The sequence below is a fragment of the Ambystoma mexicanum genome, chromosome 5p (genome assembly GCF_040938575.1).
Source record: "Ambystoma mexicanum isolate Mex_15411 chromosome 5p, UKY_AmexF1_1, whole genome shotgun sequence".
NCBI lineage: Eukaryota > Metazoa > Chordata > Amphibia > Caudata > Ambystomatidae > Ambystoma > Ambystoma mexicanum.
The window spans coordinates 869,034,000-869,178,178 of NC_090930.1; positions in this window are offsets into that span (position 1 = coordinate 869,034,000).

The following is a 144,179-nucleotide window of genomic DNA, read 5'->3' on the forward strand; positions in this document are numbered from 1 at the left end:
GGTTCCCAGACTTCAAATCATATCACTCAGCATTCCTTCTTAAATAATCCCGCTGTTGGTTCGCTTCCCCTGATACCTCAGACATTTCTTCCTGGTGTTGTTAGAAAAGCACGTGGCTCACCCATATGACACTGCTAACCTCATTTACGTATCTAACTACTCCTCCATGACCATATCAGATCCCATTAAGGCCTCTATTTCCACTCTTAAAACATTTATTTTCCCTCACACAAAAACTCCTTCCAAGAGCCTTTCCCAGCTTCTTGGGCACAATAAAACCATCAGTATTAATAATGGGACTTTATTTGGCAAATCCTGGTTAAAAAAAGGCATCAGATTTAGTCAACAAATTGTCAATGTCCCCTCCATTCTCTCATTTCAACAATTTAGACACCAGTTCTCAATTCCTATGTCAGACTATAACTTTTATAATAATCTGGTTAAGTCTTGCCTCTAGACTATTACAATTGACCATGGGGTCTGATACTAAGGTCGCAAAATTTTATAATGCATTGAACTCTGAGACTCACGAATGGCCTGCACGTTTGCTCTGGGAAAACAACTTTGACTATGCCATTGATGACTAAGGTTTCTAAATTTCATAATGCATTGAACTCTGAGACTCACGAATGGCCTGCACGTTTGCTCTGGGAAAACGACTTTGGCTATGCCCTGGATGACTAAGGTCTCTAAATTTCATAATGCATTGAACTCTGAGACTCACGTATGGCTTGCACGTTTGCTCTGGGAAAACGACTTTGGCTGTGCCCTGGATGACAAAATATGGTCTGTATTATACTCAAGGATCAGGGACATTTTTTCACATCTGCAGTCACAACACAGCATCTGCTTTTCTTTACCCATAGAGTTTTTATTACCGCTTTGAAATTATCAAAATTCAAGAGAGATGTTGATGGGTAGTGTTGGTCATGCGGTGGTGCCCCAGCCTCCTATGAAAATATGTTTTTTAACTGTCCTTCTGTATATAAATTCTGGCAAGATGTTTGGAAGTATCTCAAAATCATATTTACAGTAAATGTCCTAATGTCTTTCTTGAATATGTTTTGGGTAGCTTGGCGGTTAGGAACATGGATGTGCATTCCTCTGCTAAATTATATGGTTTCTTTATTGCACTTGCTCTGAAGCTCATCACCGCCAAATGGAGGACTCGCGCAACATTTCCATCAGGAGTTGGTGGAACAACATTTGTCACGTACAAAGATTGGAACTATGTATGGCTACCTGTCATATGGCTATGACTGTTTTAATGTAATTTCACATGGCACTTGAACTATTATTTTGGTATTTGATTCCTGCTCCCCTTGAGTAATACCTGATTTTGTTTTTCTGTGTATCTGATGTACAAGTTCCTATATATCATAAATATCAATATCATAATATTTTATGTAGTCTCTCTCCTCTTCCCTCCTCCCTCTATTCTCGTGTCTGTACTTTGTCTGTCCCCTCATTTGTCCCCCCTGTATGTCTCGGCAAATGAACCCTGTCCCATTTGCAGATTTTGCAGTTGTTGATTCATCCTGATTAATTTTTATTATGTCAATATCCATATCTCTATTAATTCACTGGTTATAGATCTAATTTATCTTGGATTATTTTTTGATCATTATTTTTCCTCATGGTCTTCTGCATTGTTACTTAATTTTAATGTTCTTTCTTCTAATAATTTCAAAGAATTATCGAAACAAAAAAAAAGAGCTGAAAAGAATTGAACCTAACCAAGCTGGGGGCATTTTCTAAACCCTGCCAGGATGGAAATTTTGTGGTGGCGGTAGGGCAGAAGGAAGTGCTGCCAATATTAGCTCTAATGATCTCAATCTTTTTTATAAAGTGATCAGCAAGATTATTACAAAGTAATTGAGTAGTAGAGGAAGCTAGAACCACTTTAGGAATCAGGTCCTTCACCGTCTGTAATATTTGTATAAAGTGTTAAAAACAAACTCAATGGTTTCCCCCCAAAAAAGATAGTTGAGCAGTTTTATATCTAAATGATAGGTGCCTAGTTTCAGTTTATAGGTGGATTTAACTTCTGAAACCGATTTTGAATTCCATTTGCGTTCCGCTTTCCAAACATTAGTCTGAAGTGTATGTAATTCAGGGGTAAACCAGGAAGTAGAGGGACGACCAGTTTTCTTTACAAGTTTCAACGGTGCAAGAAGGTCTGCAGGCGTGGAGCAGGCTATATACAGCTGTGACAACAATAATTGCGAAGATGACAAGTCCTTTTGTAGAGTTCAATAATTTGAGGTGACCTGTTGCAAAAGTTTCAAGCGTTTACCTGATGCAAGATATTCTGTAGTTGTTTTGACTGTGTGACTTATTTGATGCCAGAAATAGGAGACTAAAAGGATCCAAAAAAGTGGTCCATCCACGGTAGGCTCCGACACATACCAAGATACAGTTATTCAGGTAGCGCAAAAATTAGGTATGACCCTCCACATGAGTTGGTTTTCTAAGCAAATGAGGTAATGGCAAACCTGAAGGATAGAATAGAAATTGAAGTCTTGCAATCCATAGATTCTACCCAGAAGTAAAAATCCCGTAGAATGTAGGAATTATTGTGTGCTAGAGATAATGCTGATATTGCTGAAAAGAAAGCCTTTTCAAACTATATCAGACTAGATGACGGAGGCCGACACCATGTGAGAAGATGTAAAGTTAAATACAGCGTAACTGAATGAATCCATACATGGTATGTCATCATGACATTTTTTCGTGTTGGGACCAACAGCATTGCTGATTGTTCATCAGAAACAGGTGCATGCATGTGTTGCATGGTTTCATGTTGGACTGTCAGGGGTGCATTTTGCAAAATGTGGTTGGATGGAGATGTGACTATTGTGCTATGGACACATGGCCAGGTACTCATTCCATGGCCCTGTCTGCAGGATACACTTGGGGAACTACTTAATTGCTATTGTTATGTGAAATGAGTTGTCATGTGTATGTGGCCACACACCAAGTGCTCTGTTCACATGTGCATGTCTCATCATTGTGACTTGTCATTTTACTTTCACTTGTGAGACTGGATTAATTCAGATTTCCAAGCATGGGCCTGTGTGGGTGAGGCAGTTGCATGTTGACTAATGATGACTGCATGCTACCTATACAATCGAGTAGAGTATGCATGCATTGGCACTTATGATTGATGTTACATCTTCCCTTTTCCACAGTTGCAGTTTCTTAAGAAGAGGGTTCAACCTGTGCCGTGGAGCTTCATCCCCGGGCCAAGGCCTCCAGATGCAGGCCCTGACACCAGGCACACCCAGTTACATCCTCCTCCTCTGAGGGTGATGTGCCTGGGGGAGCTTTGCATTCTGATGGCACCGCTGCTGAAGAGGAGTCCCAGGATCCCATGACAGGGTGGTGGTGACATTACCATACGGGGCCCCAAGGCACGGAGGAGGAGAAGGAGATTTAGGCCATTGCAGGCCTGCCAACTGTGTCAGCTGGGTTTCAAAGGGGGATGTGCAGGCTGAATATCGGGCCCTTAGGAGGTTGAGCAGTCCACCATGGAGGGGGTCAGCACATTCTCCTGTCCCAGGGCCATCTGCTGTAGCACTACCCACCTTCATCGATGCCTCCACCCAGACAGAGCCTGTACTTATGGCCAATGGGGCCATCCGTGATTCAGTGATGCCACTGCTTGTGGGTGGCTCATGAGCTGCTTGTATAGCATCATGGTCAGATGGGCCTCCTCTTGTCCCATCTGGCAACAGCACTGCTTGCAAATCGTCTCTCTGGACAGTCCGCAGCTGGGGCCTCCATGTCAGCTGCTACCTTGGCCTCCTGTGTCCCTGTCCCACCATTGAAGACTATGCATGTGCCTGTGTCCCTGGTGGAGATGGAAGTCAGTACCATGGCATAGGAGGTGTTTACAGAGCCTGCCCAGGAAACTACAGGGGAACAGGCTGTGGGGGAATTCCAGTGAATTTATGGCTGTACAGGTGCTGTACTCCCCCGACTGTGATCCAGTCAGAGGGAGTACCTGTGCCAGAGAGATACCATGCAAGGCAGCAGGAGATTCTGTAGGGGAATAGGAAAATCCTTGATGGAAAAGCCAGCAGGAGAAGACAAAAAGGTGCACCCATGTTGCAAATGAGGCAGGAGGCACAACAGCACCTGCAGGCCCTGGTGTCTTCACAGGTGGCATTTGTGAGGCAGCAGGCACATGAGGCGGCAATTGCCAGGGCCAAGACTGCAGAGAGGTTGGGGCGGCGTAGACTGCCATCGTGGAGGAATCTTGCAGGGCAGTGGAGGAGATTGAGTCAAGGATGATGGAGGCCCTGCAAGCCCCCAGCAAACAACAGAGGCATGCCTGTAAGAGATAAATATATAAGGGGAATCAGCCTGTTGACTCTTGCACATAGTTCTGTAGTTGTAGTTTGCCTTTTGTTTATTAAAGTTTTTCCATGAGAATTAGTTTTTTTTTTCCATTTTTGCACATAGCTTTTCATTAATACATAGATAGTTTAATATTCAACACCACAGTTTGCTGTCTCTTTGCACTATGTGCAGCATGTCTTGGCTTGCTGGTGTGTGTGTTATTGTGTGCTTCTTTGTCCATGTGTACCTTTTGTTTGAACATGATCTCCAACTGAGTATGTCCTTTTGCTGTCACGTGGGTTTAGGGCACATTTTGTGGCTCATAGTGGTACTGGCCTGTTTGCTGGGAGACATGTGTGCATACTTCAGGTGTTAGGTTTACTATAATGCCTTCATGGCCAATGTACATATGTGGTCTATGGTAGAAGTAGAGCAATGCCATGTTTCACTTGGTCATCGTACAAATCAGTTTCTTGGCTACTTCCGGGCTTTGTAGTACTGGCATGATGGTCATTGATGTACATGGTGTGCGTGGTTGTGTCAGCCATGTATGCTGTGGTTGGCATGGCACTTCATTTGCAAATGTATTCATGGGTGTTGAGTCATGTTGGGGGTTGTTTGAGGTAGGCATGGTGGCATTACTTTCATTAACTTGTCTATATGACCATGTGGAAATGTTTTTCACAAGTAGCAAAGGGACCATCACAAGGGCGGGTGTAGCAAGGTAAGGTTGCCTCATGCCATTTATGGTGCAAGGGCATTGCGTGTTTGCTTTCCGTGTATCAATTTTGGATTGTGTGGCTACTGGTGGCGATGTGGGGAGACATTTGGAGATAAGAGATATTTTAATAATGATGTTTTGGGTCTCTTATTGAGGATGGGTATTCATTTGTTTAATTGTCTAGCCCAATGTTTTCCATGAAGGGATATCTGAGGTATCTAGAGACAGCTCATTAACCTCTGCTCATTCACTTCTCCAGATTTTGCATTCTTGTACTGTGTTCCTTTCTGCTGCCACAGCTAGCAGTTTTGATTCCCTGAGCTACCCACCTCACATGAGGTCTATGTCACGCAATTGTCAGGGGACTTAAGTGTAGCTGCACAAACAATACGGTTGGTTGTTGTTGTGCAGCTAAGTGCGATTAAAGGGGAAGCCAAGGAAGAGGTGACACAGGACAGAGGAGTTGAGGAATGTAAGTGCTCCACAGTAAACTGCGCCATGAGTGTTCAAGATGGATAGCTGGATAGTGTTTTTGAAGTTACGCTTGTAAGGATAACACCACCATCGTACTGAATAAAGCCTACAAGCTTGTTCATCAGCTTGTAATGACAGTGAATGGATTTGTGTATCTATTACTGCTGGGTATGTCAATGCACTCGTTTCACAACAGGTCTTGAGTATGTGCCAGCATACAGTTTTGTCTGTTCATCAGCCAACAAGATTGGCACATCTGTGGGAGTCTGATTTTTGGGTTCCTAAGTACAAGGGGCATGGAGGGGACATCCAATGAGCTACTGTTGAGCAATTGTTGCTGGAAAATTACACGGGAGTCAATTTGGTCGACTAAGGTGGAATGGGGGTTCATCATGAGCTTCTGGAAGCAGGCTGATTCCAGTGGTATTCACTCAGACATTTCAAGTGGTGAAAGCAATTGTGATGTTGTTAAGTGGTGGCATTACAAGTATGTTCTTCAGATGCAACAAACAACAATTGCAATTAGAATGCTATACGATATAAACGTTATTTTTGTATGCATTTAATATACATTTTGAACAGTTATTGGCTTGATTGGCATTGTCTAAGAAGATTATATTTTTCTACAGGGTGAACACATTGAATGTCGCTTCTTCCTAATAGAAGTGCCACTAATAGGACCACTGTTTTCTTATTTTGCTGAGTTACGGCTGAGCTTAGATCACTGCGTCCTCCTCTCTGGCGGCCTACATTCATTAGGCTGCATAGTTTGCAACTTATTTCTTATTGGAAGTGGCACTTAGATCTGAGTTAGAGTGCTATCATATTGATGCCATCTTGAGCTGATGAGTTTAGCACTGACACATATAAAATGGAGGAAGTCCAGGGTGTGAGAGCGATGCACACCATGCCCCCTCAGGTCTACCCTCACACAGGGTATCTGTGAATGAGCTGCGCATGGTCACTGGATGATGTTTAGAGGGGCATTGGTCAGTATTGAATTCTGGGAGGTATCCTTGTTTTGTTTCTTGAAGATTACATGATTTGTAAAGGAAAACCTTAAATCGTTTTTGTATGTTTTAATTATATTGATAATGCAATACAAAATAATGTTAAGTGCTCCTGTACAGCATACCACTGCCATTTTTTTGGCTGACTAATTGGCTACTGCTGTGAAGGTGCACATGGATGAGAAGTGAATAACACTCCTACCCAGCCCCTCACTACTACTAACACAGCTGTGATATCAGTTATAAAGGTGAAACAGGCACAGCCCCACGGGTACATGTCCTTTGCCTTTTAGGGTAGCACAGGCAGAGGGCAGGTTATATGCTTCGGAGGGGGTTGTGCTGGTACAGAAGCAGCACTAAAAATGATTGTACTGTAGTACCAAAACAATAGAATGGCCAGGAAAGGGTCTATACAATAGGGTACTTTAATTAAACTACAAAATACAAACAAACTTCACAAAAGCAAGGCTCAGTCCTCTTTGCAATCCTTTTTACTCTCTACACCTCCTTCTTAGGCAAACTTGCCTCATCCCTTGGCTTTGACTACTACCTCTTCACTGATGATATCCAAAAGTTCTTATTTCCTGCCTTTAGCCCTGCTATCACTGGACCCATTACCAACTGCCTCGGAACAATTCTTTGCTAGATGGCCTCCCACTACCTAATGCTTCATTCTCCTAAAATGGAATTCATCATGTTCTGTGCCTCCAAAGCTAACCACATTCTCCCTTTTCCCATCCTGTTCACTGCTAATGCCATTCCATCACCTACGACCTTCAACCTTAGGGGTTGCCTTTGGCAGCAGCCTTAGACTTCAGTAATTCCTTATGGCTACTGCCACTGAAGCCATGATTAGCCCACTTAAAATGTAAAAAATCCACCAACATCTTACCTAACACTTGGCAAAACCATAATCTCCACCCCAGAGCACAGCAAACTGGACTACTGTTTGAGCGCACTCTCTGCCCTCACTTCTACTGATGCTCCAGTCTAAAAAAAGGTCCTAACTTTGCTATCATTACACTTTACAATCAATTAAAATCCTCCCCCACTTCTGCACACCAACACCATGTTTGATTGGATAGATCTCTGTGCAAATTGTTTCTCTATTCAAGTTCCTATTCTTTGTTTTACAAAACATTCTATGCTCTTGCTAATATTTGCCTTGCTAACTGCATCACTCTCTTTACTCTCAGTCTTGAACTCTGTGCTCCTCACCCCTTCATACTCTTACAGTTCCCCTCACTCTCCTTCTCTACTTCCCCTCTCTACTGAATGTCCTTCACCAACATTAAAACTTGTCCATTGGTTGAATCATTCAAAATCTGACAGAAGACTTACCAGCTGGGCACTGAATGAGTACCTCCTACCCCATACCACCACCAACCAGCTAAACACTGCCCACCCCTCGAGGTAATGGCACATCTATTTGGAAATCACTTTGTATAAACATATCACGTGCTTGCTCAGACTCTAAGCCCTAAATATAAATATAAATTTAATGTATTTCTCAACCCTGTTCTCTGTCTCTGGCACATGCCTCTCTATACCACCCCTTCATCACTTGGCGCTGTGCTCATTCAGACATCGGCTTCCTTTTTGTAAAGGTATCCTACCCAGGGACCGGTTCTGTGAACTTTATTGCTTTTGATGTATATCATTTCTGTGAGTTGTGAAATCTAAAATGTTCAATACATATAAACAATATATCAGTTCCTTCCGACACCCTTAGACCGCCCATATATTCAATGAGTAAATGCCAAATCTAAAAACTGCAAACAGCAATAGAAATAATTGCATACTCACCCCCACCATCACAGACATATTAGCGCCCTTCATAGGAAAAACGAAAGCCAAACTTCAGAAGGCAGGCAAAGGATCTGATTACTAGGAGTCGAACTAAAGCAGAATCACTGCAAATATCTGCCACCTCAGATCCCCTTCTTGGACAAAGAAGTGACATTCACTGTGTACATCCTGCAAATGGCAGGCACGGAACCTGATCACTGTGAGCTTAGTCCAGGCATACTCACAGCAAATAAGCCAAACATGATCACATGCATGCATACTTCCCAACACATTTCAACACTAAGATATAGCCATAGTAAGAAGCGTACAATGAAGACATTCACTGCGATCAAATAAAGAAGGACCCTTCTTCCAACTCTACGCAATCATGCCATATGTGACCTTCCCACAGAACATCATGACAATCATCTCCATAGCACACTTCAGGCTCAATGTTGCCAACAGTGTCTACATAGGTCTTCCAGAGTTTTTTTTAAAACCACCCAAATTACCAAACCACTGCAGCTAGACTCCTGCTAAGACTGCTAAAACGAGAACATGCTATCCTTGGATGATACCAAACACTCCACTGACCCCTGGTAAAACACAGGATAAAAATCAAAACACCCTGCATCAACAACTACCTACCATAGACCTGAATACTACAACCACTGGAATCACTCACACAACCCAGCTCAGATATGCAGATTCCAAAGGCTGGACCACTCAGACATTAACATGAATGGCGATGCCTGGCCAGAGCATCACACTTGAACACCAGCATACATGGAGATGATCTCAGTGACACATGCAGCATGCCTAGGCACAGCGCTTAGCAAGGGACACTTTGAGATCGTTCTTCACTCAGTCTCCCCAATTTTCTTTCCACACCAGACGAAAACACTGCAACCACACTACACTAATCATATAATGGAAAACGAAATAGTGGGAGTATTTCATCTCAGAGGATAGAAACACAATGGGCCCTCTGATTTCAGACCAATTTCAGACCAATTGCAGGCTGGAATTTTACTGATTAAGCAAAGCCTAAACCATGATGACAGGGATGCTCAACTGTACCCAACTACTCTCCCTGCCCAACCAATCCATTTTCCCTTATCCAACCAGCATCCTAATACTGTACACATGAGTGTCCAGATACAGTTGCTTTATGCTTGATAGCACCCCCCACATTAACTCTCTCCAATTCCGATCAGTGGCTCTGTCAGTGTGCCAGTGCTCTGCTCCAAAATATCTTGGGCTTTCCCCTCTGAATAAGACCAATTGCCGCTAACCACATTTTGGAGAAGTACACACCACAAGCGTGAAGCAAGCCTTCTGCAAAGGGGAAGACGTCTGAATGTTTTATATTTTTAATAAGCACCATGCAGCGGGGCGCCTGCCAATAAGGAGGCTCAGAATGTGAGCTGTACTGTATGGTACAAACCCACGTCCCGAGATGCCTGAGCAGCCAGCAACTCTTTCCCTTCCCCGCTCCCCCTTCCCACTTACCTTAGTACCAGTGTAGGTCCTTACATGGGTGATAATGGTGAATTGGTTTCAACCCCCCCCCCCCTGGAAAAAGTAACATAGCTTTCCTGCGCGGCACAGACCGCAGAGTGTTGCTGTCCATCAGTCCGATTTCATGTTGATGAGGTTACAGTCATCAACATTGAGAATGGACTGTGGCTTTCAGTAGAACTGAATGGAGTGGTCGGGCCACACAGGAAAGGTATGTTTAAAAAATATTCGTTTTTAAGAAAAAACATTAGCACCCGTGTAGGAAATTACATGGTTGCTAATGGCGATATACCCTTCGGCAGCAGGCCAACCCATTCAGTAACGGCACCGCTGCCCTTGTTAAGGGACCCTTGCTTCGCTCAGGCATTTAACCTGGGTGGCGGACCATTACCTACAGTGTCGGCCCGCTGCTTCGGCATATTGATCCATTATAAAATGTTATAGGTAATTCTGTTTTGGAAAGTGGGCTCTGCCATTCAGACGCCAATGGTGTTGACGAAGAGGTGTTGACTTCCAGGAGATAGAGAAAGGGCAGTCACAGAGAAAAGAGGGGATCCAGTTGAGCATGGTGTCCTGGAAGCAAAAGGAGGAGAGTGCTTGAATGTGGAAGGGATGTTCAATTGTAGCAGGCTGCAGATAGGTCAGGTAGTGTAAGTATGGAGGAAGGAGAGGTGGTCAGAAGTGGTTAGAGAGTTGGCTACTTGGGTGAGAGCAGTTTCAGTGTAGGATTTGCTCCAGAAGCCTGAATGCAAGGGATCACATAGTGAGTGAACTTCGAGCTAGTTATTAATATAGTTCAAGGCAACACTCTTAAGGATTTTGGAGTAGTACAGGAGAAGAGTAAAACTGGTCTGTAGAAGGAGCGATTGTTAGGGTCGGTCATATTACATGTTTTAATTATGAGGATTTCAGTAGCTATTTTGTAATAGGCAGGGAAGAAGCCATTGGAGAGGAAGAGGATAAATGGGAAGGAGAGGTAAAAGGGGATAGAAGCAAGATCTGTGATCATACTTTGTGATGCAGAAGGGGTGAAAGGAATCACATGGTTATCATAATGGAAGATAGTTAAGGGATTGTTGGGACAGGAGTGAGAGATGAGACGGTAGATAGATTGTCGGGCATTTCTAGTATTCCCAGAGGAAAGGTAGAAGGCACATTCAGCAGTGAAAGAGGAGGATGGGGTGATAGTTTTGTTTGGGGCAAAATAGTCTGAATAGTCAGTGAAAGTTTGCAGTGGTAAGAGAAATGATAGTATATGAGGTCAGTGTGGTAATTGGATTCAGCCCAGCCCAGTCAAGAGCACTAGTGACCGCAAAGAGAGAGTCTTTAGAAGCATTGAGAAGAGTGGTAGAGTGATGTTTACACACGTGACGTATGTGGAGACACAAGGTTGAAAGAAGGCCAGGCAGGGTAATGGGGTAAGCATGATAGTTTCAGTCAGAGAGTTTGCAAGTGTGTTATTAAACTCTTTGAAGAAAAGTTCAATTGTTTGGGTGTGTGGTAGGAGTGAGCTAGAAGTGAAGACCAATTTGCTCCAAGTATGGGACCATGGAGTCATGCTTGAGCTTCCTTTTGATGGATGAATTAAGTGAGGACATAGCATGGGGGAGGCGGAGGCTCTTTTAGAGATGGAGAGAGCATAAAGGGAAACTTGCTGGTGAACTAATATGTGGATGGTCAGATAAAGAGGGTTTACTAGAGAGAGCAGAGGAGGTAGGAAAGGAAGCCAGAATGATTATATGAAAGGAATTTCCATGGATGTGTGTAGGAAGGTGTGCAGGATGACCAGAGAGTGTACAGATAGAGTGAAGTCAGTCTGTAGCTGGCTAGCCTTAGCAAAGATTGAGAGGTTGCATTTACCCATGATGGCCATGGGGATGCCCAGTGGGAGAGATCTGAGTAGCAGGTGGAGTACAGAGAACATAACCTTGATGGCTCCAAGTGGGTGGTATTCGAAGACAATGATATGTGGAATGGGAGCCGGAAGTTGGATTATCATGATTGGAGGCATTGCACAAGACGCTTCAGCGCCCTAGCTGAAGACGAGAGCACAACATAAACGCGAATCATCGGTGGAACAAATGGAGGTAATGCCACATCGATCACAAGTAAGTCGATATATATCATGCTTTAGTGATCCATGTGCTAATGATGAAACAAGATTTCATGAAACATGATTGGAGGCATTGCACAAGACGCTTCAGCGCCCTAGCTGAAGACGAGAGCATTCAAAGGAAGCGAGAGTGGAGCCCAATGGCGTAGAGATGATGGTGTGCCCTTGTTTACCATAAGGCCGTTACCATCAACTTTTGTCGTATGTTGAGAGGAATGGGGATAAAATGGCAAAGAGCATGTGGGGGGCAGCCTTTTCATGGTGTGTGGCCCAGGTTTCAGTGAAGGCAATCACAAAGAAATTTTGATGAGAGGAGTTAAAGGGCTCCGTAATGAATGCAGTTTTATTGCATGGATTGGGAGTTCCGGAGTCTGATGTTAAGGACATCAAGGTGGACATAGGGAGAGTGGTTAAATGGAAGCGTGGTAGAGTAGAGGAGGATAGGTACATGAGGTTACAGTGTGCAATGTGCAGGGGAAAGTAGTGGCCAGGGTGCCATCTGGAAGGAGAATTGTTGCTGGGAATGGAGAGTGAGCGTGAGTCCAGAGCATGGGGGTAGGCAGATGCTCTTTCAGATGGGAAGATAAAGTTAAGGCAAGTGGTAGGCTAGGCGCTAGAATGGTGATGTGGAGAGTTGGAATATATGGGGAGGTGATATGTAACAATGGGATCAAACACTGGGTTGTGACAGCCACAAATGTACAATTTATGTGCAATAGGCTGGCAGCAATCAAAAGTCCCAGCTTAGGTGCAGTGGTCTGGAATCAACAAAAATGAACAAACACACATTACAATGTATGTGCAGAAGTGTGTTGGCAACCAGAAATGTTTAATGTAGGCTGGTAGCGACCCAAACCTTGCAATGTTAGTACAATAGGACCCATTAACAATACAATTACATTTTAGGCTGACAGAGATAGAACGAAGATAGAACGAAGAACGTCAGGTTAGGTAAATTAAGCTGGAATCAACAATCTTATGTACAATAGGCCGGCATAGACCAAACAATGCACTTGACAGCTTAGTTACAATAGGCCAGCAGCTACCAAAACATTAAAGTCTGGTCACAGTAGGATTGTAGTGACCAGTCTTACTCAGGATATGTCAAAAGGCAATGTGCAACGATGGTCAGGGACATTAGAGGTGGTGGGAGCAGGGGAGGGCCCCAGCAGCATTCAGGCATGAACAGGACCAACTAGAATTCACCCTTGATGTTACCACCCTTTACCACAGACAGCATGCACTTTGATGCATGTTCATCTCTGACATAGGGCTGTGAATGGCGAGGGTCACAAGTGCGCTTGGACAAATCAGGGGGTGCCAGGCTTTGTTGTTGAATGGCTTTTGGCTCACCTGAGGTCCTTTTGGTGTGAGTAATATGGGGGTTTCCAATTGGTGGAATTTGACACCAAAAATATATAATTACCAGAGAATATATGCCAAACAAACGTAAATAGTATCTTATAAATCCTATTTATGCAATAAATCGTAGGCAAGAATTATCTTAATGAACACTTTTATTAGAGGAGATAAAGTGATAATAATTATATGAACTTTTTGCAAAACAAAACTGATGCTCCATAATGTTCTCACATTATGTATTTCACATTTGTTTTTAAATTTCTGTTTCTATAGATAGACAATGTTGCAAGTAATTGATTAAACTCTCCCGGAAGAAGCTGCAATAAGCGGAAATAACACAAATTGTGATACATACATTACAAGAAATGTGTTTTATTGATTACATTTGAATAAAGAAATGATGAAAACACAACATAATCTAATCTATTCATTTACTTTGGGAACAGTGCGTGTACAATCATGTTCTCAAAACCTGATTGTTTGGTCCAGATACTGCCATCACATGTATGTCTTGCTTGTAAAACAGGATGCACATTCCTGGATCTTTCGCTCATGCTTAACAATAACTAATCCCAGATAAGAAACACGCATTCCATGCTAACACAGCCATACCCCCTAACCATCACTTCATGTATTTTACCCCAACCAAACTGTCTACCGGCTAATGCCATGCTCCTATTGATATATGTCTACAACTGCACTGAGTCATGTGTTACGTCAACCAAGATGAGGAATCTGTAGGGTGTGAAAGAAAACCATACTGTGCCATGTCACTGGACACAAAGGCCCTGATTTACAGAACATTTTCCTATGGGAGTGTGCCATTATAAAACACTTCCATGAATGAGGCCCATAATGTCATTGATTGAGGTAAAGGCAGTATAACAAGCCTAGTATCCCAAACTAGGCTACATGGAATAAAACACATCTCACTTTTTGGCATTGTACAGAGGAATGTGGCATTTGTTACACGTGCTACTACTTTGAATATCTCAGATAAAGCATACCCCAATTTACTAGTTTAAATTGTGAAAAAATGCCCTCTGAAGGTTGTTTTTGATGAAACAGAACATCACATATGCGACATTGGGTGTATTTCGGTTGATGGTCTTTTTATATGAGACACACACAGTGAAACCTCTACACCTATTGGAAATACCACTTTTCAGGCAACACCTGAAATTAAAAAATGCTATGCAAGCTTCCATTTTGAATTAAGTGAAAATAGACACGAAGTTAGCCAAAGGAAATGGAACGTTATATCAGCCCACTTGTCTTGTTCGGAGTAAAATGCCGTGGCCTGTTCCCAAATTGTGTATTACTAGAAGAGCAGATTCAATAATTGCCAGAGGAGCAGGGCAGGGTATTGGCTGTTTGGATGATTTTATATGGAAAACATTTGTAGCCAATGATCTGTGTTAGGATCTGAAGCGGGAGCCTCGGTTAAGCTGTTTCCTCACTGGGGATCTTTTTTGGGACCACCCTGAAGGACAAAAGGGGTTGGGAATAATTGGAGAGGAACATTTCACTTATGGGAATATTTTTGAAGTGCTTTTAAATGCTAGCACCATGTCCAGGAAAACCATGTGTATATTATGCAGATTTTGTTTAATATGCAGGTATGCTCCTTCCAAATGGAGTGGCCAAGATCATCAGCAAGTCATTTGCATACAAAACTGAATTTACCCTAAGTCATTTGGGCTAAACCCCTTTCGTGAAGCTGCCAGAATGCCATATATAAGACTGTTATGAAACTGGGTCAAACCCTGCATTCCATGGACATGTGGGGTCTTTTGTGCTGCTTGCAATGACATTGAATGAAACATGGTTGGTTCCACAAATATGTGCATAATGAATATTGTACACATTCAAGCATGTGAATTTTGGGAACAGGTATGGATTTGCCCACAGACAGGACATCATCTAGGTGCTTGGGTAAACCCAATAGTTCTCCTCTTCTGCATCCCATCCTTCTCATTTTCCCCAATTTCTGAGATAAATATTGTTATGGTTATTTCACACTATCATCCTACTGCTCCCCCCTTGTACTCTCACACTGCTTCTATTAATAAATCAATGTTTTCCTCATTCATGTGTCTCTCTCCTCCAGCTTCTATCTGTCTAGCTTTAAATCTGCCACTAAAATCCTTATCTTTCTCCTAGTGATCCTGCTTTTTTCTGCCCTATTTCTGTCTTGCCCTATCTTTTGAAAATGCTTGAGCATCTTGTCTATCTACAATTTAGCTCTTATCTCACTGCTCATATCCAAACCCCCCTCAATATTGATTCCACCCTGGTTTTTCCTCAGAGACTGTGCTTCTTTCCATATCCATGCTTGTCATCTTAAGCACTCGTCTATTCTTGTTCTTTTTGATTTAAGTGTTGCCTTTGACACTGTGGATCACCCTATTTCTTAGTTATTTGGACACTAATTTAGTGTCCCTTGGGAGGGTTAGTTCTCTCAGTCATTTCTGCTTTCTTGTTTCGCCCAGGGTTCTGTTCTGGATCCTTTCTTCTCTGCTTATATGTCTCACCACTTGTGTCACTGATCCTTGATTGTGGTTTCCAAGTCCATTAATATGGCAATGACGGGCAGATCTTCCTTTCTTTTCCTACTTTCACTGTTGACATTCACTCTCGGCTGTCTTCTTGTCTTTGTGCTGTGCAAATTGGGATGTCTTCTAGGTTTCTGTGCCTTAATCCAAAAAGGATCACAATCTTATATTTTAGAGCCACCCCTTCTATTCCTTCTCCTCTGTCTATCTTCTTTGCTTTTCTTCTGTTTACGGTCACTCCCGAGGCTCGCAACCTCAGTGTTATTTTGTATTCTTCTTTTTGTTTTCAACAACAAATTGCTTCTGTTGCTTAGTCATGCCACTTCTATTTGTATACTATTAGGAAAATTAGGCCTCTCTTAACTTTCTCTTCCAATAAAACCCTACTTCAATCTCGTGTGTTGTTCCGTTTTAACTATTGATGTCCCTCGATGTTGGTCTGCCTAATTTCACACTTTTTCCATTGCGTTCTATTCTTCACTCCTCAGCACAGATTGTATTTTCTTTACATTTATCTGCCAGCATCCCTGCCCCTATCTGGCATGGCTACATTGGCACCCAATTAATCAATGTCTCGCGTTTCACTTTCTGTGTTTAGTTTAGCCCCCCCCCCTTATCTATGTTCTTTGGTGTCTTTATACCATCCCTCTAGAGATTTACGTTCTGCTCTCAGTTTTATCTCCTTGTCATTTGTACCCCCTGCACATCATCTTGGTTCTTTTCAACTGCTTTCTCTTGCTCTCTGAAGTTCTATTCTACTTTCAATTTGCTCATCCTCTAATCCATCTCAATTTAAACTACGCCTCAAACTCCATCTTCTTCAATCTATTTCTTAATGGCTGATGTTACGTTGTTGTATTGGTTCGTGATCATGCACTCATCATTTGCCTTTGTGAAGTAGCACCTGAAGCATTCCAAGAGCAGAATGGGATCCCCAAATAAATGATCCCGGGCCCAAATAACTGGACAGACTCAAAGAATATGGCAGAATACTACTTTATTACCAGTTCAATAAAGTAGGTGAGCCTGACAAACAAACAAATTATAACTCACACACTCTTAGCTCATTTCCATTACACAAAGAGCATTATACCTCAATGTACTTCAGTTATGATGTCAGCCTACATGACAAACAGGGTGGAGGGATTGGTAACTATATAACTATAGATCATATGTGGGTTAGTATCGTTTTTGGATGCCCCTTATCTGGAAGATACGCCTTAAACAACCATTAATTACGTAAAATAGAGATACTAGCATAATACCAGCAGTGGATAGGCTTCTTCAACAATCTGTAGTCCATCATCACATACACCCTCATGATTGGTTGGCACTCTCGTCCAACTGTGGGCATTCGGCGCATTAGCAGAGCATACGCAACAAAACACAGGTGCAAGGGAACGTCAGTCAACTGCCTTTCATAGCTAATTAGCCTTACATCTCTCATGAGTTAGACCCTAAGCCAAGGCATCTTCTTTGTAGTTGACCTTTCTGGACGTTCTCTTCCTCTGAACTTTAAAGGGAGTCAAGGTGCCTTGCTATCTTTCTCTGTAGCTTTAAGAATAGGCCTTGTCTTCTGATCCTACACCACATGTGAAGAGATCATGATTTTGTCCATTCTGCCCCTTTATTTGATGCTATTTGATTGAATGATATTGGGTGTTATTACTCCTCTAGGACTTTGGAGACTTGGCTGCTCTGTCCTGCATGTGCTTTCTGCATCTTTGATTGTTCCATAATTGGCACTCATAATTATTCACTCTTTACTTAATCTGAGAGAAATATGTCTTACGTATATGGCTTATCTTCTTCCACTCCTTTTGGGCCTTTCAGTTGCTTGTTGATGTGGCATCCTTGATCCTAAGCCAAGCAAATACCCTTTGTTCTTGCACAAAGTATTCCAGCGCCTGTCAGCTCTGCAGCCTCAGTCTTTCCCCTCAAGATTTCTTGCTTACTATTATACAATGCCGATGTCCATTTTCTCAACATGGCTGAATTACTCGCCTTATATTTCCTACTTTAGCAAGCTTCTAGTTGTCTTATCTACCTTGAATTTCTGCATTTATACATCTACTACATCTCTTGTCACTTATCTCATAAGTGTATATGGATTTCTTCATATTGGCATATATATTTACTTTGTTGCTTCAGTTACATCTTCACTCTTCAGACATTCATACATCAGGTTTAGTGCGTCCACGTGTCTTCTATCTTTTGTGGCATCATTTCCCTTCTGTCAGACTTTACTTATAGCTCTTCCATGTCACGTGGTGTCTGCAGACTCATGTCTACCACCTCAGTTTGAGTATACATTCGGTGCGGTTGTCTGAGTGCATACTGTCTCTCATGCATTCAAAGTGTTATTGGGATGATGCCAGGTGTCATGCACAGTGCTTTCTAGCTGTTCTTCCAATTTGACAGAGGTGAGGGTGTGGGCTTTATAGATGACGTGTGCATCTGCCTCTATACATCTTATTTGTACCGTCATGTTTTCTAAATGTTCTGTTGTGTAAAATAACAAATAAATAAATAGTTGGAGAATGTTCCTGGGTTCTCAGAAGCAGTGCCAAATTAACGGTACAGCCACTTTTCAAATAGGTAGTCCCATGTATGCATTATCACTAGCCACTTGCTTTGGATTATGGGCTATAAGCTGATCAACAGTTTCAATGTATTTTGTGTAGAGATTATGGCTAACAATTTAGATTCAGCAACTCATACATTGTATATACACTGCTCACCTATGTTTGTGGAGAGAAACAAAAGCAAGTTTCGAATATAATACATCAAACTGCACCATATCATTTGGTAAAACCCAGGCTTCAGGTAATGAGGTAATTTACCCAAGCTACCTGGGAACATTCTACAGAGATAGTGGAGTCATCATTGGATATGGAATTCAAAATGGCTATAGATTAAATAAAGTCAGTCAGATTTGCTGAACCCATGAGTGCCTCAACACAACACCTCTGATGGGATATTCCTATGGGATTGTTACCTTTGATAAAGCCATGAATATTATACATATTGCTTTAGTTATTCATGTGCTTGGTTAGATATTAGAACATGTTTCTAGACCTGTATAATGTGGCCACATGCCTACTTATACACACACACTTCTTCATCAAAGGGTATACTGTAACTAGTATTAGTTGCACTGTTCATGCAAGGGTTTAATTATTTAGCAACTGATCTTCTTCCTCACATGTGATCATCAAAATTGTCTATAGGACCTGACAGTCCAGTACATTTAGAGTTAATGAGTGGTGAATGTCTGTGTGCTCTCAGCTCTGTGAAAGGCAGACTTCCTTGTTGTGTACGCTCCCCATGAGAAGATGAGAATGGTTGTTCGTTCAGTTGTTTTGTCTTCTTGACCCAGTTTGCTAAGGGGAAGACTGATAACACTTTGAGAACAACTACAATGTATCAATACTGGATTTTTCCAGCACTAGACTTGCGTGTGTACCTTCTATGGAATAGACAGCAGGCTAAGTATTTTGACCTTTTACATACTGTCATATGAAGCATTTGATGTGTATAAAACTTGAAACATCCAAGAACGAACTTCTAAACTGGAGTAGTTCTTGTTCTACACAGATGCTTGTAGGCCAGCATCTGTGTTTGCCTAACATGCATGTTATTGGTGAGTATTCTCTCCAAGAACATAAAGAACACATAAGCTTAGTTTCCTTATAATTTCGCAATTCTTCGTCCTAATACACAAATAGTGCGACCTTCAGTGTGTGTGGGTATTAGTTCATAGAATATTCACATAATATTTATCAAATGAAAAAAAAAAACCTTTTCTGACAATTAATCAAGGAGGGAGAAAAGATTCTTTCTCTTGTTACGGCATGTGCAGAAGCACTATGGTGCACATCATACATAATCATCACTGCTATCATTATTTCTGTGGCAAGCCTGAAAGGTATAAGGAAATGGTAAATGCCCAGGCTCACTGCTGGGACCCGTGTATGTCAAAGTAGCACAATCTTGTTCTACCAATTCACTGATAGAAGTAACAACTAATCAAGCGTGGAGGAAGCCAATATTTTGGTCTTTTAAATCAGCATTGTATATTCAAGTAGATAGGCACAATGCCATCATATGAGCCAGTGGTCACACCATTTGAGCAGTAATAGCATCCAATAACCACGGAGTAGAATTACCTGCAAGGAATTGCCATGATATGCTCAAGACTCACAGGGCCTCATCACGAGTTGGGCGGTAACCACCGGCGGTATTAGCCCTACCGCCAAACCCACCGGTGCTATTAGCGCCGGATCACGGGTTTGGCGGTAATGGAATTCCCCATTCCCCACTGAGCCCATTCGGGAATGCCCCATTCACCATTGGGCTCAATGGGGAATTTTCACGCTCTTACCGCCGGCGGATTTCCAGCCTGCGGTAATAGCGGGAATTTTCAGCGGATTTCCCCCCCAGCTCAGAGCTGGGGAGAAATCCGCTGCAGCCCTGATTTGGCAGACCCTTAAATCCGGCGGTAATAGTGCGACCGCCGGATTTAAGGGTTACCGTCAAAATCGTGATGAGGCCCACAGCATAGGGAATTCATTGATATTATAGTCCAGGAATTTGCTATGCTTGGTCCAGGTGGTGTCATGAAAGGCTGCAAAGATGTGATGCTGCGTTAGTCTAGTTTTACAATCACACAAGATGCAGGTTTTGTTATTCGGCTAACTGAAACACAAACTATGCAATGATAGAAGCAAAGCATTCACTTTCAAAGTCCCACAGACTTCTTCATCAGATGTTGAAGAGTGAAATGACTAGTAACAGTGAAAATCATTCGTAAAACCAAGAAAATAAAGGATTATTTTAAATGTCATTGGCAGAAGGAGGAAGAGCATGCCTCGAATGAGGGACTGGAATTTCTGTCTTTTATGAAAGACCATGAAAACCTATTAACCTGATAACTATCTGGAAACAGTACCTATCCGGAGAGTTGCATTTAACAGAAAAGAGAAAAAACGAATCATGTTCACATGTAACAGTTCAGTTTGGTCAAGGAGGTCATGATGAAGTGGGAGGGAGGGGCACAGGTTTTCTAAAATGAATGATGTTATTTTGAAAGGCAAATTGCAATGTGGGGTTTGAAAACACATGAACAGGAAATAGGGCATGTACTGCATTTTCTACTTGTAGAGTCTAATAATGTGTTTTGTGGAGTACCAGGACATTGTAGGTTTCCTGACAGTATATGTTCTCAAGTGCCGTCTCAAATGTTACCTCACTATGCGTCAAGCCTCACAATGGTTTTCTTTGAATGGTGGTGTGTCTGCTGTTAGCTCAGCGTGTCTCATGCTCACTAATGGGTGCCACCCATTTGAGCTTAGACATCCAAGATTTTGGTTGTTGGTGTCCTGTGCCACTGACACATAATGGGTACTGAACAATGGTGTCTCACGGCTGATGGTGAGAAATGCTACTAGAGGGTGTGCCCTGACTTTGTTGATTTGATTGCATTGCTGAGCCCGCATCAAAGTAGGCCATAATGTGTCATAAAACCAATATCTATGTTCAGACCACTGTGTCTTAGGTTAAGCATCATCAGGTACCTGAGCTCTCACATCCTCCTGTATGTGGTATTTGAGAGCCTACCCGCATAATTCCATTGTATGAACTTTTTGCAATAGTTGAAGCATATAACATTGGATGGCCTGCAGTTTTATGGCCCTTGTATTTGTATTGTTCGCTTCTGTGGGGCTGTTGTGGCAGATCCAGTGCAGATGTGTTCACATGTTTGCATCTCCTGATGTTGCACATGTAAATTCCACGTCTTCTTTGCTCTTGATCTAGTGGAAATGTACACCTGGTCAGCGACTGTGCTAGGTTTTTTGATTCCTTCATCAGACATGCTAAACATTGGTTGTAGGTCATTAACAATCCTATTCATATTGTGTTAATACTGGATGGTATGTGCAACCAAAGGTATTTGTTCTGTCTCTCTTCTGTGTCTGTATTAGAGCAGGTTGTCTCTGTGTATTTTCAATTCACAATCAAATTCTACTTCAATTTGTCTAGGTCATTGACCTTTTTGTAGGAAGTAAGTGCAAAGTGCAGCAAATTGGTTGTACCTTGTCTTCATCTTGGAGCATATGCGTTGGTATCAAATGTCTTACCTGTAAATAACAGACAGTTTTGCATGGCATGCATGGAGACTTGCCCTGTGCACATGTTTTTTTTAATTATTATTTTATTGGTTTGTTCATAAACCTTTAAAATAAAGAAACAAAAGGAACAGTTCCACACTCCTCACAAAGTCCCAATATGAACAAGGAAGCCTTTGTTAATTTGGCATCACGTCTCATCATAACTGGTTTCCTCCAATAACTTTTGCATGTCGTTCAGAAAGTGGGTCAAGGCAAAAGTCAATTTTGTGTCAGCGTCATCGAACATTTTCAACCCCTATTCTTTTGCACACAAAGACGACTGTCTCGAGATTAGAGGTCCTAAATGCCTAGTTCCTGGGGCCCTTAATATGTGGCAAAACAAGGTGAGATGTTCAGTGTCTCATCTTCTTTGGCGCGGAACCTGCAGAGTGGATTCAGGTTCAAATGTTTGGTCCACACTCAAAGTCGCTCTTTTGTTGAAAAGCGTTAGGATGAAAACGCATATACAAACCTTTGGAAGTTTGGTCTGGAAAGAGCTCTACATAGTGTTGTAGTTTGTTGAGACCATTTACCCGCCAAGAACATCTTTCATGAGTCTGCCGCTCCTTCTCTGCTCACCAGTTCGGCTCCAGTCAGTTTGCCAGATCTTCTTTTTTGCCAAATTGGGATTTCCAAGCAACATGTCCTTATCGATGTTGTAATCTTTGAGCATTTCGTCACAACACTTGTTCCAAGTTGATAGAAAATAATTTTTGGTATCGGTTGTAACTCGTGCAGTATTTCGATTTGTGGAATTTTCTCTTCGACTTTCATCTTTCGAAAAAAGTGACAATAGATTCCAGCTTATCCTTGCATGAATGGAAATCAAAGCTGGTTCGTATCGAATGCAGGCTGTTGATGTCCCTTTTGGCAATTGAAGCACTTTGACCCAGAATATATTTTCGAGCGTTGCCCACAGCTCATAAGAACATCCAAAAGCATTTTCCGCACCATATATAAGCGCCGGTACTACTTTCTGTTGGTAAAAGTTAATTACCGACCTAAGGGAAAACTTTCTGTACTTTCTGTTCAGAGCAACCGCTTGACTAGCAAGTTGTTTGCACTTGCTTTTGGCCATTACTGCCCAAGGTTCGTCATTGATGCTCGCACTTATCTGCATCCCAAGATATCTGGAGCTAAAGACTGTTTTCAGATGTTCCTGGCCCAAGAACCAAGCAAACTTCTTGCCACTAGTTTTGTTCGCCATTTTCAGGTTACGGAATACTAAGTACTCACATTTTATTGTGTTTATTTGGAGGCCGTTGTTTTCTATGTACCGTTCTACGGTATCTAATTTTCTTTGCAGGCCAAATGGCGTGATGTCCAGCAAGATTAAGTCATCAGCATACAATAACCAACTGAGATGAGTTCTATTAATTCTCGGTGGAAAGGAGTGGACACCATCTATGGCCTCACCAATGTCAGAAATGAAGAGGCTAAATATTGCAGATGCCAATGGGCAACATTGCTTCACACCCCGGAAGTTGTTAATGTGTGACGAGAGCCTTCCTTTTTGATCTTAATGAATCCTGATGTTAGTATTTGTATGTAGTTCTCGAATCGCAGCTAACAAACTTGGGGGGAAACATGGGATCTTCAATTTATCCCAAGTTTGTCTCAGTCAATACTGTCAAATGCATATGAAAAGTCAATAAGCGCAAGGTACACCTTTGTTTTGGTTCTCAAAGCCTCCATTTTAAGCAGATTTAAGATTAGGAGGTTTAAGGGGCACCCTACATTCTTTATAAAGCCAGCTTGTCTCATATCAACATGGTTGGATTTTGTCGCCCAGTCGACCAGCTTTTGTTGCAGCAGTGTTGCATAGACTTTTCCTAATACGTCTAATAGAGCTATTGGTCAATAGTCTTTTGGGTTAGCTCTATTGCTCTTTTGAAAGATTGGTACGATTACGTGCTTTTCCAGGACTGAGGCGTGCAATGTTGACAGTTAATCCTTTCAAATAAGATATGACAGATTTCAGTCCATACTTCAGGATGTTGCTTAATTGTGTAGTTTGTCAGACCATCTGGACCAGGAGCTCTCGAAGCACTTGCTTTTTTAATCACACTCAGAATATCATCCTTTAAAAAGGTAAGATCCCAACGCGGAAGTGCAGTTATAGGTGCGGTATGCTGTTTTACACTCCTACTGTAGAGATCAGTGTAGTGCAATACCCAGTTAGCCTCTGATACCATGTTACCTTGTACTGCAGACTGTGATGCCTGCGTATGATTGATCAGTTGCCAAAACTCAGCTGGGTTTCTGTTTTTCAGCTTGCCAAGCATTAATTCTGCATCGTTTTGCATCATCAGATGGTTATGAGCTTTCAACCAGTTTTTGTATTTTTGCTTGGCAGCTTTTTTTAAAGTACAAATACTTGTATGTCCGTGCGAGGAGCGTTTCGAATTTCACAACGCATCCCCCTTTTTCTCTTTAGAATTTCAAGGTCAAAGTTATGCTTTGGTGCAAATTTGCAGTGTCTTGATCCAAGTGGCTTTTCTACAAACTGAGATAATAGATGTTGATATTCCAGCATCTCTCCCTCCATACAGTATTGAAGGGAGATTTGCAATGCTGCTTGTTTATTCAGCTTTAATCTGACTATGTTGGACTCAACTACAACTTTGTGATTCTATACAGAGGAACTTGTTCCACAGTGTCTGGTTATCTCTAATTGCAGCATGTCATGGTCACTGTGAGCCATAGGTACCACCTTCACACTTTTGACTCGAGTGGGGATGCCTTCTGACACATAGTCAATCGGAGTTTTTATTTAATCTTCTCCACATTGGGGCAGCAAGTATGTCACCTGGTGTGTTTCCATTCAGCATAAATAACTTTCTTTGATCCATCTCTTCATACCAATCTTTTATTAATTGGATCTCTGCCCCTGTTGTATTATTGAATCAGTCAATGTTTACATCACCACACACTATTACGTTTGTGTGGATTGTCTATTCGTCTAATGTGGCTGTTACTTGGTCTATAAAGGCTCTTTTGCCAGCTCATATATGATTCCAATATAGGTTGAGGATCTTCAAGGATTCATGGATATTGCCACTCGCACTCAGTTTCCCCAGAGGTGTAACTTGAATGAAAGGAGTCACATTTTTTGTTTCAATGATCCAGAGGCCTGTTTCTATTTTGATTAATGTTGCTAGCCTGGCCATGGGGCAGCCTTTCTCTTTTTTATGGCCGGATTAAATGAAACTCGACTATCGGACATTCACATAACCAAGTCTCCTGTAGGCATGCTATCCCCAGGCCTTTCAAACAATTTGTATGGAACAAATGGAAAAAAAACCTTGTGTTCCATGATCCAACGAGGAGTTCATGCTCAGTCTCTAGGGTCTGGCATTATGTTCGGGGTTTTGTGATTAGGGACTCAGCTAGCCACTGCCACTCATTTTGGGTGACTGGCTCTTTCGATTTGCGGACACCAGCACTGTCCTGTTGTTCCTTGGTTTTGGCTCCTTCTATGGTTATTTTAATTTGGTCTCTAGGACCAGCCATAGTTTTTGAGTCTTCGCTACTGATCTTTACTTGTCTGTTTCGATACTTCTTTGTTAAAATTTCCATCTGTTGATAATTTTGCTGTTCGGTCATAACGTGTGTTAGCTTTTGGCCCGTCAGCTTTAAGATCCTTTTGTCAGTGTTGTTGCCGCACTGCTCCGACATCTTTGTTTGTGGCACTGTTGTGTGCACCTCGGGCGCATTACTCTCTTCCTTCGTTAAATATGGAGTTGTTTCTTTTGCTTTGTAGATCTCAAATCAAAGAGACAATAATACTGAGTTGCTTCCATAATAGTGTCCGCAATGATTTTTGAATGAATATGTAACACCACCTTGTCGTTTCTATCTTCTTCAATGAACTCAATGACCTTCAGGTAGTCAGACACAATTGATCTCAAGCTTGGGACGTAATAGAGTAGTTTCATTACGTTATTACGGTTCAGGATGAGATTGTCACTATCCACACGTTCTAAAATTATCTTGTGGAGCATAGAGTATTTATTTTTGCATTTTGTTCCTCGTTCTCGGTTGCTGGTGTTATACAGTCTTTTTCTGTTATTCATCACCATTTTTGGAGAAGGTACTTGATGCCGGTGTTCTGTCATGCCTGATCACTTTTCTTTATGGACACCATATCTTACATCTTTCGTGGTGAAGTTAAGTACAGTGAGTCTTGGATTTTTATCGCAATCACTTGTATTCTGTGCCTGTGCTCCGTGGGCTAATATCTCCCATTTTTCGTTCAGGGTGATGAACGCAGGACTTGCAGGTCCTTCTATGACTGGTGCAGAGTCAAAAACAGGCAGTACAATGGCACACCGTCTTGCTTGTGTGATCACGGGTGAGGCGGTCTTGGTCCGTGCTGGACTACTTGGCACTGGTCCAAGCAACTTGCTGAAGGGTGGCTTTCTTCCAGCGTTAACCCGACCTCCGACTCATCCTCATATGTCGACATATTTAATAGCTCCTCTGAAATCTCATCAATGCAGACAATTTCACTGCAATCAGCTCCTTCATGATCCAGTACTATTTTGTGCTTTTTCTTTGCTTTACTTTGTGCTGTTTGAGCACTATCAGTTTTATTGCATACAGTCACAGATATTATATTCTGCAGGAATTTCTTTGCTCCATTGCCCCGTCGTGCCTTCTTTACAGTTTGGTTTTTGAATTTCTTTACAAGAGTTTGAGTCAATGGTTATACATTTGATTTGTTTGCGATCACAGGATCATTTCCTTTGAATATTGGAAATACTCTGGGTTCATTTCTCAGAGATCCATCTGTATCATTAACTGTCACCAATTCACCAGTGATCCTGTTTTTAGAAACTCCCGAGGTCATCGGAGATTTAAGATTTGACAGGGCCAGGTTATCTTTACTCCCAATATGCTTTAGAGCAGTGTTGAATGAGATTACATCTGCATCTCCCAGTGGTCGATTGACCTTTTGTCCTCCGTCGATTTGTCCAATGGAGGTGCATCTCTTGTTACCTTTTTAACCTTAATTTAAATTTTTGATATTTGCTACAATGTTACTTTGTAGATGCTCTATTATTTAGAATTTTCCAAAGTATCAATTTTGTGCCTCTCTTCGTGCATGTCTTTAGAAGGCTTTGATGGACTTCCCTTCATTTTGGGACAATTGTTCCCGGCACCCGTTTCCATCAGACTTAAACCTTCTTGTCTGTCAGCCATATGTCGGAGCAGAGGAGGGTTGGAGTCTTCTGAAGTTGCAATTACTTGGAAGATTTCACTACAAGACAAGGTGACTCCTTTATTTCTAATGCATGGGCTCAGGGTAGTTACGAGGCTATGCCCCACTCCTGACTCTGTTTTGCTGTTTTTGAAGAGCGCCAAGGCCTCTTTGGTTACTTCGGCAAACAATTTCTTCTCTAAAGTGTCATTTCTTTTTTGCTCAGTCAGTGTTTTTAAAGATATGTCAAACTTCTTATTAAGGTCAGTTTGCACTCCTTTGCTCAGGTTATGACAATCCTCAAGTTTTAGGAGCTTAGAGTTCATTAGGGCTACCAATGTGGTTAGGTCCTTGGTGTTATCATTAATAGTTTCATACAGTTTGATGAATGGTGCCAAGGAAATGGACACCAATGAAATTATTAATGTTTGCAGGTCGCTTGAAGTTAAATATCCACCAGGTTCCACCCTTATTTTTTCACGTTTTGCGTGTGATTTCATTGATATTTGGGCCTTTGCTCCCCTCATTTTTGGAAAAGGGCATTCCAGAGAGAGGTGTCCGAAGATATACTTTCAGAGGGTTCTGACCCCTCACTGTCCGAGAATTCGGTTTGGTTCTTTTTTGTTCGGGCTTCGAGGCCCATCTCTGGCACACTGGCACATGGTCCTTTATGAGTCTTGTGTTGCGAGCAGTTGATTTTTGGTGACGTACTGCCCTCTATTCTTCTCCATTTGGATTTTCCACTCGTTCAATGGCCTTTGATAGATTTTTTTATTGACTTTCAATCACCTTTGTATTGATTATGTCGCACATGCCTGTTTCAACAGGCATATTGGCTTTTATCCTTGGGTGGCATGTTTTGTTCAGTTGTGTGAGGTCATGCAATAGTTTGTTGACTACCTCCAAAGAATTGCGTCTGTTTACCATTTGTAATTGGGCCATGGGAATTGAATAGTTAAGCAAAGAATTGCCAGTTTGCATGCAACTGACACCTGTGTAATTCTCAGGCACGCAGAATACTTTGTCATTGCCCCCAGGGGTAGGCTTAATCAGCTCATTCTTAGAGGAGTTCTGCACATTGAAGTCATATTCAAGCTCATGGGAGCTTCCCTGGCATGTTGTCGTAGTATTCAGCTTGGACAACACATTGCTTGGTGTAAGCGTGCTGGAGGGGCATGGTTGCTCTACAGGTGTTGTATCGCACCGACTCTCAATGTTGCACTGTATCTCTTCGTTTTGTGTTTCATGGTTAGTGTCAGCTATGTCTCCATTGTGAGGTTCATTAAGTGCACGCCAATGCAGGGGTTGAGTTCCTGGCCGTGCTGTCGGTGGCTGGACTTAAGTTTGTTACATTTGATACATTTCCAGCTTCGGGCTTTCGCCTTCACAACACTCAGATCGCGCCTTGTTATTGCTACTGTGGCCATTGTGCAGCAGTTCCCCCAGGTCTCCACATTTAGGCCACATGCTGATTGTGCTGTTTACAGGTGCAAGTAGAGGAGACCACAGCAAATGCTGACGGTATGCATCTACAGTCTCCACTTCCACTTCCACTCTCTTTTGTGTCACAATTATGTGCTCGCTTTGAGCACTTTGTTCATTTAGGGCAGTTTGGGTGTTGCCTCGTGCTTTAGTTAGAGGCTTGTTTGTTTCATCATTAGCCCATGGATCACTAAAGCATGATATATATCGACTTACTTGTGATCGATGTGGCATTACCTCCATTTGTTCCACCGATGATTCGCGTTTATGTTGTGCTCTTGTCTTCAGCTAGGGCGCTGAAGCGTCTTGTGCAATGCCTCCAATCATGATAATGATGAGTGCGGACCCAGGGGCAAGAGGGAAGGAGGAGGACAAGATATCCAAGTCCACACCTCCACTGCTCCATGGACTCAACATACTCTGCTAGACTCCGCGACTGCTCTGCGGTGCTAGTCAGTTTTTGCAGAGTCTTCCCCCAGCAAACCAATGGAAAGGGAAAAAAAATCCTTCAGTATCCTTCACAACGAACTCCACTCCTGCTGCACTCTCAACAGACTCTGGACATATGTCTTCCTGTTGGTAGGTTTCTTGTATACAGCTGTTTCTAGATAGCTGTTCCTACTTACTCAGATAGTTGTATAAAAGAAATGTATGCTTTTCCTGGAGAATTCCATGGTTAACTTGATGCATTGGTGCAAGCCATTTAGTGCTTCAGAAGCCATTTAGTGATTCATGGAATTCCCCTTGTGTCCAAATCAAGAAGATACTGCTGCTAACTAGAGCTATGAAGGCCTCTTTTTAGGGGCTGTGTGGGTGAAGACAAATATATGCAAAAAACACAAAATCCCACAGACCAGCTTCCTTCCTTTTTGATATTGGTGAGTTTTCAAATGCCTGTTGAGATAGTCATTTCACACCCTTTCATCATAAATGAGGGCAAGTAACCATGGATTATCACAAAATATAATCATATTTTAATATCTATCAAAATTGCACAGAACAACAATAAATCTATTTAAAAAGACAATAACATACAAATAATTCAATTTTACATGAACAAACACATTTATACATATAACACATGTGTAACTCATATGGCAAAAAAACCCTCTAAATTAGCTTTTTTTGTGTCTTCACTGTGAGCTACTTAATGTCTCTACTGGGATCCTACCTAAGGAAACCCCCTAGAAATGAGACGGCAAAAACAATGTGCCTACAATTTAAACAATGTGTTTCTAGAACCAATATTAGTTTTTGAAAAATGCACACTAATTAATTCAGATTGCATTCCTTATTGGTGCTGTCCTCAGGGCACTTAATCTGATTTTCATGGGTTCACATTCATCGCATTCACATTCAACTCTTTGGGCATCTTTCACGTCTTTACCTTTGAATAATTGTAAACAGACGGAATCATTTCATTTTACAATTATTCAAAGGTGAAGATGTGAAAGATGCCCAAAGAGTTTTCTTGTGACATGTTAAAAATCATAGCAACCATGGTATTAAGATTTGTTTTATGTTTGTTTTTGTAGAAATGTTGGAAAGATGACAAAACCTTGCGATGAATGTGAACCCATGAAAATCAGAATAAGTGCCCCGAGGACAGCACCAATAAGGAATGCAATCTGAATTAATTAGTGTACAAAACACAAGGGTGATGCTGCTGGATACTAGGAAGGTTTTATGAACCCATTTGCTAGGAATTTGTCCAGGTAATGACAGGTAATGTCAAAAGTGTCATAGTTTGGGATCAGTTAACACCAAACCCCGGCTGCAGGGTAATTGGGCTGTGGATACCAGGTTGATTTGACAATTATTGGGTATATGAACTGGTAGGGTATTGGTTGTTTCATTTCCAGACACATCCTGAAATTCCTGATATTCTCTAGGAATGCCCTCTAATGCTCGTAGGCCTGGCTGATGTGTGAAATCTGACTGTGCCACCAGGCATTGCTTTGCAGATTCCCTTCAACAAAGCAGCATTGCATAGAGCCAGGGGAAGATAATTGAAAATTCCTTTCTATCAATGCAATTTGGTGGTCATGCTCTGCCAGCAAGGGAATGTCTAGAATTTCAACCAGTGCAGTACTACCGGATTTGCTCAGTCTTATACATGACTGGATATGAGATTAAACTAAATCCATCCACAGTGCAGACATCCTCCAGTCTCTCCTTAGGAACTAGAGTGAACCCCAAGGTTCTGGCATAATTTCTGTCTATATCATTTCCTCTGGCACCACAATCAAGAAACACCACTGCTGACTGAGTTTGATGTAGAAAGAACCACCTGTAATATTACATGGGAATAGTTATTGATCACGGATGCCACGGAATTACCTGTAAAGGCCTTTTCAACCACGGGGCACATTCATTTTTCACCTTTTCATGGGTTCTGCGGCTCCCTCCGAGGGACGGGGTGTCGCTGGAAATATTTTATTGTTGTCCTCTTTCCTCTCGTTCAGTTGGTGGTCTAGTTGCATAACTAGATCAACATATTTGACACAATCACGTGGGGGGTTGACCACCTGAGCCAACACATCCTTTAACTCTGTTTGCAACCTTTTGTAAAAGAGCAAAGTTCTCTTGTTGTCAGGCCAGTTGATTTCCACTAGGTGCCAGTTAAATGTGTTTATATAGTTGAGGAGGTCCTGGTTAACCTGCCTTAACCCCAGTAGTTTGTTATCTAAAGTTTGAACATGTGTTTCCTGGCAAATAACTTCCCAATGTTTTCCTTGAATCCTCAAATTTGTCTTGAAGGATTGCCTCTTGTTGCTTGATTAGGGGAAAGGACCTGTTGGCTGCATTTCCCTCCAAATACAAAAAAAGAATGCCACTTTGATGGAGTTGTTTGGAAAGGCTTAGGGAATGACACATTAAGTTTCACTCATACTGGATTTAGAATTGTGCATACTTCTCAGGGTGCCCAGAAACCCATTTGGGAAGGGACAGAGATACTGACATTGGAGTAATGACTTGTATTGGTATGGACTGGCACCCCCCACTGCTCCGTCACTGGGACTGCGAGCAACCCACAGAACTGGTGCCTGTAATGGATCCATTAAAGCCTGTAAGGCAGTAACTCTAGAGGCCACCTCATTGGTCTCATCTCTCTTAGTGACTATCTCTTAGCATGGGTCATTGGTCTCCTTTCTGGTAGCACTAAGCTCAGCACAAAACTCTTGCAACCATGTTGTGATGTCCTCCATGTCCATGTCCGTGACAGGCAGGGAAGTCTAATTTTGTGAACTAATTCTGTAATGTCCTACCTGCACTTCCAGCTCTCGGGAGCATGGTGGACATGGACTAGCTTGTGACTGATAGTGGAGTGTGCCAGTCTTCTTCCCTGATGAATTCCCCACTAGCTGAGAATGAAACAGCATAGTGAGAACACAAATGAGGTTGATGGCTCCTGTTTCTAGTAATGCATGGATTTCCCCCTCTTGGATGCATTGTCTGGTGCCTGTGGTGTTTGGTCACTCGTGTGGACAGAGATACGTATTAGGTCATGGTTCCTTTAGGTCCCTCCCACTGTGTAACTGCCTCTGCCTATCCCCATTGTCAACCTTGTATGTTTCTGTAATGGTGTAGGGGTGAGGTGAAGTACAAATCACAAACGCCTTGTCCAGCACTGACATATGCAAGTTCACCAGGGGTGACCGGACCAGTTGTCTTCACAGCTTCAATCTTTCCATGAAAGTAACACGTTGGTGGTTGAGAGGCGCCCTGATGTCTAAGGATATAATTTGGGTCTGCTCTGCCGGTTGTTTTTTGTCCTTTCCTGTTTGCTTGTGTGCAGTAATACGCAATAGTTTCCGCATTGTGTTTTAGCTTTCTCTTGTTTTCATTGTCTCTATGCTCAGACAGGGGGTTGCGGAGGAACCTGAGGTGCATCTAGGGTGGTGCAGAATGAGCAGTAGATCCCGAGAGTGCATGTGGCATTCTGGAGGAGCCAGGTCACATCATTTAATTGAGTAATACAGTGCAGCATAGAAAGAAAAACAGGTGCCCGCAATGAGGCTAGCCCTATTCTTGTCTTTTTGTTTTTAAGTCTGTGGTCCAGTTCCATGGAGTCTCGCTGAGCAAAGGAGTACCAAGACAAGGTGGGACCGAGGCCAAGCCCAATGGGCAACAACTACAGCATCAGGAATCTCAAGGAAAGTTCTTGCTTCTGGTATGCCTCTTAGAATAACTTGCACCACATGACTATGGACTGGGCCTTAAGTAGGCTCTCATATGTCCTGAGCTCTGCTTCCTAGTGTATCTGACCTGGCTGCTCTGCTCTGCAAGGGGTGTCTGCTGCTCTGCTCCTTAACCAGGAGTATTCCTTGTCCATTGTGTGTGTCTTCCCTGCTGGCCTAATTTCAGTGAGAGCTGTTCTCTGCCTTGTGGAGTAGTCATGACATGGTCTCCCAACAAAGGGGAGGCTGACACACAACTGCAGAGGTCCTTTAGCATGGCACATTTCTGGGTACCATTGAGCTGGCTGAGTGGAAGGTTTCACTCCAGCAGAAGCCACCCCCAATTTTCACTGGAGATGGTTAGGGAGCAAAGCTGACCTCTACCTCGGATTCTCAGTCTTCAGTTTACAACAGATGTTCAATGGTGTCTTTCTTATGTGTTTGTCCAAAAGTGAATCTAGAAGGAGTGGGATACCTTTTCTTTTAAATATAGAATTCTACAGGTGATTGGTCAAATGCATGCCTGCTTTAAGGGTCTAATCTCCGTCCTTGGAGCAAGTGGACTTTGCTTTCTGACATCATACCCAAAGTGCTTTGTGCTATAGGAAATGGAGCCGAAAAGATGGAAAGAAAGATGCACATAGAAACAATATGGTGAAACCTTCCTCCAGCTGTAAAGAGCTCCCTCTGTCTACAATAAGTAGCTCCCCCCTTACCTTCTCAATCCTATCAAAGGCCCTTTTGGTATGCAGCACCCTGGTGTGAGGCTACAACATTTGTGAATAGGTCTGCCCTTTGAATCCTGTCCCCAGGACAGCGAGGAACAAAGATGCAACCCACAAGGCTACATTCTTGAGAGCAGTAGCAAGGGCAGCCTGGCTGGGGACAATACACACAATCCTTTCACAGTTGAGCTGGGCTCACAGGATTGACACGTGTGATATCACATTGCTGTGGCTTGGATGAGAGATAGCCATCATACCTCAAACTCAGGTATGACATATTGAAATTTAAACTCGCCACAATGATATAATTTTCATAGTTATATAATTTTTGGAACAGGGATGCATATCTAATATGCACCCCCTGTGCTGCAGAGACATGGCTATCATGGAAGCTGTCAGAGTCACTGGAGAGCAGGACTGCATGCCAGGCTACTGATTAGAAGATTCAACTTTCAGAGATGAAATTACCCACATCAGTGTACTAATTAATTAGAAAGCCAGGGCTTCTACGCCCTTGCCAGATAGCAATTCATCACACTCTTCTTCAGAGTATACTTGTTGGTTGAATGGATATGTGCAGGAGGCACCTTGCATGCAGCTTGGATAAGCTAAAGTCTTTCTGTTGGTTCACTGCACTTACCATTAAAAAGATTTGAAAGGTAAATCTGGAGACTGTCCTGGAACGATTGGTTGACCTACACCCAGAGCTTCCTGTTTAGAGTCAACTTGATTGTTTTCTGTTTTTCAGGGCTATCTTTTTTAGCAAAAATAATTGGCATTTTGATGTTACTGTGACCTATGTTTTCCTATAATTCAGATACAATAGTTGGTGTTACATCGTATTTGTATGTATAGTACTTCAATCCTATTCCTGACTCGTCCTGCTTTTAAGGGCTGCAAAAACAGGTGTTATTGCTAGGAAATGCAATAGTAATTAATGTATCAACCTCAGAAGGATGAAGGGCTGATACCACCACTGGGCGTGCCCCTGTGTCCAGCTCTGTATTCCAGGTAAACAGATACCTAAAAATAAAGGTAAAAACGATGTAGACCAGTTTGGCTAGGACTGGATCAAGTGGAACCAAACACCCGTGTGAGCATTGGTAAGTACAGATAACAGTGAGCACCATAAGGAAAATGGAAGTAATCCTCATGGTGAAGGCATGCCCCCGGTTGAAGCACCATATGCGACTCTGGACATACGCATGTGTAGTCACACACTGTGCTTACTCCTGCCTTCACAACAGGGTAAGTAATATGTGGACGCCATTTTCGAGCTCTCTTAACACTTCCTATGGAGGAGGTTTTTTTAAACAACACTGAGTTGGTGCCCTCTTCCCCAAATTTGATACACATTTGTATCTTTCTTGTTTTGCCTCCCTCTCCAACAGAGCCAGCAGCTCGTCCCTTTCGCCCTGAGGAAGGCTACATATAGATGCCGTCAATTATTGGCATAGCCGACACGTGTTTTCCAGTGCCTTACAATCTTACGGGGGAATATATCTTCCAAATATCATTCATAGAAGCACTGGACACTCTTTGTTAAAAGATTTGGTATCTTTACACGCTGGCATTCAACAAAATTGAAGACTTGTTCAAACATTAAGCAGGTCTAAAAATCCTGTAAACGACTACAGTCCCGTATGATTCATATTTAACAAATACCCTGACTTCTTTTTGCCTAGCAGGATTTGTTCAATGTACTTTCTAATATAAGCTAATTACTGTTTAAATGACTGTAATGATTACTCTAGTTTGATGATTTTCTTTTACCTGTGAGTTGTTTGGTTCAAGATTTTAGTTATATAAATATGTACCTTTGTTTGTATATACCTCTAACTAAAAACTTAATGTATGATTTTGAATTTATGTCATATATCTCTGTTTATTGTGTTGATGTTTTCATTTAAATACACTAAAACTGCAAATTTACCAGAGTACACCTTCACTTTTGTTGTTTTCTGCAGTGAGCCTTCGGGCACTGATCTAAATCCTTCCCCATAAATTAATTACTTTATTTGTAAATCAATGACGATGAAATGAGTATTGGTCTATATGTGGACTTCTCTTTTTGATTGTAAAATAGTATTCTTTACCCCCTTATCCACATTAGCACTAGGGGTACCCCTATTTTTGTATATCATAGTGTAAAACAAGGGACACTTTAAGTGTGACTTCTGTTATTCAACTTCAGACATGCCGGTATAAACATCATATCAACGTGTTTCTTTGCTTCCTTGAGGTATGAGCGAATGTTATTTTATAATGGCATTTCTGAAGCTGAATACATGACTGCATTGAAACAGAAATCTTATTTGTATAGTGCAAACGTGTTAACGTTAGCAGCAACATTAAGTGCCCACCCCCTGCTCCCCTCCGAATATAACTCCTGGAAAACGTACTGTCCACTTCTGCCCACATCCATCTGGTTCCCATGAACCTGATGAGAAATATCTATAAAATACCTCCTCTGGGAATGTGTCCTCATGAACCCTTCTTAAGGCTGTTAGGGTGGGAGAAGGGTGGTCACAGACAGGAACAAGTCCAGAGATCATGCAGGAAGAATGATGTCCAGGGCGTTCAATCAAGCTGCAGAATGTCTAGGCGGCAGGGAGGAGATCTCTGTGCGCTCAGTCGAGAAAGGATCACAATAGAGCACAATGGGAGCTGCAGTCACACTCCTTTTATGGTGGTCAAATAACTGTAACAGGGTTTAGCTGCTTACTAGGTGCGTTATTGTCCTCTAGTGTATGTTGCGGCATGCTGCGTGACTGGAGTGATGAGGTTATACCCTTAACCTCATATGTGGTGCTAGTAAATGTTAATGATAATGATGTGTTATTTATATAGCACCTTAATCCAAAACACTCATAAGTGAAAAAGTGAAAATACACTTTTCACTTGCACATACCTTAAACAAACATGTTTTAACATGTTAGCAGAAATCATTGCGAAAAAATATGTCCAAGAAATGTATTAAGATGCAGGATTGGTTGTCCTTTATAACCAGCCTACACGTGTTTTGACAAAGAGTCTTTATCAAGGCTGTTGTAAAGGGGTATTCCAAACAGGAGTTATAGAATTGAAAATCGTAACAATGTAAGTCATAGTGGTAACAATACCCAAATTGGAGGAGAAATTATACATACTCTTATCATGGTTTGGTGCAGGGATAACAGAATAAATGGAGAAGAAAGGGAATCGTACCATCACTGCGCCTCTAAAATACGGACTGCCCTTTTACTGCACTGTCACCATTTTAGAGAATGCTGACTCCCATTACTGCACCCAAGCGGAGAGGAGGTTGTGGGGGACTGTAAAAAGAACAAAAGAAATTTAAAATAAGCACCCAGCGGCATCCACACCACCCCACCTAAGTGGGAGGAACTGATGCTGCAGCGGTACAAGGGATTAGGCGGTGCACACGGAAGTGTTCCTCAGCAAAGGTAAGTGGGCTAGGGCATGGGGGTTGAAGTATTGCAGGAAAAGTGATATATCTGAACACTGCAGCGTGCCATAATTGGCATCAATATTTTGTCGGGGCAGTTACGGACGGTGCAGTGATGACATAGATTACAAGAAAGAACAGTTTCAAACCAAAAATGCAAGGTAAGCTTAAGTACACGATACTGTGGTTCAATTTAGTTGAACAGATCTAGCTGGTTGGAGCAAAGTCTGAATAAATCGCACTTTCACTGTGTTAAGATTCGTCTAGCTATTGGATGAGGAGGTGCACATTCGCACCCATGAGGCGCACATTCAAATGCCCTTTGTGCAGAGGACACATCTATTGTGTGGTACAGGTGATAAGATGGAGATGAGCAAATACATCTAAACAATTGCACCCAAAATATTTTGAGATTCTGGCCAGTTAGGTTTATGATTATTGTTGTTTCTCCTTAGCCTCTTCTAAAGGCAGATTATAATAGTCCAAACCATTCACACAATAGGGCTCATTATAAGTTCCCTGGTTCAGAAATAATTCTGGGAAAAATTGCAGTTATTCAAGCACCTGCTTTTTTTCCAGATCAGGGAAACACAAGTTTCCTGGTGGGGGCTGTGATCTACCGGCAGGCCTGACCTGCGGAGAGTTCAGGCCTCTACCGGCAAATAACTGCCAGAATCACCAGCACCGGTACTTCTGTTGCTGGGTAATTCCAGCAATCCCATCCTCCATGGAATGGGAATTTACCAGTGTCTCTGCCACCCGTAATATCCTGTTAATACCAGGATATCAGGCAGCAGAAACACTAAGACAGTTTTCGCGGCATCCCACCAGATTTAATGGCGGGATACCGACAAACTGTAACGAGGGCCAATGACTATCAGGTTGGAATTAGTCTTCAGGAAACTGAATATTGTGCCTTAATATTTTGGAACTGTGGAAGGGATCTCTATTACGTACAGAGGTAAATTTAAGAAAACACAATGTCAGCAATAAATACACGTGTATGGTACATCATCATTATTAATATTATTATTATGTGTACTACTACTAATACTTCTACTGCTAGTAATAATAATAATTATAATAATAATAATAATTACGGCAATACTAATAACAATAACACAGATTTGGTGATTTATAAAGCAGTTTACATCAGATTCTTACAGTTTCAAGTGCTTCAATAATCAGTATCACCAATATTGCCCAGTAGGCTTTGAAACTAATGTATCATGTATCTTTCTAGACAACAGCGATAGTCCTTATTCCATCATTTATATGATTTGCCATACAGACTACATTTGTGGCAGGTTGATCACTTTATTGTGATGGCCTATCCCCATATCACAAGAGATATGCCCGCCATATCCAAATTCAGTGAAGATATTTGACTTGCTTTCGTAGACATGCTGATACTGTTTAAAGACTTATCCAAGACATCGTGGGCCTGATTTATAAGCGTTTTGCAATAGGATTTTCCCATTGACAAACGCTTTTGTAAATCGGACCCCTTGTCTATTTTTTCTTCTTATCATATTGGTTCCTGTTTGCCTCTGATCGCATTGATTGCATTGTTTGCATTGTTACAGAGTAGAATGTTGGTTCCTGCATGTATCCGACCGCATTGTAGTTTACAATGTAACAGAGATTTTCCACCTAAATTGGGGAAGAAGCAAATAATGAAATCGACAAACACAATTGATTCCCTCCTGAACAGCCAGACCAAGGAGTCCACGGTGGGGAGAAGAGACAGAAAGTGTCATGCTCTTCAATTAGCTCACCACAGTATTTACTGCCCACTCACTCCTCCATCCCGGCAAAGGTCTCCTGCCATCAGATTGGGGCATTCTGTTTCTTACCCGAACCTTTGAGCCTGTAACTAGGCCGTTTCTGTATCAATGTAACATTCACCTGTTGGCATTAGGTTCAACGTAACCTAGAACCACAGACAGCCGCTCATGTCTATTTTCCTTGTACCTAAGTAAGCACCGCTGTAACAGCTCTACGATGCCCCAGGGCTGCTTTGCATGCTTTATAAATGTAAAAAATAAAATTGAAATAAATAGCTAAGCTTTCCTTTCGTGGTTGTTCGATTGCCTCCATGGGCCGCCTGTCCCTTCAACGTGCTACGCATGCTTTCCCACAGTTTTAATCCATCAAGCATTTTGAACTTACGACACCGGCAAGACTGCACATTATTGTTTTCATGAACAACCTGCCATTGAGCAATGGCGGAGATTGTTGACAGATCTACGTGGTCGCCAATACCATGCCATTGAACTGTGTCCTAAAATGGTGAGAAAGTTCTTGAACTTCCCTTTTTTTTCAAGCCCGAATTGGAAAGTCGCTTAGTTTTGGATGCATTGGTTTAGTTAGCTGCCAGGAAATAGCTATAACCATTTGAGAACGAGTTGCTGACAGGCCGCTCACAATAAAATGTATTTCGCCCCAAAGGCCCCTGCTTCATTTATTTTGAATTTTCGAGGGCTTAGCTAATGTTTTTATAGTAGTAGCATGGTACTGATTATGGAATCAATACTCATAACATAAATGCATGAGAATACTCTGTTTTCACGTTTTAAATATTGCGTTGCATTGCGTTCCTTCCTCAAATGTTGCAATATTAGCAGGGTTACAGATTTCTCAATTGTAGCTGGTCATGTTTACCGGAGATTGATGGTGACAGCCATGTGGTCGTTGCATCATACAACCGTCAACGGTGCCCACATTACCATGGAGAATTTAGGGTGCACATTAATTCTGAATGGTTTCTTTCATTGTGGCTAACCTTTCCAGCTAATAAGAACATTTATTCCAGTATTCTGCATGCACATATTTAGATACAATTATAAACAGGTGAGCAACATACACACACATACACTGCAAGAATTGCACTATTTTAATGAAACAATCCAGAATATAAAATTAAGTAGTTAAAAATGATCCAAGACTAATGGCAATACACACTATTAAAAGTAGCACCATCGTATGCATGTACGTGTGTTAAAATGTGATAACAGTACAATGATGGATTCATGCTTAATCGCTCCAATAATCCTTCACGAATCACAATCCCTAGGTGACCGAAGAGTCACTTTGCACTTGCGATTCTTCACCACACACCACTGTGTTCAACAAACAGGAAACGTAAGGAGATATCATGATGTTATTTATTGAGCGCAGACCTAGATTTGAGAAGCCACAGGGCACTTTACAGAGATAGATAACAGAACAGATCTACTACAAGGGGTAAAACACAGAGGGGCACAGAGGTGAGGTACAGCTGTGCAGGGTAGTGGGGAGGAGAGGGGTTGACGCCATCTAGCAATAGCTAACATGCATATAGAGATACATGCTAGATATGCAGCATTGCCTAAAGCTTAGCAGGTAGAGGCGGCAAACCATGCAATTTGCTCCAAAAGAATGGTAGTCAGACATGGTCCCAGAACAATGATCGCTCTACCCTGCCACCTATATAAGTCCTAGGTACAAGGGTACTAAACCAACTCTGGGGTATATATACACTTTCCTGGCCCAGGGGGGCTACTAATCAGGTAAGTACTGCCCCAGGAAATACTTTCCAAACTTCCCTCAGGAGAGCAGTATCACTCCCCCTCACGATCTGAACTGTTTCCCCAGGTATCTCCCAAACCATAACTTTCAAAACCATCTTAATCTCTCTCCCCAGTTACAGGGCAATAGATCCCTGAACCAAATACCTGAGCTACTCTGGGAGAAGGAACAGTTACCCTTTGTGGGAGCTGCAGAGGTATGACTTGAGAACTCCCTACCATCCAGATAAGGTCTTGCAACTGGAGCGACAGGTCCACCAACTGAACGATGATCTGTGGTGCATGCTGAGGGCTCAACCCAACTCTCAATCTAACCCTGCTTCCCAGAATTCCCCAACACCAATGTCTGATACCCCGGGGGGAAATGACAGGAGGAACCCTTCAACAAACCACAGGTTTCTGAGGAGGGAGACTGGGTGAAAGGGAGGTGCCAAGCCCTAAAGGAAGCTTACTTTCTCACCCAAATAGAACCTCAAATAACCTGTCAGCCCGAAAGAGTCTCTTCTACCCCCAAAATGTTAGAACCCAAAGAGCAAAGGGTAAGTAGGAGAGGGAAAAGAAGAACCCACTTTTTGGAACTCTGGATTATTCCCTTTGAATGAGTAGAATCCCTGGAGGATTCAGGTAAGCAGACCTTCAAAACAGGGGGATCCCTTCCAAAGAAATATGGGTCCAAAAGGACCCACAGTCGGAAAGGGTACATATGGAGACCGACTCAGAAACAGACACTATTCAACCACAAACATGTGAGCCAGGCAGATTTGATATGGAGGGGTGTCCTTTTTAGAAACAGGTTCTGAAAATTGTTGCCAGATAACAGTGGGCAGCCAAGGAATCAGGGAAAAAGAGGATTCCCCAAAACTCCCATTGCGAGTTTCAAAGTTTTTTTACAGATTCCCCAACTCTGACACAGAAAATTGGCCAAGATCACAGTGTGCCGGAGTTCAATATTAAAAATTATGACCACCAGTCTGTCCAATAACTCACACTTTCTTTGCACATTGGAGGAGAAAGAAGGCTAATTTTATGCACTGATCAAGGTGCACGGTCAGTGTGAATTATCAGCTCTGGTGGATACTAAATCCCAAGCCACCCTCCTGTCCAAAAAGGCCTTTGGCCACCAGATTTTCATCACATCACTTCTGGCACAGCTACAAAATTTAAATGGGAATGATATTCCTGTTGAAGGGACTGCAGATCTGGCCATAAAAATTGGACAGCATCGGCTGAAACACCTGGTGATAGTTGTAACTCCAGAGAGCACACCTTATTTACTGGGGAACAATCTACTGAGAAGGTTATTACCTCTGATCGACTGTGTAAACAAGGTCCTCTGGATTCAGACCAACTGCCCTAAAAAGGAGTACCAATTATGAAAGCCTGAATGGTACCTGTCACGTTATTGAGCAAAACTGTGAGAATGCAAAGTTTCATTTCAAGAATAACCAAGTCCCACACATCACTGACATCTCTGTGGGAGAACAAACTGGTGATGGAAACCAATCTACAGTCTTGAAAATCAACTTTCCTCCCAGTTTTAAGTGGAAATCCACAGTGGAAGGGAACACCCTAAAATTGTACACCAGTCCAAAATTAGAAGAAACATTGAGTCCCATAAAACCAGACAAGGAAGAACCCGCTCAAACTCTGATGGACATTCTGAAAAAGAGCAAGCAGATGTTTCTTCCCATTCAGTTAAATAAGGGGAGGAGCTGGTGCTCACCAGAGTATACCTGAATACTGGAAGGAGCTTCATCTGCAAAGAATTATTCAGGAAACTCCCAAAAGATCAGATCATTCCCAAATTTAAAATGAATTGACAAATGGGAAGTAGGTCTGGAAACCACACATTCCAAACATCTCCTGCCTATTAGATGTATGCTAACAATGTCCACCCTCCTGTCCAAAAAGGCTTTTGGCCACCAGATTTTCATCACATCACTTCTGGGACAACTCCAAAATTTAAATGGGAATGATATTCCTGTTAAAAGGACTGTGGATCTGGGCATAAACATTGGACGGCATCGGCTGAAACATCTGGTGATAGTTGTAACTCCAGAGGGCACACCTTGTTTACTGGGGAACAATCTACTGAGGAGGTTATCACCTCTGATCAACTGTGTAAAAAAGATCCTCTGGATTCAGACCAACTGCCCTAAACATGAGTACCAATTATGAAAGCCTGAATGGTACCTGTCACGTTACTGAGCAACACTGTGAGAATATAGAGTTCCATTTCAAGAATAACCAAGTCCCATACATCACTGTCATCTCTGTACGAGAATAAACTGGTGATGGAAACCCGTCCACATTCTTGAAAATCAACCTTCCTCCCAGTTTTAAGTGGAAATCCACAGTGGAAGGGAACACCCTCATATTTTACACCAGTCCAAAATTAGAAGAAACATTGAGTCCCATGAAACCAGACAAGGAAGAACCCGCTCAAACTCTGATGGACATTCTGAAAAAGAGCGAGCAGATGTTTTTTTCCCATTCAGTTAAATAAGGGGAGGAGCTGGTGCTCACCACAGAATGCCTGAATACTGGTAGGAGCTCATCCCCAAGGAATTATTCAGGAAACTCCCAAAAGATCAGATCATTCCTAAATTTAAAATTAATTGACAAATGGGAAGTAGGTCTGGAAACCCCACATTCCAAACATCTCCTGCCTAGCAGGTGTATGCTAACAATGTCCATTGGCAACAAAACCATAGAACATAATTGTTGGGTTGTGAGAGGTGTCCCTTCCGCCTTTTCTCTGAAAAGTGATATTCTGAACTGATTCGCAATTAATTTGGACCTAATTAATCATAAAGCCTGGTCCCGACTGGGGGGTAACCCCATGGGCTTTGACAACACTGAAAAAACATTTTGGTTGGCTCAATTCCTACCTTATGTGGTTGAAGTTCAAGTGCGAGAAGAGGTTACCATTCCAGTGCAGGTGTGACAATTTACTCTCCCCATTAAAATTAAGCGAGGACAGAACCTCAAACATCAGGATGCCTATATAAATCTAGATTTCCATCTCCAATAACAAGGTTTCTATTTAAATCCGACACCACTCGTACACATAGAACACAACAATATTTGAATATTGGTGGATAACAGCAACCCTCAAAGTATCACTTTGGGCGCAGACACCTTTATTGGAATGGTGGTTGAGGCCCAACATTATTATACTGATTTAGGTAATGAAATCATTGGACCAATCCGAAATGACTGTTGCGACATCAGTAATGGTATTCCTCCACAAAAGATTTTTACTAGACATGGAGGGAATTCCATGGTGTACTCTTCCTGCCCCTACGGTGTGTAAGAGGTGACTTGTGACATTAGGAGGGAGGAGGCAGTGTTCAGAGTCAAAGATTGCTGCCTTAAATCCCCTGTCCAGGTCAACACCATCAAAAGAGATCTCTCCACCCAACTGGAGGATACCACAGAAATTGGCAAGCCCAAGCTCTTTCCAGATTTCAAGCAGGTAGTCGAGGAAAGGATTAATCTTGCTGATGCCTGTGAGACCGAGGAGCAAAGACAAAAGGTGTGGACGCACATCCATTCATTCGAACACAATTCCCACAGATTCTGAGATGGCGCCAGTATTTGTGAAACCATACCAGTTACCTCTCGCGTCCATGGAGTCACTCACAGAGATTATTAAGTATTTAGAATACTGTTGGATAATTTGCATTATCCACAGTACCTTCAGGAGCCCGGTGCTGGGGATGCTGAAACCAAATGGTCAATGGAGACTATGTGCAGACCAGAGGGAGTTGAACAAATGGGTCAACATGTTGACAAAAGTCAACATGTTGTACACCACCATTGATCTGACCAACAGTTACTGAACGGTAACCCTGAGTAGGGCGGACCAGTAGAAGCGTGTCTTTATCTTTTGGGGGGCAAAAGTACATGTGGGCCCGAACCCCGTTTGGAAACATACACTCCAGCAATGAGTTCAACATCTTCCTACATAAGGCCATGCTCGATTTGGGAGAAAAGGGAAACCTGGCCTATGTTGATGAAGTTATGATCAAGAGCTCCACTGTGGAGGAACATATAGAAGAAATCTTCAATGTTCTAACCCAGTTACAGAAGCCCGGAGCAAAAACTGTCCTTTCAGAAGGCACAGTGGTGTAAGACCCGCATTAACTTCTTAGGACACAAGATCACCCCGGGGGTCTGAATTCCCAGGCGAAGAAGGTGGAAGCCTTATTGAAATTAAAAGACCCTCCTACTATGAGAGAATTAAGAAGCCATCTTGGACTCACTAATTTCTCAGGCTCCTAGTTTGGCTTACCCCATAAAGAACCATTTGTTCTTCTTGGGGACAGGGTTCTCAGTTACTTGCCTAACAGCAGTGTTGTATCAAAATCACAAAAAGTTCAACAAAAGGTAATCCGGTACGTGAGCAAGACGTTGTCCTCTGTGGAGGAAAAATTCAATGACTACGAGAAGGCACTCTTGGCAATGGTGCGGGCACTAAAAAATTACAGTCCATTCATACAGGGGGAGCACATCATTGTCGAGACTCCCCACCAAATATTGCAATATCTCCAAAGTGACAGAATCCAGGCAGGGAACATTACTAATTCCAGAATTACTTCCTGGATTCTTTCCGGTGGAGGTCAGATATGGCAGGAAGAGTCCCCTAGTGCAAGGGTTGGCAGACTTGTATGATTGTGCTCAAGAAAACTGTCTCAAGGATGCAAGTCTGATGACCAACAACACCATGGATCCATACTTAACTTCCCCACACAAGGTCTATGAAGAAGACACGTGTCAGGGAATACCACAGTTTGTGTGGATGGGTGCTCCTACCATGTTGGTAACAATGGGAAAAATAACCGGAGGCTGGCATTGGGAATGCCTGGGTGAATGATACCCCAGAAGCCTCTGCTGGTTTTAAAATAGGACCCCAAAGTAGTCAGTTTGCAGAGTGGATGGTTGTTTATTAAGACATACTCACTGTAGTGCACCACCAACTCAATGAACATGTAATAATCACTGACTCAGAATATGTCAGAAATGGGTTTGTGGGGCACCTGATTAACTAGAAGAATTGAGGCATGCTTTGCGCCAACATCAAAGCCCTAAAGCCTGCCAAACTGATCCAGTCAATCGGCGACCAGGTGACTTTCAATGAGGTGACCATTTATTGGAAGAATATAAGGGGTCATTCCAAAATAGAGGGGCCAGATAAGACTGGAAGGACCTGGTTGACGAGCTGACTAAAACCAGAGCTCTGTAGGGGGATCTCATATAAACAGAATCCCTGCTGGATGAATTCCAAGTTGCCGCTGTCACCACATCACAAACTCATGCTAACAGCAAACTCTCGACAGCCCAGTGGAGTAAACATACCCCAGGTGCAGATTTGATCACTGCACAGAAAGGGGACCTCATCATGGAGAAATATTTTCGACACATTGAAGACCCTGTAAGCTTTCCTCTACCAGAGTCGGATTATACCGATAAAGAGGATCTCCTGGTGTTGATGAAGTTTTCCAAGATGTCCCGGATCCAGCATGGTTTGTTGGTAAGGGGAGTCCTATCTGGCTGTGACCAGTCAGTGGTACCTACCTGATTCTGAAGCCTGATGTTGAATCACGCCTATGACGTGGCCACTGCCGGTCATAGGGGGTTTCACATGACGTTGTAAAGTGTGCGCAAGGTTGCCTAATGTCCACACATGGGCCAGAACCTCGACACTTATCTAAAAGGGTCTATTGTATGTGCTCAATTTCAACCCAGTTCACTCACACACAGAGCTCCCCTGCAAAAAATGGGAATGACTCTGCCTTGGTCAAATTTACAACCTGATTTCATTGGGCCAGTAATTTGCTACTCTAGAGGAAACAAGTACACATTGACAGTGACATGATTGTTCACAAAGCGGGTAGAATGTCCCCCCACCCCCAAATTGTAAGGCAGAGGCAGGTGCTGCACTAATGATCAACCACATCTTCTTTCATTTCAGCCACCTGTAAAGGATTAAGTTGGACCGAGCAAACCATTTTACCAGTGAGGTGATGGCCAAGATGTGTGAGATTCTAGGGGTAAAAAGAAAACTCCACATTACCTACGACCTGGCCTCAAGTAGGGGTTAGAGAGATACAACAAAACAATTGTGACTATCTTAAAGAGGTTCATGGCAGACTCTGGATCTAGTTGGGATATCTGATTACCGCTTGTCCTGATGGCCATTAGGTCTATACCATCTTCTGTAACAAAGATGTCTCCATTTGAGCTCATGACTCGATGAAAAATGGTACTACCACTGCATATGTTCTATATGACACAGGGGCAGACACTGATAAATGTGTCCACTACTCATGAGAACATTGAACATGTAAGTAAACACCTCCAGCATACTTTTGTGTATGCTCAGTGCAATTTTTAAAAGTTGGCAGAAGGAATGATTACCTATTATGATCTAAAGAGCACAAAGAAAGAGTATGAAGTAGGGGACCCTTTTTACTATGTTCAAAGGAATCAGGCCAATGAGCAGGAATTCCTCCCATCTTGGCCTCGTACCTTTGAAATTGTAGATAAAATATCACCTGTTGCCTACAAGATCTGCATCCCAAAAGGAGAACCGGCAGAAGAAAAATGGGTCCATATCAATCAGTTCAAAAGCTTTCATCTCAGACACGCTTTACAACTGATTGAAGAGCCAAATGAAAGTCTGTAAGTGATTTCAATCTGGCACACACCCAAGTGTCGCCCAGCATGTAGTGAGCAAATTAAACCCTTATTTATTTTTATCTATAAGTTCAATATTCCGAACGATATACCACCATATCACACCCTTCTCCTGAGACCCCCCCGTCACACTGAACCAGGAATCAAGCTAGTTTGCAAAGGTAAATATTTATTTATTTATTTAGAATTTAAATCACAATAACTTTGAATAGGTAACAACAATCACCAATGGGGTGACAGAACACTGAATAATATCTTTAATGCACTAGGAATCAAGTAATGAGCACAAAAACAATGCAGCACAGAAAAGAATACCTTTGGATAGGTTTAGAACAGATAGCACTATGGCTAGGGGTTCCCCTGCAATACCCCTGAGCCTACCAATAGGCAATTTAAATATATGTGAGGAGAGAGCAGGTACTCAGGAATAACACAGATCAAACAGAATATCATTCCCACCTTCCCTTTTTAAACACAAGAGAAAAAACGGAATTGAATTGACTTTTCAACTGTCAGGATGGCTTTGAAATTTGCTGAGCAAAAACACCAAATGTGGTCATAAATGCTTAAATTATTATCAATTTCAATGGGAGCCGCTTTGAACAGATGCAAGCAAGCACAAGCAATGATTTTATCAAAAGAAAACATTTGAAATCTCAAAGGCCAAGTGGGAAATTATTTAAAGCTAATTCACACGTGTAAAACTTGTCATAATGTCAAATCACTACAAACTTTTCCTTATGTGATTTTTGATATAACGGGTGAATCGCACTGGTTCCTGTTCTGGAGATAGCTAAGGATGTTAGGTACAAGTGGGAGTTGAAATTTTGTTTCTAACTTAGAAACTGAGGGAGTTATGGAGGTTTTCGTGAGAGGTGTTTTTCGGAAATAAAGACACGAATTTGGACAAGGACTTCAATTTAGAATTGGAAAATATGGCTTATGCTTTTACTCAAGGCTAGAGCATTTGGCTAGGCAACCTAGGCGGGACTAGGTAAGCTCTGAGACTGATTTATGACTTCAGTAACAGATCCCCATCACCTTCCCCGGCGGCACCAATCCAAAGACTCAAAGTGGGATTTATGGATCAGAGTTACACAATAAAGATGACTATGAAAATGGCACTTTAGCAACTAGAGAGAATAAGATAGCACTACAAATGTTGACACTGTTACAGGTTATGAAAATAGGGATAGTTCAGAAATTATAGTGGAACAATATAAGCAAGGTATACAATAGTTCTCTAACGTCCTATTAATACTCACAATCCACTGGGATTTAAGGTTTTTGGCCAGTCACGGTTCTGGTCAATGGATTGGCTCTATCAAGGAAGGACAGCACATCAGGCGCGGGAATGGAGCAGCTAGGCCAATCACCAGAATTGCACAGGATCTGCCCTTTTTGTTTCTGGATATTTCAAATCAGCAGGATAGCGAGTTCATCAGGCAAGCCTTATGGTAGCAAGTCAGATAGTTTCAGGATGCTAGTTCAGGAAACTTTCCCACACTACAGCGCTCCACTGGGTTGCGAGAATACATTTGAGGATTGAGGCCTTGCTGAAAATGGTTCAGCTACTGCTTGGCAAGATTCTTGCCATCTGGATCTGGAAGGATGTTAAAGGCTGGATGCTGAATACTGGAACAAAGTGCTTCACTGGAATCAGAAGAGTCAGTCAGTCAGTCAGTCCCTATGTGTTGTCATCTTTCTCTATTTATCCTTTCAAATGACATCACAAAATGGGTGTATGGGCCGGCTTAACTAAGCATGCCCCTGTGAACTGGGATTGGATCAGGACCTCATCCCCACCTTGCATCTGAGTGATTGGGTCAAGGACGGATGATGTCACATTTATGGTTTGGCTTTTACAGTCCTTAAAAACGTCCCCTAGCCACTAGTATCAAAATCGAATTTTGTCCTAAATACATATTCATACATTGGTAACCTCTACAAAAATCACACACAAAGATTCCATATTTTATCATCAAAATCCCACAGCTGTGAGACCTTGTTTCACCTTTCTGCAGCATCATGTCCATTTCACCATGAACATATTTTACAAACTTTCTGCAAATTTCCACAAATGTGTGTGTTTACCATAGGGATGGGTGTGTAAAGTTTAACAATTCTAGCATTAATACAGTTCACATAAAACCACATATATTGCCATTCCTGTCCAGAATATGTTACACAGTTCCACCACCTCTTGAAACGTAAAGCCAAAAATTAGACTAACAAAGCTGTCCTTTTTATATTTTTCACCACTTTGGATAACAAGTTATGAGTCTCTAAAAATTGTTCATTATTTATTCTTAGCAGCAAATGACCGGTCCGCCTGTTGTCTCGCCCTGGAACTAAAGGAGTAGCCCACTCCTTTGGGGAATTCTATCAAGGAGCAGTTTACAACCCCTTCACACGTCCATTTCCTGGCCTGGGGATCTGCCATTGTTCATTCCCTGGCTGTAGACAAAAGTCTGGCCTAACCCACAATTATCATATGTCAGTGAGTTTCTTCTGAAAGGATATGCCTGCCATTGGGGGAAACCTATTTTTCAACTTCTTGCAAGCCCAGCCAGGCTAATTTATTCTTAAATTCTTGGCTTAAAATCCAGCAGAAACCAAACTAGTTGCATTAAATGACATTGATAAATTATTTTCTTAGCTTCAAACCTGTGGGATCAAAAACACAACTGAGATCTGTATTCCTTTTAGCAACAATCCTTTTATGTTTTCTAATCTGGCAGACTTTAAGTTTAGATAACTTTGAAGTTTCATCAGGAGAGCTCATCTGACAGAGTTGTCATTCACAGGTAGCCCAGTGTGCTGCACACAGATTATGACAGAAACTGTCATTCCCAGGCAATCCAGTTTTTCTGAGAAAATGTTTTGCTCTTCACATTTTTGGACTTAGTACATTCCCAATGCTTCATTAGATTAAATGAATTTTAGCGCCAAGCAAGATTTTGAGTGTTGAAACAGCATTATGTACAGGCCTTTTGGAGTTTTAGCAGCAAAATAAATGTAATTTACAGGCACATTTTTTAGTTTCATTTGCAAAGCGCTACTTCTGCCTCTGCATTCTATGTTTGCTTGTCATGGAGCCCACTGGCACATTTTCTACAGTGTGTGCTCTATTCCACCACACATGCACCATGGATGGCAGGTTGTGCAGCCATCTTTTTGTGTGTTGGAAAAAAAGGCTTTGGAGGTTTTTGCACACACAAGAGTTTTGCCACCATTGTTGCTGTTTCTTGCACCATACATAGCAGAGTGATGCAGCATAGTATAGCAGAGTGTGTCAATACATCCCACAAGTCGAGCAGAAGAACCCTCAGAAGAATGAAAATGAAGGATAAAGAAATTGGATGGAAACTTGGACAAATATATATTTATAACAGGGAGTGCTTTACTTGGTGCCCACTGTGAAAAAGAAGAACATAAATAAAATATGTTTTGTGAAATGTTACAATGTTTGTTTATACCTATATCCTGTTGTTGTTGTCCATTTTATGTAAATATTCCTGAGAAATATGTGTGTAAAATGTACTGAACCTCTTTTTTCTTTCTATTATTAGAGAGCAAACGTCCTTAAATTCCAGCCTGGAGGCAAGAGGGTAGTCCGGTGAGAACCTCAGTGACCCTCGAAAAGAAGGAAGATGGTGAGTGCTGTGCCACACCTTCCAACCCAAAGAGGGAAGGGGATGCTGGGTTACAAACTCCCTAATGAAGGAAGACTGGGGGTGCCGTGCCGCATCTTCCAACCAAATGATGCAAGGGGAGTCTGGAGTGCCCACTCCCGATAGAAGGAGATTGTGCCTAATGAAACCCCACTCTTCCATGCTCTTCCCCACCAAAGATTCATGGAATAACAGGAGGGGTCATGTGGGGTGCATTCAAATGCCAAAAACTGAAGTCCCTTTCACATGAAAAGCAGGAATTTTCAACACGGACACAGAAGCCACGTTGGTTGTGGGTGCAAGTGAAAATTGAAGCTCCCTTTTACCTGAAAAGCTGTATTTTTAAACACTGACCACAAAAACGGCTTGACATGTGTATCTGCAGTTTAAATTAAAAAATATACCACTACTAACAGGAAAAATGTAAGGGACAGGGTGCGTGTTAACAGAAAGTACTGTATGTTATGTTTCACATACAAAACACTTGCTGGCTCTGAAGGCAGTTAATGCAGGACAAGTTCCCTTTGGCTGGAGAATGACTAAAATGTGTGAAGACTGAGTGCTACAATTTCAATCAGGGAGCCAACTTCAAACAGCTAGGTGCAAACACAAAGCGAACAATAACAACTCTGGTTACAGACTAACCCAGTGAGACAATATGGCCTGAAGGCAGGAGAGTTGCAGTTTGTCCCACATGAAGATTTATAATTAATTTAAAACAACTTTTATAATTTAGGCCTTTTTCCCAGCAACAATATGTTGAACAATTTGTTAGGTAATTTCGAGGCAATTTGGGAAATGTAAAATTCAGGCAACTACAAGTTAGGGAACCGTAATGGCCATCTAAAATGTGTTTCTGGCTGATCTGAACATTTGCCAAATGTGACAGTTGGTGAATGGGTGGAGGAACACATTTGAAATATGGGTAATAAATTACATATTCATAAATGTTATGCTTTTAATTGAAACAACAGAAAATTACCACATGGCCATGAAAAAGGGTGCAGGCCTGGCTGTCATCTTATTTAATTCCCCATGATTAGCTGAATAAGAAAATATGTGTGCTTTGGCAGTTATTAGTAAAATTATGAAATGTTGCCACAAAACTAGTTTTTGCCAAAAAATTGACATGAGAACAAATGGGGCTTGTAAATTAAGCTGCCAAGTGTCTGATCCAGACTCTTAAACCAATCCGGAGAGAGGGGCTGGAGTGGGCAGGGGAGAGAAGAGTAACTGTCCAATCTTATTTGCGTGATCTGTTGCAGCGCACTCCCCCAAGATTGTAAAATTGGTGGTGTCATTGCTGCTATATAAGGGGGACTGCACTAGGAGGAAGGGAAAGAGCTGCTGAAATTTGCCATTGAAGAGCAATTATGAAACTTAACATCTGACAGCTGCAAGGAAACACCAGAAGAGATTGCTGAGGCTGCTTCTGGGCGGACCTGTCTACTTCTAGGAAGGCCGAAGAGCTGAATGAGTCTCATGGTGGAGAGCGGGAGGCCACCCTCAAGAGTGGAGTGACCAGACTCCTGCCCTATGTTTTCAGAGGGTACTGAAATGCAGCTGGCTGTCCTGAACTTTAAACAGAGACTTTCTATGTAAGTAGGACTGGGCCTGATAAACCTAAAGATCTGCTTGCCTTAAATCCTTTTCCCTTTGTAGTGGGCGGGAGGAATAACTGTGTAGATACTTAGCCTACTTAACTAAAAAGGTTAATTTAATTATATCCCTATTTGGTGGAACACTACTGGTGATTTTTGTTAAAAATAAAAAAGAATAAAGCTTGTTTCCCAGTGTGCACTGAAACACTATAGCCTATAATTTAATTCTGTAATCCTTTTTGTCCTGTTGATCCCGACATCTTTAAGGAAGAGGGTTGTCTTTGTTCTTAAATCAGTCCAATCTTTTTGTCCAACTTTCCCCTAACACAGGCCTTTCAGTGGAGGGGATCCAAAATCCAAAATTCCCCAAATCATTAACATTTTTCTGGCCCACTTCCCTAGCACATGCCTTTCAGTGGTGGAGGTCTGAAATCCAAAATTCCCTGAATCATTCAAATTTTTCAGTCCAACTTCCCCAACACAGACCAAACTAGGGGGGGTCTTAAAAACAAACTGGTAAATCACACTGTGTTCATTTTAAACCACAAATGTGGGTGACATCATAATTGCCATATGTATTTCTACCAATCTTGAAACCGTACTGCAAGCCATTTAAGCACTCAGGGGAATCATAATTGCACAACACTACGTTTATAATTGTTTTGGTTACTGATCACTTTAATTATTTCTTGAAGTGACATTTGTAGAATGTAAATCATTGTGATGTGTGGGTTTTTTTCTTAACTAATTTGTATAATTGATTTGTGTAACAAGAGGTTAATGGTGAGCCACAAAGAGGGTGACATGTGTAGTTGTGCGATTTCTATTAATTTTAATTTCAATAAATATAAATATATTTCCTATACACCAGCCTAGTTCTCGGCCCATTGGTAGCTCACGGGCAGGAATCCAAGTGGCATGATATGTGTCTGAGGTAGGGCTGAATAAAAGAATTATTAAACACTTTGTTGCATCACACCTTGAGTGGGAGGGAAGGAACTCCCTGTGTTGAGGGTGGCTTCTCAATAAACTGTTACAAGCCTCAAAAATGAAGCTCCCTGTGTCTGACACATTAAGGAATGCATGTTCCTTCTAGAAAGACTGGAAGCACCTTGAGCAATTTGATTGCCTGCTAGAGGGACATTTGATCACAGTGATCCTGTGACTGGAGTTTTAATTTAAAGTCATTTGTTGGCCACAGCCAGCAATTCAATGAAATGCTGAGCACCATCCGTGTTCCTGCCTCACAGACAAAGCTTCCTTGGCCTACAATACCAATGATTCCGCCACTGGGAATAAGAATGGAAGCCACCTCGAGCAATTTGCTTGCCTCTAGACATGATCCCTTCCTTGTTATTGAGTCTCTACTGGGAATCCAGCCCAGGAGCCCACAGCTAAGGACCAAAAGGACAGCTCACTCTTTTGGGCCTGCCAGGGGCTGGGATAGTATTTTGCCCCGTGTCCCTGTTTCTGACAGCAGATTACCGTTCTTGTCCTTCACCTGAATCCTGCTTTATTACATAGGAATACTTTGAGCCAATGACTCTTCATTCACCATAAAGATGCTGTTACCTCAAATAACCCACGGACATCCCTCTTTTGGGCCTTTCTTTTGGTTACCTATAGTCTCATTCTATTCCAACTCAGAACGTATACCAGCTCCTTCTGAGTCAACCTTACCCTATATTATTTTGCTCACCCACGTACTCTCTCCATCTTTAGATGCATCCTTTGTCCCCTTAACTTTCCTATTTCTCTTACCTTCCATCATGCACCTGATATTGCTCCCTTCATCCCCATACTCACCCTTCACATATTCTCTCATAGCATTCTGCCAAAATGTTGTCTAACTTCTCCCTTACTCTGCCCTTCCCTAACCCCTTTAAAAACACCCCTCCAACCTGACACTCCTGTTCGACAAGGGTCTTCTAACCTCATCCATCCCACAGCCTACCACACTACACCTTCTCCTCTCCCCCACCCCCTATAACTCTTTCATTTGGCCTCTGGAATGCACCATCCCTCTGCAACAAGTCCTCCTACATCACTGAACATCTTTGACTCATATAACCCTCAACATTCACTTCTTACTATCAGAAAAACTGGATCCCCGCTCTGACCTTGATACACTAGAGACTCTCCACACTGACTCTATTACCCTCTCCCACTTTCCCCAACCTGCTGGGAAGGCCAGTGGAGGGGGTGTTTATTAAAAGTAAGGCCTGCACCTATAAGCTCCTGCCTTCCCCTGACATCACCTGCTCCTCCTCTGAATATGCCACTGTTCAACTCCTCTCTCCTTCTCCCCTCACAGTTCTTGCTCGCTATCAACCTCCTGGACATCAAAACTTCTTTTTCCCTGAATTGAACCTCTTCCTTGTGCCACCTCTCACCGACATCCCTATTGCCATGTTGGGGGACTTTAACCTTCCCAAGCCCTCCGCGGTTACCTGTCTCAAACTTACTTCCCTCTTATCCGATCACTCCTTTTACTCCCTCTAAGGCCAGTCTAGCCACTCTGATGGAAACACTCTTGACTTGTCATTCACTTTACTTTACTCTCCTCCTCTGACCTCTCTGTTTAACCGTATGCCTCTGATCAATCCATTGTTCAATTTAAAATCTTGGGCAGTCCACCAAATTCTCCTTCTCTCATTTCTGTAATGACTGATTGGAAATTCAAGGGGAGTTCTCATTCCCCTTGCAGTGATAATGTGGGGACATTTCTCCTGTTGCTCTCTCCCATTGACCCTGTGTTTAATGACCGTCACCATGCCTAGTTGGATGAAGGGGCTTTATGAACTCTATGAGCCACTTCATTATGTACCGTATTCTACATTAATTGGAAATCTCACCTTGCTGTTATTCATTTCCACCTCAATGCATGATGTGGAGTGTAAATGACTTCTGGGGCTAGCTACATATCATGCTCCTGCAACAGGATTGCTGTGTGCGGCCAAACTGTCCTCTCATTATTTTGATGGATGAGTGATCTATAAGAGTACATGGGTACCTTATAAGGGAAAGAGAAAACAGAAAGTCAACGCCAGCACGATTTACTGTAAACAGAACTGCTGCTCTCCCCATTGCACCGCAACCATTACTCTTCCAAGTGCTTGATAATTCTCTTTTCTGTGCAGGCCTTTCTGCTGGTATGGTAGTAGATTGTGGATGGTGTTATAGTACTCCTGAGAGTTAATAGCCATTGGTGGATCTGCCAAAATGGTGTACTCAGCGCCATAAAGCCCCTTCAGTTTTTTTTTATGACCGGTGTGATGGGTCCAGCCATTTTAGGAAGAGCAGTAATGAATAGAAACCGAGAGGCATAATAATACCACAATACCAATACAATTCACAATGAACACTTCTACGTTCATACCAACAAGGATGCCTCTAAAAGAGGTTGCATGCTACAGAGGAAGGGCAAATGTGGCCATGAGATTGAATTAATCCGCTGGATTTTTGCTTGATTAAACATTGTTAAACAATCAGCTGTGCATGCGTGGTGCATTAATTTAATGCACAATTAAGAGGTAATCATGTATCGCTAAGTTTGAATCTGTATGAGTGAGCAATGAACACTTTTTTCACACAACACTGAATAAGCCCAGGGAACTGTCCCCGGATGTAAGGTACACTAATGTAGACAGCACTGTTGCAAGGTAAAGTTCTATTAAAAAGAACTTCAAATACCCCCAAAAGCACAATGGGCAGTGGATCTTTTAATTTTAAATGGACAAGAGCACTCGAATTTTACATTTGCTGCCTCAGCCCTTCATCCTACAAAGATAGGCCAATTAAGTAAAAAAATATATATGCAAATGAACTAATGGAGCCAAAGTATGACCCACTCGCCTCCTCTAGTTTGTCCTACTATATTTGTAATTTTGAACGCAGCCCATTTTGACCCTAAACAATACTCCTTTTACTGCAGCACAACTTGTTGCTTGGTCAGCAATCCTAACATAGAAAATGTAAGAGATAGCTACTTTAGACTGTACGGTACTATACTGTACACTGAATGGAGAGAAAGACCTGTGGCCATTACCCTATTGTACAGATGTCTACTACAGTACACTGTTTCCAGCAGCTCACGTGCATGGCATGTCTTGGATGCAAAAAATGACTGTATTGATTGATTGATTGATATTTTATTTCTATCATGCTCGTACCCAAGTGTTTCAGAGCGCGACAAGGCAAGGGAGGGGAACAGGGGAGAACAAAACAGCGATCTTACTAGGCCCAGTGACATTGAGAACGCGCAAGTGCATGGCAGAGGGGTGAGGGGAAAAGTGCATGGAAGGGGGGAGAGGTGGAAAGTGCGAAGCAGAGGAGAAACAGATAAATAACAATAAATAAATAATAAAGGCAACAAACAGTGGTAATGCAGCCAGCAATTTGCAAGTGCTAGGTTTAAGGCAGCGGACAGGGTAGGTCTGATAAGTGCAGGAAGAACAAGGGGCGGGGGCTATATGGGTACAGATACAGACCCCAGTGCAAGGGGTGGCTCGGAGGCAGTGCCGGTGGGTGGCTGGATGAGCAGGTACCTGGGCCCAAACGACAGAGGGTGGCCAGGTGCACGGTGCCAAGAGAGAACAGATCAGCAGGGGAGAGGAGGAGCGAAGGCAGAAGAAAAGAGGAAGGTCTTGAGGTGCTTCCGGAACCAGAGATGGTTCTCCTCAAGAGTGGCAGGGAGGCTGTTCCAGAGGGAGGCCCCAGCCGAAGACAGAGATCTACCCCCAGCTCGTTTCTTAGAAAAACAACTGACCCTGAGTGAGTTGGAGGTAGAGGAGTGAAGAGCTCGAGAGGGGAGGTATTTGCGGAAGGATAGCTGAAGGTATTTTGGATCCAGGCCCCAGAAAGCCTTGTGGACAATGCAGAGGGTTTTGAATGTAATCCTTGCATCCACTGGGAGCCAGTGGAGAGATAGGATCCCATGGCTTGAGGCCAAGGACAAGTCTCGCAGTCCTGTTCTGGATTAGTTGCAGAGGGCGGAGTGTAGAGGCAGGTAGATTTAGAAAGAGGCTGTTACAATAGTCCAAGCTAGAGAGAACCAGAGCTTGAGATACCATGAGCTTCTGGGGGAAGGAGAGGAAAGGCAGAGTACCTCTGAGGAGGTGCAGTCAGAAATTTGACTTTTTAGAGACCTCAGAGATGTGGGTGGAGAAGGAAAGGGTGGAGTCAAAGATGACCCCGAGGTTCTTAGCCTCGCAGGTGGGGGCAGGAGGGGGGCTAAGGGAGGCCGGCCAGAGAGTGAGGGGAAAGGATGTAGGCTTGCACTGTATCCTTGTAGCGGGACAGCTCTGCAAAGCACAGTATACTGGCTGTCGCCCATACTGGAGTCAAAATGGGTAGCATATCTCAGTCGCATCAGGTAGCGGGACAGCTCTGCAAAGCACAGTATACTGTCTGTCGCCCATACTGGAGTCAAAATGGGTAGCATATCTCAGTCGCTTCAGGCACCACACCATATAGAGTGTGAAGAGGTGCAAACATTTTTGGTAACAGAAAAAAAAAAGAAATAGATTAGCCCCAGCCCACACTCGACGGAAAAAGGGGTATCGTTCAGGGTCCAGGTGGCTGTGAAATATAAGTCAAAATTACAAAACTGAATGACAACTTTTGAAGTGAATGTATTGCTCTAAGTGGTCGTTGTGTGCTGGAGCACCGGCTTCATGCAAGTTTGAAACACCTTTCACATGAGGGAACCATGGTTTGCGCTCTCAGTGGGTCCATTTGTGTTAATTTGTCGGCAGGGAGCCATACGCGTTAACATCTACGTACTATTGGAGTGCCTGTACGCAATTTGAAGCATTTACAAAATGGTGTGTTAAACAAAAGAGCAAAAAGAGGCAAAATCACCTTGACTCTTGAATTCCATGCTTTGTTGTGTTACAGAGTGCAAAATAGGTGTTAATTGGAGGCGGATTCCATAGGAATCCATTCGTTTTGCACTTGCATGAAAATATCATGCAGGCATATAACAACTTTGCATTTTGTGAATGGAGGAGGAAAGCATGGCGCTTTGTGCTCCTTCTCCAGCAGCAAAGGGATTTAAAAACGGTCGAGAGCAGCAAATGAAGGCATAAACAAATTACAACTTGCTTTCAAACCCTTGATTTCCCGCCACCACATATAAAATGACCCACTAAGACTGTTTATTGGCAAAAAATAACTGATGAAAATGGGTCCCGACGAGAAAGTGTAAATTCCGAAAAAAGTGCAGCTCCTTTCCAGACATTGCAATCAATCATTATACATTGATTATGTTTATTGCTAGCACCTGTGTATACAATAACCCTGCCCTTTCAGATAATAAGGGTACTTTTTCTTTACTTAATGTAGGTCATTTGCACGCTCAAAACCATCCCTCCTATTCAGATCTGTCCGCATCTTTGCAGCATTCTCAAAGCAACATAAAACAGGTTGAAGCGGGTGGTCTTTTAATATTATTTCCTATGTGAGAGACCCTAATGAGGATCCAATATTTGAATCATACAGTACTGCTCATCATTACAAAGAGTTTTTTGTCTTCTAGCGGAACTCCCAGGAGAAAATATATTTAATTTGTGAAATATTGCCACCCTCACAAAAATTATAGGAGCACTTAGGTACTGAAGAAACCCAACTCCACTGACTTGGCCTGGGACTTCCATTAATGATTTTGCGGTCGAACCCTCATATGCTACATCAGTCACGGAGAGGCTTGTTCTCGCTACCACGCAAAATCACAACTTCCTAGGAAACATTTCATTGCCATTGCAATAACATCAGGTCAGTTGCACCATGTCAAACGGATCCTCGACTTTAAAGCACCTTTTTGAAAATCCAACTTCCTTCCTTTTTGCCGCTTCACTTCAAAACAGACTTAAATAATTCTTGGCCCTACTCTATCTTTTTCAATCATTGCTTTTCTCATTGCCTTCTTGTCCAATATGATGTTCCTCATTTAATTATACAATCTCCGTGCAATGTTTTCTGGGTAGCAGTAGAAGTTTGAGTTTGAATTAATACAATTGAACTGCTACACAAAACATTTTTTTTTACATTGGTTTTAATTGCAAGTGATTGTATACACCTAGGCATTAGTTCACTTGCAGGAAAACATTTTTTGCATGGAATGCACGATGGGGGCAAGAAAGTAAGCATCTCAAATGCATGCATTATTCCCCTCCCCTGTAATGCTGCTACACAACTATACATTCCAAAGCATATCCAGTATACAGACGCCATATACACTTTTCAGTGGAAGTAAATGCCCCTCGTTACCAAGTCTGCAGGAGGTGCAGGTGGTGAGGAGTGCACAATGCTTAGAGGGGTTTTTTTCTTGTTGTGTTTAACTCAGGAGAGCAGTGGTATGAATCACTGCTGTCCACATACCTATTTATCCATTTCACAAGGATAGTAACAGATATTTAAGTTATGTTCCTTTTCTGCGGCAAGGCCTTTGTGGGTGCGATAGGCCTATGAAGACATGCATTTTGGCAGCACATCCAACACAAAATGTACCCAAAGAGATCAGACATCTCATGACTTTCACTGGCACATTCTCCCCTGTGGTGTCACTTATCATCTTTGTGAATATTGTGACCTGTTCCTTTTTCAGAAAAGGGAATCTAAAAAAGTGTATATTGATATGTTATTTATAGCCAGAGGTTTTTAAGCACGGGCCCGGGGATCAAACCCTTATGAACCTGTGTTGCTCAATGTCATCTTGCTTCCAAGGTGAGCATGTTGCCCCTGAGCTATCCTCCCTGAAAGAACAAGGAAATATTGAGGCTGAGTACCACAAAGGAAATACACAAATCACGGGCTAAAAAGATTCACAGATCTTTTATTACTGTACAGTTTACAATGAAACAGATAGCTATCTGGCTCCCAACACCCCGCAATGTGTACCAGCCCGACAGAGAGAGGTGAGAGAGTGCTGGACACTCAAACATTTGTGCTTTTATACAAATCTGTGTAATATTGTCCAGCCTCTCTACATGTTAATAATTTGTGGTCTAGAGTTTGTGCCTAGTTCAGATACAGCTTATACAATAATATGCAAAGGATTACATAGGTTTGCATTTCCATGAAGGAACAATGACAATGTATGTTCTCAAATCCTGCAGTAAACACCATTTGTTATCTCTTCACAATTGCATTCGACCTGTGTCCACGCTCGAGGTTTACTTTACATTGTCCCAATGTTTATACAAGGATGAGGCTTATGAGCGCAGACAATACTCAGATGACAGTTCATATGGAGCGCAAGGTCTCTTTACCTAGTCTAAACAGTCGGTTCTAGGACAACCTAAACATTAACAGAACTCAAAGGTCAGGGGACTTGGTTGCAAGCTGAAAACATAGTCCACCATTTTAGAACACAGAACACACGAGTAGAAATCAAAATGGCGGACGAATCTTAAAATGGCGGCGAAGTCAACCCAAAAATCGGAACTTTGCAATGCGGTTTTCCGTGTAAGGTGATTGGGCTTAGGCCAATATAAATATAAGGAGGTACCATATAATTACCATTTAACAAACCCTCCTTTTGGCCTAAGCCAATAGATTACTAAATATATTCACTTTACTCACAACTCCACGCTTCAATGTCCACACAACCTAAATCATATTCATCAGATATATTGTTTGCCACTAGATCCTAGACAGTAATACCTTTGTTGCCACAAATGGAATAAACAGAATCATCTACATACAGAGGTCTGTCCTCACTAATCAAATTCACAATATTGGTCCAACCCTTAAAAGTACCCATTGGCTGAGAACCATTCCTTTGTATGCAGAATGAGAGAGGGGTGGGGCTATGATTGATAGTGTAAGAAGGAGACGTGGCGTCCCAGTTGCCTACGGGTGCCATTCTGAAAAGAAACTAATGATTTAGAAAGGTTTAGAAATCTATCAAAAAGCCTAAATAAAGCAACGTTAAGTTCGATCCTATTTACAAAAAGAGAACATCCCAGTGGCATCAGAACTCGCCTTTCAACTCATTCAAGTTAGTGCGATCTAAATTCCCTGTGATGCTGTCATTCCAATTGACCAAAGTATAGTGCCCTTAGAGAGGCATATCATACAGTAGTCTAAAGGCAAAGGATCAATGTACCAGCCCCACCCTTTTTCCCATATTGTAGCAAATGCAAACATATCCATTAATTAATTCTATTCAAAATTACGTGGATCACATTCATAATAAACAAAAGGGTATTGTTTGTAATAACCCTGTCTGTGTTGGGAATCCCTAGAGGATAGAGTGTGCAGATGCACACAAGGAGAAGTCATAATAGAAACATTTATCAGTGGATGTCAAAGTTTCAAATGGACGCACCCCCCTTCAATATACTAAAACCCTAAAGTGATGATTACTGTTAGACCAATTAACAAACTCAAGAGAAAACAATGAGTCCTCAAAGACCATGTATTTGTCTGTCCAATGTCTCTGTTGGCCGCACAATTGGTCGGCTGCTCTGCACGAGTAGAGATAACGATAGGCATTGTTCCTCACAGCTCTTTCTCGAAAAGTTCCTACGAAAACTCTGTAGTCCGTTTGCTGGTGATCTCCAGATCACATGGTTTCTTGATTGAAGATAGTCTTTCCCAGTCCCCAGCCACTTGCTTATACTTCAGTGCAAAAGTGGCAAAGGACACGCTCAACAATCGTTTCCTGTGGGCACAGTCTAGTGCCGTGGGTGCAGATCGTACCTTAAGACTCCAGGTACTACATGATCTGTGAACAGAGTATCAATGTTTCCTGATGGAAGTGATAAAAACAAGGGAAAGATTGCTCAAGAATACAGAACGATCCAAAGAAAATTTCGAAGACAAAGCAGCTGTCTTCCCAGGCCCCATGGGCTCAGGAAGTATCTCCGAAACACCCTTGATGTTATTCAAGACTGATTGGTCCTCAGAAACAGGGCAAGTAGTTTTTCTTCTTTTCTTCTCTGTCGAGTGACAAAAGGACAAGGTATTTTCTTGATGTGTGTCGATCCAGTGTCTTTTCCCATTTACTCATACAGCACTCTATGTGGTCAACGGGACCTGGAGTGGTCCTCTTTAGCTTGGTGAGAGACTGGATGCTCTTTAAAATGATGTGCGAGAAGCCCTCCCAGTTAAGTACGAGGGGCTATCTACCTAGTCGGATACTGTGACCTGGCCCCTCGTACTTAACTGGGAGTGCTTCTCGCACCTGTCGATAAATCAAAATACAAGTTTTGAGTTAACTGGTCACAGCATTCAGTAAGAGTTCACTCTAAATCTTTCTGAAAGTTCACAAGGCTAAATCAGTGCAATAATATATGCGGCCTGCGCAGAGTTATGCAAAATTCTCCTGGTTTCCACAATCTTGCTTATTGTAGTGATGGCATAAGCAGCAATGGAGGTACCATCCGGAAATTTGAAGCAGGAGCCATCGAAAAACAGCTCCCCTTGTGGATCATTCAAAGGTGTATCATTTAAATCATTCCTGCCTTTAATTTCCTACCTTGTGGTATAAAGGCAGTCATGTGACATTTCGTCACTGCAAGCAATATCTTGTGGAAGAGGAATCAATGCAGCCAAATTCAATACGCAACACCTTTTAATTTAAATATGCAGTGCAAATAGGATCTTTTCATATTTTGTTGATCGTGCGGAAGTAAGGTGTTGCATTTTGCATTCTACTTAATATAACATCTACAGAGTTAGGTGAACATGCCGGTTAAAGTATGCCCTAGAACCATACCCTCACTCTGCTTTACGAACACAGCAGCCACAACAGTTCTCAGACATCGCAGCAAAAGTGCATGCAACAGGATCAAGTATGGAGGAAAAAATAACCACACAGTCTATTCTCCCCCCCATGCTCCTGCATTAACACAGCCAAAGCACATCCATCACATTCATGCACATACAACAAAAAGGCTTTATCATACATTGGTGTGCCCAAAACTGGTGCTGAACAGAGTGCAGTCTTGAACAGATCAAAAGCTTTTTTGCTAAATGATGTTTATGAGGATTACATCATTCTCTTAGACAGGACCCCGGCAGGACTCCAGCGCCAGCTGACGAACCTGAGCGAGTATCTTAATGCAAACAATTTACAACTGAACTCCTCAAAAACAAAAGTAATGGCATGGGAACCACTGGGTAGTAAGAAATATCCTCAGGCCAATTGGTTCACTGAAGGACTGAAACTGGAAAGAGTAAGTTCCTTCAAATATCTAGGAGTTAGGATAAGTCAATCAATGAAAGAAATAGAAATGCAAGACTTGTTGTGGTCCACAATAAAGACCTTAGCAAACCAAGCCAAAGCAGTGGACCGAAAATACAGAAGATTCTCGGCAGTGGCCTTACTTAATTTTTACAAAGTGAAGGTAGTTCCAGCTGTCCTATATGGGACCGACGCGATCCTTTCACTTCCAGAAAAGTGGTGGACGGATCTGGAGAGTTTTTTTCTGGAGAAAAGTATTAAGTCTGGCAAAATCATCACCAATACCGCTCATTAGACGGGAACTATGTCTGAATTCATTGAAGGCTATCCAAGAGCGAAATACACTGAATCTATATCGAAAGGTCCTCTTGGATACTAAACCAAAGGCATTAGAACTGGTCGGGCAAAGAGATGGAAGGAAGAACTATCCCTGCTTTAGAGCTATGGAAAAACTGTAACTTGAAAATCTTAGAAAGTATAAACGCATCAGTCGAATCACTTCTGATAAATCCTGACAAAGTAATGAAGAAACATTCTGAGGCAGATTGGATACACACGGGAGAACTGGCAAACAAATATAAGCTGACAAAAACATTTACGACTACTGCGATGAAGAGTAATGCTGTAAGAAGCTATTTGGAAAAGTTTCCGAACTAAAGCTTAAGTAGACTCTTCCTACGCTTTCGTTTGAACCAACTCAAAACAAATGAGGTATTGTTTATATGAAACCAATCCTCGACTAATAAGTGCAGATACTGCAACATCGAGAACGTGGTAGAAACAAGCAGACACCTTCTCCTTGGTTGCAAAGGGACCCACAGTCGGTGAGAGGCTGCTCTGGGAAGAATTTTGAACTCATTTACTACATTAACAGAAGTTGACTGGTGGTCAGCTTTGTTGAGTGCCTAGGATACTCATTATGTGATCGGAGTGGCAACATTTTTCAGATACATTGATTTAGAGCATCAAGGATTTGACGTAACAGAGGATATGGGGAGGGAGGAGAAGAGTTAAAAGTAACAGTAATAAATGCCGGATGGCGCAAAAAGCATATGTTATACTACATGCAAGAACTCCCCATATATATATATATATATATATAAATATATATATATTACATGGCCACGGTAGTGGCCATGTAGTTATGGTTAAGTTGGTGTTTCCATAAGAAGAGCACTTTTTGGCAGCTTATAACTTTGCTCCCCCTGGACGAATCCTCACCAAACTTTGCAAAGAAAAGTATATGGCCCATTCTGAATTATTTTGCAAAGTTTGGTGAGGATTCGTCCAGGGGGGGCAAAGTTATAGGGGGGGGTCCCAAAACCTTTTTTTTCCCATAGACTGAATGGGAAAAAAATTGTGCTTGCGCCTACAGCCCAAACCGCTGGACGGATTTTCACCAGATTTGGACCAGGAGCAGCGGCTTGGTCCCGAAAGCGTGCTTTTCCAAATTTGGTGAAAATCCGTCCAGTAGTTGTTTTTAAAATGACCAAAAAGTAGGTAAAAAGAATTAGTGATATCTGTGTTTGGTTCGCGGACACACTTCCCCGGACATGCAGCGTGTTCACTGATTGGACGGTGTGAAGCGTGAAGCATGTCAGATTTTCAGTAGCGCCCGCCATCTTGGATTCGGGGACGTCTGCGGACAGCGCGGTGAAAGTTTGTTCAAAATGTGTATTTAGTAGAGTGTGTTGGTGTGTAGGAGTGTTTGGGGAGGATGGGAGGGTATGAGATAGGTTAAATGTTGTGCTTTTTTATGTGGTAGATGTTCCTTTTGTGTTCGATTTGACTGCGGACATCACGGGTGTTCTGAAATGTTCTAAATAAACTGAATGGGGGGTGTTCTGAGGACTCAATGGGGCCGATTCATGGAACAAACGTGCGCCGAAAATCTTCGCGCAAGCAGGCGCAAGCGGAAAAAAACAGGCGCACGCGCACGCGTGCGATTCATGGAAGTCCCTGCGCGTGTTCATGGAATCGAATAGGGCAAAGCCACGCACAGCGAAAGACACGCACAAGCCGATACACGTCCGCCACACGAAGGCAGGCGGTAGCGTCCCTGCGCATTACAAAAGTGGCAACATACAGCAATTGTGCGAGCGGGGCACGTGTATTTCGGGGTTACGCGGGAAGTTACAAATGCAATTGAGCGGGGTACGTGTATTCCGGGGGTTCGCGGGAAGTCACACACGCGATCTGGCCTGGGGGAGCGAGCTACGTGTATTTCAGGGGTTCGCGTGAACTTTCTCACGCGATCGGGCCTGGGGGAGCGGGCTACGTGTATTTCAGGGGTTCGCGTGAACTTTCTCACGCGATCGGGCCTGGGGGAGCGGGCTACGCGTATTTCAGGGGTTCGCGTGAACTTTCTCACGCGATCGGGCCTGGGGGAGCGGGCTACGCGTATATCAGGGGTTCGCGTGAAGTTTCTCACGCGATCGGGCCTGGGGGAGCGTGCTACGTGTATTACAGGGGTTCGCGTGAAGTTTCTCACGCGATCGGGCCTGGGGGAGCGGGCTACGTGTATTACAGGGGTTCGCGTGAACTTTCTCACGCGATCGGGCCTGGGGGAGCGGGCTACGTGTATTTCAGGGGTTCGCGTGAACTTTCTCACGCGATCGGGCCTGGGGGAGCGGGGTATCACTCACCGTCTGCCTTGCGTGTAGAAGAACGCGTAGCCAACACCCGCTGTGAAGTAATAGCGTGTGAACCCCAACGGATGGAAAACACACGCACCGCACGAAAAGCACGTACAGAACATAAAGGCACGCGGGATCACCAAGCCCTGCCAGGGCAACGCCCGTGCGCAAAACGTCACAGACACGCTTACGCTGTAAGGGCCTTTGGTCCAATGAAATCGCGTACGCGTGCTGACGCGCTTACGCGCTAAGGGCCTTTCCTCGATTTTCACGCTGACGTGCAGGATTTTCACGTGCCAAATCACTCCGTATCAAGCTGGCCACGCGAAAACACACGGAAGACCACGCTCCTGCCCAGAAGGCCGAATTACTGCCCCCCAGTGCCCCGAGCAGCCTCCCACGTGCCATCTGCTGCTGCCTGCCTGCCTGCCTGCCTGCTGCCACCGTGCCCTGCCATTTGGTGCCTGCACATCAGCCATCTGCAGGTGTCCAGTTGCTGTGTCCACCCCTGCTGGAACAGAAGACTCCCGACTAACATCGCTCCACAGCCCAGCCCCAGGACCCAGTTGCCCACCCACTCCTGCCCCTGGGGTTGCCATGTCGGGCACATCAACAGCTGGCACCAGTGGCAACCCCCGGCCAGAGGGGCAGAGGGGCACCAGCTTCACTGCCACCGAAGTTGGTGTCCTGGTGGAGCAAGTCCTGGGGCAGTATGATGCCCTCTTCGGATCGTCCCGCGCCAACAAGGAAGGACGGGAGAGGATCTGGGCCGACTGTGTGGTTGCCATCAACGCGGAGGGGTTGGCAACTCGCACCATCCAGAAGGTCAAGAAGCGCTGGGAAGACTTGCGGTCCAGGACCCTCATGAAGGCCCGGCGCCTCGTGGAGGGGGGCCGGGGCCGCATGAGTTCCATCCAGTTGAGGGTCCTGGAACGCGCACACCCAGCGCTCCACGCCCAGGTCCTTGAGAGGGAGACCCGTCTGGAGTTGAGCGGTAAGTGGCCAAGCATTGCTGTGTGAGACAGGGCATGTTGCAGTGTGCTGGTTGTCTGATGCTTGCCTGCATGTGTGACATAGGCCATGTACGCATGTATGGGTGCAGGGACATCATGAGAATGCATGTGCGACCTGTAATGTGTGAACCGCACGGTTGTTGCATGTGTTTGAATGCGACATGGGGAGCCCTATGCAGATTGCACACATGAGAGCATGGCAGTCTCTGTTCCTGGACAAGGGTGGGGGCGAGGGATGGGTGCTGATGCCAGATACATATGTGGTATCCATGTCTGTGTGCCTGACCTGCGTGTCTGTGACTTGTGAGTGCCATGGATGCATGACACATGTCTGTGACAATGTACAGATTCACTGATGCAGCCTAGTCATCCTTGTATGCACTGTGATTGGGGTGTACGGGGCCAGATGGATGTGACTGAGGTGAAGTGTGTGCATGTGATAGGCATGACCCATGATGTATGTGAGTCCCATTACATTGTATGATTCGAGAATCCATTGGACATGCATTGAAATGTCCACGGCACGCACCATGACTGTCACTGTGTGTGTTTTGCCTGGACTGACACATGTGTTGTGGTGTGACATGATGGAAGTGTACTTTGACAGTGGCACTCATCTGCTATTGCTTCCTGTCTAGGGGACCATTGTACAGTACCCTGATGCTTGTGTTCTATGTCTCCCTCTACGCAGCGGCTAGTGAAGGAGAGGGCGGAGACGGCGCTGTGGAGCAAGGCGGCGGGGATGCCCCCACGGCTGCAGCGGAAGGGGTGGGTGAGCCCCCACAGGGGCCTGCTACGGCGGTAGACGGCGAGGAGCCATCCAGGTTGGTGGTTTCCACGGAGGAGGAGGAGGCCGCCACTGAGGCGCACATGGGGCCTGGTGGGGGCATCCCTGCTGGTGCAAGTGGTGCAGTCCAGGGGCAGGGGCAGGAGGCAGCACAGGTCACCGTGGAGGGGCCTGTGCATGTCGCTGTCCCTGAACCTGTGGGTGCACCACCTTGCACCAGCAGGGATGCCCCGTCCCAGGCCCGTCCGCAGGTTGAGGGGATGTCCATGTCATCTGACTCCCCTCCACCTGCGGACGAGGGGACCCCTGGCCGTGTGGAGAAGGTCCTGATTGGGGTCGCGATGCGCACGGCTGTGATTCGTGATGCCGTGCGTGCTTCCCAGGAGGAGCACGCACGTCATCACGAAGAGCACCGTGCCGACGTGGCCTAATTGGGATCGGCCATGTTCGGGGGTTTCCTGCATGTGTCGGCCAATCTGGCGGCCCTCTCCTCCTCTGTGGAGACTATACGCCAGTCGTTCTCCTTGCCGTCTTCCGGCCCAGATGCCACCAGGGCCCCCTGTGGACATGCCCTGACCAATGCAGCCAGCTCGGTGGGGATCCCATCCCTGCCACAGTCGGGAGTCAGAGGTCCAGCAGGGGTGGACAACACAGTAACTGGACCCCAGCAGATGGAGGATGTGACGGCATCATCGGGCAGGGCACGTGCACGACGGCGTCGGTGGTTTCCATCATCCTGGATGCCGTCGTGCTGGCAGAGGCAGTGGCGTCGGAGGCAGCAGCAGGCTCGACGTGGGAGGCATCATGCCTCGGGGCCATCAAGATCAGAGGGGCAGGCATCGGTCGGAGGGCAGGAGAACCCTGGGATGGTAGTGTCTTCCGTGTGGGAGCAGTTGGTCCAGCGGATAGGTGCGGAGCGGCAGCGGGCGGAAGAGGAGCGGCTCACCATGGTCAGGGCGGAGTTCTCCATGCGTCGGGCGTTGAGGCGGGCTGAGTGCCTCGAGGAAGCTCGCAGGGAGTTTGAGGTGAACATGGGGTTATCCCTGCAAGACCTCGGGGCCAGGACAGAGTCCCGCCTCCAGGACATCGACATGGAGTTCGATGATGCCCTGGCCGGCAACATCACAGAGTGAGCCGCAGCACTTGCCCGCTGCCATTGTATATAGTTCTTTAGTTAGTTAGTGTTAGGTTTCCTTTATTTTTTGAGATTTTTTTGGACCGCTCGGACAATGGCCACTTTTCTGTATATAGTTTTTTTATTAGGTAGTAGTAGGTTTCATTTATAGTGTTGGGCTCATGGACCCTGGAATATTCTTGTGTATAGTTGGATTTTTTAAAATACATTTTTTTGATTTATATTTGTGTTCACCATGAGGCAATGGTTTTTCCTTATTTTTTTTCACCATGATTTTGCTTTGGACAACATTAGTTTTTGGATTCCTTTGTTTTTTGGATTTTTACATTACTTATCGGACATGGACAATTTATTTTGTTATCCCCATTGTTGTATGTTTGATTAGTTTACTTCATTTTCTTCGAGAATACATGTTTTTATAACTTTCTTTTGTGGTATTTTCTCATTGGTTTCATGCATGTCATGATATGGGTTTTGACATTCACTTGCACCCATTGTGTATGTGTGTGTGACGGACATGTGTTCATTTACATACTTGCCATTGGGGTTGTATCATGTAATTGCATTTGCTATGTGGGTGGATGCAATCCTTGGCTGGGTGTTTGTGCTGGGTATGCTGCCCATTACTGCCATGATTGTGTATCGTCAGGACCTGGGGGCAGGGGGACATGGTTGGGGGCCTGGTGGTGGGTGCCCCTGCACTGCTGGGGGGTGGGGGTGCTGGGAGACATGGGTGGGGGCCTGGTGGAGGCTGCCCCTGGTGACTGGGGGGGTGGGGGTGCTGGAGACATGGGTGGGGGCCTGGTGGAGGCTGCCCCTGGTGACTGGGGGGGTGGGGGTGGTGGGAGACATGGGTGGGGGCCTGGTGGAGGCTGCCCTTGGTGACTGGGGGGGTGGGGGTGGTGGGAGACATGGGTGGGGGCCTGGTGGAGGCTGCCCCTGGTGACTGGGGGGGTGGGGGTGCTGGGAGACATGGGTGGGGGCCTGCTGGCAGGTGCCCCGCAATGCTGGGGGTAGGGGTGCAAGGGGACATGAGTTGGTGATCATTGGTGCAAGGAGACATGTGCCTTTGCTGGGGGGCATGCCCATGTTGGGTGGGCTGCCTGCGGGACATGACCAGGGATGCAGGGTAGTCCCCTGTGGTGTGGGCTGCCTGCAGGGGCCGTGGAGGGTGTACCGGGAACACCTGGGAGGACCCACACTGGCAAATCACATGTAGGACTCCCCGGCACCCCTGAAATACACGTGCCCTGCTGAAATCGCGTGTAAAACTTCGTGCGCACCCCTGTAATACCCGCACGCAGCCCAATCGCGTGTAAAACTTCGCGCGCACCCATTTCATACCCGCACGCAGCCCAATCGCATGTGAAAATGTGCGTGCACCCCTGTAATACCCGCACGCAGCCCAATCGCGTGTAAAACTTCGCGCGCACCCCTAATACCCGCACGCTGCCCAATCGCGTGTACAACTGTGCGCGCACCCCTAATACCTGCACGCAGCCCAATCGCGTGTACAACTTTGCGCGCACCCCTAATACCCGCACGCAGCCCAATCGCGTGTGAAACTTTGCGCGCACCCCTAATCCCCAAACGCAGCCCAATCGCGTGTGGAACTTCCCGCGCACCCCTGGAATACACGCGCCCAGGCCAATTGCGTGTGGAACTTCCCGCGCACCCCTGAAATACACGTACCCTGCTGAAATCGCATGTGGAACTTCACGCGCACCCCGAAATACACGTACCCTGATGGAATCGCGTGTGGAACTTCATGCGCACCCCGAAATACACGTACCCTGATGGAATCGCGTGTGGAACTTCACGCGCACCCCGAAATACACGTACCCTGATGGAATCGCGTGTGGAACTTCACGCGCACCCCGAAATACACGTACCCTGATGGAATCGCGTGTGGAACTTCCCACGCACCCCTGAAATACACGTGCCCAGGCCAATCGCGTGTGGAACTTCCCGCGCCCAGGCCAATCGCGTGTGGAACTTCCCGCGCACCCCTGAAATACACGAGCCCAGGCCAATCGCGTGTGGAACTTCCCACGCACCCCTGAAATACACGCGCCCAGGCTATTCGCGTGTGGAACTTCCCGCGCACCCCTGAAATACACGCGCCCAGGCCAATCGCGTGTGGAACTTCCCGCGCACCCCTGAAATACACGTACCCTGCTGATATCGCGTGTGGAACTTCACGCGCACCCTGAAATACACGTACCCTGCTGATATCACGTGTGGAACTTCCCGCGCACCCCTGGAATACGCGTACCCTGCTCGCACGGGGCCAATCGCGTGAGGTACTTCCCGCGCACCCCAGTGATACACGTAGCCCGCTTACTGTGCTGGTACAGGGTTAGCCCAGCCCTTTGCGCTGGATTGGGTATGTTGATGGCTTTTCCCTGCGCGGGAGGCGTTCTTGGGGGCGTAACTGGCGCTGCTGCAGGGTCGCTGCGCCACTGTGCGCCACGGCTGGTTTTGGTGGCTGGAATCCATGAAAACGCTGTGCGCGGAAATGGATTTCAGCGCACGCGGCTGGCGCAGGGATTCGCCCGCGCACACTCTGCGCCAGCCGCGTGCCCCACATGTGCGCTGAATTCTATGAATTACCCCCAATATGTGTCCGTTTTATTCGCAAGCAAGCTGAAACTGTTCTAAGAACACTCACAGTGTCCTGAAATGTTCGCAAATAAACAAAATGGGGGTGTTCTGAGGACGCTGTCTGTATTGTTCTGTGGCAAGCTGAATGTGTTCTAAGAACCCTCGTGGTGTCCTGAAATGTTCGCAAATAAACAAAATGGGGGTGTTCTGAGGACGCTGTCCGTATTGTTCGTTGTCAAGTTGAAAATCTAAGAACTCTCGCGTTGTCCTGAAATGTTCGTAGGGGGGTGTCCTGAAGACGCTGTCCGTATTGTTCTTTGTCAAGTTGATTGTCTTCTAAGAACACTCATGGTGTCCTAAAATGTTCGTAGGGGGTGTCCTGAAGACGCTGTCCATATTGTTCGTTGTCAAGTTGATAATGTTCTAAGAACTCTCGCGGTGTCCTGAAAAGTTTGTAAGGGGTGTCCTGAAGACGCTGTTCGTATTGTTCGCTGGCAAGTTGAATGTGTTCTCAGAACACTCGCGGTGTCCTGAAATGTTCGCAAACAAACAAAATGGGGGTGTTCTGAGGATGCTGTCCGTATTGTTCGTTGTCAAGTTGAAAGTGTTCTACGAACACAACGCGGTGTCCGTATTGTTCTTTGTCAAGTTGAATGTGTTCTAAGAACACTCGCATTGTCCTAAAATGTTCGTAAATAAACAAAATGGGGGTGTTCTGAGGACGCTGTCCGTATTGTTCTTTGTCAAGTTGAATGTGTTCTAAGAACACTCGTGGTTTCCTAAAATGTTCGCAAATAAACAAAATGGGGGTGTTCTGAGGACGCTGTCCGTATTGTTCGTTGTCAAGTTGAATGTGTTCTAAGAACACTCATGGTGTCCTGAAATGTTCGTAGGGGGTGTCCTGAAGACGCTGTCCGTATTGTTCGATGGCAAGTTGAATGTGTTCTAAGAACACTCACGGTATCCTGAAATGTTCGCAAATAAACCAAATGGGTGTGTTCTGAGGATGGTGTCCGTATTGTTCGTTGTCAAGTTGAAAGTGTTCTAAGAACTCTCGCAGTGTCCTGAAATGTTCGTAGGGGGTGTCCTGAAGACACTGTCTGTATTGTTTGCTGGCAAGTTGAAAGTGTTCTAAGAACACTGGTAATGTCCGTGGACATTTAGGGGCCGATTCATGGAACAAACGTGCGCCGAAAATCTTCGCGCAAGCAGGTGCAAGCAGGCGCAAGCGCAAAAAAACAGGTGCGATTCATGGAAGTCCCTGCGCGTGTTTTCCTCGGGATGTGCGCCAAACCCGTGCATGGCGCACACGTCACTGCAACATCCCGAAAGACGTGCGCGACGCAGGGGTTCGCGTGAACATTTTCACGCGATCGGGCCTGGGGGAGCGGGCTACATGTATTTCAGGGGTTCGCGTGAACTTCTTCACGCGATCGGGCCTGGGGGAGCGGGCTACGTGTATTTCAGGGGTTCGCGTGAACATTTTCACGCGATCGGGCCTGGGGGAGCGGGCTACGTGTATTTCAGGGGTTCGCGTGAACATTTACACGCGATCGGGCCTGGGGGAGCGGGCTACGTGTATTTCAGGGGTTCACGTGAACTTCTTCACGCGATCGGGCCTGGGGGAGCGGGCTACATGTATTTCAGGGGTTCGCGTGAACTTCTTCACGCGATCGGGCCTGGGGGAGCGGGCTACGTGTATTTCAGGGGTTCGCGTGAACATTTTCACGCGATCGGGCCTGGGGGAGCGGGCTACATGTATTTCAGGGGTTCGCGTGAACATTTTCACGCGATCGGGCCTGGGGGAGCGGGCTACGTGTATTTCAGGGGTTCGCGTGAACTTCTTCATGCGATCGGGCCTGGGGGAGCGGGCTACATGTATTTCAGGGGTTCGCGTGAACTTCTTCACGCGATCGGGCCTGGGGGAGCGGGCTACGTGTATTTCAGGGGTTCGCGTGAACATTTTCACGCGATCGGGCCTGGGGGAGCGGGCTACGTGTATTTCAGGGGTTCGCGTGAACATTTACACGCGATCGGGCCTGGGGGAGCGGGCTACGTGTATTTCAGGGGTTCGCGTGAACTTCTTCACGCGATCGGGCCTGGGGGAGTGGGGTACCACTCACCGTCTGCCTTGTGTGTAGAAGAACGCGTAGCCAACACCCGCTGTGAAGTAATAGCGTGTGAACCCCAATGGATGGAAAACACACGCACCGCACGAATAGCACGTACAGAACAGTGTAAAGGCACACGGGATCTCCAAGCCCTGCCAGGGCAACACCCGTGCGCAAAACGTCACAGACGCGCTTACGCTGTAAGGGCCTTTGGTCCAATGAAATCGCGCACGCGTGCTGATGCGCTTACGCGCTAAGGGCCTTTCCTCGATTTTCACGCTGACGTGCAGGATTTTCACGTGCCAAATCACTCCGTATCAAGCTGGCCACGCGAAAACACACGGAAGACCACGCTCCTGCCCAGAAGGCCGAATTACTGCCCCCCAGTGCCCCGAGCAGCCTCCCACGTGCCATCTGCTGCTGCCTGCCTGCCTGCCTGCCTGCTGCCACCGTGCCCTGCCATTTGGTGCCTGCACATCAGCCATCTGCAGGGGTCCAGTTGCTGTGTCCACCCCTGCTGGAACAGAAGACTCCCGACTCAGATAACATCGCTCCACAGCCCAGCCCCAGGACCCAGTTGCCCACCCACTCCTGCCCCTGGGGTTGCCATGTCGGGCACATCCACATCTGGCACCAGTGGCAGCCCCCGGCCAGAGGGGCAGAGGGGCACCAGCTTCACTGCCACCGAAGTTGGTGTCCTGGTGGAGCAAGTCCTGGGGCAGTATGATGCCCTCTTCGGATCGTCCCGCGCCAACAAGGAAGGACGGGAGAGGATCTGGGCCGACTGTGTGGTTGCCATCAACGCGGAGGGGGTGGCAACCCGCACCATCCAGAAGGTCAAGAAGCGCTGGGAAGACTTGAGGTCCAGGACCCTCATAAAGGCCCGGCGCCTCGTGGAGGGGGGCCGGGGCCGCATGAGTTCCATCCAGATGAGGGTCCTGGAACGCGTACACCCAGCGCTCCACGCCCAGGTCCTTGAGAGGGAGACCCGTCTGGAGTTGAGCGGTAAGTGGCCAAGCATTGCTGTGTGAGACAGGGCATGTTGCAGTGTGCTGGTTGTCTGATACTTGCCTGTATGTGTGACATAGGCCATGTACGCATGTATGTGTGCAGGGACATCATGGTAATGCATGTGCGACCAGTAATGTGGGAACCCCACGGTTGTTGCATGTGTGGACATGGGTGGGGGTGAGGGATGGGTGCTGATGCCAGGTACATATATGGTATCCATGTCTGTGTGCCTGACCTGCGTGTCTGTGACTTGTGAATGCCATGGATGCATGACACATGTCTGTGACAATGTACAGATTCACTGATGCAGCCTAGTCATCCTTGTATCCACTGTGATTGGGGTGTACGGGGCCAGATGGATGTGACTGAGGTGAAGTGTGTGCATGTGATAGGCATGACCCTTGATGCATGTGAGTTCCATTACATTGTATGTTTCGAGAGTCCATTGGACATGTATGGAAATGTCCATGGCATGCACCATGACTGTCACTGTGTGTGTTTTGCCTGGACTGACACATGTGTTGTGGAGGGACATGATGGAAGTGTACTTTGACAGTGGCACTCATCTGCTATTGCTTCCTGTCTAGGGGACCATTGTACAGTACCCTGATGCTTGTGTTCTATGTCTCCCTCTACGCAGCGGCTAGTGAAGAAGAGGGCAGAGAAGGCGCTGTGGAGCAAGGCGGCGGGGATGCCCCCACGGCTGCAGCGGAAGGGGTGGGTGAGCCCCCACAGGGGCCTGCTACGGCGGAAGACGGTGAGGAGCCATCCAGGTTGGTGGTTTCCACAGAGGAGGAGGAGGCCGCCACTGAGGCGCACATGGGGCCTGGTGGGGGCATCCCTGCTGGTGCAAGTGGTGCAGTCCAGGGGCAGGGGCAGGAGGCAGCACAGGTCACCGTGGAGGGGCCTGTGCATGTTGCTGTCCCTGACCCTGTGGGTGCACCACCATGCACCAGCAGGGATGCCCCGTCCCAGGCCCGTCCGCAGGTAGAGGGGATGTCCATGTCATCTGACTCCGCTCCACCTGCGGACGAGGGGACCCCTGGCCGTATGGAGAAGGTCCTGATTGGGGTCGCGATGCGCACGGCTGTGATTCGTGATGCCGTGCGTGCTTCCCAGGAGGAGCACGCACGTCATCACGAAGAGCACCGTGCCGACGTGGGCCAATTGGGATCGTCCATGTTCGGGGGTTTCCTGCATGTGTCGGCCAATCTGGCGGCCCTCTCCTCCTCTGTGGAGACTATACGCCAGTCGTACTCCTTGCCGTCTTCCGGCCCAGATGCCACCAGGGCCCCCTGTGGACATGCCCTGACCAATGCAGCCAGCTTGGTGGGGATCCCATCCCTGCCACAGTCGGGAGTCAGAGGTCCAGCAGGGGTGAACACCACAGCAACTGTACCCCAGCAGATGGAGGATGTGCCGGCATCATCAGGCAGGGCACGTGCACGACGGCGTCGGTGGATTCCATCAGCCTGGATACCGTCGTGCTGGCAGAGGCAGTGGCGTCGGAGGCAGCAGCGGAGTCAACGTGGGAGGCATCATGGCTCGGGGCCATCAACATCGGAGGGGCAGGCATCGGCCGGAGGGCAGGAGGACCCAGGACGGGAAGTGTCTTCCGTGTGGCAGCGGTTGGGCCAGCAGATAGGTGCGGAGCGGCAGCGGGCGGAAGAGGCACGGCTCACAATGGTCAGGGCGGAGAACTCCATGCGAAGGGCCCTGAGGCGGGCCGAGTGCCTCGAGGCAATCCGCGGGGGTTGGAGGAGGAGATGGCGTCGTCCCTGCGGACCCTCGGGGCCATGGAACAGGACCGCCTCCGGGACATCGAACAGGAGTTCGATGATGCCCTGGCCCGGAACACCACGGAGTGAGCCGCTGGACTTGCCCGCCTCCTTTGTATATAGTTATATAGTTAGTGTTAGGTTTCCTTTATTTATATTCTTTATTTGGTTGCGATTGGACAATGCGCCACATTTTTGTATGTAGTTCAGTTTTTAGTTAGTTGTCATAGTTAGGTTTCATTTGGTTGGGCTCATGGACCCGGGATTATCTTGCAAATAGTTCTTCAATGGATTTTTCTATTTTATGGATTTTTTTCATCGCCATGGAGCAATGGTTTTTTTTATCATTTACACTTGGATTACTTTTCTGACTGTGACTTTGGACACCATTTTTTTGGATTGTGCTGTGTGTTTTTGATTTTTTTCCTTGTACATTCTTCTTCTTTTGGTTGTTTTGCTTTGTGGTTTTTCTCATTTCATTTCCATTCAAGTTGATTTTAAATACATTTTTATTTTCATCCTTCAATGTGTCGTATCATCTCATTTCTTTCATGTATGTCATGTTGGGTGTTTTAACATTCACTTGCAGCCATTGTGTGTGACAGACATGTGTTCATTTGCATTATTTACATTGGGTGTGTAACATGTCATTGCCTTTGATATGTGGGTGGATGTGATAGTTGGTTGGGCCTTTTGGCAGGGGAGGATGGCCATTACGGACATGATTGGGGATTGGAAGGACCCAGGTGCAGGGGTCATGGATGGGACATGGATGGGAGCCTGGTGGTGGGTGCCCCACAGTGCTGGGGGGTGGGGGTGGTGGGAGACATGAGTTGGACATGGGTGGGAGCCTGCTGGCAGGTGCCCCACAGTGCTGGGGGGTGTGGGTGCTGGGAGACATGGGTGGGGGCCTGGTGGAGGCTGCCCCTGGTGGCTGGGGGTGGGGGTGGTGGGAGACATGGGTGGGGGCCTGGTGGAGGCTGCCCCTGGTGGCTGGGGGGTGGGGGTGGTGGGAGACATGGGTGGGGGCCTGGTGGTGGGTGCCCCTGCACTGCTGGGGGTGTGGGTGGTGGGAGACATGGGTGGGGGCCTGTGGAGGGTGCCCCTGGTGGCTGGGGGTGCAGGGGGACATGCATTGGTGGGCAGTAGTGCAAGTTGACATGTGAGTTGGCTGGGGGGCATGGCCATGGCGGATGGGGTGCCTGCAGGACATGTGCATGGTAGGCCCCTGTGTTGTGAGCCACCTGCAGGGGCCGTGGAGGGTGTAGAGCAATCACGTGTGGTGCTCCCCACGCACCTCTGGAATACACGTACCCTGCTGAAATCGCGTGTGGAACTTCACACGCACCCCTGAAATACACGTACCTGCGGAAATCGCGTGTGTAACTTCCCCTGCAATCTGAAATACACGTACCCTGCTGATATTGCGTGTGGAACTTCACGCGCACCCCGAAATACACGTACCCTGATGGAATCGCGTGTGGAACTTCCCGCGCACCCCTGGAATACACGTACCCTGCTGATTTCGCGTGTGAGACTTCCCCCGCACACCGAAATACACGTACCCTGATGGAATCGCGTGTGGAACTTCCTGCGCACCCCTGGAATACACGTACCCTGCTGATTTCGCGTGTGAATCTTCCCCCGCTCCCTGAAATACAAGTACCCTGATGGAATCGCGTGTGGAACTTCCCGCGCACCCCTGAGATACGCGTACCCTGCTCGCACGGGCCCAATCGCGTGTGGAAATTCCCGCGCACCCCTGAAATACACGTACCCTGATGGGATCGCGTGTGGAACTTCCCGCGCACCCCTGGAATACACGTACCCTGCTGATTTCGCGTGTGAATCTTCCCCCGCTCCCTGAAATACACGTACCCTGATGGAATCGCGTGTGGAACTTCCCGCGCACCCCTGAGATATGCGTACCCTGCTCGCACAGGCCCAATCGCGTGTGGGACTTCCCGCGCACCCCTGAAATACACGTACCCTGCTGTAATCGCGTGTGTAACTTCCCCTGCGCTCTGAAATACACGTACCCTGCTGATATCGCATGTGGAACTTCACGCGCACCCCTGAAATACACGTACCCTGCGGAAATCGCGTGTGTAACTTCCCCTGCACCCTGAAATACACGTACCCTGCTGATATCGCGTGTGGAACTTCACGCGCACCCCGAAATACACGTACCCTGATGGAATCGCGTGAGGTACTTCCCGCGCACCCCAGTGATACACGTAGCCCGCTTGCTGTGCTGGTACAGGGTTAGCGCAGCCCTTTGCGCTGGATTGGGTATATTGATGGCTTTTCCCTGCGCGAGAGGCGTTCTTGGGGGCGTAACTGGCGCTGCTGCAGGGTCGCTGCGCCACTGTGCATCACGGCTGGTTTTGGTGGCTGGAATCCATGAATACTCTGTGCGCGGAAATGGATTTTAGTGCACCCGGCTGGCGCAGGAATTCGCACGCGCACACTGTGCGCCAGCCGCGTGCGCCACTTGTGCGCTGGATTCTATGAATTACCCCCTAAAAGTTTCCATAGGCCTTAGTTGAAATGTTTGACTCTATGGGTGTGATATGCTGCGGTGTTTGTGGCCAGGGCATAGAGTGTTGGGTGCATGACCATCTGATCATGCACCCAACACTCTATGCCCTGGCCACAAACACCGCAGCATATCACACTTATAGTTGCTTATAACTTTGAGTCAAAAACAAATTTATAAGGAACAAAGTTCTAAGATATTATGGGTGTGATATGCTGCGATGGTTGTGACCATGGTATAGAGTGTATAATATACTTACTGTTTGGTTTAGTAACTGGAGTACATGTATTTCTTGTTAATTTCTGTGATAAAAGAAAATAGCATGTTAGTATTAGTATTTTGTAATGACTTATTACATTGTATAATCAACATTTTTTTTTGGACCCTCATATTTAGTAGATTACAAACCAGAGTACTGTGCAATTTGCTCAGTTTCTGTGTTCGTTGCTAAAATCATTGGGTCTGTGGGAGAAAAAAAAATCCATGTTGGATTAAAAAAAAACCTTTTTCTGTTATGATACAGTTCATTTGTTTGTTTGTTTTCAGTGTTCACTTGTTGCTTCTGGCTAATGCTTTATACATTGGGTTGTTGCATTTTTTGGAGCAGCAACATATTATTTATTTGTTTGTATATTATGAAATTTTGGAGCAGTTAGATACCAGTAGGCGTATTTTAACTGTCTATTTATTGATATATTTTAGTGGTATTGATTTATCTGTTTGGATATTGTTAAATTTTCGGACAGTTAGATACCAATTGGCAAATTCGAACTGTCTATTTTTTGCTCTAATTTAGTGGTATGCATTTATCTGATTAGTTGTTGTACAATCTTTGGAAAGTTAGATAGCTTTTGGAAAATTCTCACAGTTTATATTTTTTACTACAAGTTTACTTAAGGTTTAAGTACAGTTTAGTTATCGAATTCTGGTTTTAAGAACATTAACTAAGCGTTTGTAAGATTTGCTGGTAATCTCTGCTTTAGAGTGATGGTACTATCATTAAATTCAAACCATCCACATTTCTTTTTTATATATGCAGTGTAGTGCCCTGAATTGGTTGTGGCTCCTGCGTGGTAGATTATACCTATTGTTGTGAAGGTTTTCTTACCAAGTGATATTTGACCATGTGTGAATCCAGTCAGCTTGCAGTGGTTTTTGGTACCATCTGCATTGTAACGTAGAAGCATTAGTATTACGTATTTACTATGTGTTTGTATTACTAACGTGGAGCGATTATCTGAATTGCAGGTAGAACATAATCTACCATGGTTTGCATTTTGCACAAGTTGCTGAAATGGAATGGGTTCCCAATTAGGTATTGATATATATATGAAGCTTTCATTGGGGATTTCATCTTGTGTCACATTGTTGCAGAGTGCATGTATGTTTCCAAATGTATGAAATCTGGAAGATTTCATTTATAGGAATGTTTTTGTTTTCCAGTACTTGTAGTAAGTACATTAGAAATTCTTGTGGATCATCCTGTGAGTTTATAGTGAATTTCACCATTTCAGCACAGTAGTCCAATTGTTGTCTTATTCCATAAACACTATACGTGTTGTCAGGATTGTTTGCTGCATTTCTGTGAATTACTAACATTTGCATACACAATGGGTCTGTACTGTATAAGTAAATGTTGTCAACAATTGGTGGTAATTGAAATAGAATATTCATTGCTACATTTGCGTAGCAACTTACACCAACTATATTTGAGAGTTTAAACGGACCAGGTAGTTCTGTATCTGACTGCTTTTTTTAGAGTTTGTCTTCCTTCTTTGAAGAAGTATCTGGTTTACTTTCCCTAATTGATTCTTTTTTGCTTGTGGTACTTGATGAAGTATTACTTTCTTTTACTCTCTTTGGAGGATTTGCAGTGACATCCTGTTGCATTTCTGTTTGATTTATTTTTCTTTTATAACGTTTTACTTTTTGTGGAACAGAATATGTGTTTAGATGGGGGTTGTATAGTGAGCAAAGTCTATTGTATTCTAAAATGCAAGGAATATCAGCGTTTATTTTACTTGCATCAAAGTTGATTAGAAATATACCGTCAAGTGTACGTAAGTGTGATAGTGCTACGTAGCTCATGCCTTCTTTAAAGACTGTGTTACCAATATCTATCATTGCTTTGTCTAGGGTAAGACGTTGTGATTTATGAGTCGTGACTGCGTATGCAAGAGTTAGAGAAAATTGTTCTCTGCGTACATACATGTCTTTGAAGAGAAGGAATCGAGCTGTTCAGCATCCTATCCTTTTTACTTCTGAAAGTTTGTCAAAGGGTATATTGCCAAACTGAATTTTGTTGTCACGTGGGTATGTTTGAAAGCCAACAACGGTACCCAGTGCTCCATTAACTAGTCCTTGGTCCACGTCAAGGTTACATTTAAGCATTACTCTGCAATTTAAGGATAATTTTTATATCTTTTCTAAGCCTGCTGTGTTTGAGATTGATTTTTCTAAACTATTTAGTCTTGTTGTGGCTTGGTCACACATGGGTAGGGTCATACCATGTACATCTAGTTTGTCTGTGGCGCTAATTTCCATTATTGGTTGCATTTCTTTACTTAACATTATTTCATTGAATTAGAAACAGCTTGCAAGAGTTGGCATTAAGGCCATACAATTGACATTTTTGTGGGCTAATTGTTCCATAACATCTGTAGCACATGCATTATCGCCATGAAGTGCATCAATTTGCCGGGTTTTCAATATTGCTTCTGCTTCTTTAGATAGTATACCAACTCTGATACTTTTTAAGATGTTGGCATAAGTGAGATCTGCAGATTGCCGCATGTTTTCTGTTAATTCTCTGTATTGGAAATGTTGCCAAAGGTTGACATTTCCAATGCTGCCAACAGTTTTACGGCAGAGTTTGTGTCCTAATGTTTTAAAAATAGGCTCCCCTTTTACAGGTGTCAATTGAAGAAGATCTCCGAAAACAATAATGTATTTTCCTGCAAAGAGCTCTTTATAGTTTGTTTTGAGTACTTCTTGTAATCTGAGGTGAATCAAAGCCAACATTAGGTTGGAGACCATGCTCACTTAATCTATTAGTAGCATTTTCATGTATTTCAATACTCTGCGTAGTTCCATTGCAGCTTCTGCAGAAAGTTTGTAATAGTCTAATTTGTTCTGGTGTTCTACTGGCAATAGTAGTAATCGGTGTAAAGTGACACAACCTATCTTGTAGGCAGCTAAACCTGTGGGGGCAGTGACAACAGCTGACAGTTTGTTGTTTGTCAATTGTTGAAGGAACTTACTGATGATTTTGATTAGGAATGTTTTGCCAGAACCAGCTTCAGCACTGACGTACAGTAGTATAGGTTTATAATTATAGCAGGAACATTCTTTATTTTCATGTTGTACACCATGTGCAATTTGTTTTGTTACTTCTTGAAAAATGCTACGTTGTTCATTGTTTAGTTTTGATTGTAGTATAGTTAAGTCTTCTTTATCTTCATACTGACACATGGTGTTTTCTACTTATATCATAGCTAATTCTGCCTCATTTATTATTAGTGGTTCTCCCAGTGATTCTTGGCTTCCTGTTTCAGAAGGTTGACTACTGTCAGGAGTGCCCTTATCTAGTTGGGCCTGGAGTTCTTCTTCGTTTTGCTGTTCATTGTGCAACATTGTTTTGTATTGTGTAAAGTTTACATCAGTTATAGTACGTTCATTTGCTTTGAAAGCATCTTCATATGAGTCATAGTTATCTAGTATTTCTCCTTCTTTTCTCCATGGTTTAAAGAGTTGTAGCAGGGACATGTAATATACTTCTTTATGTTGAGGATTCTTTAATGACAATTTGATATGATTAATTAAATTTGGTTTAGTGAGTTTAACTAAGCTGCCTTCACAGTTTGTCACTCTGATTTACCCTTTTTTTCATCAGGTTTTATATTATTTTTGTATGTGTAGTTTTGGGCTATGTGGTATAGACACATGGTTTCCAAAGTATTACTTCTGTTTGGGTAGTATGTGTCCAATACATTGTTTTTTAAAATGTCTTGGCTGTTGGGATCACGTTTGGCTATTGTTTCTGTATCTTCGTATTATTTTAGAACTCTTTTTCTAGATTTAGCTGGACCAAGACTTAGCCATACTATATTTTCAGATTTACCATACAATGCAGCGCCAGTTAAACGATCAGCTGCTTCATATGATCCACATTCTCTATGGGAGAGCATTTTTATGCCCAAGCTGTATAATTTCTGAGACACTGTTTTATCTGGTGACAGGTCATTCCAGAGGTCTTGGAGCTCTGTCTTTTCTGCTTTGGTTAAGTATGCTGTGACATATCGTGCAACTGCAGTAGAATTGTCTGCAACGTACTGCACATCTATGTTTGCATTCCATAATTGGGCAACAATTGCATTATAATCATTGATATATTTTTCTTCTTCTTTTCTTTTTATGTAATATGTATTTTTAGGTGACTTACCTTTAACACTATGTCTAACTGAAGACATGAGGTTGTTCACTTGACCTGTATTTGTAACTGGTCTTGGGAAACCAAATCGGCATTTGCTGTAGTATTTTCCTTTGTTTTTGTATTTGCAACAACAATATTTTCCACAATTGTGTCTTTGAAATTGTAAAATTTGTACATGAAGATCACTATTTGTGGCTTCTGATGGAATTTCACAAGTGGCATATTTTTCAATAAACTGTAAAACAGTGGCATCACTGTCTTGACCAAATTTAGGAGCATCTTTAATCCATAAAAGCATGTGGATATGTGGTGCTCCTCTGGCTGGGTATTCTTTTCTCCAAAAGAAGTGTTGCACTTCTCCAAGGGGAGGAAGAGTTGTATTACAAATAAAATGTAGCATAGCAATGAAGCAATGGTGAAAATATCTTGAAACATTAACAGGATCCAAAGAACAAAGTTCTCCAGGTGTTAGTATATCTATGTTTGTTTTGTTTTTGTTTGATATGCGTAGGAAATCATGTAAATCTTCCCATGCATATTCTGCACAACTTAATGTAACAAACCAAGTGGGTGGGCCATGGTTTCTGATCATACAACGTACATCTCCATGACGTCGAAACCAGTACTCTTTAGTACCACGCATATTTGCTAATAGATTTGTAATATTTGATTGTAAAACCTCATCCTTTTGTTGCACATTTTGTAATAATTGTGTAGATGTCATATTTTGAAAGTGTGATCCTGATTTTAATATGTGTGCAACTCCGTAACTTAAAGTCGCTAGTTCACTTTTAAAGAGTAGGTGGAATATGTATTCCACATTTTGTCTAAATCTGGGATCTTCAGAATACATCCGTAATGAGCGGTATTCTGATGCTGATATTTGAATAGTTCTATCATCGTAATTTCTCCTTTGCCAGTAGGAAAGAGTAGAGGAAAAGCATGTGCTTCTATACTTTTTTCCCATATGCTGATTGGTGATCCTTTTGTTTGACGCATTTGGTATGTTTCCAGTGCATCTTCTATGGTGTCATTAGAGTGCAAAGGATGAATTGTATAATGGTCTAAAGTATTTGATATTGTAGCAGGATCTAGGATCTCAAATTGACCAGTTTCTTGTGTTTCTTGAATTATTTCAGTTGCATCCTTCAGGTTTTCTTCAATATTAATTACATCATTGCAAGGCTTGTCTAACTTTATGTAAATCTACCAGCTGTTGCCATATTTTTTTGTATTTTGTAGGTACTCCATTTACTAAGATAATTAAAGATTGCTGCATTGTACGTTGCACTCCTAGAGTATGCACATTTTCTTTTAGATCTAATGGTAAATAAACTACTTTTCCACGAATGCCTTTTACCAATTCAGAGGGAGGTAATTTTGCTGTTTTTGTTTGAAGGCGTATTATTGCTTGAAATTGGTGCACTGTTTGAATTATGCTGCTCTCATATAAATTAAGTTGTTGTACAGGTTTTGGTAGTGGGTATAATTCCAAATTATTTGTGGTAGCACGTGAAGGAATTTGGTTGTTGTCAAGTTTTGTAGTGCAGTAACTGCAAAGTATTAAGGGGTCAGTTATTTCGTATTTGTTTTCTGCTACAAGGTAGAGAGCTAATTCAAACAATTTAGAATCTTCATTGTCTTCTATTTTGTATGATAGGTCTACAGTTTTTGTGTTACTTTTATAAAAAGTTCTGCGGCAACATACACACACATAGTTTGGTACTTCAGCTGATGTACTTTTAAATGTTATTATTTCTTTTTTGTATGAGTTTAGTAAAAGGTTGCCATGTGTAGAATTGTTGCTAATTTGGTTTAAAGCTATTTCATTCTATAAGTGGCTTTCACTTCCAAAATATTTTTTCTGGATATAGTCAATTTCTTCAAGTAGGTCTTTTGCTGTACCATGTAGAAGAATGTTATTTAAATTTGCTATTGCTAAAGCAGGACTTTTAGCATAGTACAGTTTATAGACTAGATTTCTTATAGTTGAATGATGTGTTGATATCCTTTTGATATCATGGAAAGTGGTTTTACAAGTAGGTCCTGTAATGCAGGCCAATGAATGTCCTTGTAGTCCTGTGTACTTGCGCACTGGACAGGTATCTATATTTTGCAGTAATTTAATTTTGATTTTGTCTTTGCTTTTTACATATTTATTGAGGAATCGGCGTAAAGATTTGAAACATTGTTTGGGAATGTTACACATTGACGTGCATGGCCATTTGTACACTAGACGTTCTGATTCAGTTGAATGGAGGGGTAATTCTAAGTTTTCAGGGCATATTTTTGTAAGGAGTACTTCTTGTTCCATTATGGTATTATTCACTTTTTCATAACCTCGACCACTGCTATTTATGGCAATTGTATTTGTTTGCTTTTGTTTGTACGCTTCTTCATTAAAATATGGTTCTGTGCTCGTAGTGTGATTCCATTCACCTCTGCAGATACTTAAGAAGTTCTTTCTGTTGACATTTCGCTCATTGAGAAGTCTTTTTTGTAATTTAGTTATTAGTTTTGTTAGTGGTTTCATTTTGTTTAACAGTAAAATAAATAAATTTCTTTTGAGAAGAATTGCACTGCCCATCAATGCTTCTAAGATTAATTTCCCACGATAGGTTTTAAGCTTTGAACCTGATTTCTCTCCTGTTTTTATAAGATTTTGAAGGGCTTTGTGACGGTATATTTTGGCTAAAATACTTTTCTTGGTATGCTTACTTTGCACTATATTAAAATTTGAAGAAGTAGTTTTATCTGTACTGATAGCTGATTTTCTGTTAATTGTTTTTTGGTTTGTTTTACATTTTGATAGAGGAAAAGAAGTTGTTGTACTTGAAACTTCTTGTGTTTCACTAAATGATTGTATTAGCTGTTTTGTTTCAACTTTTTCTACAAATTCTGCTAGAGATGGATGCTTATGTTGGACACCTTTATTTTCATTTGCTCTGCTTTTGCGTTGCTTTCTACGGACTTGACTTTTGGTAGGCATTCTTTAGGGTCTGTTGAAAAAAATAAAGAAGGTATAGGTTGGGGTGTTCTGCAATGTATGTTTGCTGTGTGCAGGAGTGTTTGAGTAAGATGATAAAAATGTATGTAATGGTGTGTGATTGTGCATTAGGAACTACAACTAGTAGGGATGGGTATTCTTGCATTTATATGCTACTAAACTGGGGTTCAGATGACAGAAAAAAGTAAGCTAGTGGTGTGGAGAAGTACAAATAGTAAATCTAATGTATACAATTAAAACAGTTGTTTGTTCTCTAATATCCAAATTGTAGCAGTTGAGCTGGGTAATTTGTGTGTCCAAAAATAGGAATTTGTGGGCCCTTCAGTCTGTAAATCGCTGTTTAAGACATGGGGATTTTTGGGCAGAATGGTGCACAATCTCTATTTTTAGGCACAGAAATAGCATGAATTAACTTTACAGTGTGTTTCAGTAATAATACAAATATTATTGTGATATTCTACTTACTTTTTTAAAATGAACAGGTTCATTCTTAGTTCTTCTTTGTTCTTCAAATTCAGTTGCTTCTTTTCAGGAGAATGGTCTTCACTGCAATTGTAAAAGAAACAAATTAGTGATTTTGTTTGTATATAGCACTGTTTTTAATTTAGACATTGATTTTTTTAATTGAAATCCTCAGCGCCTTCCTGAAAACAGTTAAAACTATCTTATTTACATAAGATACATCGCACAAGTTCAATACACATGATATGTTCTTAATGAACAAATTGTATTGTAATGACTAACTTTAGCAAAGAAAATACCTTTACTATGTTTGTGAAATTCATAATGTACCAGTGAATACCACTATTTCTGTAACTAAGGTCTTCCAGGTAATAGTGTCTCAATGTCATGCTTAAATTAAAGTAATTGAATAAATAAAGAAATAAAACAAAAATATTAAGTCAGTTTGAAAATGTGTTCATGTATTGTACAGAAAATATGCATACCTGTAGTTTGTGTTCATGCATTTGGATATGCATGGAGCTGCAAGTAGAAATCCTGGAGACTTGTACAGTCTAGATGGTGCTTGCCAATGATATGACACTTGTACTCAGAGAGTTTCAGAGTACATTTGCAGTGCTGATCTATGGTGATGCAGTTAGATGTAGAGGTCTTGAATGTGAATGGTGGATGGTCATGTGACTTCTAAGCTACATAAAATGAGGGAATGGCACAGAAAGTGAAGTGGAAATGGTAGAAGGGCTGTTCATGTTAAAATATGTCCGCGGACATGGCGGTAGTTCGCGGACATCGTGTGTTACATCCGGGGATTTTTGGGTTCAGAAGTCATGCACACTAGAATGAGCACTGAAAGGGATTGGTCAGGAAAGTTTAGTGGGTGTGTTGTGCCAGGAGAGAGTTTCTCAGATACTCTTTTTGCTGAGAGAACAACAGATAGCTATGGCTGTGTGTTTCAGAATACAGATGGTTTGGATTTTGGGAGATTCATGAATACATTGGTTGAAGGTGCATGCAGAAAGCTGTGGAGTAGCTGTAGATCTTGGATTTCCACATGTGGAAGTACACTGGCATGGAGTACGTGAAATTAAGTGCTAGCCTCTTTGTGCTAGTTTGGAGACAGAGCAACATCCAGACATAATTGTAATTCATTGTGGAGGGAACAGTTTAGGACATGGGTCTGGAATTTCTTTGCAGTTTTCTATGAAAGAAGGACTTGGGAAGGTCATGGACATGTTCCCTAATTCTCAAATAATATTTTCACGGATTGCACAGAGACAAATGTGGCTTTGTTCTTCTTCATTTGGTCGACAAATGGAAAAAGCAAGGCGCAATGTTAATAAGGCTGTTTGTGCCTTTCTAAGAGATTTTGGCATGTCCTCTTTTCACAATGAAAATATTATGTTTCGTAGTACATACATTTTTTGCAGAGATGGAGTCCATCTTACTTATGCTGGCAATCAGATTTTTTTGAGAACTATACCAAATGCATTATGACCTCTTTTAGAATTACTGCATCCATTTTGAAGTAGGTGTTAAGTATTTATAATTTTTGACATACAAACACCTCCCAAAGGCTCTTTTCAGAGCCACCACTTCCTACCAGAGAAAATTGCAATTGTTATGATAGGGTAACAACCCAATTTTTTAGATGTCCGCAGACTGTCCGCGGACTTCTGAAAAATACAAAGGGCCCTGCTTCATTTATTTTCACTTCTATTTTTTAACTGTAATGGCGGCTCTGAAAAGAGCCTTATTTTTTGGGATTTTTGTAATTTTGTATTTTTTTTTGTTTTTTATACACGACACACTAGGAGAGGAGGGGAAAGGCAGGTAAAGGGGGGACACCAACCACAGGGATAAGAAAGGGCGAGCTGAAAGAGGAAGATGTAGAGTGGGTTTTATTTGGGTAGTGAGCAGGTCTTCTCGTGCTCTGAGACGATAGTCTCAAAAGCACTGCAAAGTCGCACCCCCCTGCAGAGTACTGTGTCACAGAACATACATACAACTGTGACCCTCGAAAGGTAAGGGTCATCAGAATTCTGTATGGCCTGTGAGGCAGCTTGAGGAAGACGCTGTCCCACAGAGGTGGTCCTTGTGGTGACAGTCTAAGAAACAGAGGATGAAGTAGAGGAAATCAACCTACTACGTTCTTCGCAAGGTACAACCATGCGAATAGCCCCAGAGTGAAATGACCTCAGGTGTTGCTTCATGGTAGTGGTCCCAAAGCTGTACGAACCGTGCCTCGTGCGACTGAGTATCATTTTGCACTCATTGCAGGTGACACGGTTCACTCGAGCCTTAGGACCATTCCCATGAATGGTAAACAACCACCACACCCAAGACTCATGCCTAGTGCGGATAGTAGGGAGTTCCTCTACCTCATTCTCCTCATCCTCTTCTTCCTCCTCTGCATCCTCACTCGTGTTCCCCTCTTCAGGCCCTTGGGGAGGTGGTGGTGGTGGAGGGGGTGGGGGTGGTGCTGAGGCAGACACAGCACCAGGTGGCAGCAGTGGAGCCACAGAAGCCATCAGGTTGAAGATGGATATCTGCAGGTTGCAGCAAAAAGCTCTGTGCTCTGTAGAATAGCCAGAAACACAATGAGAATAAGCTCTAGGGCGTGGTCTTTTATAGGGGTGCTTGTGCGCGGTCCGCGGACATGCGCGCTTTCTGCGGACAGATCGAACACAAAAAAAGGTTCAAAAGGTTTCAAAAAGTATACATAAACCTATAATTAGTATGTGGGACTTGTGCTATGGTGAGTTTTTATTGGAAAATATTGTGGATTACTTGAAAATGTACTTTTAAATTGTTCAGGGACACGAACAGTGTTCGCATTCAGAACACGCGATCAGCGTGGGCGCGGTCACATGGTCGCTTCACAAAGCGGCTGTCCGCAGGACAGCAAATACACAGGCATTGGTTTGCGCATGCGCGTTGATGTTCTACGGACACTGTTCAGGTCCTGAAGTAATTAAAAGTGTGTCAGACGTCAAACAAACAGTTACGGTGTAAGCGATATTAAATCAACACTACAGCCAAGTCAATGCCTAGTCGGGTATGCTACGGAAAACCCTTATTAATGTATTGTTATGTCTAGTTCAGTACTCTGGATGACCACCCTTGTATAAAGACCCCCTCTTAGAATCCCCCTGACCCCACTGAGCCAAGAAGTAGGTTTGTTTTGCAAATTAAAAGGTTTATTTGAGGATTTAAACAATATATATATATATATATCACACTTTATAATAAATTAATATCTGATAGTACACTTAGACATATGATGTTGATCAACAATGGGTAATCTGACACTAGCACACTTCTTTACAATCAATGAGGAGTTAGTATAGGATGGATAAAGTAGCAAAAATGCTTTATGGTTTCATGGAAATGCAATGAGGAATAAAATGCAGTACAGAAACTAACTGATATGGTTTCACAAGATATCATATGTTCACTTTTCCCCTGGTGGCAATTCACCCCCCCCCCTTATATGCAATGCAAGGAGATGGCAGTAACACACACAGTTCTCAGGAATGCAATCAAATACAATACGAAATTCAATTCCCACCCCAGCAAGCTTAGAGAAAACAGGTATGAGTTTTAAAACACAGGCCCAAGTGCTTTGAATGTGGTGGCAGTGAAGTGAGAAATATGCCGAAAATACTTTTAATTCCCTTTAGGAGGTTCAGGGTGAGTGAGAGATACTTGGGATGAGCTCAGGCTCACTTTAGCAATGATTCAGGGATGGTTATTAAGAGGCAAACAAATTTTTTAGCAAAGGAAAGCAAAAATCTGCTATTTTTTTACAGGTAAAGAAATCAGGCCAAATCGCGGAAAAATTCACGAGTGCGTGAATCGCGATTACGGCAAAAGTATAAGCAAGCCCGTTTTAGATTCGTTGGAAAGCAAAGCTTAGATTCTAAGCTTTCAGATGAAAGTTAAATTTCGTTCCTAGCCCAAACGGTTCCAGAGATACGGACGATTAAATAAAGGTAGTTTTTCGGATTTAAAGTAAACTCAAAATGACAGGTGACAGCTTGCAGCTACAGAATTGAGAGGTGACAGTTGTGCAGCTTTAAAAATGACAGATGACACGATTTCTAGGAGGCAGTTCTACTTAGGTTAAAATAGTTTGGATTAGATTATTTTAACTAAGAGATTGGTTCTGCACAGTTCTGCTAGGTACTCACAATATAAATTTGAACTAGGCCTCGTCACGGATCTGGTCAACACGTCCGGCTGCGGTTCTGTCTGCTCGGCGGATCAATCAGGCACCGGTTCTGCTCACAGCGATCTGGGTCAGCTCTGCTCTGCTGGTCTAGCCTCTCTGGATTCAGCGGCCTCTGGTTCTAGATACTGCTCTGCTTTCCGGTCCGGATCAAGTGGATTCTGGATGTAACACTGCTTTCTGGGTACTGGCAAGAGTTCTTGGCAAAAGAATTCAGACAGCTCGCCCGGCTGTGGAATAGTTTGCAAATGATTTTGAGGCCTGCTGACAAATACTTTTGCTTGCAGTGGGCCTTCTTGGTTCAAAGTTCTGTAGTCTCTTTTTAGCTTGGAAGTCTAAGTGTTGGATCTCTGGATGTGAAGTCGTCGGTCAGCATGCTCCGCAGCAAATGGAATTGAATGTCTCTACCTGTCCCAGCAGTCTCTTTTTATGTGTTTTGAAAATGGGTGTGTGCCTGGCCCTAGCGAAGCCTGCCCCTCTCTACTTGTCATTGGCCCAATTCTCGCCTCTCCCATGATTGGCGGAAGGAAATGGATTGTCATCATGATGAGGTCTGTTTATGGGTCAGAGGATCCTCCCCTGGTCAGTTTGCCCACAAATCTATATTTGATTCAAATACATCTTTCCCAGATATACAATTTGTTGAAATTACATGTGCACATTATATATTCCTTATGGTCCATGCTTGTCCGCCTCTGATCTTCCTGGGGGCTTGCATTCAAAAATGACTACATTTTGCGCTTTTTAACTGGTTTTGCAATATCGGACATTTACCCAAAATTACACACATGTGCGCAAGGAGTATGGACATTAATTGATGAAGTGTCAGATTTTTAACATGCAGACATTTGGAGTGAGACCCAATTTTCCGCTAGCAACCCCCCAGAATACACCACAGGGTCCTAACGCCTCTCAAAATGTTCACAGAAAAATCACAAAAATAATTATATTACTTATATAATTCTGACAAGTCCGCACTATGAGTTATCTATCTTTTTAAAATTATGCCCTGGTCAAAAAGGGGTGTGGCTTCTCACATCACAGGGTGGAATAACTGGTTTATCCACTTCCCCCAAGCCAGCTTGTTCACAGAGGCACAGCTGCCCCCCAGTTTCTCCCAAGAGGAAGCTATTTTACGATACCCCCAATACAACATTTGCCTGAGTCCAGGACAGGCCTTTGTTCAACTCCCTGTAGTCCCCAGCTGCTCCACCCCTAATCTAATCAGAGAGGTGTTAACTCCTTTTGGCCAGGGGCAGAGTGGCTGTTGATGCAGTTTCAACTCCTGTCGGGGGTAGTTGTCAGGCAGAATTCAGTTTCATTAAGCCAGGTTTCAGCTAAATGTCACTTTTTGTTCCCAGTTTTCTACATTCAAATCAAACTGACAATTTTTACCTGTACATTAAATAATTACTTCCTTCAAGTCATTTCAGAATATAGTTCTACATTGTATCCACCTCTTAGCAAGTCTTTCCTTGGCCTGGTTTTGTTTCATTTGTTCAGTTTTACACAAAAGTCTGGTGGTTTTAAAACGCCGGCTTTCTGATAGTGGTGAGTACTGCTAATGCAACCATTTTTGGGATTAAGAAAATGAATTCCCCACAGTTCTGAGTTGCTTTTTTGGCAATCAGCATTGCCATTCCCAATGGTTTCAGGCTACTGTGTGTGTAGCCCAATGGTGGTTTTAGGCATTGCCCTCCTGTGCTCACAACATAGGCAAAAATGGGTGGCAGCCTATTCTTCATGTTTTCCCTGTGCACTCTCTGGGGAGTTCTGGCTATCATGATGTTTTCCATGCCAGTACTGCACAGTTTTACGGTAGGGCTTGTATGCATGGGTAAAAACATCCCACAAGCGCCCCTCTTGCGATGGCCATTCTGTCCTTTCACTGATGGAACTCGCAAGATCTGGGATGTTCGCCTCCTCTTCTTCCAATTCCATGGATGGCACAGTTCAGCATCTTTGTCACACCGCTACCCGCACAAGCTACTACTTTTCCTACGAAGACACGCCCCTCCACGTCCACCGCCTCTTCCCAACCAGCACCCAAACACACACGTCCCGACAGGGGTACCTTATTGCCTTATCAGGTGTCACGCTATAGGGCACGGCGTGGCATGCTCGGCAGGGCTGGAGTTTATCGCCCTTCATGTTTGTGGCAAGCGAACTGGAGGCTTCTTCATCACAGAAACGCACGGAGGACTGCGCGACCCAGCGCGGCTCGGAGCACGTGACTCGTTGCCTAGCAATACTGCAACGCTTGGGGACATGTGTCACGTGACAGTGGTCACGTGTTTCCTTTCCATGGATAAAAGGAGTCCGGTTACGGAAAGCGTTGCTTCACAGCTGTTCTCTCCGGATCACGTGTCGCTTGTGCTTCGTTTCAGGACTCCTTACTTCATCTGACCACGGCTTTTGTTCAACGGACCGCTCAGTACCTAACACTTGTCTGCTTTGGAATCTTGGATTATTTGTTGACGAACTACTTTGCTCAACGGATTGCTTGTGTCTTGGCCCTCTACTTACCTTGGAATTTGGATCCACTGGTGCCGACCTACGCTCTGCCCTACGGACTGCCTTGTGTTTAGCCCCTCGGACTGCTCTGGTACACTCTACGGATCATGTGTTACATCAGGACTCCGGTCCTGTCTTAGGTGGTCACCTGCCCGGACCTGCTACCACATCTGCCCGGACCCGCTGCCACTTTCTAACCACTGGCTAACGCCTACGTCCGACTCCCTGAGACAACGCTCCAGTACTCACAGGTATTTAGTGCCCCGGATGTTTTCACTAAGATTACTACACTCTGTACTATTACATAACCTTATACCTTCCTTTGCAGCGCTCCAGGGGTTTTTTCCGGTTGTTCCCGAGTCCTGGCTCTACGGACTACCACCTTTGGCCCTAAGCATCACTCTGGCGGTATTACCGTGATTGTCAGTCTGATACTTGGGAACAGAGGGATAGCCCATACTCTGCACGACCAACAACTGCGTAACAGACTGTGAAGCCTTTTGGTCATCCAGAGTATGAATCCCTCCACCGGGGACCCAGTGACCGCTTTGATGCAAGCAGTAGCGGCCCTCAGGACCGACATGGCCGCCGCCTCAACCGCCATACATGACCGTCTTGACGCCTTACAGAGCACACGTTACCCATTACCCCCAGACACCGAATTCGGGGACTCCGGCCCCCCGGATCAGCCAGCACCTGTTCCGGCCTCTGCACCCACTCCTGTGTTGCTTCCGACACCCGTTCCTCTTGCTGCCCCAGAACGCTACCAGGGGGACCCTCGGAAATACCGTACCTTCATTAATCAATGTAAATTGCACTTCTTGTGCAGACCCTTGGCTTTCCCCGATTCAGTCACAAAGGCCGCATTTCTTCTGTCACATTTATCTGGGGTGGCGGCTACCTGGGCAAATCCAATGTTGGAAAACGATCATCCCGCTTTGTATGATTTTGACCTTCTCATAACGGAAATGGCCAAAGTCTTTGATACACGCCATAAGGCTCAATCAAGGGATCTGGACCTCCTGGACCTAAAACAGGGTAAACTATCGTTGATAGAATACATCGCTCGGTATAACCAACTCGCCGCCGAGACTTCCTGGCCGGAGGAGAAAAAGGCGATTGTGTTCTACCGTGGCTTATGTAACACCATGAAGGATGCGCTTTCAGTGGTTCCTGCCCTTCCCTCGGTGTTTTCGGATCTGGTGGATCTCGCTTTACAGATAGATGCAAGGAGATCCGAGAGAAGGACAGAAACAATGTTCTCTAGCCAGTCCGGCCAGGCCTCTTCTACCACCCCTTCCGAACCCATGCAAATAGGTGGTATCCGAAGCCCGATAACACCGTCCGAGCGTGAACGCCGGAGGGCGGATAACGCCTGCTTTTATTGCGGGTTAAACGGGCACTATGTAAGGGAATGCCCCCGACGCCCTAAGAACAAAACCCCAGGTTTTCAGAGGGCTCGCCCATGATACAGGGGGCACCGGCGAGCCTGTCTTCAAACCCCTCTGAACCCACCTTCGGCCCTGTCAGACCAGTGGTAGTCCAAGCCCTTATGAAACCCACTAAGGAGGTCGCACATGTGGTTCATATTGTAATTGACTCTGGGGCCACAGGTTGTTTTATCGATATAGCCTTGGCCCATCGTCTCAACCTACCCCTGGTCAGAAAAGAGCACCCGGAACCCGTACATGCTGTTGACGGCAAGTCCTTGTCTTCCGGCCCCATTCAGTTTCAGACTGCGCCCTTGGAAGTATTGATTCAGAGCACCCATAGGGAAATCATGTCATTCGACTTATCACTACACCACAATTCGGTGTTATAATGGGAATACCCTGTTTACGGCAACACAACCCGTTGATTAATTGGGGGACAGGACAAGTCACGTTCGAGTCAGAGGTGTGTCAGCAGTTTTGTCTTGTGGATGGCGAATCGCTCTCCTCTCCTGCCACGATCCTGGGCGCCATGGCCTCTACTCGCATTAATGACGTAACGTCAGAGAAAGGGCCTTCGCATACTGTGGGGGCCATCCTGGCTAATATCCCCATCGAGTATCATGAATTCTACATGGTGTTTGATAAAGCCACGGCGGAGGGTCTACCCCCACATAGACCATACGACTGTCCGATTGATCTGGTTCCGGATGCACCTATACCCAGGGGGAGGATCTACTCATTGTCCCAATCAGAGGAGCGGGCCCTCAAAGAATACATCCATCAGGCATTGCAATTGGGTCACATCCGTCCATCGTGTTCCCCTGCTGCCAGCCCGATATTTTTCGTGCCAAAAAAGGAAGGCGATTTGCGTCCATGTGTGGACTACAGGAGGTTGAATGCCGTTACCATAAAAAACAGGTACCCTCTACCACTCATCTCCACACTGCTGGACAGATTAACAAGGGCTACCGTTTTCACCAAGTTGGAACTAAGAGGGGCATACAACCTGATCCGTATGCGACTTGGGGATGAGTGGAAGATGGCCTTCTGCTCCCGGCAGGGGTTATTTGAGTACACTGTAATGCCCTTTGGGCTTTGTAACGCTCCCGCAACTTTCCAGCGGTTTATCAATGACGTATTCTCTGACATCTTGGATACGTACGTGGTGGTATACCTGGACGATATATTGGTTTTCTCGTCCTCGTTGGAGGAACACATTTGTCATGTCAGAGAGGTCCTCTCTCGCCTTAAGGCGAACGCCTTGTTCGCCAAGCCGGAGAAATGTACTTTCCATTCAAAGGAAGTGGAGTTCCTAGGTTTCCACATCTCCCCCGGAGGCTTGTCCATGAACCAGTCCAAGGTTCGTGCTGTCATGGAATGGCCGACTCCGACTAACATTAAACAACTTCAGTCCTTTCTTGGTTTCGCTAATTTCTACCGACGGTTCATCGCCGGCTTCTCTTCCATCGTTTCTCCCCTGACCGCTTTGACCAGTCCTCTTGTCCCGTACTCTTGGACCCCTACGCAGCAAAGGGCATTCGAGGCACTCAAGTCCAGGTTTACTTCTGCCCCGGTCCTACAACACGCCGATCCCGACCTCCCCTACGTCCTGGAAGCAGACGCCTCTTCGTTTGCACTAGGTGCGGTGGTGTCCCAGCCTTGTCCAGCCACGGGTCGGTTACATCCGGTGGCCTATCATTCTCGGAAGTTCTCGGCAGCCGAAACTCACTACACTGTAACCGAGAAAGAGCTGCTGGCCATCAAGGACGCCCTCCAGACATGGCGACATCATCTCATGGGGGCAAAGCACCAAACGGTGGTTTATACAGACCACAAAAACCTGCAAAACCTGGCCTCCCTGAAGTGTGTAAACAGCCGGCAGGTACGCTGGCACTTGTTTTTTGCTGCCTTCGATTTTGTTGTAAAACACAGACCAGGCCTCATCCATGGCAAGGCTGACGCTTTGTCCCGATCTCCCGGTGGTGAATCCTTGGTTTCATTTCCAGACACACTATTAGGGAAAAGCCATGTTGTTTGCATGTGTACGCCCTCGCCACCCATGCTCACTGCCATCAGACAATGGGTTTCTCAACATCCTCATACACTCACGGAATGGGACATTACACTCCAGGACGGGCTACCTTTCATTCAGGGCAAACTATTCCTTCCTACATGCGATGCACGCAACCAGGCGCTTGCATGGTCACATGATGCGGCCATAAATGGCCATCCCGGGCAACAACGCACCCTTGAATTGTTACAACGCTGGTGCTGGTGGCCATCCATGAGAAAGGACATAGAAAACTATGTAAACACATGTTCTCTATGTGCACAATGCAAAACACGCAGAGGACGGCCATTGGGGTTGCTCCTGCCATTACCCATACCTCCCAGGCCTTGGCACACCATCTCTATGGACCTCCTCACTGATCTACCTCGCAGACAGGGTTACGATACCATATGGGTTATCGTCGACTCATACACCAAAATGGCCCGTTTCGTTCCCTGCACAGGCATACCATCGGCCCCAACACTGGCTCGCCTGTTCTTCAAGACGGTTTTCTGTCTTTTCGGTCTACCACATGTCATTATATCGGACCGGGGATCCCAGTTCACGTCCTGCTTCTGCCGTGCTCTTACCGGACTCCTGGGGATCGATGCTCGCTTCTCTTCGGCATACCACCCTGAAAGCGATGGGCAGACGGAGAGGGTTAACCAAGCCCTAGAACAGTACCTGCGCTGTCTGTCCCTTCAGTACCAGGACTCCTGGTTCAAGCTGCTCTACCTTGCTGAGTTCGCATACAATAATTCCCGTCATTCGGCCACTGGGTTCTCTCCCTTCTATTCTCTGTATGGACAACATCCTCGCGCCCTACCGCTCCCTGATTTCTCCTCTGTCACTCCTGCTGCTAACGCCTGCGTGCGTGATCTAGCCGGTGTTCATGCACAAACTTTGGTCCACCTCCGCGAGGCTCAGTTGGTGATGAAGGTTAAGGCAGACCGTAAGCGGGCCGAGGCGCCGGTGTATCATGTGGGCGATCGGGTGTGGTTGTCGACCAGACACTTGCGTATCCCTGGTTGTCGCAAGCTGTTGCCCTGCTTTGTGGGCCCCTATCGGATCATCGGAATCCTAAATCCCGTGGCCCTGCGTCTGTCTGTTCCGCGTGCTTGGCGGATCCACCCGGTTTTCCATGTCTCCCTCCTTAAGCCATACCTTGCTTCCACTCGCGTCCTTGTTCCTCCCGCCCCCATCTCTGTGTCTTCCCAGGACGTTTTTGAGGTCAGTGCCATCCTCGGGTCACGCTTCCATAGGGGCCGCCTCCAGTACCTGGTGGACTGGCTGGGTTATGGTCCCGAGGACCGATCCTGGGTTCCCTCCCATGACGTCCAGGCCCCTCTTCTGGTGTCGCAGTTTCATAGGGAAAACCCGGCTAGCCCAAGGGGTCGTGGGCCCTTGCGGGGGGGTTCTGTCACACCGCTACCCGCACAAGCTACTACTCTTCCTACGAAGACACGCCCCTCCACGTCCACAGCCTCTTCCCAACCAGCACCCAAACACACACGTCCCGACAGGGGTACCTTATTGCCTTATCAGGTGTCACGCTATAGGGCACGGCGTGGCATGCTCGGCAGGGCTGGAGTTTATCGCCCTTCATGTTTGTGGCAAGCGAACTGGAGGCTTCTTCATCACAGAAACGCACGGAGGACTGCGCGACCCAGCGCGGCTCGGAGCACGTGACTCGTTGCCTAGCAATACTGCAACGCTTGGGTACATGTGTCACGTGACAGTGGTCACGTGTTTCCTTTCCATGGATAAAAGGAGTCCGGTTACGGAAAGCGTTGCTTCACAGCTGTTCTCTCCGGATCACGTGTCGCTTGTGCTTCGTTTCAGGACTCCTTACTTCATCTGACCACGGCTTTTGTTCAACGGACCGCTCAGTACCTAACCCTTGTCTGCTTTGGAATCTTGGATTATTTGTTGACGAACTACTTTGCTCAACGGATTGCTTGTGTCTTGGCCCTCTACTTACCTTGGAATTTGGATCCACTGGTGCCGACCTACGCTCTGCCCTACGGACTGCCTTGTGTTTAGCCCCTCGGACTGCTCTGGTACACTCTACGGATCATGTGTTACATCAGGACTCCGGTCCTGTCTTAGGTGGTCACCTGCCCGGACCTGCTACCACATCTGCCCGGACCCGCTGCCACTTTCTAACCACTGGCTAACGCCTACGTCCGACTCCCTGAGACAACGCTCAGGTACTCACAGGTATTTAGTGCCCCGGATGTTTTCACTAAGATTACTACACTCTGTACTATTACATAACCTTATACCTTCCTTTGCAGCGCTCCAGGGGTTTTTTCCGGTTGTTCCCGAGTCCTGGCTCTACGGACTACCACCTTTGGCCCTAAGCATCACTCTGGCGGTATTACCGTGATTGTCAGTCTGATACTTGGGAACAGAGGGATAGCCCATACTCTGCACGACCAACAACTGCGTAACAATCTTTTCCTCCCTCCAGTCGATCAATCAGTTCTCCTTGCTGGTCCCGATGGGAGGATTGGGCGGTACCCTGGCCCCTCGGGTCTCTGCTCCAGGTCCCCGGTCGTCCTCCTTGGTCAGTCTCCATGGTTTCCTCTCTCCTAGGATGATAAAGCAACAGCGGCAATACACATTCCTAGACATTTTTCCACCACTATTAATGGTGTGGCGAACATGTACATTTTATACATCCGAAGGCATTTTGCAGTCTGGTTTTAAAACAATATATAACAGGGAACATTTGCATTACGTTACTATATTTTTGATATGTGGAATATTTTAGAGTTTGAACTGACTTACTCTGTTGCGGCCCCCTCTGGTATTGCAGAGGACTCCTCCAGTTGCTGCAGGGTGTGCCTGGGATGGCAACACTTTAACTGATTTATATGTACCCACTTGTCTTCCCCTTCCGCCAAACTGCCTTTGGGGATGCGGATATTGTATGCAACAGGGGAGATTTTGTCTATAATTTCAAAGGGTCCCTTCCTTGTAGGCAAAATTTTCCCTGTTTGGCCTGGTTCCTTTGGAAAGTGTATAGATAGACCCGATCACCCACCTTACATTCCTTTCGAGTAGTTTTTAAATCATAGTGGGTCTTCCTGCTCTCGGCTGATCTTTCTAGATTCCGCTGAGCATAGGCAAAAGCATGCTGAAGGTGTTTCCTTAAATTCTCCACATACTCATGAGTTGTGGAGGCATTTATCAACGTTTGCTCTTGGGTTCTGTAGAGCAAATGCTGGGGAGGCACCATCTTGCGTCCAGTCATCAACTCAAATGATGACATATCGGTTGCAGATGACGGGGTAGATCTGATGGCCATTAGGACCAGAGGTAATCGGATATCCCAACTTGGCCCCGAATCTGCCACAAACGTTTTTAAGATGCTCACAATTGTCCGGTTGTAGCGTTCTACTGCTCCGGAAGAAGCAAGCATGTAAGCAATGCGTAGCTTCCTTTTAACCCCCAGTATCTCCCACATCTTTGTCATTACTTCAATGTTGAAGTTGATACCCCTGTCTGACTCAATCCTTTGAGGTAGACCAAAACGGGAAAAGATGTGGTTAATCATCAGGGCAGCTGATGTTTCCGCCTTGCAGTTTGGGGCTGGGAGACATTCCACGCACTTGGTAAACAAGAATGTAACGCTCAACATGTACTTGTTTCCTCTAGACGAGCGGATTACAGGGCCTACAAAGTCGATTTGCAAATCTGACCATGGCAGTGTCATCCCCCTCTTTTGGAGAGGCGCACGGTGTGTGAGGGATGATGGCTGAAATTGTGCACACACAAGACACCCCTTCAAGTATTGGTCGAGGTCCTGCCCCATGTGTGGCCAGTATGCAACCTCTCTTAAGATTTCCAGTGTTGTGTGAAACCCCCTATGACCGGCGGTGGCCGCATCATGGTCGTGACTTAACATCACACTGATCATGGCCAGCTTGGGATTTCCTTACCAACAAACCGTCTTGGATTCGGAACATTTTTGGACATTTCATCAACACTCCTAGGTCCTCTTTCCCAATGTAATTGGTATCCGTCAGGGGAAAGTTCTCAGGGTCCTCAATGTGTTGGTAAAACTTACCAATAATTGGATCCCCCTTCTGAGCTGTAATTAAATCAGCATCAGGGGTCTCCTTACTCCATTGGGCAGTTGAAAGATCATTGTGAGCGTTTGTCTGGGACCTAGTGATAGCAGTGACCTGGATTTCCCCCAACAGGGACTCTATTTCGATTAGATCTCCTTGGATGTCCCCGGTTTTGGCCAGCTGATCAGCTAAGTCATTTCCAGTTTTGTCTGGTCCCTCTACTTTGGAATGACCCTTGATCTTTTTCCAGTAGATGGTCATCCCATTCGATGTGACCAGATCATCAATATTTTGGATTAACTTCCCATGTTTCAGGGGTTTGTTATTAGCGCATAACATGCCTTTTGTTTTCCAGTTGACCAGGTGCTCCACGAACCCGTTCCGTACATAATCCGAATCTGTGATTATGACCAGTTCGCGGAGTTGATGTTGGACAGCAGTGAGGATGGCCTGATGCACAGCCATCAATTCTGCCACCTGACTACTTCGGGGACCAATTTTGTATCCAGCGGAGGGTTCTGGAAACTCCTTCACCCATGCATTCCCTACGCCGGCCACCAGTTCTTTCTCCGCGTTGTCGTCAACATGGTAAGAGCATCCATCCACATAGACAGTGGGCATTCCCTCACACTTGTCTTCTTCAAAGACTTTGTGTGGGGAATTAAGGTATGCCTCCATGTTGACCTTGATTTTTAGACTTTCGTCCTCGAGACAGTTTTCTCTGGCACAATCATGCAAGTCAGCCAGACCTTGCGCGAGGGGACTCTTCTTGTTTTGGCCATATCTGACCTCCACAGGAAAGCCTTGCATTGACAGAATCCAGGAAGTAATTCGGGAATTACTCACATTTCCGGCCCGGATTCTGTCACTTTGGAGATATTGCAGAGGCTGGTGTGGAGTCTCCACTATGATGTGTTCCCCCTGGATAAGCGGGTGGTAATTCTTCAATGCCCACACCGTTGCCAGGAGTGCCTTCTCACAATCGTTGAATTTTTCCTCCACAGAGGATAAAGCTTTGCTCGCATAGGAGATTACTTTTTGACCTTGTCATGCTTTTGGTATAATACTGCCGTCAAGCACGTATTAGAGAACCCCGTCTCCAGGAAGAACTCCTTGTTTCTGACAGGGTAAGCTAGGCAAAGCGCTTGTGAGAGGCTTCTTTTGAGTTGTCTTAGCACCTCGGATTGTTCTGGACCCCATTCCCACTTGACCCCCCCCTTCAAGAGATGAATCAGGGGTCTAGTGTTCTCTGCGTAGCCTTCAATGAACTTTCTGCTGTAATTAGTCAGTCCAAGGAGGCTCCTGAGTTCCCGCAGAATTGTGGGGTCTTTCAGTTTCTGGAGTGCTTCCACTTTCTTTTCTTGGTGACAGAGACCCCGAGGAGTAATCTCATGCCCCAAGAAATTAACACGGGTTCTACACCACTGTGCTTTCTGAAAGGAAAGTTTTGCTCTGGCGGCCCTCAACTGTGTCAGAACATAACGGATCTCCGCTATGTGTTCCTCCACAGATGAACTTTTGATGAGGACATCATCTACATAAGCCAGGTTACCCCTCGCACCCAGGTCGGGCATGGCCTTATGTAGGAAAATGTTGAATTCATTGCCGGAGTTGAGGTATCCGAAGGGAGTCCGGGTCCATGTGTACTGCTGGCCCCCAAAGGTAAAAGCCAGTTTGTATTGGTCCTCCCTAATGACAGGCACGGTCCAGTATCCATTGGTCAGGTCTATTGCTGTGAATACCTGTGACCCCTGAATCTTGGCCAGCCCTTGGTCAATGTAGGGCAGAGGCCATCGGGAAGTATGGACCCGTTTGTTGAGCTCCCTAAGGTCGGCGCAGAGTCTCCACTGGCCGTTTGGCTTCAATATTCCCAGCACCGGATTATTGAAAGTGCTGTGGAATGGACGGATTATTCCCCGGGACTCAAGGTTCTTAATTATTTCAGTAAGGGACTCCATGGATGCGAGAGGCAAGCGATATTGCTTCACAAACACTGGAGTCATTCCAGGGTCCATGGGAATTGTTGTGGTGTGGGTGTCAGTGCGACCACAGTCATATGAGTCTACCACAAAGAGATCTTGGAAATCCAAGAAAACTTGTTTCAACTTTTGCTTCTGTTCCAGAGTCACACAGGCATCAGCTAGGTTGACTCTCTCTTCCACCATCTGCCTGAAGCCTGGAAAGACTTCTGGTTTGGCTATCTCAGCGGCCTCCTCCAGCTGGGTGGAGAAGTCCCTGGTCAGAGTGCTGGTTTGGACTGGAGGCTTCAGGTGGGAAAGGCAGCCCTCATGGACCTGGAAAATCACCTCATCCCTCCTGAAGTCACAAGACACATCTTCCTTACCATAAGGGCAAGAAGTGTACACCAGGAAGTTCCCCCCATGCCGGGTGAAAATCCTGTCTGGTGTTGTATTGTCCTCACTGTCACTGTAAAAACAGTCCTTGGGGATTGGTCCTAACAGTTCATTTCCTAAATCAATGGAGAAATGTCGGTCATCAATCGCCATTCCAATAATGGTGCCTGCGGCTAGGTTAATACTCTTTAAGTCGCTGTTATCCACCTCTATTGGAATGGTGTCATGTTCTATGTTGACTAATGGTGTTGGGTTTACCCCTAACCCTTGCTGTTGGAGAGAAGCATTTAGATGGATATAAGCATCAGGGTTTTTTAATTTTTGTCCTCTTTTAACTTTCACTTCCAGGGAGAATTGTCGGGTCCTTTCTGGGATGGTGACTTCCTCTTTTATCTGAATTTCAACTGCATAAGGTAGTAATTGAGCTGACCTAAATGCTTTTTCTGGATCATCAAAGCCCATGGGATTATCCGCTAATCGGGACCAAGCTTTGAAGTTTATTAGGTCCAAACTAATGGCAAAGCGATTGAGAATGTCACTGCCTAAGTAAAAGGCGGCAGTGACGTCTCGCACAACCCAACAATTATGGACTATGCTCTTGTTGCCAATGGAGATTTTGAGCATACACCTGCTTGGCAGGAGATGTTTGGAATTAGGTGCTTCCAGGTCCATTTCCCATTTGTCTATCAGTTTGAATGTGGGAATGGCTGGATCTTTTGGGAGTTGGCGGAACATGGCTTTGCTGATGAAGCTCTTACCGTTGTTCACACACACTCGAGTGAGAACAGAGTCCTTCCCATCATTTAACTGAACAGGGATGAACAACTGCTCTCCAATTTGCTGAATATCAGCCAGGCTCTGAGCTGATTTCACATCTTTCTGGACTATAGGAGTGGGAGTTTCTGATTGTGGATTGGTAAAGAATTTCAGGGTGTTTCCTTCCAGTGTGGAATACCACCTTAAACTGGAAGGAAGGTTGATTTTCAGAAATACAGAGGACCCCCGTCACCAGTCTGTTGTCCTACTGCTATTACTGTCACATCTGGAGTTTGGTTGTTCTGGAAGTGAAATTCTACTTGGTCATATTTTTGTTCAAACATGTGGCAGGTGCCGTTTAAACTAACATGGTTGACACTCTGTTTTAGTTTAATTGGTCGGCTAGTCTGGGTCCAGAGGACCTTGTTTACACAATCTATTAGGGGTGACAACCTTCTCAGGAGGTCATTCCCTAGTAAACAAGGGGTGCCCTCTGGAGTCACTACTATGACCGGGTGTTTCACCTTGTGTGGCCCAATTTTAATGTCCAAGTCTGCAGTCCCCTCAACGGGAATTTCCTTCCCGTCAAAGTTCTGCAGTTGTCCAGGAAGAGAGGTGAGAGGAATTCGGTAATTCTCCCCCGTTCTTGCATTTAGTTCCTCAAAGGCCCTTTTGGACAGAAGGGTAGCTTGGGATCCAGTGTCCACCAGTGCCAAAATTGTACCCTGCCCCTGTACTTGTACCAGGGCATAGTATCTTCCCTCCTTCTCCTCAAGGGGGCACAGATAATGCACATTTTTGGACAACTGGTGGGCTAACTTTCTGGTTTTGGACATTGCTAGCGAAAAGATTTGGTCAGAATTCTGTGGAGAGCCTGGGGAATCTGAAAGAAAAAGTTGGCAACTGGAAATGGTTTTGGGTTCTGGGCCACCCCCCCCTTTTTGGAGGCAGTCCTCAGGATGGGTTTGACCTTTGGGATTTTGGTATTGTCGGTTCTGGGATGAGATGATGGGCGGCGGTAGCTCAGTCTCCACATCTCCCCAGTCTGGATGGAATCCCTTGGGACCCATTTTTACTTGGGAGGAGTTCCCCCATCTCTGAAGGAGAAGATCCTTTCCCCAGGATCCTCTTGGGATCCCTCTCCCTCAAATTGGAAGACCTGTACCTCCTCCACAAAGTGGGTCTGTTTGGGTCCTTTGTTTCTCGTACCTCCTCTCTGCTCCTTGGGTGGCAGACTTTCAGGGGTAGGAGATTTTGCTTCCGGTTCCTGGTATTCCAGGGGCTCTTTACAAGTTGGGAAGGAAGCTTCCTCCAAGGCTTTACACCCCCCTTCCCCTTGTGGCTCCTCCCTAGGAACCGGTGGGTTATCGGGGTGCTGCCCCCGTCATTGTTCTGGAGCACCAGGTCCAGAGTTTGGGGCATTCTGCGGTGGCATGCTCATCTGAGGGTTCTGTTGAGTCCTCAGCATGTGACCCAGATCTCGTGCCATATTTTGGACCTGGCGCTCAAGTTGTGAAACCCGCTCAGGCTGATACGGGGCTCTATTTTCTCCCCTGGGGTGATCCCGGGAAGGGTAGCTATCCCTTCTCTGGTAGTACCCCTGGTTGGGAAGATTTTGGTACCCCACCACCTTTGGCCTACCCTCTCCCGGATTAGGTTGTCTGGGCTCAGGGGATTGGGGAAAGAAGGATGGATGGTTTTGGGGTTGGAAATTGGGTGGATACCTGGGAAAAAAGTTCTGCCCAGGATTTGGAGAATTTCTGCCCTCCTGTGGGAAGTTGGGAGGGAAGTTACCTGGGTTAGGTGCTTGGCTGGATCCCCCCCTTGGGCTGGAGGAGTCCACACATAACCCAGGATTGGTTGGTTTCCCTTGTAGCGGGGACTTACATAGTCAGGGGAGCGGGGGACCCCATTTGCGGGACTACCTCCTCGACTCACTGTCTGTGACTGGCTTGAGGGCCTTCTGGGCTGTGAATTATTTGGTGCAGGCAGGTTTTTAGGCCCCCCCATCTCCAAATCTAAAACGGGGGCAACCTTTACCTCTGCCACCTTGGCAGCAGCAGGGGTGCTGTTGGTTTTGGGGTTTTTTGGCGCATTATTTTTATTTTCGATGGGCTTCTGCACCTCATAGATCCGGGTAGCCTGTTCAATGACCCAGTCTAAAGATCTTTTCTCATGAAAATCTCTCACAAGCTTGGTCATTATGTATTTGGGTAAGGCATGGAAAAACGTAGAAATAAATTCTCTGCTATCCGTGCGCACCCTTCTGGTGGTCTGCGCAAAAGCACGCTTTAATTCTTGCACAAACTCTTGTGGGGCCTGATCCTCCCCATATTGCAAATTGTAGGCTGCCTTGCCAGCCTCTTGAGGATTTCTGTGCACAGAAAAATGTTTCAAGATGGCCGCCTTATAGGTGGACCATCTTAAATGATTTTGGTCCTCTAGCCCGGCAAAGAAACTGGAGTATTCTGGGGAGAATGTCCATTTGACGTACTGGATGCAGCTACTGCTGTCCTTCAAATGGAAAGTCTCCATCATTTGCTCATAGAGCTCCAAGTGTTCCCAAACGGAATACTTGGCGTTCTTATGATAAGGCGTGATGACACTCCTGATTGCCTTTATTTGTTTCAATGGGTCCTTAAGCAAGGCCCTTTTTGCCTTATTGGCCTTTTTGGTTCGGGTAACCCTGGTCCATTCATCCTCTGACTCAGAAGCACTGCTCCCAGAGGTGCCCGTCTGATCTTCCAGGTTTTCCTGGATTCTGCGAGCCTGGGAATGGCTGGCAGAATGTGGGGACCTGGTCTCCTGTGTCCTGTAATGCTCAGAGGAGTCTTCAGATCCCTCCTTGCTGCCAGGATTTGATGCGTACCCCCCCCACTGACCTAACTGGGCAGAGGTTTTCAGGATGCCCTTAATGGGCCTACTCTCCTGGGGTTCCCCACTAAATTGCACTGTGCTTGGGTGCCCATACCCGGATGCCCGCCCATCCATTCCTGGGAGGTACTGGCCTATGAGCCCCATACTTCTAGCTGGATAGTAATCTGCCATCCCCGTGGCCCTGGGCTCATGTGCGCGAGGGGACATGGGGGTGGCAGAGTCCAGGGACTGGGAGAGATGAAGGCCTCTGGTACTAGGGCTCCTGAGGTTATGCTCAGGAGTTTCTCTTTCCCAGCGAACCTCATCTCTATCCGCCCCTGCTTCCTGTTGCAATGCAAGAGCCTGCGCTTTCAGTTCCTCAGTTAAGGCCTTACTAGACTCTATCAGTCTCTCCTGCATGGCTACCTATTGCTGGAGCCTATCATTGTGCTGGCAGAGAGCCTCATTCTCTCTCTGTGCCTCCTGATTGGTCCTGGAGTACTGGGCCAGTCTCTGCTGCAGGAGGGTTACCTCCTGAGTCCCATCCCTACTGGCCTGCTCCTTTCTTGCCAGAGCCTCCTCCACCCTCCTGGTGTGCTCTAACAAGTTCTGGTGTTCTTTTTGGAGGTCACCCAGTCCCTGGAGGGCCAGGTGATTTTCTTCCATTTTCCTTTTTAAGTGGCAGACTTCCTGGCCTAAGGTATCCCTTTCCTGACTAAGAGCCTGCATCTGTGCCGCCAGATAGTCCCTTTGCCTTGGAAGGCACCAGCTTTCTGGCGCTCCTGGTCAAACTTTGCCTGGGTATCCAGGTCTTTCAAAATCAGTTTATTGCTCTCTGCCTTCTCCCTATCTAGGTGGCTTTGCAGGGTGACTACCTGCTCGGCACATGCCCTATTGAAATCTAATTGTTGCTCCAGCTTTTTCTGGCTCTGCAGTAGGGAGTCCAAACCTTCTTGGTACTCCTTCTGTAAGGCCAGAAATCTGGTATCCTGGCCCGCCTTTTCCTGTTGCAGCACATCCATATCCTCCTTTATTTTAGTGATGTACTGTCTGCTGTCCTTTTCTGACTCCTGGCTCCTCTGCAGCCTCTGCTCAGAAGAGACCAGGTCAGATTGGGCCTTTTCTAACGCCAGCTGTTGCCTACTTGCCAGATCTTGGCCTTCAGCACATTTGTCCTGCATGGTTCCCATATATAGATACAAATATGCCGCTATCCTAACCATCTTGTTGTGTTCATCTTTAACTTTAGGAGCCATGTATAATTCACTCAGGGCCACATGTAATGGACCCTGATCTCTCCATGTATCTGACCCTGTTTCAGTGACCTCTTGCGCGATTGCCTGCAGCCAGACCGTTTGGTGCTGATGAGTCCACTCACCTCTCACAAATAGCTTATCTAAGAAGTGCTCTCTGGCTATTTTCATATCTACCAAGGTCGTCATTCTGGAATTTGAGTTCCTTCCTGACTTACAGGAGTTTGTATTTTATTTTGCAAAACAGACCGTTTCCTTAGAGCGTTCCTTTGAGGGGTGCTTTCACAGTGTAAAACAGCGTGGTGATCTAACCGGATATGTGTATCTGGTCAGTTGGCACACTGTATTAATCTGCACAAATGGTAAATCTAACCCAGAATATCCCGGACGAGCCCCCACTTTTGTAAGCGATAGTCAATCAACACTACAGCCAAGTCAATGCCTAGTCTGGGATGCTGAGGAAAACCCTTATTAATGTATTGTTATGTCTAGTTCAGTACTCTGGATGACCACCCTTGTATAACACCCCCTCTTAGAATCCCCCTGACCCCACTGAGCCAAGAAGTATGTTTGTTTTGCAAATTAAAATGTTTATTTGAGGATTTAAACAATATATATATATATATATATATATATATATATATATATATATATATATATATATATATATATATATATATATATATCACACTTTATAATAAATTAATATCTGATAGTACACTTAGACATATGATGTTGATCAACAATGGGTAATCTGGCACTAGCACACTTCTTTACAATCAATGAGGAGTTAGTATAGGATGGATAAAGTAGCAAAAATGCTTTATGGTTTCAAGGAAATGCAATGAGGAATAAAATGCAGTACAGAAACTAACTGACATGGTTTCACAAGATATCATATGTTCACTTTTCCCCTGGTGGCAATTCACCCCCCGCCCCTTATATGCAATGCAATGAGATGGAAGTAACACACACAGTTCTCAGGAATGCAATCAAATACAATACGAAATTCAATTCCCACCCCAGCAAGCTTAGAGAAAATAGGTATGAGTTTTAAAACACAGGCCCAAGTGCTTTGAATGTGGTGGCAGTGAAGTGAGAAATATGCTGAAAATGCTTTTAATTCCCTTGAGGAGGTTCGGGGTGAGTGAGAGATACTTGGGATGAGCTCAGGCTCACTTTAGCAATGATTCAGGGATGGTTATTAAGAGGCAAATGAATTTTTTAGCAAAGGAAAGCAAAAAGCTGCTATCTTTTTACAGGTAAAGAAACCAGGCCAAATTGCAAATCGCGGCAAAATTAGCGATTACGGCAAAAGTATAAGGAATAGCAAGTCGGTTTTAGGTTCGTTGGAAAGCTTAGATTCCTAGCCCAAACGGTTCCAGAGATACGGACGATTAAATAAAGGTAGTTTTTCAGATTTAAAGTAAACTCAAAATGACAGGTGACAGCTTGCAGCTGCAGAATTGACAGGTGACAGTGTGCAGCTTTAAAAATGAAAGATGACACAATTTCTAGGAGGCAGTTCTACTTAGGTTAAAATAGTTTGGATTAGATTATTTTAACTAAGAGATTGGTTCTGCACAGTTCTGCTAGGTACTCACAATATAAATTTGAACTAGGCCTCGTCACGGATCTGGTCAACGCGTCCGGCTGCGGTTCTGTCTGCTCGGCTGGTCAATCAGGCACCGGTTCTGCTCACAGCGATCTGGGTCAGCTCTGCTCTGCTGGTCTAGCCTCTCTGGATTCAGTGGCCTCTGGTTCTGGATACTGCTCTGCTTTCCGGTCCGGATCAAGTGGATTCTGGATGTAACACTTCTTTCTGGGTACTGGCAAGAGTTCTTGGCAAAAGAATTCAGACAGCTCGCCCGGCTGTGGAATAGTTTGCAAATGATTTTGAGGCCTGCTGACAAATACTTTTGCTTGCAGGTGGCCTTCTTGGTTCAAAGTTCTGTAGTCTCTGTTTTGCTTGGAAGTCTAAGTGTTGGATCTCTGGATGTGAAGTCGTCGGTCAGCATGCTCCGCAGCAAATGGAATTGAATGTCTCTACCTGTCCCAGCAGTCTCTTTTTATGTGTTTTGAAAATGGGTGTGCCTGGGCCTAGCGAAGCCTGCCCCTCTCTACTTGTCATTGGCCCAATTCTCCCCTCTCCCATGATTGGCGGAAGGAAATGGATTGTCATAATGATGAGGTCTGTTTATGGGTCAGAGGATCCTCCCCTGGTCAGTTTGCCCACAAATCTATATTTGATTGAAATGCATCTTTCCCAGATATACAATTTGTTGAAATTACATGTGCACATTATATATTCCTTATGGTCCATGCTTGTCCGTCTCTGATCTTCCTGGGGGCTTGCATTCAAAAATGACAACATTTTGCACTTTTTAACTGGTTTTGCAATATCGGACATTTACCCAAAATTACACACATGTGCGCAAGGAGTATGGACATTAATTGATGAAGTGTCAGATTTTTAACATGCAGACATTGGGAGTGAGACCCTATTTTCCGCTAGCAACCCCCCAGAATACACCACAGGGTCCTAACGCCTCTCAAAATGTTCACAGAAAAATCACAAAAATAATGATATTACTTATATAATTCTGACAAGTCCGCACTATGAGTTATCTATCTTTTTAAAATAATGCCCTGGTCAAAAAGGGGTGTGGCTTCCCACATCACAGGGTGGAATAACTGGTTTATCCACTTCCCCCAAGCCAGCTTGTTCACAGAGGCACAGCTGCCCCCCAGTTTCTCCCAAGAGGAAGCTATTTTACGACACCCCAATATAACATTTGCCTGAGTCCAGGGCAGGCCTTTGTTCAACTCCCTGTAGTCCCCAGCTGCTCCACCTCTAATCTAATCAGAGAGGTGTTAACTCCTTTTGGCCAGGGGCAGAGTGGCTGTTGATCCAGTCTCAACTCCTGTCGGGGGTAGTTGTCAGGCAGAATTCAGTTTAATTAAGCCAGGTTTCCGCTAAATGTCACTTTTTGTTCCCAGTTTTCTACATTCAAATCAAACTGACCATTTTTGCATATACATTAAATAATTACTTCCTTCAAGTCATTTCAGAATATAGTTTTCCATTGTATCCACCTCTTAGCAAGTCTTTCCTTGGCCTGGTTTTGTTTGATTTGTTCAGTTTTACACAAAAGTCTGGTGGTTTTAAAACGCCGGCTTTCTGATAGTGGTGAGTACTGGTAATGCAACCATTTTTGGGATTAAGAAAATGAATTCCCCACAGTTCTGAGTTGCTTTTTTGGCAATCAGCATTGCCATTCCCAATGGTTTCAGGCTACTGTGTTTGTAGCCCAATGGTGGTTTTAGGCAGTGCCCTCCTGTGCTCACAACATAGGCAAAAATGGGTGGCAGCCTATTCTTCATGTTTCCCTGTGCACTCTCTGGGGAGTTCTGGCCATCATGATGTTTTCCATGCCAGTACTGCACAGTTTTATGGTAGGGCTTGTATGCATGGGTAAAAACATCCCACAACGGAAAGGCGTTTGTTCTTAGAACAGTGTCAACTTGCTTGCGAACAATACAGACAGAAATAGCGTCCTCAGAACACCTCCATTTTCGTTTCTGTACGAACATTTCAGGACACCGCGTGTGTTCTTAGAACATTTTCAACTTGCTAACGAACAGTACGGACAGGTATACTGTTCTTCAGGACACCTCCATTTTCATTTATTTACGAACATTTCAGAACACCAATTGTGTTCTTAGAACAGTTTCAGCTTGCTAACGAACAGTACTGACATGTATAGTGTTCTTCAGGACACCTCCATTTTCGTTTATTTACGAACATTTCAGAACACCAATTGTGTTCTTAGAACAGTTTCAACTTGCTAACGAACAGTACGGACAGGTATAGTTTTCTTCAGGAGACCTCCATTTTCGTTTATTTATGAACATTTCCGGACACGGCGTGTGTTCTTAGAACAGTTTCAACTTGCTAGCGAACAGTACGGACAGGTATAGTGTTCTTCAGGACACCTCCATTTTTGTTTATTTACGAACATTTCAGAACACCTGTGCTGTCCGCGGACACCTACATTGCTTTTTTTTTTTTAAACGGAAGCTAATTACAACTCAATATAAAAATGTAACTTTATTTAACATATATTAATAATTTATGACAGAGAAGGTGAGGCAGAAACGGAAACAAAAACAGGAGAATTAGGGGTTTCAACATGATTGGTAACAGGTGAAGAAGGGATGAATTGACTGGGATATGGTGAGAGGGGACAAGTACATGTGGGGCAATGGTATGACGTTTTTGTTTTAAAATGATCTTCAACAAAAGTTTTCAAATTATTAAAATTGGTCAACAATAAATCAATGTTTTCTTTTAAGCTGTCAAGCGTGTTGTGTTTTCCATAACAACTTCTTCAGAGGTATTTTCTATTTTGGTATGCTCTGTACAAAAAAAATATATATATGTTAAATGTATATAAAATAATAATAATTAAATGGTTTATATTGTAAAGTGTTTACCATTAGTTTCACTATCTTGTGACATTTCCTCATGTGGGAAATGCTGCTCTAGCCATTCCAGAGTACTAGACATATTGGTATGTGTTCTTGTTTCTTTGTGTTTTGTCTATAGTAATACAATAATGTAATACATGTGTTTTATTAGCTACTTATTCCATATTTCACAGTACACAAAAATCTATTAAGAAAACAATTATCATTTCATTATTCAACATATTAACATTACGAATATTATACCTTCATCTTGTACGCTGCGCACAATGTTATGTTTCTGCATGAGTAGCTTAGTATACTAGATAGAACCCCATAATAGAATGCTATTTATATCAATGCATCATGCATGCACATTCAGTGCACTAATTAGGGTATGATATTTATTGCAATGATCCTTGACACTTTTTTCGCAACATTATAATAAGAATCCCGTGTACACATATTTCATGAAAAGTACATACACATGTGATGTCATCAGTGATGTCATCAATGACATTTGTGATGTCATCTTTGATGTCGTGGGTGTTAGTCTTAGCAGTGCGCGGTGGTGGCGCGAGTTATGGTTGCTTAGATTACCATAACTGGCAAATTTCAAGGGTTTTTTGGTTTTACTTGGAACCATAACGTCCCTTTAACAAAGATTTTCACTGAATATCAAAGGTTTTTAGTAGCGCAACTTAACCATAACGTGACTTTAACAAAGTTTTTTTCACTGAATTTCATAGGTTTTTAGTAGCACAACTTAACCATAACGTCCCTTTAACAAAGTTTTTTGACTGAATTTCATAGTTTTTTAGTAGCACAACTTAACCATAACGTCCCTTTAACAAAGTTTTTTCACTGAATTTCATAGGTTTTTAGTAGCGCAACTTAACAATAATAACTTTGACTTTATGTACATGTAATATGGAACATACTGAACCTCTTCTACGGAACTTGATGTCAATGAACTCTTTTAATGTCCGCTGACATGTTCGGAGAACAGTACCACTACCTAAAAACTCTGGGGGGGGTATGTTTGATTGTTATATCATAACATAGGAACATTTAACAAATTCAAAAAGCAACACACATACACATTATATGTAGTAATACATAAGAAATGTAACCCATATATGTAACATACTAACCATTCATTTAAATAAAATATGTTCTAAAATGGAATATACCAGAAGAAGATAAATTGGCTTCCAACATAATTACCTCACAGACACTACAGGACTAACAACACCAGACCTACACAACATATTTTACCTGAAATAGTAAGTGTACTTCATTTTACTCATATATTTATAAACTTTCTGTATTAGATTAAAAAAAAATATATCTTTTTTTTTTCATAACAATACTTTTTCACTGAATTTCATAGGTTTTTAGTAGCGCAACTTAACCATAACGTCCCTTTAACAAAGGTTTTTCACTCAATGTATATATATATATATATATATATATATATATATATATATATATATATATATATGTGTATATATATATGCAAAAATACACATGTGTGAAGGAAAGTTGTAGCACTTCAAAAAAAATAGCCTAATACTGTCAGGTCACCACATTCTGCATTTAGCCTAATTGTATAAGGTAGCCATATTCTACATTTAGCCTAATTGTATAAGGTAGCCATATTCTACATTTGCTCTAGTTGTATGGTGTAGCCTTGTTATTTTTTTGGTTTAATTGTGTAAGGTATCCATATTCTGCATTTAACCTAAATGTATACGGTAGCCATATTCTACATTTGCTATAGTTGTGTTGTGTAGCCTTATTCTTCATGTTGGGCTAATCGTGTAAAGTATCCATATCCTGCATTTAGCCTAATTATGCAAAGGAAGCCATATTCTGCATCAAGCCTAATTGCATATGGCAGACATATTCTGCAGTTTGCCTAATTGTGTAAAATAGCCACATTCTACATTTAGCCTACTTGTGTGCTGTAGCCATATTCTGCATTTGGCCTAGTTGTATGGTGCAGCCTTAGTCTGTGTCTTGGCCTAATTGCATAAGGTAGCCATATTCTGCATTTGTCCTAGTTGTATGGTGTAGCTTTATACTGTGTTTTGGCCTAATTGTGTAAGTGTAGGCATATTCGGAATTTAGCCTAATTGCATGAAATATCTACATTCTGCATTTAGCCTAATTGTATATGGTAGCCATATTCTACATTTAGCCTAATTTTATAAGGTAGACAAATTCTGCATTTGTTCTCATAGTATGGTATAGCCGTATTTTTCATTTTGGCCTAATTGTTATATTTTGTTATGTTACTTGGCATTTATATAGCACCTTATGTATCATTGGTATGATCTCAAAGCGCTGGTAGGTTGAACGCCCTTTTAAACCACAGTTCAGTTAGTAGAGAGAGACAGTGTGGTATGGTGCGTGGGCATACCGGATATGTGTGCAGCTGGTGTGGTTGTTGCATGAAAGCTGCTTCTTAGCGGTAGGTGTGGTGCTGAGGAAATCAGTTGGATGTGTTCAGTATGGACGGTGGACACCCAACTGAGTTCTGGCTACGTTAGGCCTGAAGAGACGCTTAAGCTAGCCGGAATGTGCTCAGCTAGCTGTGTTTTATTAGGATGATGTGGAGTTAGTAGGGGGATGTTTAATTATGAGAACAGCTAGACTGAATGTGTCATAGTACAGCTGTGTTCTAGTTGAATGATGGTGTATTTTGGGGAGTAAGCGTAGTAGTTTGATATGGTGGTTGTCAGTAAAGCGCCTGTGATCACGCCCGAGAGCAGGACAGGGGGGGTACATTTAGGCACAATTTTTAAGTTCATCAATACCACAGTTACGCTGTTAGGCACATTTTCTCGATTCAACTTTAGCACAGTGACGCTATTAGGCACACTTTCTAGATTCAACTTTACCACAGTGACTATACAACAGAGACGCTATTATGCACATTTTCTAAATTCATTAGCCATTGCATATGGTAGACATAGGCCCTCATTACAACACCGGTGCTAAACCATGGCGCTATTAGCACCATGGTTGGTGCTGGTATTGTAACGAGTCCGCCAATGTTCAATGGGGAATTACCACCCCATTCCAAGGTTGGCGGGGTGGTAATTCCCCATTGAACATTGGCCCTTCCCCATTCCCATTTTTGCTCCATAGGGCTCAATGGGACTGGGGAAGGTGGTAAGTACCATACCGCGAATTGCGGTACCGTACTTACCTCGAGAGTCCCTTTGATGGTCTAGACCAGCCGTTCAGGTAGAGTCCTGCAAAGGGACCTCGTAGTAAGGCGCTAAGTGGTTAACGGCGCCACAGCCTTTTACGGCGCCGTTAACCACCTAGCGCCAGGGTCGTAATGAGGCCCACAGTCTGCATTTTGCCTAATTGTGTAAGATAGCCAGATTCTGCATTTAGCCTTATTGTGTGCGGTAGCCATATTCTGCATTTGTCCTAGTTGTATGGTGTAGCCTTAGTCTGTGTTTTTGCCTAATTGCACAAGGTAGCCATTTTCTGCATTTAGTCTGATTGTGTCAGTTAGCCATATTCTGCATTTAGCCTGATTGTGTAAGGGTGGCCATATTCTGAATTTAGCCTAATTGTATGAAATAGCCATATTCTGCATTAAGCCTTATTTTATAAGGTAGGCATATTCTGCATTAGGTCTAGTGGTATGGTATAGATTTATTTTTCGTTTGACCTAATTTTGTAAAGTAGCCATATTCTGCATTTAACCTACTTGTGTGAGGGTATCCATATTCTGCATTTTTCCTAATTGTGTAAGGTAGCCATATATTGCATTTGGCCTTGTTGTATGGTGTAGCCTTATTCTTCGTTTTGGCCTAATTGCGTAAATTTGCCATATTCTGCCTTTAGCCTAATTGTGTATGATAGCCATATTTTGCATTGAGCCTAATTGTATAAGGTAGCAATATTCTTCATTTGCGATAGTTGTATGGTGTAGCCTTGTTCTTTATTTTGGTCTAATTGTATAAAATAGCCATATTCTGCATTTAGCCTAGTTGCCTAGCTACATTATGCATTTAGCCCAATTGTGCAAGGTAGCCATATTCTGTATTTGGCCTAATTGTGTAAGGTAGCCATATTGTGCATTTAACCTAAATGTATAAAGTAGCCATAGTCTACATTTGCTCTAGTTGTATGGTGGAGCCTTATCCTTTGTGTTGGCCTGTTTAGCCATATTCTGCATTTAGCCTAATTGCATATGGTAGACATATTCTGCATTTTGCCTAATTGTGTAAGATAGCCAGATTCTGCATTTAGCCGTATTGTGTGTGGTAGCCATATTCTGCATTTGGCCTAGTTGTATGGTGTAGCCTTAGTCTTTGTTTTTGCCTAATTGCATAAGGTAGCCATTTTCTGCATTTAGCCTGATTGTGTCAGTCAGCCATATTCTGCATTTAGCCTAATTGTGTAAGGGTGGCCATTTTCTGAATTTAGCCTAATTGCATGAAATAGCCATATTCTGCATTAAGCCTAATTGTGTACGGTAGCCATATTCTGCATTCAGCCTAATTTCATAAGGTAGGCATATTCTGCATTAGGTCTAGTAGCATGGTATAGCCTTATTTTTCGTTTGACCTAATTGTGTAAAGTATCCATATTCTGCATTTAGCCTGTGAGGGTAGCCATATTCTGCATTTGACCTAATTTCATAAGGTAGACACATTCTGCAATCTGCCTTATTGCGTAAGGTAACCATTTTCTGTATTTAGCCTTTTGTGTAAGGTTGCCATATTCTGCATTGTGCATAATTGTATAAGGTAGCCACATTCTTCATTTAGCCTAATTGTGCCATGTAGCCATATTCTGCATTTAGCCTAATTGTGTAAAATAACCATATTCTTTATTTGGCCTAGTTCTATGGTGTAGCCTTGTTATTTGTTTTGGTCTCATTGTATAAAGCAGCCATTTTCTGCATTTAGCCTAATTGTGTAAGAGTAGCCACATCTGCATTTAGCCTAATTGTATATGGTAGACACATTCTGCAATCTGCATAATTGTGTAAGGTAGCCACATTCTGCATTTAGCCTAATTATGTAAGGTAGTCATATTCTGCATTTTGCCTAGTTGTGTAAAGTAGCCATATTTGGCATTTAGCATAATTATGTATGGTAGCCCTATTCTGCATATAGCCTAATTGTATAAGGTAGCCATATTATGCATTTGCTCTAGTTGTATGGTGTAGCGTTGTTCATGTTGGCCTATTTGTGTAAAGTAGCCATATTCTGCATGTATCCTAATTGTGTAAGGGTAGACATATTCTGCATTTAGCCTAATTGTGTAAGGTAGCTATATTCTGTATTTGGCCAAGCTTTGTGCGGTACCCATATTCTGAATTTGGCCTAATTGTGCACATCGACAAAACCCAGGATGTAAACATTGTTGTTTGTACAGCCAGTCCATTTCTCCCCTCACACATCGCACCTTCCTAATTTAGCGGAAGGCATGTCTCATTCCACACACCGTGCAGTCACATATAACACAAACACTATTGCACGAAACCTCTGCCATAAGAATGAATCTACCTTTAAGGACAACAATTTGAACTGTAGCTTTGCACATAATTGTGTATCTCCTTAAGCAAAATCCACCTCGCTTAGTTCATAGTTTACCTCCACTGTGCCCATCCACACACCATTCAGACATGGGTGACAAGCAGGCTCTTGGCCACCATCACATAACTTTAATGGCCGAATTGTACACACGCATAATAGCACCTCCCAATTCTCCCAAATTTGATCTTTGGGTCCTCCGAGGACGTTTAACCAACTAGAGCGTTGGGACCACAATTATGGTGAAAGGCGCTATACAAATGAGAAAATGAATGCATTAATAAATACTGTTGGGTTTCTGAAGCCCCATATAATCTCTAAATTGTAATGCCATGGCTGCTTGTCTACAAGTTCCCTGTGTGGCCGGAGGGAAATCAAGTGGGACCAACCAAATCGTGCATAGTTTTATGCTGGACCTCTCGATGTACTGAGGTAATGACTGGAAACATTCCCTTCTACACAGTGAACGAGAGACAGTATGCATGCATGAAGGCAGGCAGGGTCCTACGGTGCATCTGGAGCCTACTGAGAATGTGAACGTATGCAAAGTAGTGAAAGCTCTTGGTTCTTTATAGGCCAGAAACATAGGGAAATTATGAAGTAGAGATAGCTGATGTCAGAATTGTATTTATGTATTTATTTAATGAGAACTTCTAGCATACCCGTGCAAGCAAAACAGTCATTTCTGAGAGCAAAAGGAGGCCAGACAAGATGAGCTTGAGCAGAGTTAAGGGGTTGGATACAAATGGTGAGGTGTAAATGGGGACGAAAAAGGGAGGCGAATAGGACATGCAGGAAATCAGATGCAACTTCAGAGCACAGGGAAAGACCTCCTGGAGCAGTTATGGGGGAAAGGTGCTCAAGATAGTTAGGCCTTGGACTGCAAATCGTCACCCATCAAAGTGTTTCTATGAAAGTACTGGGGTGGAAAGGAGCTCAGAGTTTGAAAAACAGAGAGGTCTATATTATGAAGACGCTAGTATTCAATATATAGTTGTTATTCCATGATGGTGATTGCTCTTGTAGAGTCTTGTAAAATGTATGGAGTAATGTGCTATGGGGAAAACAATACATCTTCTGTTTTACATACCACTTGTTTTAATGATTGTAGCAGGCATGGCATACTTACTGCATTGTGTACATAGGACCGTGTGGGATCAATACGAGTTATTTCCCCATGTAGTACCTTTTATGTACCCTTGGCGGAACATATCCTTTGTAATCCCAAACATAATTAGGGAGAATTTCAAAGATGGGAGGACATTTTAGCATATGTTACACCCCTGTCACCATGCTCAAAATGAGCCATCTGGTGTTATACATATAATCCTTGAGGTGATGGAGAACCTGTGTTGGGGGTGGGGGGGGGGCAGAGTCAGTATGGTGTGGTTCCACGGTCGGACTGGGCCATAAAATTGTCTCGGGCACCAATAAAAAAGTGGCCCACAGTTTTAAATGGCTCTTCATTTGTTTTGGGACACTGTTTGAGTAGTACCCAAGGGGGAGTTGTTTGATAAAATGTGATGTAAATTGTGTATTTTAAAGAATATTTATTCAGCAACACTGGTCAAAACTATTTGCTGCATAATGAAGAAACTCATCAAAATGGCCCACATTGACCAAAAAAGTGGCCTGTTTTGACCAAAAAAACTGTCCCACACCAGCATTTTGAGTTTTTGGTTCGGCCATGGGCCTATTGGCCTAAAGGCCAGTCTGAGCTTGTAGTGGGTCTGGGGTTGAAGTTCGGAAATGAGTCTTGTTGAATATGTGATAATGGGTGCCTTGAGCAACCAAAGTCGATGGATGTGGCGTAATGCATTCACCCGAGAACGATGGCTTGCAGGAGTGAGGCACCGGGGTGGGACACGATGCATGGCGTGATGTTTCTCAGCATGGCGTGCTTCTCGGCAGTGCGTGGTACACGTTGCCGGGTGTGAGAGTGCTGTTGATCTGCTGCCATAGGGAGGTGTTGCTAGGGAAGAGAATTCCCAGTTGGTAGACGGCACAGGTTTAATACTATAACATTCATGTTCCCATTGCTTCGCCCATAGGAAGCTGGACGGCGGCACACCACAGTTTACACTTGTGTGATGGAGAGCCATATGCGTTTCATATTTGCGAAGTGCGAAACAGGATACATCCAGTTCATGATTGTAACTGAAAAACATTCTAAACTGGAGATGAGGTCCACACGTTGAACATGCCTTGGCTGCTACATTTCCTTTTAAAAATAAGCGTCGGTGGGGGTGGTGGTGGGAGGTACTGCAGAGTGGGGGGCTAATCCTGACGGTGCATAGGAAAAAACGCCGCATGTTTCACCACTTCCGCGGTTTTTGTTGTGTTACTTCAAGTGGTGAGCGAGATGATGATGACAAATGGCTGCGTTTAAGAGGGAATCATTTATATTCCGACATCAGGATCGCGGTAATGACTAGCTTAATTAATGAACACTTATTAGCTTCTGATGGCATCTGATATAATGTAACCAGATCTAATGAACAACATGCCAAGAACAATGTGCTTCTTATTAAAGTGTGCCTCACTTATAGGGTGTCCACTTACTTCGCTGTGTTTATACATCTGCACATGTGCCAACGAACGGAATGTCTGCTTGATGTAATGTATAGGACACGACAGACTTTGTGAGGGAAGCTTTCCACTGCGTCGCATTCTCGTGCAGATACTAAGACAGTGGACGCATTGCTTCTCCCTGTGACCAGCTCTTGCCCATCAGTCATTTTCACAAGCAGTGCTAAAGAGCAGTCATTAAAGCCAACGAACCAGCGGATGGCGATATTGCAAATGAGAGATATGTGACCGTATAACATGCACTTCCTGCTAGCCAGCATGAAATAACGTCTGAAGCATGGACTTGTTTTGCCGGTTACACATCCACAAGTCACAGCAGCATGCGTGGAGCATGGGAAGCATTGTATCACTAGGCCACAGCATCAGCTTCCTTGCTGTTCCTTAGGGCCTGATTCATGGAAGTGTTTTATAATGGTGCAATCCCATAGGAAAACGTTCCACGAATCAGTCCCGTAATCTGTTTGAGCAGGGACGTCATTTGGGGGTCACCAGAGGTTGCAACTGCGACCTCTGAGGTCTCCCTTGCGACCTCTGTGGTCTCCCTTGGACCTCTGTAAAAAAAAAAATCTTTTTTTTCCCTATTTTCTTTCCTTTTTTGTAATGCAAGCTCCTGGAGTGGCTGGCTTTCATGTTCAGGCCCTTTAAAAAAAATAAGAATAATAAAAACAGGAGTGCCACAAGTCTAACACTTTTAGCACTGACCCTAAATAAGAAAGAACAGGAAATCAAATAATGTGTCTTTCTGGAATTCTGTACAATAATTGCTAGACTCATTAAAGCTTTATTTCAGGCACACTTCAGGGGGTGGGTCACTGATTTAGTCTGTTCTTAAACGCCTCAACTCAGTCTTTCATCCTTCTGAGGTTGATAAATGAATACTGACACAGGTTGGATGATATTGGGTGTGTTTTTTTCTAAATAAAGCGCTTAAGCGTAAGTGCTATATAATAACACATCATTATCATTTGGTCATGGAAGTCTGCTTGCATTCACAATAATTTGATAATATGGGCTTGTACACACTGATCTTAACGATACATATGGCGATCCATTCTTGCATGAAATGTACATCACATTATAGTGATATCGTAACCATATTTATCGTAGTGTAAAATGCTATGTGATGCCACTTCCTGTTTTGTCAATGGGTGAATGGTCGTGTTCCATCGCTTCCTGCGATATCACTTCAGAGTGGGGTCAAATGACATCACTTCCTGTGATGTCATCAGGGGTCAAGGGTTGTGTGATGTCACTTCTGCTACCTCTGGCAATTTGGTGAAATGACATCCCTGTGTTGGAGGTTTGACAGAATCCAACGACCACCTTAGAAAACACACCATTGCACCAGGGCCATAATGAGCTGGCATTGTCAAACTAAGGCAATTGCAGCAATGTGAATATGTGTGTAACGTTTGCCAACTGATTAACCGCCGATTTATCCCGTGACGACTGCAGATGTAGGCTTAAAAGCTGGGGGGCGAGGGGATGGACGGGGTGGGGGGTCGAGGGGGACGGGGCGGGACTCTGCATATCTATAGGAACACAATCACATAGGATCCGTTTGACCTTTTCCAGGTAATTGACTCAAACTTCTGGACTAGAAAAAGCTTGTGGAACGGTTTGTGGCGCAGTTACAATCACAGTCAACTGTAGTTATACAGTTTAGGACTGACACAGAACATAGTAAGCAATGTGTAGAAAGGGTGACCTCTCTCACGCTAAACTAGAAAAAAAAATCTCTTCCGCATCACGTGTCATAACATATTCTTATAACACACATTTAAATTAAAAAAAAGAAGGCTTTAATTTCACGGCCATAAATGTAACTAATATCTGAACGCAGAAACGATAAAGCTTTCAAGTATGTATTTATGTATGTATTTATTTATTTATTTTTTATGCATTGTTTGTGAAAAGCTTTGTTTGATAGCTGCATAATAAATAAATAAATACATATACACATACACACTATCACATGGCATAAAAAGCAGAATATAAAAACAGATCAAACCACAGCAAACATTCACTGTAAAATACACTAACTGGGAGGTGATTGCAATACAGTGAAGGTCCCCAAATCATCCTTAAAAACTCGATTACAACAATAGTAAGAGATTTTGCATTTGTATTCAGAATGCGGAGCTATAACCATACAGGCATAGCCCCAGCCAGGCGATGGAAACAATTTGCAAATGTTTTATTAACTGCTCAGTATCTTAAACCTGCTAAGCATTCTCAAATTCAAAACAAATGATGCGTTTACTTGAAAATATATGCATATGTATTGCATGCAGAGAGCACACACCAATGTGTACAGTATTAAATCAAAGAATACATGAACAATAAACAGGCCAAGGTAAGTAAAAGAATGCTGTCATGCCACAGAGTGGTAAAGAAAGACTTGGGAGTAGAATCGGGTGATGGAAAGCTTAATGCCGTATCCCAAATGTGGGATTTCGTTGACTTGCACATTCTAACGAGACTAGCCTCTACTCCCGAATGGCCTCCAAACTCACCCGAAATTGCCCAAATGGGCCGCATCCGTAGTCGCAAAAAGATGGCATGTTTGTTGCACCCTCAGTTTCATTGACTGAATAGAATCACCTGCTTGTATACACATCTGGGATTTTCTCCTTCCTAGTGGTCACCGACAGCAGGTTTTCATGCGTGTACGTCATGCAACACCTTTAGCACAACAGCGACCACTGTGCAGGAAAGAAATTGAGATCCAAACAAGTATAACAAGAAAAGAAAAACGAATACATTCAGCAGTACAACTCCCGATAAACACCTTCATGGGTATGGACAGCCAGTGCAGTGTACTCTGAAGTCCCAACATAAAAGGCGTGGTCTAAGGCAGGGTATGGAACATTACACTCTTCAGATGTTTTGTACTACAACTCCCATGAGCTCTGACCCACGACTATGCAGACAGGGCCTGATGGGAGTTGTACTCAAACTATATGGAGACCCAAATGTTGCAGACCCCTGTTCGAGGGTGCCACATGCTCTAAAGAATGCCACTGACAGATTATTGAAAGGTCAGGTGCTTCCATTGCTATAATAAAGTACATGGATTTCCATCAGTTAAGATGTGTTAGCTGGTGCTTTAGGTTTGTGGTTGATGAACATGTGAACGTCCAAAAAGTATTATTATTATTATTATTATTATTATTATTATTATTATTATTATTATTATTATTATTATTATTATTATTATTATTTTTTAAATTGATTTAGCTGGCATATGTCAATTTTACAATATATTAAACATTTTATACATTCGAAAAATAACTTAAAAAGAAACATCAATTCAAATCAATCATATATATTTATAATTTCTTTTTAAAAAGTACATACATTGTGACCATCAAGGCAATAAAGAAAGAAGGAAGAAACCGAGGGAAAATAGATACAATCAAATAAGAATATTTTAAAACTAATTAAAACTGATACATACAAGAGTAAAAAGCATCAACCTAAAATTGGTAAAAACAAAATAAAGTATATTCGTGTTTACCTCTATTCATGTATGTATCTCTTTCAAGTTCAATTCATTAAGAAATCCAATGGCACTGATTCGTGCATGAGTAAGAAAACCAGAGTGAATACACTTCCACAAATAGTCTGGAGAAACCTCTCGATAATCCTTCATTGCCTTTTTAAAGTATTTAGTTTGTTTGTCCATCAGGCCTACACACTCGACTAACAAATGTCTCAGTGTCTCTCTCTGTTCAAGATTTGTGCAAAAACGACAGTGATTTTCAGAATGGTTAATAATTCTACGTCATGCTAACACCTCTCGGGTGGGCCAGAGATTAAATCTCAATCGCATTAAATCACTTCTACGTGCCTGAGATGGACATTTTAAAATGTAATACTCCAGATTGCTATGTTTTTTATCTGAAAGTGGATTGTCATTGAAATTTTGATATCATTTGCATTTTTCCATTGTGCAGATCCAGTCCCTCTGAAAGAGTTTGGTTTTCACTCTCATCGGGTTTTGTAAGAGAACCAATAATTTCACATCTGCCAGTGTCAAAATTGAGCCATCTACAGATAAATTTGTCTGTACAAGAGAAAACATAATCAGACAATACTCCTAACACCATAGATGTCTGCACAGCGAGGATACACTTCCTAAATAAGGCCACCAACTGCCACATATATCGGGCATACAAGGAGATTAACCCAAGTTCGTTCAGTATCCAAACGACAGGAGTACATGAGGGAAGTTGTAGAATATTCCGCCAGTACTTTCCGTCATGAACAGTCCATACCTTCTCAACCACAATTGGCTTGGTTTCCGTAGCGTACAGAAGAATAGGTACGACTTTCTGAGAATAGTATGATATGGCTGGAGCAACCGTAGATTTGCCATATTTGGCTTGTATGATATTGGCTTGATGAATTGAAGTTTTTATTTTAGCTTTTAATGTTTGTTTGTATGTTTCTGCCCTTCCATGGCTTGCAATGATTGTGCTAGGTAAGTATAGCGTTGTACACATTGCAATTTGTATACAAATCAACATATTTCGCTAAGGCATTCAGTGCTCTTTGCAACCCTTTGGGCGTTTTCGAAATCAAAACTAAATCATCTGCATAAAACAGGGCTAGCACAAGTTTGTGAGCGTCGGTAATGATATTCGTAAAAAGTTCCACCTATATTTGAAATGAAAAAGTTGAAAAGGGCTTAGGCAAGGGTACAACCCTGCCTCAGCCCTCTGTAGGTGTTAATTGGTAAGGTCAATCTGCCATCCAACGTCAGTCTCACCCAGATAGTGTTCCCTGTGTGTAGATCTCTAATGAGAGAGACAATGTAAGATGGACACCCTGCAGACTCAATTTTCTTAATAATAATTCTCTTGACATGTCGCAAAACAACAAAAACTAAATAGAGTGGCTGATTTAGAATGGCATGATGAGAAATGAGTGATGTGAGAGTGAATAAGTTGACGCTAGTGCCCATTCCTTGAATAAATCCAGTTTGAAATGGATCTCTTTTAAAGTATTCAGAGGTCCACTTATTGAAATCCCTCAAGATGAATTTAGAGAGAAAGTGTTTCATAGGTACTATTCATGTCCTACAAACATGTAGATTAATCACCTAGAGATGGAAAGGCATTTAGCAACAAGAAATATACATATGCCATATTGATAGCTGGAACAGCCCCTTTGCTAGGTGCTTTGCAACCCTTCATAATATAATGCTCTATCATCGAAGTTAATGCATTAAATTGGAATGTGGCAGGGAGGGAGCTGGAAGGAGTAAACTGGGACGGCACAACCATACTTTAAATGCATCTGCAGTTTTTAATTATTTAAAGCTATTTACTGATATTCAATACATTGCTGGATCATTTGATTAGGGAATGGCAACAGGCTAGTCTCAGGGATTTCTTTGTAGGGGAGAAGGTCATTCTTAAAGGGCCACATCGGAGAAGAGGTGGCGACTCTTAAATCCAAAAGAACACACACACAGTCAATTAATAACCTAAAGTTCCATGAAAATGGACATAGTCCACTCAAGAGCCCAGTTGTGCACCACAGAAGGGTGGGCAATATGTAAGTTACTTATAAGAGAACCTAATTCTAAACTTCTCCTGTCCCTCAGGAAGAAATAACACACCCTTAGTCTCTGCAGTCCCTAGTTACTGGTGATGTGCCGCTTGTCTAATAGGGATACCGAGAAAAGAAATTCCCTAAAAGCTAAACTAAACTCAAATCTTAAAATGTACTCAATGCCAAAGAGTCAAAAGGACTACTAGGGATTCAAGTATATGATTAACTCAGAGCAGACATGCAGGATTTTAATTGTTTATTCAACCCTTGCCTGAGTGTGCACTGGACAAACAAGTTTTCTGTCCGTTAGCAAACCATGTCCCAGTTGGTTAAAAAAACGGAAGAGGAGTGCATAAAACAGTCATGAATTTCCAATTGTATCCCTAATGGTTGAAAAGATATCAACAGCAAATGGTTCTATCCCAATTAGTGAAAAGGATATCAGCAGCAGGTGGTCGACCGGTTTCAGTGACTGACAATACCTTATGTCATGTTTATCAGGACCAGGGCAATCAGTCTGTCATCATGTTAGCAATCATCTTATCAACTGCTCACAAACCTAAATCCAATCACTTTGGAATGTTCTTAATTTCAGGGGGAGCACAGCGGTCAAGTGATGGGGACCCAAAAGGGTGAAAGAGTAAAAGTGGGAGACAGCACATAGTCAAGAGGGATGATAAAATGGACAAGATTTTGAAAGGTTAGATTGCCAGGAAGTGCGCATAAAGAGTTTGATTCAGCCAGGTAGGGATTTGGGGGGTGCAAACTCATTATTTTAAAAACAAGAAACAACAATTTCAATAAGTAACACTTTTGCATGCAAAGCCTAGCCTTCTTGAAGTGGTGCTTAGAGGTGGGTGAGGAGATTGTAGAGGATATGGGTTTCAAATTTCAATACGTCTTTCTCAGGTGGGGAGTGTTGTGATGCTGGAAATGATGCTGGAAATGCATTGGAAGGACCAGGCCTCCTTGTCCTTGTCCTATACCTTCTTATTCTGTGTGCACTGGAGTTCAGTTTGGATCCTCTGGTAGTGCAGCTCTACATGTTGGTCTTGGTGGATACAGAAAGATGGGATACCCATAGGGCACCCAATGGGAGAGGTACAACCATGTATGCCTAGTGCATGTTTTTGGATACATGTGCATTGCCCACGGAGAAGGGTATGGGCTGGTGATAGCTTCATGCTGATGTGACAGTGGGTCTAGGTATCCTCCATTTTTGGAATACCCAGGCCCTGCCATAAGAATACATGGATTCACACACAAAGGCAAGATGGCCACTGGTGGCCTCTTGGTTTCCATTGCCTTAACCCCTTGTTTCTCAAAGTCCTGAGAAGCCCTGGCCCTGTATCATTCCCCTGAATGGCTGTTGGGTGGAAGGACCATGTATGGCTCTGGGGCTGTCTCCTTCCAGACGTGCTGCTTGTTGAGGGTACACCTTTGGGTGGAGCCAATATGAATGGAGTGAGTCGTCAATATGCATTTTGTTTTGCACTTGTGTGTGATTCGCTGGCTGAGCCTGGCTCAGCCTGAGTGAATGGGGAATGTTTTGTATAATACGGGGCCTCAAACTTACCTCCTTGTCAGAAATTGTAGCAAGAAACCTGTAGCAGAAGCTTAAGTCATCTTAAGCTTGGATCCTGGAATGCAGTTGGAGGAAGAAGTCTGTGTCTGCATCTCATCATCAAATCTGAAAACTGCTGTGCTGATTGAAGGACTGAACTAGAGAGGACCTGGATAGGCAACCTCTTATCGTAGCCATGCGTGAGCATTGTGTAACTGTGCTCTTCACCTGAAGTGTCCTGGAAGCCAGTCCTCTGTGCCTGCCATTCAGAGAAGGGATCTTCGTGGGTCCAGAAGAGGAGTACCTGAACTTCTGGAAGCCAAGAAGTTAATTTGTGTCCTGAGTAATACATCTGTGTCCAAAGGAGTGTTTGTTACCGCTAGAAGCCAAACTGCTGAGTATCACCCAGAAAAGGGGTGCCCTGGTATAGTGCTGCTTGACACTCAGAACTGTGAAAGTTCTAAATCATTGAAGAATCCTTCAAGGGTTATGCCTGCTCACTTGCCCACGCCAGAGAATGTCCAGGATCGCTGCCTGCAATGGAGTGTCCGCTGGTGGTTTTTCCACCACCAAAATCTAAAAAAGACGTCCCCAGTGTCCAATCTTTGTGAGGGTCTGCAGTCCAGTCATGTGGTCATGTCCAGGCTGCCAGAAGCCATCCTGGCATCTGTGATGCGCTGCAGCACCAAAGAACTAAAAAAGGTGCTAAACCATGAGATCCCGAAACCTAACACTTAATTCTGCTGCTGCACCTGTTGTAACCAAAAGTCATCCATGGCCACCAAGGGTCCAGTCTTCTTCAACCAAGCCTTGTTGATGTCCAAAGCAAGTTTCACCTTTGTGGGACATCCACAGCTAGAGTAACGACCCACCACTGAGAAGACTGAAAGAGCTGCCTTTCCTACAATGGTGTGTTCCCTTCTTCTTCTCAATATCGACATCCCAGTGACACCTTCGTCCAAGGGGGGGGTCCATCTTCAAGGGCTCTCATCAAGTAAAGCCAAGAAACTCCACCACTTTGTCTGCCAAGGCACCCAAGTTACTGTGACAATTCCATCATCAGGATTCATCCAGGGCCCCCAGATTCGTCTTGGATCCTCTTCTCCTGAGGCTTCCTGGATACTTTGGTGTTTTGGGATCTGTAGAAAGAGAAGGAGACCATTATTGCACATATTTAGACTGGGCTTTAATATACAAGATAAAGTACACCTTAACTTTTCCTTACAGGTTGCCCAGGTGGGGGAATCCTCACTTAGTATTGTTTATCTACTGTAAAAGAAAGCATTCTGTCAATGTTCCTAATCTAATCTGCCTTCCTATAGTAATCTATGAAATTACACCTTGCTTAGAATTCTCATGCGTTTTAATAACTGTCAGCAGTTGGTGCATTTACCCGAACCTAAGTATATTGTGGTACCGCATAGATGTGTATTTATTTACAATTATTAGGATAGTGTAGCCTTAGTACAAAGTGTGTTATTTATGTATATTTTGTCAACTGAATCCTATTCTAATGGGTCACCCAAAGCCCCAGTGCAAGCAGAACAAACAAGGCGGGAAATCCTGCACCCAAATTACGGAAATAGTCAAAATTAATGGCAAATCCCACTTTATTAACAATCCACGTAAAGCAGGGACAGCAGTAAATCCACAAGTCTCAACAGTTCTCAAGGCTTTTAATATAAAACAATGAATATAAATGGAAAATGCATAATCTGTGACTTAATATCACAATCTTACTTGCAAAAACCTAAAGGGTTATGGGATTGGTTAAGGGAATTGTCTACATATAAAGTATTTTCATCGACATTGGCTATGTTATTTTCTTCATGTATATATGGTGCAAGCAATAATCTTCGTCTCTAAATGCCCATTTTGCCTAGTTTTCGTGTTTCTTCATGGTGGATGCATATCTGCTTCATATCTATTATACTCCTGTGGATGTCAGTTGGCAATGAGTTAACTCGGTCTCGCCATCCTGAGTTACATCAGGTTCATTTCTTCTTGTATTTGTCTAGGATAAGGCCAGTATTGTTGCCGTAATGTATAGCGGTCCTCACCTCTACGGTATAGGGGAGACGGAGGGACAGCCACCATGAATGATGTTTTCATCCGTTCATCAACACTATTTCATATACATTTACTATGCCAGCACATAACATAGTGTTTGGACATTCCTTTTTGGGTGTTTTGGGATTCACTGTACCTAAGAACCATTCTGAATCATCTCTTTTGAGTCTCAGCCTTGGTTGCTCATCCATTGCTAGCATAAGAGAACCTTGGCTGGGGTGCTCTGTTCCTCGACCCCAACTGTATAGGTAGCAGAGATATAGATACCACCTCCAGCCTTTACAATGGTAGCAGAGCAGTGGGATCACTGGTTTTAGGACTCCGTGTTTAACCATGCTACCTGAAAAATATCCACACTTTTGGTAACTTAGGGTTTAGTGGTATATAAAAAACATCACTACAAGCAAGGGAATCTATTGCTAATGGTACATTGACTAGCATGAGTTTAGAGGCTCTACAGAGTTCTTGTGAAGAAAGAAGATTAGACTTTAAGGATAAGTCTATGGCAGAGCTCTTAGCTGTCGTTGTAGATTACCAGATTGATTGTGATACTCTTGATGAAGGGAGAGGGCAAACGGGACCGTGCCCCTGGGGTTGTTACAGATTCTATTGCTGGGATTGCCACCTCACCTGCCACTTCTATTCCCAAATCCAGCACTGCTCTTCAGGAGGATGCACTGAAGCCTGAACTTTTTAAATTGGAGCTACAAAGAGAAAAGTTAGCCGTTCAATAGAAACTGTTGGAAACAGAAGCTGAGTTGAAAAAGGAGGAATTGGCACAACAAGTATCACTCAAAGAGAGAGACACTGAACATCAAAGACTCCAGCTGGAGAAAGCTAAGGTGGAAACATCAGCTAGACCAGTGGAGAGAGTCAGGTCTCTTGCTACCAAGTTTATAAAAGATTTGGTTGGTGCATACGTGGCAGGTTCTGATATTCTCCAATGGATAGAGGCATTTGAGATGGCTCGTGATATTCATGATGTTGACCATAGAGATTGGACTAAGTGTTTATTGAGTAGAGTACCTCAGACCGGTTATGACTATATTCTGAAGCTGAATGTGGAAAGAAGAGGCCAGTATGAATGTATGAAACCTGCAAGACACCTACCCAGGACCTTAAAAGGTTCATGGAAGATAAGAAGAGAGAGAGTGTGTCTTAGGTTGACTGGATGAGTGCTGCCCATATGAACATGATGGAGTGCATTGATATATATAAGGTGAAAACCTTTGTTGAATTATCTCACCTCTTGTTTTCTGAGTGTTTTTCTGAAGCATGTTTACCAGAGCTGCGTCAGTACTTTGCTGACCAGAACATTTGTGATCCCTTTAAGTTAGCCAGGCTGGCTGACACGTGAGTCTCCCACAGGGTGTCCCTGAAGGATCCCAATGGGAAGTACAAGGACAAACAAATTGAGACCTCTTAGCAACCTTAGGAGTCCAAAAAGCATCCCGGGTTGAATAAACCTAAACCTTCATCTCCTAAATTCCACAAAACTAGTGGGGATATGTCTAATGGGGGTGGGAGTTAGCATAGTGGTCCTCCTGCTTTAAAGCAAACTGCCAGAGATCCTAATTCAGTTCCTCCCATACCTACCACTTGTTGGGTATGTGTGGCCAAGGATCACAGGAAGGGTGAACCCAGGAGTAAGGGTAAGGCACTTGATGTCCAGGCTGTCAGCCTGATTTACCCTTACCCTAGGCTTGAGGTGGACACCACTATCCTCACCTCATCGCAAGCAATCACCGTTTGTGCTCCCACCGAGATTTTCTAAGCTTCCCTTGGGGCCTGGGATCAGTACCCAGAAGTGCTGAATACTATCCTACTGAATACCCAGAGATATTTTAGAAGTGTCCTCATTTATGGCCAGCCCACCACTGCTTTCAGAGACACTGGGGCTAGCATAACAGTGGTGGACAGGATCCTGCTCAGACCAGAGGACTATGTAGGTGTTCCTCTGAGAGCCACCAGGTCTGGTGGTGGGCCTCTCAAATTTGCCCCTGTAGCCTTAGTCACTGGCCAGATTGAGGACACGACATCCAAACTGACTGTAATTGTACAAGACAATGGCCCTCATTCCGAGATAGGAGGTAAGTTCCGTCCATTACCGACATGGCGCAAATAGCACACACAATCCATTGTCAACCTCACCAGACAGGACCCCTGGCACACTTTCGAGATACCGGGAAGACACCATCATCAAGGAGGAATGCCCAAAGAGCAAACAAAGGGAGCTGCCCACCTCCAAAAGGAGTGGTTCAACCCTGACGAACTCCAAATGCTGGTGGATACCCTCCACGAGCATGCTGACACTGTATTCAGCAATCACATGGGGAGGGTGGCGGTGATAAAAAAGGAGATCTGGGCTCTAGTGGCGCAGAAGGTGAGCGCCGTGGGCAACACCCACCGCACAACAAAGGATTGCAGAAAAAGGTGGGATGACCTGCGGCTGGGGGTGCGGAGCATCCTCTCAGCTAATAGAAGCCAGGCCCTGGAGACAGGAGGAGACCCAGGTTCGCCCATGAAATTAATGCCGTGGGAGGAGACATGTTCGGCCATGATAGGCCCCGAAGCCTTCGAAGGGGTTGGAGATATGGAGTGTAGGGCAACGTCATCCGCTGATGGAGGTGAGTGTCCAAAGTCAATACTGCCAACGCCAATGTTTTGAAAGTCACTGCTAGGGCTGGCCAAGGTGTCACAGAATTTGTCAGCCACACCCCCTCCCCTTTAAATCATGCCGATACAAGTGAGACCCATGCTAGTGCCAGGTGCAAGGCCATAACCTATATGACACATACCACACAAAGTGGGCCATTCCGTAAGGCACACATGGCAGTCGATGGAAACAGTGTGCATGTGAGCCAGCACAGTACCCGGCCAACATGAGTGACACAGACATATGCATGCATTTACCACCCAAGCATAGAATAATGTGCCGTTCTCCACCCAAATGCCGATAACCCACTAATATCTGATTGTGATATTGTAGCCATGTCCAAATGCTGGCTCTCAAATCAACACTCATGCTGTCCCTCTCTTCCACCCCCACAGGCAGCGAGGATGACAGCGAGGAGCAGGCAAGCAACTGGCCCAGCATCTCCAGGGGCCAAGACAGGGGCCGCCGTCTTCCTGCAAGCAAGAAAACACCTGGCGGCACATCACTGGCTCCAGCAAGGCCTGTGGAGGGTGCACCACCCCTACCCCCACCCCTACCCCACCCTGCACTGGCGGCAGACACATGCCCAACGCCACGCTCTGAGGAGTCGAGTGTGGCTGGGGAAATTGCAGCCACGCCCCCCCTCGATGTTGCCGACAGCCCTATATCCATATGCGGAGCGACTGAGGAGGACACATATGAAGTCGTCCACATCCCTGATGCCCAAACCAACCCCCAGGTCTCCTATAGTGACTCGGGTGAGAGTGACACATCTGAACTTACTGGGCAAAGAGCAACACAGGGACATGCCAGTCCTGTGGCCAGTTCCCTTTCTGAAGCACCGGAAACACATGTGAGCCCGATTCCCAGCAGGGCCACAACATCAGCCATTGATGCAGAGCGGGCTGAGCAGCTCACAGGCCTGATCAGTGACTTCGTGCAGGACAATCGGCAGGCCAGGGAGGAGTGGCGGAATGAACTGAGGGCACTGGGCGAGATCATTACGGACAGCACCAACCAGCTCTGTGAGGTCATTGGCCGGATTGCAGATGCTCTGGAGGCTGCCCATCCTGCACAACAGCCCCAGCAGGAGGACGCACCTTCTGCATGCTACTCCACCCATACCAGCCTGCTCCGTCGGTCCCAACGTACGATGCACCGCCAGGACATTCCTCCCCCTGGCTCTGGGAGCGCACAGTGACAATGCTGCCATCAACATGTGGCCTATGTGGTCCTTATGGGACTAGTGTGGGGTTGTTGTGGTGGGAGGGGGAGGGGGTGAGGGTGTGTTTGGGAGTTGTGGTGGGAGGGGGAGGGGGAGGGGGTGAGGGTGTGTTTGGGAGTTGTGGTGGGAGGGGGAGGAAAGGTGAGGGTGTGTTTGGGAATTGTGGTGGGAGGGGAAGGGGGTGAGGGTGTGTTTGGGAGTTGTGGTGGGAAGGGGAGGGGGAGAGGGTGGTGGAGGGTTTGTTTTTCATGTTTAAACCTTCAATTTTAATACACCGGTTGTTCATCTAAAAAAACAGAGTGGACATTCATCATTGCGCAGGTGTCATTTTATATTGCACAGTGCATAGTGTACATGTAACCCCACACCCAGTGCCCGATGTCCTGACATCCTCACACCCTCTGTTGACTTGTGTGGCAGAAATATTGTCCAATCAATGCTTGCCACACAGCACGTCCCTCCTGTGCATCGGCACCGTGATGCTGCTCTGCCCCTTCTTCTTCCTCCTCCCCTTCATCATCATCAGGTGGTAGCAGTTCCATATCAGGGGGCAGGGGCACGTTCCGACGGATGCACATATTGTGCAGCATTACACATGCCATGGTGATCTTGGACACCCTCTCATGGCTGTAGATGAGTGCCCTACCCGACCTGCTGAGGTAACGAAATTGTGCCTTCAACAGGCCAAAGGTCTGCTCAATAACCACATGTGTACGGGTATGGGAACAATTGTAGTCCTCCTTGTGCCTGTTCTGTGGGTTTCAGACAGGGGTCATGAGCCACGGCTTCAAGGGATAACTACCATCACCTGCATGAGAGGGGAATGAAGGTACGTGTTTGTACATTCATGGCGGACAACTGAACTAGTCTTACATGACAGCAGGTGATTTCTGCCCATACGCACATGTCCCTGGATGCATTGACTGCATTTCTGTCCCCGCTATGTGTCCTGTGCAATGGAATGATGGAGGGGGTAGCATCTTCAAGGTGGTTTATGGTGTGCACTCACATCTTGTTGCACGTGCATCGTATATGCATGCAGCTGTTGGGGGGTAAAATCCTTGATGTGCTGTGTTCTGTGAGATTTTGTAGTAGGGAGTGTTGGCTGTAGTGAGTAGCATATTCGTCATTCTGCACTGATCAGTACCATGGTGACTTGCAGCACTTCTATGGGTGTGCGGAACCAGTGACACGCTGTGGTATCCCTGTTAGGTTCACTTCAATGCACTCCCAGGGATGAATGTCCTGTGTGGTGATATGCTGGAGGCAGCAACATAGTGCATATGCAGTGCATAGTGCAGGAAGCCCTTACGGTGTGTGAGGGCCGCCGATGAGTGGTGCATGTGTTGTTGAATGCGGCCTGGTTACCTGTTAGTCATGTAATGTTAGGTGTCGGCCTTACTTCATCACTGTGGGATTTGGTAGTCATGTGCCGTTTCACTTGCTTTGGGGCACAGTGTTCTGTGAGGTGCACATCGTGCACTGGCTTCAACATTTCCACCCAGGTGGAGTATGCATCTCCCCCCCTTCCCACAAAGGTGGAGCATGCATCTCCCCCCCTTCCCACCCAGGTAGAGTATGCATCTCCCCCCACCTTCCCACCCAGGTGGAGTATGCATCTCCCCCCCTTCCCACCCAGGTGGAGTATGCAGCCACCCACCTTGCAACCCTGATGCACTGACATGGCCCAGTCAGGCAACTCACCAAGCTGCCAGGCACGTCGTCCAGCATGTCGCTCCATATAGCGTGGTAGCGTGGAGTTCCGCAGGACCAAAGAGTCATGAGTTGATCCTGGATATCTGGCACAGCAATGTGTGATGATCTTGCTGGCGTTACATACCATCTGCATGTTGATGTATTGCTTGCGGTTGCGATACGCCACCTCCATGGCATGCGGGACCGCCAACTCCACATGGGTGCAGTCGAGTGCACCTATACAATTTGGCATGCCTGCCAGTGCATGGAAGGCAACCTTTGTATTGAATATCTCCTGGGGAGTCCGTGGTAGGGATATGTAGTCCCTTGCGTGCTTGAGGAAGGCATCCAGCACTTGGGTCAGTATCCGGGAAAATAAGGCTTGTTATATGCCATGCATGTGCCCCACTGTGTGCTGGTAGCTGCCTTTGGCAAGAAAGTGGAGCACAGACACTACCTTCAGTAGAGGGGGGAATGGCGGTTCGTATTTCTAAGAGGCTCACTATGTCGTCATGTATCAGGTCCACTATGGTGGTGGTGGTGTCACGGTCAAGCCGGTACAGGTTGTGGATCTGCTCTGTTGTTACGTTGAAGGGGGTGGTTCTGATGCGAGGGATTGGGGGCTGCCGGCATGGTAATGGTGGCTGCACTGGTGGGGCATGCTGGGCCTGTCTCACCCTCCTTCTCCTCCTGAGTATCCTGTGTGGTGATTGTGTGTACCTGTGGCTCTTGGAAACAATGCTCAGGGTTCTTAACACCGTCTCGGAGATGCCGGTATTTACTCCATGCTGGTAAGGTACTTTTCGGCCTTCAGTAGGCCATTATTTGCATGTCCGCATGGCTTGTGATCAGCTCCGGTTTACGGCATGCCGGTAATGCCGGCATGTTGTGTAGCACACGCGCCTGGACCGCTATTTACGGCATCGTAATGTACAATGCTGTAAATAGCGGTCTGGTTGGTCAGAATAGACCGTAGCAGTAAGCGATGCCAGTAATCCTTTACTGGAATCGTTTTTACCTTACCTCCAACCTCGGAATGACCAGCCATGTGTCTGTCCAGGTTTTGTTGGGGAATGCCCTAGTTGATTTCTGGTTGGTATCTGATGGACGACTACTGGCTGCTGCTGCAGTCACAAGGTCACAGGCCAAAGCAAGTTTGACTGATATTTACCCAAGACAAAGGTGAAACCCAAGGGAAGAAGGAAGAGCAAGAAGGCCACCTCTGTGAAGAGGGCCCGTTTCGTACCTGCTGCTTCAGCAGTACCCACTATGGACCAAGTTCCTGAGGGCATTGACTCAGTGCTGACCCTAGACTCAACTCCCGAGGGGGGAGAAGAGCCATAGAACCCTCACCAGGGAGATATACTCAAACCAGAGGATCACCCTGACCTTCAATGCCTATTGCCTGAAGGTGGGCCCTCTAGGGGGGATATTTGTAAGGGTCAAAAAGGGTGCCACTCTCTTGAGGGTCTGAGAAGACAGGCCCAGACCCAGGGACAAGCAGAAGTACCTAAGTCTTTTAAGATTTATTGGGAGGGTGAGTTCCTTTATAGTGAGCCCACTGTGCCAGTACCTTGTACAGTTAAAAGGTTGGTTGTGCCCCAGGGTTACAGGCCCTTCCACTGGATATGGCACATGATGTGGGATTTTTTACCCATGCATCCAAGCCCTACAATAAAACTGTGCAGTACTGGCATGGAAAACATCATGATGGCCAGAACTCCCCAGAGAGTGTACAGGGAAAACATGAAGAATAGGCTGCCACCCATTTTTGCCTACGTTGTGAGCACAGAAGGGCACTGCCTAAAACCACCATTGGGCTACACACACAGTAGCCTGAAACCATTGGGAATGGCAATGCTGATTGCCAAAAGCAACCCAGAACTGTGGGGAATTCATTTTCTTAATCCCAAAAATGGTTGCATTACCAGTACTCACCACTATCAGAAAGCCAGCGTTTTAAAACCACAAGACTTTTGTGTAAAACTGAACAAATGAAACAAAACCAGACCAAGGAAAGACTTGCTAAGAGGTGGATACAATGTAAAACTACATTCTGAAATGACTTGAAGGGAGTAATTATTTAATGTATAGGTAAAAATTGTCAGTTTGATTTGAATGTAGAAAACTGAGAACAAAAAGTAACATTTAGCTGAAACCTGGCTTAATGAAACTGAATTCTGCCTGACAACTACCCCCGACAGGAGTTGAAACTGGATGCTCAGCCACTCTGCCCCTGGCCAAAAGGAGTTGTCACCTCTCTGATTAGATTAGGGGTGGAACACCTGGGAACTGGAAGGAACAGAACAATGCAACTCCCTTGACTCAGGCAACTGTTATATCGGCGGCGTCGTAAAGTGGCTTCCTCTTAGGGGAAACTGGGAGGGGCAGTGCCTCTGCTAGCAGCTGAGCTTGGGGGAAGTGGATAAACCAGTTATTCCACCCTGTGATGTGGGAAGCCACACCCCTTTTTGACCAGGGCATAATTTTAAAAAGATAGATAACTCATAGTGCGGACTTGTCAGAATTATATAAGTAATATCATTATTTTTGTGATTTTTATGTGAACATTTTGAGAGGCGTTAGGACCCTGTGGTGTATTCTGGGGGGTTGCTAGCGGAAAATAGGGTCTCACTCCAAATGTCTGCATGTTAAAAATCTGACACTTCACCAATTAATGTCCGTACTCCTTGCGCACATGTGTGTAATTTTGGGTAAATGTCCGATATTGCAAAACCAGTTAAAAAGTGCAAAATGTTGTCATTTTTGAATGCAAGCCCCCAGGACGATCAGAGGCGGACAAGCATGGACCATAAGGAATATATAATGTGAACATGTAATTTCAACAAATTGTATATCTGGGAAGGAAGTATTTGAATCAAATATAGATTTGTGGGCAAACTGACCAGGGGACGATCCTCTGACCCATAAACAGACTTCATCATGCTGACAATCCATTTCCTTCCCCCAATCATGGGAGAGGGGAGAATTGGGCAATGACAAGTAGAGAGGGGCAGGCTTAGCTAGGCCCAGGCACACACCCATTTTCAAAACACATAAAAAGAGACTGCTGGGACAGGTAGAGCGATTTCAATTCCATTTTCTGCAGGACGCTCTGCCGGGAGACTCCAGACTTCACATCCATCAATCTTCAGAGACCAGAAATTTACTTCAGAACTTAAAGCAAGGGCCTAACCCCACAAACTGAGAACTCTTCTCAGCAGGCCTCAGCATCCTTAAAATCATTTGCAAACTATTCCACAGCCGGGCGAGCTGTCTGAATTCTTTTGCCAAGAACTCTTGCCAGTACCCAGAAAGCAGTGTTACATCCAGAATCCACTTGATCCGGACCGGAAAGCAGAGCAGTATCCAGAACCAGAGGCCGCGGAATCCAGAGAGGCTAGACCAGCAGAGCAGAGCTGACCCAGATCGCTGTGAGCAGAACCGGTGCCTGATTTACCCGCCGAGCAGACAGAACTGCAGCCGGACATGTTGACCAGATCCATGACGATGCCTAGTTCAAATTTATATTGTGAGTACCTAGCAGAACTGTGCAGAACCAATCTCTTAGTTAAAATAATCTAAACCAAACTATTTTAACTTAAGTAGAACTGCCTCCTAGAAATCGTGTCATCAGTCATTTTTAAAGCTGCACTTCTGTCACCTGTCAATTCTGCAGCTGCAAGTTGTCACCTGTCATTTTGAGTTTTACTTTAAATCCGAAAATCTACCTTTATTTAACCGTCCGTATCTCAGGAACCGTTTGGGCTAGGAACGTAATTTAACTACTCCTTATACTTTTGCCGCAATCACGATTCACACACTCGCGAATTTACAGCGATTTGCGATTTTAGCTCAATTTCTCCACTTGTCAAAATAGCAGCTCCATTCTTTCTTTTGTTAAAATCCATTTTCAACCTGGTAATAACTCATAGAGCATTGGTAAAGTGAGCCTGAACTAATACCAACACGCATCTCCCACTCACCCTGAATCTCTAGAGGGAATTAAAATCAGTTGGCACATTTTCCCATCTATTGCCATCACATTTAAAAAGCATTTTGGGCCTGTGTTTCAAACTCCTACCTGTTTCCTCTAAGCTTGCTGGGGGGGAACTGAATTTCATATTGTATTTGATTGCATTCCTGAGAACTGTGTGCTCCTCTTTCCATCTCCTTCCATTTCTTACATTGCATAGGGGAGGGGGGTGAATTGCCAGAGAAAAAGTGATTATCTTATCTTTTGCTAAAAATCATATCAAGTATTTCTGTACTGAATTTTATTCCTCATTGCTTTTCCCTTGAAATCATTAAAGTATTTTTGCTACTTTATCCATCCTATACTAACTCCTCATTGATTGTAAAGAAGTGTGCTAGTGCCAGATTACCCATTGTTGATCAACATCATATGTCTAAGTGTACTATCAGATATTAATTTATTATAAAGTGTGATATATATATATTGTTTAAATTCTCAAACAAACCTTTTAATTTGCAAAACAAACCTACTTCTTGGCTCAGTGGGGTCAGGGGGATTCTAAGAGGGGGTGTTATACAAGGGTGGTCATCCAGAGTACTGAACTAGACATAAAAATACATTAATAAGGCTTTTCCTCAGCATCCCAGACTAGGCATTGCCTTGCTGTAGTGTTGATTGAATATCGCTTACAAAAGTGGGGGCTCGGAGCCGGGATATTCTGGGTTAGACTTATCACTTGTGCAGATTAATACAGTGTGCTAACTGACCAGATACACATATCCGGTTAGATCACCACGCTGTTTTACACTGTGAAAGCACCCCTCAAAGGAACGCTCTAAGGAAACGGTCTGTTTTGCAAAATAAAATACAAACTTCTGTAAATCAGGAAGGAACTCAAATTCCAGAATGACGACCTTGGTAGATATGAAAATAGCCAGAGAGCACTTCTTACATAAGCTATTTGTGAGAGGTGAGTGGACTCATCAGGACCAAACGGTCTGGCTGCAGGCAATCGCGCAACAGGTAACTGAAACAGGGTCAGATAAATGGAGAGATCAGGGTCCATTACATGTGGCCCTGAGTGAATTATACATGGCTCCTAAAGTTAAAGATGAACACGACAAGATGGTTAGGATAGCGGCATATTTGTATCTATATATGGGAGCCATGCAGGATAAATGTGCTGAAGGCCAAGATCTGACAAGTAGGTAACAGCTGGCATTAGAAAAGGCCCAATCTGACCTGGTGTCTTCAGAGCAGAGGCTGCAGAGGAGCCAGGAGTCAGAAAATGATAGTAGACAGTATATCATTAAAATAAAAGAGGACATGGATAGACTGCAACAGGAGAAGGCTGACCAGGATACCAGATTTCTGGCCTTGCAGAAGGAGTACCAAGAAGGTTTGGACTCCATTCTGCAGAGCCAGAAAAAGCTGGAGCAACAACTGGACTTCAACAGGGCACGCACAGAGCAGGTAGCCACCCTGCACATTCGATTAGACAGAGAGAAAGAGGAAAGCAATAAATTGATTCTGAAAGACCTGGATACCCAGGCAGAGTTTGATCAGGAGCACCAGAAAGCTGGTTCCTTCCAAAGGCAAAGGGACAACCTGGCGGCACAGATGCAGGCTCTTAGTCAGGAAAGGGATACCTTAGGCCAGGAAGTCTGCCACTTAAAAAGGAAAATGAAAGAAAATCACCTTTTCCTCCAGGGACTGGGTGACCTCCAAAAAGAACACCAGAACTTGTTAGAGCACACCAGGAGGGTGAAGGATGCTCTGGCAAGAAAGGAGCAGGCCAATAGGGACACAGCTCAGGAGGTAACCCTCCTGCAGCAGAGACTGGCCCAGTACTCCAGGACCAATCAGGAGGCACAGAGAGAAAATGAGGCTCTCTGTCAGCACAATGATAGGCTCCAGCAACAGGTAGCAATGCAGGAGAGACTGATAGAGTCTAGTAAGGCCTTAACTGAGGAACTGAAAGCGCTGGCTCTTGCATTGCAACAGGAAGCAGGGGCGGATAGAGATGAGGTTCGCTGGGAAAGAGAAACTCCTGAGCATAACCTCAGGAGCCCTAGTACAGGAGGCCTTCATCTCTCCCAGTCCCTGGACTCTGCCACCCCCATGTCCCCTCGCGCACATGAGCCCAGGGCCACGGGTATGGCAGATTACTATCCAGCTAGAAGTATGGGGCTCATAGGCCAGTACCTCCCAGGAATGGATGGGCGGGTATCCGGGTATGGGCACCCAAGTACAGTGCAATTTAGTGGGGAACCCCAGGAGAGTAGGCCCATTAAGGGCATCCTGAAAACCTCTGCCCAGTTAGGTCAGTGGGGGGGATACCCAGCAAATCCTGGTAGCAAGGAGGGATCTGAAGACTCCTCTGAGTGTCACAGGACACAGGAGACCAGGTCCCCACATTCTGCCAGCCATTACCAGGCTCGCAGAATCTGGGAAAACCTGGAAGATCAGACGTGCACCTCTGGGAGCAGCGCTTCTGAGTCGGAGGATGAATGGACCAGGTTACCCGAACCAAAAAGGCCAATAAGGCAAAAAGGGCCTTGCTTAAGGACCCATTGAAACAAATAAAGGCAATAAGGAGTGTCATCACGCCTTATCATAAGAACGCCAAGTATTCAGTTTGGGAACACTTGGAGCTGTATGAGCAAATGATGGAGACTTTCCATTTGAAGGACAGCAGTAGCTGTATCCAGTACGTCAAATGGACATTCTCCCCAGAATACTCCAGTTTCTTTGCGGGGCTGGAGGACCAAAATCATTTAAGATGGTCCACCTATAAAGCGCCCATTTTGAAACATTTTTCTGTTCACAGAAATCCTCAAGAGGCTCGCAAGGCAGCCTACAATTTGCAATGTGGGGAGGATCAGGCCCCACAAGAGTTTGTGCAAGAATTAAAACGTGCTTTTGCGCAGACCACCAGAAGGGTGCGCACAGATAGCAGAGAATTTATCAATACGTTTTTTCATGCCTTACCCAAATACATAATGACCCAGCTCGTGAAAGATTTTCATGAGAAAAGATCTTTAGACTGGGTCATTGAACAGGCTACCTGGATCTATGAGGTGCAGAAGCCTATCGAAAATATAAACAATGCACTGAAAACCCCCAAAACCAACAGCACCCCTGCTGCTGCCAAGGTGGCAGAGGTAAAGGTTGCCCCCGTTTTAGATTTGGAGATGGGGGGCCTAAAAACCTGCCTGCACCAAATAATTCACAGCCCAGAAGGCCCTCGGGCCAGTCACAGACAGGGAGTCGAGGAGGTAGTCCCTCAAATGGGGTCCCCCGCTCCCCTGACCATGTAAGTCCCCACTACAAGGGAAAACGACCAATCCTGGGTTATGTGTGGACTTCTCCAGCCCAAGGGGGGGATCCAGCCAAGCACCTGACCCGGGGAACTTCCCTCCTAACTTTCCCCAGGAGGGCAGAAATTCTCCAAATCCTGGGCAGAACTTTTTCCCCAGGTATCCACCCAATTTCCAGCCCCAAAATCATCTATCCTTCTTTCCCCAATTCCCTGAGCCCAGACAACCTAATCCGGGAGAGGGGAGGCCAAGGGTGGAGGGGTACCAAAATCTTCCCAACCAGGGGTACTACCAGAGAAGGGATAGCTACCCTTCCCGGGATCAGCCCAGGGGAGAAAATAGAGCCCCGTATCAGCCTGAGCGGGTTTCACAACTTGAGAGCCAGATCCAAAATATGGCACGGGATCTGGGTCACATACTGAGGGCTCAACAGAACCCTCAGATGAGCATGCCACCGCAGAATGCCCCAAACTCTGGACCTGGTGCTCCAGAACAATGACGGGGGCAGCAACCCGATAACCCACCGGTTCCCAGGGAGGAGGCACAAGGGGAAGAGGGGTGTAAAGCCTTGGAGGAAGCTTCCTTCCCAACTTGTAAACAGCCCCTGGAAAAC